Source organism: Heloderma suspectum, chromosome 6 (genome assembly GCF_057233095.1).
Source record: "Heloderma suspectum isolate Gila_16-S chromosome 6, 16-S_ref, whole genome shotgun sequence".
Lineage (NCBI taxonomy): Eukaryota > Metazoa > Chordata > Lepidosauria > Squamata > Helodermatidae > Heloderma > Heloderma suspectum.
Genome location: NC_139463.1, coordinates 5,332,649 through 5,476,827, shown reverse-complemented (window position 1 = coordinate 5,476,827; position 144,179 = coordinate 5,332,649).

The window sequence follows — 144,179 nt, the reverse complement described above, 5'->3', positions numbered from 1 at the left end:
TAAGATCCTAAAAGATGATGCTGTTGAAGTGCTGCACTCAATATGCCAACAAATTTGGAACACTCAACAGTGGCCACAAGACTGGAAAAGGTCAGTTTACATTCCAATTCCAAAGAAGGGCAATGCCAAAGAGTGTTCAAACTACCGTACAATTGCGCTCATTTCACATGCCAGCAAGGTGATGCTCAAAATCCTACAAGCTAGGCTTCAGCAGTATGTGAACCGAGAACTACCGGAAGTACAAGCTGGGTTTCGAAGAGGCAGAGGAAGTAGAGATCAAATCGCCAACATTTGCTGGATCATGGAGAAAGCAAGAGAATTCCAGAAAAACGTCTATTTCTGCTTCATTGACTACGCTAAAGGCTTTGACTGTGTGGATCACAACAAACGGTGGCAAATTCTTAAAGAGATGGGAGTACCAGACCACCTCACCTGTCTCCTGAGAAACCTGTATGAGGGACAAGAAGTAACAGTAAGAACCGGACATGGAACAACCGATTGGTTCAAAATTGGGAAAGGAGTATGACAAGGCTGTATATTGTCGCCCTGCTTATTTAACTTATATGCAGAGTACATCATGAGAAACACTGGGTTGGATGAATCACAGGTCGGAATTAAGATTGCTGGGAGAATTATCAACAACCTCAGATACACAGACGATACCACCCTAATGGCAGAAAGCGAAGCGAATCTAAAGAGCCTCTTGTTGAGGGTGAAAGTGGAGAGTGCAAAAGCTGGTTTGAAACTCAACATTAACAAAACGAAGATCATGGTATCTGGCCCCATTACTTCCTGGCACATAGAAGGGGAAGAAATGGCAGCAGTGACAGATTTTATTTTCTTGGGCTCCAAGATCACCGCAGACGGTGACTGTAGCCATGAAATTAAAAGACGCTTGCTCCTTGGGAGGAAAGCTATGGCAAACCTAGACAGCATAGTAAGAAGCAGAGACATCACCTTGCCGACAAAGGTCCGTCTAATCAAAGCTTTGGTTTTCCCAGTAGCAACGTATGGCTGTGAGAGCTGGACTCTAAGGAAGGCTGAGCGCCGAAGAATTGATGCTTTCAAACTGGGGTGCTGGAGAAGACTCTTACGAGTCCCCTGGACTGCAAGGAGGTCAAATCAGTCAGTCCTAAAGGAAATCAACCCTGAGTGCTCATTGGAAGGACAGATGCTGAAGCTGAAGCTCAAATATTTTGGCCACCTAATGCGAAGAGAAAAGTCACTGGAAAAGACCCTGATGCTGGGAAAGACTGAAGGCAAAAGGAGAAGGGGACGGCAGAGGATGAGATGGCTAGATAGCATCACCGATGCAATGAATATGGACTTGAGCACACTCTGGGAGAGAGCGCAGGACAGGAAGGGCTGGCGTGCTGTGGTTCATGGGGTCACGAAGAGTCGGACATGACTGAATGACTGAACAACAAGGAGTGTCCGTAATACAGGCAGGGGCATGGTAGGGATGTATGGTTGGTGTAAAATCCACTTGGTCAGGCGCCTTTTGTTCCGTCCCACTCGCAGATGGATGCAATTTTTTGTTTTGTCATGAGGAAAAATATGCAAATAATTATATAAGAGGTTTTGTAACAATTTACATCATTAAGAAAGCAATCCTATGTCCCTTAGACAGTATCTGGGGAGATAGGATTTTTCGGTTTCCTAGATCCAAACTTGTAGATAGTGCTACTATGAGCTCATAGCTGGGAAACCGCGCTCCCGGCCCCTTCCCCCTCATGTGTGAGCTTGTTTGCAAAGTGTGTCCCCATATTTGTGTCCAGAGGTGCAAAAGGAGAAAGATTTTCGTACATCCCTACACTGCATCAAGGAAGCTTTATAGAGATTTGTGAGACACCCAGTGGTAGGGTGGTCAGAGGAAAAAAGCGGGCAGGGCTCCTACAGCATTCGTAGTTGTGCAGAAGAGGGAATTTCACCAGGGCTAGCTTGCCTTTTGGCCACCCCACTTAGTGGCACAGTTTTTCCTTTGACAGTGTAACTCACCCTTAGTACTATGGATATTGAAAGAAAAACTCATCCTCTGAACCGTTCTCATCTTCTCTGTGGGATTTCAGGAGTTGCCAAGAACACTGGGATTCTGTTAATGGGTCCAGAATGGATAAAGACAGCAAACTGGCATGATATTGACTCATTGAGATCCATGTTGCTGTGAGATGGAGGTGTAGATCCAAGGGACTTGTCATCAGGTTCTCTCTTTGCATCCAAAGACATATCCAGTGCTAGACGTCCAACGCTTCAGAAAATAAATTCATCTTGGCTCTGTTGGATCCATCCAAAGAAACATTATTGCAAAATTCTGTTGTGCTTTCTTACCTCCCCTCGCCACATTAAAACTAATAATATTTCTTGAAGCAAAGAGAAGGCTGTTTTAATGGGACGTGCTCAACAGATGGGATTTGAATGGCTCCGGCTGATCTAATTACGCTCCATCTTCTGCTGTAGCTCCATGGCATACCTCATAGCCTTGTATATTTCTTCTAAATTTTGCGCTTTTACAGCCCTGAGAAATGAAACAATAACATTAATTGGTTTGGAAAACCTCCCATCCCACCAAGCTGCGGTTTTAACAGTGGCGAGAGTTTCTGTGTTGGTGAAGGGATGGCTGCTCCGAAGGAGGCAAGAATCCACTCTCATTGACTCTTATTGTGCCGACCTCCATTCATTGGGGGAAAAGGGGGTGGGGGGAAGGACACAATTCAGTGCACCTCTGGAGTTGCAGCATTAGGTTCTACGCACATGCACACATTAGAAGGTGGAAAGCATAAAATCATATTCAGCTGGCACTAAAAGGATAACAAAATCAGCACCAACTAAGTGAGAGAGCATTCCACCACTGGGGAGCTACCACTGAGAAGGCCTTCCCTAGGCTGACATGCCCCTCACATCTAAAGCACCTGGATGGTGGCAGCACCTGGATAGTGGCAGCACCTGGATGCAGAACTTAATGAATAGGTGGGTTCATTCAGGAGTAGATGATCCTTCAACTTTATGACCAATCATCTGACTTGGATTCCTGCAGTGCACAGGGGGTTGAGCTCAATGGTCTTGTAGGCCCCTTCCAACCTTACTATTCTATGATTCTATGATTCTGAGCCAAATGGCACCTCCTAGCTGTGCCTCAGGGTTCACTGGGGCTATTTGTGTTGCCTGCCTAGCAATGCAAAGCTGTGTGTGTGTGTGTGTGTGTGTGTGTGAGCGCGCGTGTGCATGCGTGTGTGTGTGAGAAACACTTGATAGCACACATGGCTGAGGGGTGCTTTTGGCTTGATGAGTCTCAAGTTAAGCAGGTGTGATTCCATGTGTGCATAACCCTGAAAATAACCAGTGGGTCCTTCAGGCTCAATCACCTAAATGCCAAGAACTATTATATGCAGGGAGGACTAAGAAAGTCAAAATGACTTCAGTGTTTTGACCCCTTGAAGTGACTCACTGGAACAAGAGTCTCTTACTGGGGCCAGTGACCCTGCCTGATATCCAGCTCCTTCACCTCCACTCCACAGCAACATTTTCATCAGGCTTCTGCTAGACTGTTGCGCATTTACAAGGATGGTTTTGGCACAGTGGGAGGGTGGGTGAGGAGCCTGTCACCACTGTAGCAATAACAGAAGGGGGCTTGCTTGTGGCATGGTTGATGACCCAATTACCTTTCCTAACTGCAAGACTGGGAGGATTTAATCAAAGCCACTTTCCTTCACTGGATCTGGTGACCTCCCATCATATATCTGCTAGCTGTCTGGAGATTAGCAGAGAGAAAGAGAGGGAGAGAGAGGAGGTCAGGAGAGATGGGGCATGAACTAAGGCAGGGACAGCTCCAGAGGCAAATTCCCTTTCTCTAGGCTCAGCCTTTGCTGCTGGCTGCAGTCCTGTCTTGAAAGTGGGACTCACTAACCACACACGTTGCGTTTAAGCAGTGCAGCCTTGAACATGCTGAAAGTAGGGATGTCAGAGAATTTCACCACGAATCTCGGGGAGGCCGAATGCCAACACATTCGGCCCCCCGAAATCGGTGGCGAAACGGTCTGCCCCCCGCCCCCCCCCCAGGACGGGACTTACCTTGGGCGAATCTCCCTGGCGGCGGTGGCTCCGGCGGCGGTTCGGTGGCGGTTTGGCGGCGGTGGCCGGTCTTCTGACCGGCTGCCGCCGCCGCCATTTCCAAGTTAAATAAAAAAAAGCGTGATAGGATACGTAAAGATTTACGTAGCCTATCACGGCTAGATGTTTAAAAAATACCATGATAGGCTACGTAAATGTTTACGTAGCCTATCACAGCTGAGTTAAAAAAAGAAAAGAAAAGACCGCACATATGCAAATGGCGGCGCCCATGGGCGCCGCCATTTGCATTCCTTATTTTGACACGTCTAGTCTACGTAAACATTTACGTAGACTACGGCGAAAATAAGGGGAACGCAAATAGCGTAGCATCTATGGGCGCCGCCATTTGCATATGCGCCCATGGGCGCTGCCATTTGCATATGCGCGGTCTTTTCTTTTCTTTTTTAACTCAGCTGTGATAGGCTACGTAAACATTTACGTAGCCTATCACGGCTGACTGCAGGGATGCAAACAGCGGTGGCTATGGCCGCCGCCATTTGCAGACCCGGCTGGCCAGGATTCGTGGCGGGAGGGACAGGGCGCCTCCCCCCCGGCCAGAATTTCGGGGAGGGAGGGATGGGACGCCTCCCCCAGGCCAGAATTTGGGGGGGGAGGGACGGAGCGCCTCCCCACCACCGCGAATCAAATTTCGTAAAAGGTAAGTGGCTTTCGTACATCCCTAGCTGAAAGCAAGGGGATCATTCGGATGCTCATAGATCAGGGGTGCAGAACTTGTTTGTGGTGGTGGGTTGGATTCAGAGGAGGCTGGTAGCTCCAATGTCACTGGAGCAGTGAATCTGCTCCGGGTTTCAGTTGGAACCAGTCAGAACTCTAAAGGAGCTATCCAAGGTGTGAAGCACCTTGGATAGCTCCTTTGGAGGTCTGACTGGTTCTGTCTGAAACCCAGAGCAGATTCACCACCCCACTGACATCAGAGCCACCAGCCTCCACTGGTTGGATTGCCCCCGACTAAGCCCTCCATGGACAGGATGATGTCTGTCAGTGTGGCCTTGCCCACTGTCATCATCACCCTGCCAGCACCAGTTGAATCCCCACCTTCTTGTGTGCGTGCCGGGCATCCCCATGGGGGCACCTGGCACCCTGTGAAGGAGCTCTAAGTGAAGGGAGGGAGAATAGCATACAGGGGAATGCCTGCTGTTACCCCCAACGTGGATCAGAGCGTAACAGCAGGGATTCCCTTCAGGGTGGATTCCTCCAGGGGACAAAGCTTGGAGACTAAGACCCCCCCCCCCCCGAAGGAAGCCCAGGAAATTTGGTGGGCTGGATTGAGGAGCACAGCAGGCTGGATTAGGCCCACTTGGTGCGGGTTCTGCACCCCATCATAGATCCTTGGCTTTCCAAACTCATCATCACTAGCAATCAATGGTTGCCATTAATTACTTGAGAACATGGCAACCAGTCAGTAGCATACTACTGTGCACCTTTGTGTACAGGTCTCTCCTGCTCATGTACCATGTGCCTTAGTTGCATAATACCTGGATTATTGCAATGCACTCTACATAGGGCTGCCTATGAAAAGTGCCTAGAAACTACAACTGCTACAGAATGCAGTAGCCAGGCTGTTTGTGGGGGCCGCATCCAGGAAGTGTGTGTGACTCCTTTACTGAAACAACTGCACAGGTTTTCAGTTTGTTTCCAGACCCATTTCAAAGTGCTGGTGATGACCTTTGAAGCCCTTCATGGTTTGGAATCAGGATACCTGAAGAATCACCTTCTTCCACAGAAACCTGCCCACCTACTGAAATCTACAGCTGCTAGGCCCAGCTCCCTCACAACATCAGCAACCAAATCCCCACTAAAGAAAGAAGACATTCATTAATCAATCAATCAATCAATCAATTAATGTATTTAAAACATTTCTTGGCTGCCTTTCAGGGCAGAAGCCCTCCCAAGGTGGCTTACAGCAATAAAATACATAAAAACAGTTAAAATATTAAAAGTGATAGAACATAAAAACAATAAAAGCCACAATAAAAGCCAACAATAAAACCAGCAACAATTGTAACGGCTGTTACAGCAGCAATAGTAGTCACATCATGAGAAGGCCAAGGTAAAATAATATGTTTTCAAGGCCTTCTTAAAAGGCTGCAATGACGGAGCATGATGGACCTCTGATGGCAGCTTGTTCCAAAGGTGTGGGGCCACTGCAGAGAAGGCCTCTCACATATGATCACCCACCTGACTGCTCTCACAGGTGGGCAAATGATAAGGGTCTCTCTTTCTGATCTTAAAGTGTGGGCAGGCTGATGTGGGTGAAAGCGATCCTTCAAATAACTTGGACCCAAACTATTTAAGTCTTTAAAGGTCAAAACCAGCACTTTGAATTGGGCTCAGAAATGCACCAGTAACCAGTGCAGCTGGTGCAATATAGGCATTATGTGATCAAATCACCTCACCCCCACCAATACTCAGGTGGCTGCATAAGTTTCTGAACCATCTTCAAAGGCAACCCCATGAATGGTGCATTACAGTAGTCCAGCCTGGATGTGACTAGTGCACAGATAACTGAGGCAAGGTCCATCCTGTCCAGATAGGGCTGCAGTTGGCATACCAGCCTAAGCTGGTAAAAAGCACTCCCGGACACTGCAGCCACCTGGACTTCCCCAATTAGCTCAGAGTCCAGGAGGACTCCCGGACTGCGCACTTGGTCTTTCAGGGGGAGTGCAACCCCATCTAAGGCCAGTTGTAAATCTCCATTCAAACCATTTCCCAACCCACAGTACCTCCGTCTTGTCTGGATTAAGTTTCAGCTTGTTCACCCTCATCCATCCCAAAACAGCCCCCAGACACTGGCTCAAGAGTTCCACAGCCACCCTGGGATGTGCAGATGGAAATGAGAGGTAGAGCTGCGTATCATCCACATACTGATGACATTTCAGCCCAAACCTCCTGATGACTTCCCCCAGCGGTTTCATGTAGATGTTAAAAAGCATGGGGGACAAGACAGAGCCTTGTGGCACCCCACAGGGTAATGGCCATGGGGTGGAACTGAAGTCCCCCAGCACCACCTTCTGAGACCACTCCTCCAGAAAGGACCAGCACCACTTTAAAACTGTGCCTCCCAAGCCCAATCCAGATAAACGATCCAGAATGATACCATGGTCGATGGTATTGAAAGCTGCTGAGAGGTCCAGAAGAACAAACAGGGTTGCACTCCCCCATCCATTCCACTGTGTAAGTCATTAACCAGGGCAACGAGGGCTGTTTCCATCCCATAACCAGGCTTGAAACCTGATTCGAATGGATCTAAATAATCACTTTCATCCAAAACGGCTTGGAGTTGTGAGGCAACCACACGCTCCAGCAACTTCCCCAAGAATGCTTATTACATTTATTACAGCAGGACACAAATGCAGGCACTGTACCAGAATCCATGGATCAGAGTCCTTCATGAGCCCAAGTTCAAATAAACTCTTAATTCAAACAGGATCCAGAGACAGGGACTTAAAGTCCAGCAATATAATCCCGGACAAGGTCCCAAGGCCAGGATTCAAGGCATGCAATAGTTCAGGGTTCAAGAGTTGTCCAGCTAAGGAGTGGGTTGTACCCACACACCACCTTTGCCCCTGCACCAGCTTTTACATGGGGCCAGGGCAACTAGAGTTCCTCACGTGTCAAACCAGCCTTAATGGGAAAACTTAGCCTGGAGTTGAGAACTCTGCCTGACTGGTTGTTTTTTGTAGGGATGGTGGAGAATTCCACCACAGACTCCAGGGAGGCCGGATTCTTTGGAATCCAGCCCCCTGGAGTCCGTGGCAGAATGGAGCAATCCCCCCCGCCACCCCCAAAGTCTGCGTGGACCGGATCCTACCTGCCTCTGGTGGGTCCGGATCTGGCCACTACCTGGGCTGTGGCCACGAATGGTGTCCTGCGTAGTGGATGCCATTGGCGTGCCTCCCTTTGACTGTGATAGGCTACCTAAATCTTTACGTAGCCTATCACGGCCAAAGGGAAGGACGCAAATGGTGTCCGCTACGCCATTTGCGTGCCTCCCTTTTTGCCATGATAGGCTACGTAAATCCTTGCGTTAGGGATGTACGAAAGTCATCCCTAATGTAGGACGCCATTTGCGGCTGCAGCCTGGCCGCAGCCAGAAGTCAGGCTACAGCGGGTGGCCCCGGCCGGTGGCTCTGCGGATGTGCCAGCCGGGGAGGATTTGGGGGGGGGGAATGGATCGCCTCCCCCCCATCGAGGATTCTGGGGGGAGGAACGGATCACCTCCCCCCCGGTGGACCCCCCACGGATGCAGGTAAGTGGGGTTTCATACGCCCCTAGTTTTTTCCGCTTGTCTTTTCAGTTGACAGCATTGCCTGGGAGACAGCTTTGGACATGCCCCTTCTTTGGCCGAGTCCAGCTCCAATCCTCTTATCAAAGAATGTTCCTCAGTGGCAGGGGCGACTCAGGCCAGCTCTGGCTGTAGTTGAGAAGGAGTAGCCGCCTCCCGCTGACTGCAGTCTACTGTGAAACCAGGCAGAGACGAATTCCCAGCACCCTGACAGTCCAGACCTTGACTAGGCCCAAGTCACATTCTTGTGTCTCCAAATCAGACTCTTCCTCTGAGACCAGGAGAAGGCATGACAACAACAGAGACATTCCCATACGTCCCAACATCCCCAGAAGTTCATTTAGGTAGGAGCAGAGCGGGCGGGAGGACTCTTCGTTGGCTGCCCCCAGGCTCTGGCACTTTTACCCAAGGCAGGCTTGCCTTGCCCCTGTTTCGATAGCCTGCAACCAAGGTTTTAACACCTTCTTTTTTAGGAAGGCTTTCAGGCCACGTGTGGTTTTTAAACTCTTACACAATTATTTTAAGCTGTGCCGGATGCATTGTTTTTAATGGCAGTTAGTATTCTCTCTCCTTTTACTCTGCTGTTCATAGTGTTTTATTGTCATGGTCTGATTGTTTTAAGTGCATCATAGCCAACTTGGGCTCTATGGAGAAAAAAGTGGACTATAAATATTTTAAATAAATGAATATAGTAATAATGTCTCATCTCCTGACAGCATATTCTCTGTCATGTGTTCTCTGTCATGTGTTCTCTGGCTAGGTTTGATTTATTTATTGTATTTATTTCCCCTCCTTTCCACCAAAGAGCTCAGGTGGGCATACGTGGCTTTTCCTGCACCCCCCTCCTGTTTTAGCTTCACACCAACCCTGCAAGGTATGTTAGGCTGAAAGATAGTCCAAGTGAGAGCTTCATAGCTCAGAAGGGATTTGACCCTGGGTCTCTCCAGTCCTAGTCTAATTCTCTAGCCACTACACCACCCTGCCCTTCAATCAGGCTAGGGCAATTTTCTAGTCATGACTAAATAACTGCACACAGTTACCATGCATCCAGGATTGGCCATCAGGGCTTCCACATGCAATGCATGCAGGGAGGTTCGAACCTTGATTAAGTACTACATTTGGTCAATTAAAAAGAAAAAAATTACAAGGACCTATCCCCATAGGATGAACCATTCCTGTAATTCCTCCATGCGCGTGTGGCGAAATAGCGGTATATCCTATCCATGTTATTTCCTCTGCTAGCTCCTTTTCTGTGGTGGTGCCCCACTTTCACCACAAGGCGGGTGCATTAATCAGAACAAGTAATCCTGGGGGAAATTGACCGGGATTCCTGACATTGTGGGAAAGCTGCGAAGGGAGGGATTGCTTTTGATGGCAAACAGATCTTTGGTCACAAACGTTGGCTCCAGTCAGAGCTCCGTTGAAGAGTCCCTCAGTGGTGTAGCTACGTATGGCAGGTGTCTGTCAGTGCTGCTGAGCGGTGGGCAGACCATGTGCCTCGGACGGAGTGACACGGTCGCAGTCTCTGGCTGCACCTCCGTTGCTGATCCAGCCTGGCCATGCAGAAGCAAAGCGCTAATGGTGCATTCTAATCGCCCCTCGTCACACCATCAAGCTTCTCCAATTCCTTGAGGCTCATTTGGCACCTTTGTTATCGATTTGGCGCCCATTAACTCTTTTGGGCCCAGCTTTTTTCTTTTTTTTTTAAGAGGACGCCGCTCCCACAACCCCTCCCAATGGATCTGTTTCTCCTCCACGCTTGGCAGCGATGTGCTGTGAAACCACATTTCACGAGGAACAATCTGCCAGCCCCCTTGACAACTGACATGATGGAGACAATGGCCATGCAGCCTCTCATCAGAAGGAATTGCTTTCACCCGAATGTGGAAGGGGGGCAGAGATGGAATCTGGCCCGGGTGGTCCTAGGCAGACAGGGATTCACCTGGCATCTGGGTACTTGAGGGCATATGAGCAAAGCTCATGACGCCAACTGCAATCTGTGCTCAGACAATCTCTGTGTTGTGTTGTGGCTTTCGGACATTTGGCTACGATGCCCCAACACTCCTGTGCCTACTTTTCTCTTAATGAGCGGCTGCTGACAGCAAAAGATCCCTTTTCCAGCTTCCCGAACAAAGTGTTAGAAGGGATGTCAAAGCCCCTCTCGAGCACAAGCTGCCTGCTCTGTAAGTGCTCTCTGCAGTGTACCTGCTTGCTGCTTGCAGCACAATGCATTCTGGGGTGACCTGGGGGGATGAGGAGAGCAGGACAAGATGGGGAGGGCTGACTCCAGAATATTTGCAGAGTGCACAGGTGGAGAGACCATCGATTATCCATCCATCCATCCATTTTCAGAAAGTGTTATAGCTCGCCATTCCACTGACCTCTCAAGGTAGCTAACAATGATATCTCACACAATTTTCAAAAATGCTCCAAACACTAATACCAGTAAAGCACTGAAAAAAGCTTAACTAAATTCAGTAGATAAAACAAACCAACAAATAAATCAGCAGCCAGCCGATAGTAAACAACATAGCCCTGATGGCTAAGTGCCACCTCCAGAGGCAGTGAGCCCATGTGCTCCAGTTGCTTTTGTACATAGGGAACATGGGTGGGAGGGTGCTGTTGCGCTTGCATCCTGCTTGTGGGTTCCTGGTTGACAGCTGGTTGGCCCATGTGTGAACAGAATGTTGGGCTAGATGGACCCTTGGTCTGATCCAGTTTAGATCTTTGAATATTCTTATGTTCTTAAACAACAGTTCCATTTTTTAATGGAAAAACTAACTGTACTTTGCACAGATTGGAAAACCCTTAGTTTGATACAGTGAAACCTTCAAGCAATGTTATGCAGTTGTCAGACTCGGACATATTGTGTCTACCCTGTCTGAGTGAAGTCATAATCCCTGCTGTGGTATATCCCTACAGCTCCCTGACAGAGGGGTCTATCCGCTTCATTTCATTCATTTCATTTATTGCATTTATACCCCACCTTTTTTCCTATTGCAAGGAACCCAAGGCGGCTTACATTATCCTCCTCCTCTCCATTTTATCCTCACAACAACAACCCTGTGAGGTGGGTTGGGCTGAGAGTGTGTGACTGGCCCAGAATCACCCAGTGAGCTTCCATGGCCAAGTGGGGACTAGAACCCGGATCTTCCAGCTCCTAGTCCAACACTCTTGCCACTACACCTGAGGGGGGTGGTGGCCCACAATGGGGGGAGAGGACAGTCATATAGCTCTGTCCTTTGGCCTATGAAGTCCCCACTTCAAACTGTATGGACTGCAAGGTTCTGTGCTGGTTAGGGACGTGTACCCCTAGTGACTGAAGATGTTACTTCAGGCTTCAACCACATGGACATATTTAAATTCATTAAAATTAATTATTGCCTTTTAAAAACAAAATAACCCTGAAATGTACCCCCCCCCCAGTATCCCCTTAGTATGCACACCGAGTTTCAGGTTTCTGTGTTACGTGGTGCTATAGTACTGATAGGGATGGGCAGACAGCTTACCTGCCGTTCCGGGGGGGGGTGTATCCACAGGGGGGGAGGCGATCCCTCCCTCCCCCTGGAATCCTGGCTGGCTGGCTCCCCTCTACAGCGATTCCATGGAGCCGCCGGCCGGCTCCGAAGCGCCAGCAATACAGCCGCCATTGCCGTATCACTGGCTGGGCTGATTGACTGTGGACGCAAACGGCATCCAGTACGCCATTTGCCGCAGTAAAGGTCTTAGTTTAAGCTAAATGCAGCCATAAATGGCTGCATTTAGCTTAAACTAAGACCTTTACTGCGGCAAATGGCGTACTGGATGCCGTTTGCGTCCGCAGTCAATCAGCCCAGCCAGCGATACAGCAATGGTGGCCGTATCGCTGGCGCTTCGGAGCCGGCCGGTGGGGAGGAGCCGGCCAGCGAGGATTCCTCCAGGAGGCGGAGGTAAGTCTTCTGATCCTCCACAGACTCCGGACTTCAAAAGAATCCGGCCTCACTGGAGTCCGTGGAGGATTTCTCCCCTATCCCTAGGTGCTGGCGGATGAACAGACACACACACACGCATGTCCTCTTTTATTATGATAGAACAGGGGTAGGTAGCATGGTGCTTGTGGGCACCAGTGCACCCACAGACATCATACTGGGTGCCCGCCAAGCACCCCTCCCACTTTTTTGTGCTTGACACATTTTCTTACCAGTAGCTGGGATTGCTATGAAATAGTTCTCTGTTGGTGCTAAAAGCTGGGTCCAAAGGAGCCGTTTAGTCTGTTGGGGCTCAGTCCCCACCTCTGCCTTGCTCTCAGCCCTTTGGACTTTTCCAAAGGTTACTTGCCCTTTGCCATGCCTCCCATGGCAGCCATTTTGTGGTGGTGCCCAGGACAGTTTTTCAAATTGCCAGATGGGCCCACAGCCCCCAAGTCTGCCTAACCCTGTTATAGAAGGAGGAAGCACGGAGAATCCAAAAGTAATTCAACACCATTAAAGGCTCAAGAAAGGGGAACATCCTTTGTCCGGTGCCTAAAAGACAGCGGCAAAGGCACTCAGGGCTGGTGTCACATGGCGGCATCCTTAGGAAGCTGCTGAAGGCCAACCTCTGCTGGCACCCCCACTGCCCTGTGCCCCCTCTGCCCATGCGTTGATGAGTGCCAGGCAGCTGCCATTTTAATAACCTACAATGCTCCAGTAGGCTGCCATCTTATGTATACCTAGTTGGGAATAAGCCACATTGAGCTCAGTGGGACTTACTTCAAAGTAAACTTGCGTGGGATTGCACTGTTAGTCTGTTCTAAGGCTTTATCTGTTGTTTTCTTATTTTTGTGTTGCTGATGTTTTGCCTTTCCTTTATACTGTAAACCACTCTGAAATCTGATATGACAAAAGGTGGTAGGAAAAGATTTTTTAAAAGTAGACAAGTAAATAAAATTGGTTACTGTTATCCCAGATATATTCTCTCCTCCCAACGGGGAAACCCCCTTTGGGACATCCTTGTGGGTGAAGAGTTAATGGCATACTGCGGTATATTCCTGGTTTTGAAAAGCTGCCTAAGCCCACTTATTGCAAACCGATCCCAATAGTTTTCAAAGCTGCACCTTGAATGAGTGGTTTTTCAGCTGGAAGAAAACAGTGTTCTCTTTTGTAAATGAGGTTTTACTAAATTCACAAGCTCCCCTGTGGGAAATGCTTAATTTCAGCTAGTCCCACCCCATGCTCCCACTCCCAGCTTCCTTTTACAAAATTGAAACAAATCAAATTGACGCTTGATCATGAAATGGTTGCATCAGAATTTGTTTCATTTCAAAGTGATGCACCGTGTCAAAATAGCATATTTCGTTCCGAATTGTTGATTAGAAAACAACGCTTTCCCCACGTTGTGCCAAAAAGCTGACAAACCTCATTTAGGAAAGGAAAGGTACAATTTTCTTTTAGGCGTGGAAGCTTCTCATTTTCCCCACTTTCGTTATTTTGAATATTTCATATCATATTTCGTGCCAGGATGTTAATGCCAAATAGTGTCTTTCATTCTCAAGAAGTGTCTCCTTTTCTTTTCTTTTCTTTTCTTTTTTGTGGTGGCAGAATCAGGGTGGGAGAGTTCTCCATTTTCTCTGATCTGAAATTTTGGCAAGGATTAGCAAATGAGGTTTATTTATGTAATTATTTATTTTAAACACTTGTATCCTGCTTTCCCCCCACCAGGATGGGACTGACTGTTGTTCAGACAAACTCCAAGCCAAACGCAGAAGACTTTATATCCCCCAACAGGTCAGGGGAAGCTCATTGGCTGCCTCGGTCTGTGGAACCTGGAAAGACAACTTCGGGCTGGTGTCATGGGTGGGCATGGTCAGGCACCTGCCGAGGGCCCACACCCCAGTGGGGGCCTGTTGACGAGAGCCTCCAGGCCTTGCTCCTCCTCTTCACCACTGCAGCCTGCTTGTTCCCCTGCCTCTTGCTCTGGTGCAGATAACAATGGCGGTGATGAGGAGGAGCAGGAGATGCTGCGGCCTCCCTGCTCTCTGGCTGTCAAGCAAGCAAGTGGGAGAGAACAGTGACGAGGAAGAGGAGGAGGAAGAAGAGCAGCTGGTGACAATGGTGGCGAGAAGGCGGACTCCCTGAGGGAGCGGGGCCATGGAGGGTGTCTTGCCCAAGGGCCCTCTGAAACCTGGAGCCGGCACTGAACTTGCTCCTGGCAAATTCTGAGCTGCCGTTTCATGCGAGTGGATCCAAGGGAGAACACAGCCCAAATCCGGAGGTTCCCAGTTCTCAACCCAGTGGTTCCTCCTGGCAAAAGTGAAATATTCTTGGTCACGGGGTTCACGATACATTGTGATATGGGAGCAGGTGGACCATGCTTAAAGGCAGCCTAGAAGTAAATAAATAAAATAGATTCCTTCAGGTGCCCTGGTCCAAATCCATACTTGGCTTTAAAAGATAAGCACCAGCACTTTGATGTGTGCTTGGAAACGGACCAGAAGCCCGTGAAGTTCTTTCAACACTTGGGAGATACATTCGTGTCGACCAGTCCCAAGCAATACACCAGCAGCTGCATTTAGAACTAGCTGCAGTTTCCAAGCAGTCTTCAAAGTCGGCCCCATGTCCAATGTTGCAGTAGCAGCTTAGCCCATTACTCTGTGGTTTGATCGAACCATAGTTTGTGTGACCTTTCAACCAGCCAACTGTGATGTCAGCAATTCCTCCAAACCAGTTTGGTGAACCACACCGTTTGACCCCAGTTTGCAAGCAAGCCTGGCTTGGAGGGATCACTCAGCCCATTGGACATCATGTTAAACAGTGGTTTGATCAAAACAGGAAGTAACTGATTAAGTCGCTCATACATGTGGGGAGGAGGGAAATGGGGCGAGCAGAAGGGAGCACTTGGGCACGGGTCTTGAACGCCATCCTCCAACTCATGGTTTGGAGATCATCTCAGTGCAGCCTTTAGCTTGTACCATGCAGTGACCTGGCAACCCTATATCTCATGTCGCCTATCCAGCCTCCAATTCATCTCTCATTTGATTTAAGGTGGAAAGTAAACTGGAAATGTCTAACCCTTCCAAGAAGGTAAAGATTCTGTTTCCTAATCATGGCAGAGTCTCCTCATGTTTTTAACTGAGTTTGAAAGTCAGGTCCTGTCTACCACCTCAAATGAAACCAATTTCCTGAACCAAAAGAACTCTTGCATGGGATATATTGCACACATTGTGCATAGGTGGTCGTGTGTACATAGACTGACATGTCTATGCAGGATCTGAACTGAGCCTGGGAAACCAGCTGTTTCCCCCTGCAGGTATCAATTTGTGTGACTTTATTGTTCTATGATATGGAATTGAATTTTCTTTTTCTTTGCTTTTTTGGACTTTAAAGCTACCTGTTTTTGACAATTCAAGGTGGAGAGCAACGCTAGGATGTATGCAAACAATATTTTAATTAAAAGAATTATCGACTCAAAGAAGTCCCTGATTCTCCCTAACCACACAAGGCACTTTTAAGTAACAAGGACTTACAATGCGACCTTATTCATGCTACTTAGATGTAAGTCCATCTATTTTCAATGGGACTTACTATCCAGTAAGTGGTTTTAGAATTGCAGCCATGGATCTCTTCAGAAACCTATAGGCAATGGAAGACGTTCCTTCCTATGCTGTCTACTGGCCATTCAGAACTCTCTTCCAATCATGTTGACTGGCCATTTGACACATAGAAGTCACCATTACGTATATATGAAGCAACCCACCATTGAGTCAAACCATTGGTCCATCTAGCCCAGTACTGTCTATTGTAGCCTTCCACAACTTGGTGTCCTCCAGCTGTGTTGGGCTGCAACTTCCAACCATTCCCAGCCACTTCAACAGGCCAGGGCTCTCAGGCAAAGGGCTTCCCTGCAGATCTTATTGACCTTCTTGCTAAGCTTGTGCAATACCACCAAGCTATGGGCCCTCCCTTATGACCACTGGTCAGGGGAACTTGGCTTTAGGTGTGGTGGCCCATTATGTAGGCCAAAGCTGAAACATTTGCCTTCTAATTTTCTTGAATGCTGGCAGTCCTTGATAAGCTCCTTGCACCAATAGCTTTACACTGGAAGGGGGACAACTGCCCCATGTTTGCTTTTTGCAAAGTTCCTTTCCCCCACTTTCAAGAAAGAGACATGCTCAGCATAGAAAAGAGTGTGATATGCTGCAAGAGCCCCAGGAGGGAGAGGGAACCATTGCCATTGGCACTGTTATCTCTAATAGGAATTGTGCACACACATGCACAGTCTAAACCCTCAAGAGAACGGAGTCTTCTGTCTGCAAAGTCACTGAAGAGGTTTGTAGGGAAAGCAGTGGCCATTGGGGTTCTGAAGCCACTCAGAAGGACGTGCCCCAAGCTAAGCTCTTGCCTTAGCAAGAGACACAGCTGCCTGAGCATCCTGTTAATTCTCTCTCTCATTTTTCCGCTCCATGCTGTCTGGAGAAACCTCTGAGGATAATGCAATGATGATCACAACCCATTTCTAAGGCTCCTGGTGATTTTGTTTGCCAAACACACCCATGCACCCATGCATGCACAAAAGCACGCTCACCCACAGCTCAGCCTCGGGGAAAACTAAAGCAACCTTAGTTCTCATCATTGACAAGTGAGGATCTCATCCATCATAATGGGGATATTGCTTCTCTAAGCAAGCCAAGCAGAGGCTGAGATGTATTGAACACCCAGCTGTCAGAGATGGCACTGAAATTAGCTCCTTAGAAATTCAATTGCACAGCCAAGCCATTATTTGCATGGAAAGTGTTCTAATTCTAGGTGGGAAATTGCAAACTCCTTTGAGTACAGCCCAGTTCAGCAAATGCAACCGTCTGGGAAGCTTTAATTGGTGTGCATTGACTGGTTCCTTTTGCACAGATTGGGCACTGAAAGGCTACAGAACCATTAGTAGATACATTTCTCCCCCCCAACTTTATGAATATCATAATTTTGGCCTTAATTAGTTATACAAGACTCTAGGTCAGTCATTCATGCTGGCTGTCTAAGGGGGTGGAGGGAGTGTAGACAAGTTAAGCTAGCCTGAATTCAGTTAGGCTCTTGGATTGTTGGTTTGTCAACTGCTGGCCCTCTTGGAAGGACCAGGGGGTGGAGCCAGAACAGAAAGCGCCAGAGTAGAACCTTCTGGGTTACATGCAGAATGTGGAAGGCCTGGTATGTGTGTGTGTGTGTGTGTGGGGCAGACTCTTCTGGATGTCACAGCTGAGTTGGAGGCTCGGCAGCCCCCTCCCCTGAGTGGGAACTAGATGATGAGAACCAAGGGGGCAGTGCTGAGGGTCGAGCCAGGAGGCCAGAACCAGAGGCCAAGCCAAGAGCCACAAAAGATTATCATTGCCCAGGCAAAGTCCCAGCCCAAGTAGAAAGCTTTTTATTGCCTTTCCTGCTGAAGAAGCCAAAGTCCAACTTGGGTGGGTGGAGTCACTCAGTGCTCAGGAACCCTTTACTGCCCAGCCCAGGGAGATGCTCCAGTCTGTAGCCCTGGTGGTGCATTGGATGGGGCAGCGGTGCACAGGGCCACGGTTTCCTGTAGGGATGTTGGAGAATTTTTCCACGAATCTCCAGGAGGCCGAATGCCAATGCATTCGGCCCCCCGAAATTGGTGGAGAAACAGTCCGCCCCCGCCCCCCCCGGGATGGGACTTACCTTTGTCGAATGTCCCTGGCGCTGGCGGCTCCCAGCGGCGGTTTGGCGGCGGTTCAGCGGTGGTTCAGCGGTGGTTCGGCGGTGGTTCGGCGGCAGTTTGGCGGCAGTTCGGCGCCGGCGGCCGGTCTTCCGACCAGCTACCGCCGCCACCATTTCCCAGTAAAAAAACAACAACAACAACAAACGCGATAGGCTACGTAAAGATTTACGTAGCCTATCATGGCTAGATTTTCAAAAAACACCGTGATAGGCTACGTAAATCCTTACGTAGCCTATCACGGCTGACTTTGGGGGGGGGGGAAAGTGCGTACACAAATGGTGGCGCCCATGGGCGCCGCCATTTGTGTTCCTTATTTGGGCACGTGTAGTCTACATAAACATTTATGTAGACTACAGGGAAAATAAGGGCAACGCAAATAGCGTTGCCCTTATTTTCCCCGTAGTCTACGTAAATGTTTACGTAGACTACACGTGCCCAAATAAGGAATGCAAATGGCGGCGCCCATGGGCGCCGCCATTTGCATACGCGCTTCCCCCCCCCCAAAGTCAGCCGTGATAGGCTACGTAAGGATTTACGTAGCCTATCATGGCTGTTGACTGCAGGGACGCAAACGGCGGCAGCTATGGCCGCCGCCATTTGTGTCCCGGCAGGAGATGAGGTTCGTGGCTGGAGGGACGGGTTGCCTCCCCCCCAGCCAGAATTTCGGCCGGAGGGATGGGGTGCCTCCCCCCCGGCCAGAATTTCGTCCGGGGGGATTGGGCACCTCCCCCCCGCCCAGAATTTCGGGGGGAGGAACAGAGCGCTTCCCCCCCACCACGAAACAAGCTGCGGGATCAGGTAAGGGACTTTTGTCCATCCCTAGTTTCCTGGTTCTCATCCCAGCAGCTCCTGACATTGGGTCGATAGAGCTTGACAGAAACAAGTGGCTCATGGGTAGACCGTACTGATGATTGCCTTTTCAGATCAAAGCATGGTTTTACTGGTTGGCTGGTTACATCTCAGTGGGCATTCATAAAATTTGACTCAGAAATGCCTCCCCCTCCATTGCTATTTGCTTCTCTCACATTTACTCCATGTGGCTCAGAGCTTCTCTGGTGTACAGTCAAGGGGAAAACCTATTTCATTTTTTAATAGCTGTACTGAAGTTGCCTAAAAGGCAAATGTTACATCTGTGTTTTTTTTTCCAATCAGGGCTCAAAATATATATAGAGCTCTCAGAGGAGAGTTATGAAAATGTTAAAGCAACCTTCCTCAATCTGTGGCCCTCTGGATATTTTGGAATTCAATCCCTGTCAGCCCCAGGCAGAGTTGTTGTTGTTCAGTCGTTAAGTCATGTCTGACTCTTTGTGACCCCATGGACCATAGCACACCAGGCCTTCCTGTCCTGCGCTCTCTCCCAGAGTGTGCTCAAGTCCATATTCATTGCATCGGTGATGCTATCTAGCCATCTCATCCTCTGCTGTCCCCTTCTCCTTTTGCCTTCAGTCTTTCCCAGCATCAGGGTCTTTTCCAGGGAGTTTTCTCTTCGCATTAGGTGGCCAAAATATTTCAGCTTCAGCTTCAGTATCTGTCCTTCCAATGAGCACTCAGGGTTGATTTCCTTTAGGATGGACTGATTTGACCTCCTTGCAGTCCAGCAGACTCGTAAGAGTCTTCTCCAGCACCACAGTTCGAAAGCATCAATTCTTCGGCGCTCAGCCTTCCTTAGAGTCCAGCTCTCACAGCCATACGTTACTATTGGGAAAACCATAGCTTTGATTAGACGAACCTTTGTCGGCAAGGTGATGCCTCTGCTTCTTACTATGCTGTCTAGGTTTGCCATAGCTTTCCTCCCAAGGAGCAAGCGTCTTTTAATTTCATGGCTACGGTCACCGTCTGTGGTGATCTTGGAGCCCAAGAAAGTAAAATCTGTCACTGCTTCCATTTCTTCCCCTTCTATATGCCAGGAAGTAATGGGGCCAGATGCCATGATCTTCGTTTTGTTAATGTTGAGTTTCAAACCAGCTTTTGCACTCTTCACTTTCACCCTCAACAAGAGGTTCTTTAGATCCTCTTCACATTCTGCCATTAGGGTGGTATCGTCTGCGTATCTGAGGTTGTTGATAATTCTCCCGGCAATCTTAACTCCGACCTGTGATTCATCCAACCCGGCGTTTCTCATGATGTACTCTGCATATAAATTAAATAAGCAGGGCGACAATATACAGCCTTGTCGTACTCCTTTCCCAATTTTGAACCAATCGGTTGTTCCATGTCCGGTTTTTACTGTTGCTTCTTGTCCCTCATACAGGTTTCTCAGGAGACAGGTAAGGTGGTCTGGTACTCCCATCTCTTTCAGAATTTGCCACCATTTGTTGGGATCCACACAGTCAAAGGCTTTAGCGTAGTCAATGAAGCAGAAATAGGAGTTTTTCTGGAATTCTCTTGCTTTCTCCATGATCCAGTGAATGTTGGCGATTTGATCTCTAGTTCCTCTGCCTCTTCAAAACCCCGCTTGTACTTCCGGTAGTTCTCGGTTCACATGCTGCTGAAGCCTAGCTTGTAGGATTTTGAGCATCACCTTGCTGGCATGTGAAATGAGCGCAACTGTACAGTAGTTCGAACACTCTTTGGCATTGCCCTTCTTTGGAATTGGAATGTAAACTGACCTTTTCCAGTCTTGTGGCCACTGATGAGTGTTCCAAATTTGTTGGCATCTTGAATGCAGCACTTCAACAGCATCATTTTTTAGGATCTTAAATAGCTCAGCTGGAATACTGTCATCTCCGGTAGCTTTGTTGTTACTAATGCTTCCTAAGGCCCACTTGACTTCACTCTCTAGGATGTCCGGCTCAAGTTCAGTGACCGCACTATCATGGCTATCAGGGACATTCAGATCTTTCCTGTATAGTTCTTCTGTGTATTCTTTCCACCTCTTCTTAGTCTCATCTGCTTCTGTTAGGTCCCTGTCTTCTTTGTCCTTTATCATGGCTGTCTGTGCACAAAACGTTCCCTTGAGATCTCCGATTTTCTTGAAGAGATCTCTAGTCTTTCCCATTCTATTGTTTTCCTCGATTTCTTTGCATTGTTCATTGAAGAAGGCCTTCTTGTCTCTCCTTGCTATTCTCTGGAACTCTGCATTCAGTTGGATATATCTTCCCCTTTCTCCCTTACTTTTCGCTTCCCTTCTTTCCTCAGCTACTTGTAACGCCTCCTCAGTAGGGATGTACGAAAGGCACTTATATTTCGCGGATTATGTTGATGGGGGGGGGAGGGCGCTCCGTTCCTCCCCCCCTGGAATCCTGGCTGGCCGGCTGTGCTCCGCAGGGATTCTGCGGAGCCGCCGGCTGGCTCCGCCAGCAGCCAGACATCTGGCTGCTGGCTAGCAGGGATGCAAATTGTGGTGGCCATAGCTGCCGCCATTTGCGTCCCTGCAGTCAGCCGTGATAGGCTACGTAAATGTTTACGTAGCCTATCACGGCTGACTTTAAAAAAAAACGCTCGTACGCAAACGCGCGTACGCGTCCCTTATTTTGGCACGTCTTAGTCTATGTAAACATTTACGTAGACTAAGACGGCAAAAATAAGGGGAACGCAAATAGATGAAATTTGCGCTATTTGCTTTCCCCTCATTTTCGCTGTCTTAGTCTACGTAAATCTTGACGTAGACTAAGACATGCCAAAATAAGGAACGCAAATGGCGGCGGCCGTAGCCGCCGACATTTGCATATGCGCGTTGTTGTTGTTGTTGTTTTAAGTCAGCCGTGATAGGCTATGTAAACATTTACGTAGCCTATCACCATTTTTTTTTTAAACGTAGCCGTGATAGGCTACGTAAATCTTTACATAGCCAGGCCCATCACGTTTTTTTTTTTTTTTACTGGAAATGGCGGCGGTGGCAGCCGGTCAGAAGACCGGCTGCCACAGCCGCCACTGGAGCCACCACCGCCAGGAAGATCCACCCCAGGTAAGTCTCATCCTGGGGGGGCGGGGGGGGGCAGACCGTTCCGCCACCGATTTCGGGGGGCTGAATGCGCTGGCATTTGGCCTCCCCGAGATCCGTGGCGGAATTCTCTGACATCCCTACTCCTGAGACAGCCACTTTGCTTTCTTGCATTTCTTTTTCTTTGGGATGGATTGAGTTGCTGCCTCCTGAACAATGTTACGGACCTCCGTACATAGTTCCTCAGGCACTCTGTCTATCAGGTCTAATCCCTGAAATCTATTCCTCACCTCCACTGTATATTCATAAGGGATATGATTTAGGTCATAACTGAATGCTTTAGTGGTTTTCCCTACGTTCTTCAATTTAAGCTGAAATTTTGCAACATGAAGCTCATGATCTGAGCCACAGTCAGCTCCAGGTCTTGTTTTGACTGACCGACAGTATAGAGCTTCTCCATCTTTGGCTGCAAAGGACATAATCAATTTGATTTCGATATTGACCATCTGCTGATGTCCATGTGTAGAGTCGCCTCTTGTGCTGTTGGAAAAGAGTGTTTGCTATGATCAGCATGTTCTCTTGACAAAACTCTATTAGCCTTTGTCCTGCTTCATTTTGTACACCATGGCCATGCTTGCCGGTTATCCCGATGATTTCTTGACTTCCTACTTTAGCATTCCAATCCCCTATGATGTAGAGGACATCTTTTTTTGGTGTTAGTTCTAGAAGGTGTTGTAGGTCTTCATAGAACCGATCAACCTCAGCTTCTTCAGACTCAGTGGTTGGGGCATAGACTTGAATTACTGTGATGTTGAATGGTTTGCCTTGGATTTGTACTGAGATCATTCTATCATTTTTGAGATTGGGGATTGTACCCCAGTATTGCTTTTCCCACCCTTTTGTTGACTGTGGGTGCTACTCCATTTCTTCTAAGGGATTCTTGCCCACAGTAGTAGATATGATGGTCACCTGAGTTAAATTCGCCCATGCTTGTCCATTTTAGTTTGCTGATTCCCAAGATGTCGATGTTCAATCCTGCCATCTCATGTTTGACCACCTCCAGCTTACCTTGATTCATTGATCTGACATTCCAGGTTCCTAAACAATATTGTTCTTTACAGCATCGGACTTTCTTTTCACCACCAGACACATCTACAGCTGAGTGTCCTTTTGGCTTTGGCCCAGCCACTTCACTCTTTCTGGCACTACTTGGAAATACCCTCTGCTCTTCCCCAGTAGTATATTGGACACCTTCCGACCTGAGGGGCTCATCTTCCGGTGCCATATCTTTTAGCCTTGTGATACGTTCCATGGGGTTTTCTTGGCCAGAATACTGGAGTGGGTTGCCATTTCCTTCTCCAGTGGACCACATTTTGTCAGAACTCTCCACCATGACCTGTCCGTCTTGGTTGGCCCTGCATGGCATAGCTTATGGCTTCACTGAGTTACGCAAGCCCCTTCGCCAGGCAGTGATCCACGAAGGGGTCCAGGCATAGTGGCCAATGTCAAATAAGCTGGGAACTGTTGTCCAAAACACCTGGAGGGACCAGGTTGGGAAAAGCTGTGTTAAAGTCTGAAAAAGACAAACATATGAAGACAAGGAAGGACTAGATGCAAGAAGAAGAAAGAGATGTTGACCTTTTGTTCAAATATGTAATAGGCTGATGGAAAGCAGTAGGTGGGACATGTAGGTTCTTCCTACCTATTATAGCATAGGACAAGAAGCAACGGGTTCAGATTTCAGGAAGAAGACTCACAGGTGGATCCTAGGGCAAGGTCTCATAATCCACCAGCCTTGCTGAAGCTAATCCAATCTGGGTCTGGATGGGAGACCACCTGGGAGAACTCCATGTATGCCACCTTGAGCTCAGTGGAAGAAAGTCAGTTTATAAAATTAATATATACATTTCAGTTTGAACATTAGGGAAATGTCTGTGCTATAGAAATGGCCCAGCAATTACCCAGAGTAGTTGTGGAAGATTTCAACGACACCAGAAGCTCCCAGAAATGTGCCATCCGCTTCTCTGTCTTCAAGGCAAGGTTGCACAATCATGTATGTGGGATGCTTTAGGCAGGAGGTAAATTGTCCTACAGAACAGGCTGGAATTAATAGCTCACTGGATTGTTCTCAGCTTTACTGTTGGACTTGATGGTCCTGTAGGGCCCTTCCAGCCCTACTATTCTCTGGTTCTATGATACTGTGTCCATGAACCAGCACTGCACCTTCCAGCCCAAAGGAAATGCATGTAGCACTAGGACTGCCCCCTCAAATGGTCTGCCAAGTCCAGCCATCATGACAAAGCATCAGTATCTTCCTGGGTACAGTACTCTAGCTTTTATTTCCATCATTACCCCATCATTTACAAGGGCTTCATTAGAGTGGCAGCTCATTGATATTGTTAAGGTTAACAACTGTGAATTACAGAACAATCCAATTGATAGTGATAATTGCTTCATTGAACCAGAGGAACAAACATGTTGTGTATCATTTGTTGACACCCTAAAGTGACATCTTTTCCATTCCAGCTCCATGATTTCCTCTGAATATCTCCTGGGCTCCGTATTGTCTACCATGAAAAGCCTGAGAGCCACATGCATCCTATGCATCCAAAAAACTGCAGGTCAGGAGCCTGATATCCAATACTATCCACCCAAAGAATCCCTGCTTTCGCTGTTTTAATTTTTTTTAAAAAAAACTATCTAAGATTCTAGCCCTCATTGGTTTTCAGAAAACCGAGGAGAATCTGGGGAAGCCAAAGGGCTGTGCACTGCTTTGGTCTGAATCCCAAGTAACGAAGCAAAGTGGGCTGCTTTGGAGGTGCCTTGGCATGATCCGAAGTGTATCAGAACAGCGCTGAGGCACCTGAAGTGAAGCGGCTCATTCCCAAGGCACCTCAGTCTGCCTCGGAGCTTCGAAGCTACTGAAGCCATTCCCACCCAGACAGCCTATCTCTCAATGTATCAACTTGCAAAAGATCAGGGAGGGGGCAAGGAGGAGAATGGAGGGGAGAAGGGGAGAGGAAGTGGAGGAGGGAGGGGGGAAATGGTGCCTTGGCGAATGGCAACTCTAGCTGCCAAATTAGGGCTGAACTTATCCCAGGAGTCTCCAATCAGTGACAGTGGTGGAGTGGGGAGGGGGAAATACTGGATATATTGGAGAGATCAGCCTGCGTTTTTTTCATTGTGTGAGAGAGTGTGCTGGTTAAAGTTGGAGGTGGTGGTTAATTGTTGTTAGAGAGAGTTGGCTAGATCTGCGTGCGTGGGTGTGTTTGTACTGTGGCTTTGTCTTTCTTCTTCCTTCCCAATTCAGCAGCTATTCCCTTTCTTCCTTTTGGAGATTCTTTATTTAAAAAAACAAACATTTAAAAAGTGCTTAGTTTGAGTTTCCTCCTTTCCTTGCCTGGTTCTTTGTCTCTCCCCCCAACCCTTCTCTAATAGGTTTTACCTTTCATTCTTTTCTTGATCATTTATTTTAAAAAACTATTTTTTTTAAAAAAAAGAGTACTTTAGTTTTCCTTGCCTTGCCTTGTTCTTTAGCTTCCCCCCTTCTCAATTCTCAACCCTTAGTTTTCCCTTACTTTCTGTCTAGATTTTTAAAATAAATATAAATACTGTCCTTTCCTTTCCTTGTTCTTGGCTCCCTTCCACCCCCAGCCCACCTTTCTCAATTCCTCTATTCCTTCCTTTCCCATTTTTTATCTCTTTCCCCTAAAAATAAAAATAAAAATTTAAAACCCTTTTCTCTTCTGTTAAGATTATAGATAGTTGCCCCCCTTGTGTGGTTCAGTGTTTGCTTTTCTTCTGCTCATGTGTGTGCATGTGTGTGTGTTTGTGTTGTAGACAAGTAAATAGTGTGTGGCAAAGCACTACACTACAGTAAGAACCAGACATGGAACAACCGATTGGTTCAAAATTGGGAAAAGAGTACGACAAGGTTGCATATTGTCACCCTGCTTATTTAACTTATATGCAGTTAACTTATATGCAGACAAGACATTGTTCTTAGTTCAGGTCAATGTGCCCACCTGGCAGGGTTGCTGTGTTTTCTTCCTGCCTCTGTCAGACAAGACAACTGAGAGCCTGAGGTCACTGACTGTGATTCTGAATAGGAAAGTACATCGGGAAAGGGGGTTTTGCACTTCAAAGAAATCTACATCAGAGATTAGGGATAGTGACCTCCTGCTAATCATCGCTGAAACACCAAACTCCTCTGATTATCCCTTTATGCCCTTTGGTTTGTGTTTCTGAGAACAGCACATTTTATCTGTGCCTAGCACAAAAACTACTGGGCCAAACTGTTTGATATTTGGCAGGTGGGATCCATGCCATGGGGGCTGACAGGTACCCAAATTTCATATGTTTATCATGAACACTGAAAAAGTAATGGCCATTTCTGTTTTCCAATGCAAGTCAATAGGAAAACCTAAAACCCAAATGATTCGGATATCCGAATCTTGCTTCGGATCCAAATCCAAAGTGAAGTGGATGGGGTCCAATTCGGTCCAAAATGAAGCAAGCCTGCTTTAGAAGGTCCAAATCAGCATCCAAAGCAAAATGGGGGGTCCATGCACAGCCCTAGTTGGCAGCACTTATTAGGGATGTACGAAACCACTTACCTGTTTCATAAGTGGCATCCACGGTAGGGGGAGAGGTGCTCTGTCCCTCCCCCCAAAATCCTCCTCAGTCGGCTCCACTCCGTGGTGACTCCGCGGAACTGCCGGCCAGGTGCATCCGCAGCCGGACATCTGGCTGCGGCAGGTCTGCAGGCACAAATGGCGGCCGGTGTAGCGGCTGCCATTCGCGTCCCTTTGCCGAGCCGTGATAGGCTACGTAAATATTTACGTAGCCTATCACGGCAAAGAGCAGGGACACAAATGGCATCCGCTATGCCATTTGCATCCCCGCTTTTGCCGTGGTAGGCTACCTAAATATTTACGTAGCCTATCATGGCTCAGCGAAGGGATGCAAATGGCGGCCGGTGTAGCGGCTGCCATTTGCAGGCGCAGCCTGGCAGTGGCCAGAGCCGCTGGCAGAGGCACAGCCAGGTAGGCTCCGTTCCAGGGGGCTTCCACGGGGTGGTGGGGCGGGCTGCTCTGTTCCACCACAGATTCCGGGGGGCCGAATTTACTGGAATTCGGCCTCCGTGGGATCCGTGGCAGAATTCTCTGACATCTCTAGTACTTACGCTGGCATTCTCCCAGTGTCTTAGAAGGATTTCCATCCACATACCATGTCTCCTATTTCATAGTAGCCATACTTCACAGGATGATAAAGCTGGGCAGGGCTGGGAGCTCAGGTAGACTGGAAAGTCACCCAATCCTAGGGCCCAGAAATCCATTAAGTTCATGGCCTTCTTTCCCTACCTTCTATCTTTGGCATGCAGGGCGGGGGATAGTCTTCCTTCCTTGAAAAGTTGCTTCTTGGAAGCTGGATGAATAATGAAAAGTAAGTAAATCTGACATACATAAGCATTCAGAGCCATCTGTCTCTTTGTTTGTTCTCCTTTAAATGCTCCAAAGCTGCTCAACCAATTTGCACCAACGGAGTGTCATTTGAAAAATGCCTGATGTGCAAGCAATATTTAGGCAGCTTAATTTAACACATGTTGCACATGGGCCTTGGCAGTTTAGTGCTCAGCGTGCAACTCTCCGCTGCCTGTCTCTAGGGGCCTGTTCCATCATTAGCTTGGGGAGCCCTGTAGTGTTAGTCCTTCCTGCAACACTTCCAGTCATTTTGGGTGTCTGAGTCATCTTGGAGGAACTGGTGATGTGGCTAGTGTGGGAAGGCGATGCATCACAGATAACTTCTTCATGACCTCAGACCTTTGATGTTACTAGAGCATCCATGCAGAGCATGAAACAGCGCAAAGTACTTTGATATATCAATGACAACTAGTTGATGATGATGCAGTCTGGCTATCTGAGGATATAGTTCTTTGTGTGATGAAGCTTATCCACAACCAGGGTTTGGGTTAACCAAGAGGATGCTCAAAGTAGTCCGACTTTACAATATGGTCCAGGGGCACAAGGAGGCTGCATGTGGGGATGGGGGAGAAATTCATTCAGTTCACATTTTAATGCAAACTTACCTAATTTTGCACATTCAAACCACTATGTGAATTGAAAATTATCCTTCAAAATTTGCACTTTGCCAAAATTTGCAGTGGAGTTCTCCCATCAAAATGCATACAAAAATGCATATATTGGGGGGAAAGAACATTTTAAAAAAAGCATTATATTATGAAATTTGTTTGCAAAAATGTGTATATCAGGCAAAAACTGCATGCAAAAAGTCACAGATAGGAGAAATGTGTACAAAAATGCCTATGGATTTTCATGCAAACCAAAAAGAACCTCAAGGTTTGGGACAAACTAAACTTAGTACAGAGAAATTCTCAAAGTCCAAGATGAATTGAACTTAAGATTGGAAAAATGAGAAACTGAGAGAAACCAAAATTGAGAGATTTGTCCACCTGTAGTGTAGCAGCAGCATAGAGGTTGTCATATATGATCAAACCCTGCCCTTGATGAGGACAAGGTCCTTCCAGTTTTACAGTTCTTTAGCAGTGTGTGGGAGACCACCCGTTAGCTTTCCCTGCAAGGAAGCCACAGAACTCCCCCCGCCTTTTGTGCACAGCTTTCCCCTTGCACCTGCTTCTTGCTTTGCTCACAAGTAGGCCTCCTTCCAAGCGGGCTGCTGCTCATGGGGAGACGTCCCTGGGGACTGAGGACCCAGCCACTTGGTGCCTTCTTCGACCTCCCCACATCCACAGAGGGGCTTCTCTCAATCATTTCTTTCATCTCTCTCTCCCCCCAACCCTGGGAAAAAGAGAGGAAAATCCATCCTGTTCAGGTGGGAATTATTCCTTCAGACTTCAGGCAGAAGAGGCCCTCGCAATGTCACCAGTGTCGGCACAGTGACCAGCTGATGCACAGCTGATTTTGGCACACACACAACTGGCTGCTCTAGCTAATCCTGGCCAGCAGAAGGTGGTAGAAGAAGGTGAGGCTGATTCACAGCAGACATTGATCTTGCTATTAGAATAAACTTAATTTGATGCAAAATGCTCCCTTCAGTTTTGTTAAGCGAAACACAGCACGCAGTGCCTCAAAGGTTGTGGTCAAAGACTACTGGACAAAAAAATAACAGCACTATATGAAGAGCATTTCCTTTCCTGCTTTCCCACTGTATAACCTCTAGGTGGCACTGTGGTATAGTGGAAAAGCAGAAAGACAGAAGTGGAAAAAGCATTTTCTTTCACTTTCACAAATAATACCGCCTTTTCTCTGCTCTAAAAAAAATCTCACTGGAAGTGTTCTTTAAAAACAGAAGCAAAACCAGAGGGTCACGATGTCATCTAAAGGACTAATAAACAACCATGAGTAGGGAATGACAAACGCACAATAAATGCCTCATGTAGAACAGCTCTTTTTCTCACCTATCATAATCTTACCTAATAAAACAAGCCAATATATTTCACATCCGCTTTTTCTAATCCAGACAAGGTGGGTAGGAGTGTGAGCATTTGCCCCTTGCTGGCGCCACCTGTGGCTGATGTTAAGGTACTGCCAGTCTCCAGGGGATTGCCTTGAGCAACATCCACCTCCTAAGGGAAGGCCAGTTGGGAGCACAAGGATACTTTCAGCTTGGGGACTGATCTTCTCGTCACACCAAGGACCATCAAAATAATTTGCTAGGAAAGTTTTTATGCAACCCCAAAGCTTAGGGACAGTTATGGCTTGACACAAGGAGTGTGTACCAAAACTAAGCCCCGCCGGCTTCAGTGGGGCTTGATGCTGGGCATATGTGACTACTATTGCAGTCTTAGGAACAGTGGTGCAGCCAGGACTGGACCCTGGGGCCAAGCTACAGGGCCCTGCAACCTAGCCCCCCACCCCAAAAGTCTACCCAGAGACTGGCAGGTGGTGAGGGCAGCAGGATAGTAGAAGTAAATGTCATTTTATTCCTATAGTCATGATGATGCTATGATATAAGTGAATTCAAAATATAAAACTCCACATGCTCAGAGTGTATATTTTTTAAAATGGAGCAAACAGTTTCATTGTTGATCTATCTATCATCTGTCTGTCTATCTATCTATCTATCTACTGAAAATTATTTCTAGGATTCCTTTAAGGGTAGAACCCTTAACATAGTAGCACTTGTTCTAACATATAACCAGTGTAGAAGCAGTCTGTAATTAAAGCATGGAATGGAGTGGGTGAGTGGGAGAGAAATGTTAACTTTGTGCTTCGCAACTGAAGTAATACACATGGCCATCTAAAGCAGGGAAGCCCATAAGATCATCAAGTCCAGGTTCTAATGTTACCTAGCTGCCCCATTGCTTAGAAATCCAGAAATCCAGCTCTTTGCAAGACTTTGTTATCTGCTTCTGTAGTGACCTTGGGTGTAGATGGAAAATATCATTGCATTTCTTGCAGCCTGCTAGCTCTGTCCACAAACAGCGAGAGGGGCTGTTACCGCTCCATCTCAGAAAAGAGCTTCTCAATATCAGATTTGGGTCAAACAATAAATTTGGCATTAACACACATAAAATAAAACTGGCCCCCAGCGTTCCCTGCAGGATTTGCCTCGCGCCAGACCGGATGGAAAGGTAATTTATCGTAGAAATAACGACTTTGTGTAGAGCCATTTGGTCATGATCCAACTCAGGGTAGAGCACATTTGGACTGGGAACAAATACAGGAAAGAACATCAAGGCAGTTTAAAATGGGCAGCCCATTGGAAAGAGCAAGGAAAGTATTCTTGAGAACGTTCAATGTCGCCCTAAATTAGGCTATAAAAAATAAGTGCTTTTAAAAAGCCATTTTGAATGGTGGGGGCTGAATTGTCAAAGTTTGCCTGTGATTTAGGATATCGCCCTGGCCTTGAGGAGCCTGAAATGAGAACAGAGTAGGGGGCTCTGCTGAAGTGGAGAACTCATTCCCTCCCAACATTTCCCAGGGGAAATTAGGGCCAAGCTTGTAACACCCCATTTACGTGCCAAGGTGCAGATTGCACGTTGCTGATGGGCCGGGGCCAACAGCTCTAGTATCAACCCTCCGCATCCTGATGCAGAATTATGTTGGACTGCTGATCATGATCCTTTGGTTTACTTTGGAGCAGCCTGCCAGTGCCCACAGCCTGCCTGTGTCTTTGGGGTAAAGATCTGGCCATGGGAATGCAAACTTAACTTCCCTACAATATGTTATCAATAGTTCAAAATACTGAGCAGCTGCTGCATGTTGTGAAATGTCAGACTGTGCGTTATGCAACAGTGCTTATGTGCTTGTATTTAGATTGGGGGTAGGCAAACTCACTGGGGTCTGGGTTGCCTGCCATTTGCTGGTGGACCCCCCAACCCCCAGCTGGCCGGCCCGTTCTCTGTGCTGTGCACTAGGGATGTACAGACAAGAGAAGAAGGAACCAGTTGCACACAGCGGCAGGGGCACTGCATATGCAAGTCTTTCATTCTCACTCTGATGCCGGGAGGGAGAACGAAAGGCTTGCACATGCAGCTGTGTGCAAAACAGAGGAGAAGAGCAGAGCGCTACTACCTGGCCCATCCTCCTCCACAGTAGCAGGGACAGGAGGAAGAGCAAGGAGCACTGCTGCCGCTGCCACCACAGTAGCAGGGATGGGAGGAGGAGGAGAGGGGAACGGCAGCAGCATGACAGCAAGGGCAGGGGGATGCAGAAAGAGGCTCCCCTCTCGCTCCTGCCCTTGCTGTCATGCTGCCAGAAAATCCACCCTCTGGCCCGACTCAGTGAGGGCCAAGTCGATCCTGCTGGCAGGTGTTGGATTGGAGCCCAGGGGGCCAAGCTGGCAAAGCTCCCTGAGCTCCACCCCACAAATGGAGTCCTCTGACATCCCTATCTTGGGATGAAAGAGGTTCCCCATCCCTGGTTAAGGCTGCGAAATCCCACGTTAGCCATTCTGAAAAGGAATTGAAGCAACAAGACCTTGCAGGAAATTGGTGGAAGAAGACAAGGGAGAGAGGCCCTGCCCCTCAAGCGCCAGGGTAGTCCCCTGTGCGGCTCTTTGAAGCAGGCGGGTTTCTGTCCTTTCTCACAGAGAGAGAGAGAGAGAGAACCCTGGAATATTATTAGTATTTATGATGATAGTCTCTTGTTATCCTCAGCAACGTCTAATCCTTTATTGAATCCTGCTAAGCTCCTCGGCTGCGATGCTACCTCGTGCCAAAGAGCAGCTCATGTCTGGCCATTACCAACTGCAATCTCCAGCCCAGTAGCGCAGCCACGGTGATCACCAAAGGACATTTCTATAACACGGGGAGGATCTCTCATGTCATGTTTCTTCTCACAGGAAATTGCAGGCCTGGAAAACACATTCTTCCATCCTGCCCATGCCACATACCTACTTTGATTCTTCCAGTGGAGTGTGCATTCCTCATGCTTCCAGAACAGCTTTCCCCAAACTGGTACCCTCCACTTGACTTGGACTACAACTCCAATACAGCCATTTATTTATTCCTTCAAAGCATTTTTATCCCTCCCTTCAGTCAAAAGACTCCCAGAGCAGCTTACAACAATCAAAGATCAGATAACTCGCATAATCCTCCAGCCAGCCATATTTTTCCTGATACGATGCTTAGTTTTTATTTTGTTATACAGCAGCCTTTCCCCAGCCTGGTGCCCTCCTGATGTGTCGGACTGCAACCCCCATCATTCTCAGCCAGCATGGACATGCTATCTGGGAATGGTGGGAGTTGTAGTCCGACACATCTGGAGGGTTCCAGGCTGGGGAAAGGCTGTTCCCATATAACAGTTTGTAACATTGGCATGGGATGTAGTCTTCTGTCTCTGAACCCAAGAACCTGGATGGAACTCAGCATAGCCCCATGGGGTGGAGCAGTTAGGGCTGGCATTGAAGGATGGCATGGTTGGGCACTTCCGGAGCTGGCCCTACTATTACGCAGAGCGAGACGTTTTGAATGTTGTGAAAGAGCAGCAAAGTTCGTTACTTAATTAATTTTATTGTCTTTTTACTGTCAGGAGAGGGACAGGCATTTCTGGGATTTTCTTCCTCAGATTTCAAAATAACTTGATGTGGCCTTGGGTTTTATCTGTCTTGACTGGGAGGGAGGGGGGGACGACACCATTTGCTGCTCTGCCTCCAGCAACCCAATGGCTCGGGCCATCCCTGCAAGGGGCCCATGCACAGGTGTCCCCTGGGCCAGCTGCTCCTCTTCCTCAACGTTTTTGACTGCTTGTTCCTGTGCCTCTCTCCCTGGCCCAGAGGGGATGAACAAGTGAATGATGGTGGTCATGAGGAGGAGGAGGATCGCTTGCTACTACTTTGCACAGTGGTTCCCTTCCTGACAAGCAACCTGGAAAGCAACACTGAGGAGCAGCGACTGGCAGCAGTGGTAGGGAAGATGAAGTAGACTAGCCCCAAGTCCACCCATCCCCCAAATACCTGGAGCTGGCACTGTGGATGGTCTACGTGGATGGTCTAAGGTGGTACCCCGCACAAGGACTGCATCACATGCCTTTTATGAACTGTGCCGTCACATCACCATTTTACTTTTAAGCTTATGAATTAAAGACATCTTGTGTCAAGTCTTGGCAAGCCAGGAACTAGGACTGTCCCTCCTGACTGGGTTTGTCAGTGCTGAGGGAGCAATGGAATGGATGCTGGGAACTGGGCCCAAGAGTCAGAAGTCACAGATCATGTGGCTGAAGTTTGACATGTGAGACTATTGCTGGCCAGGCAAATTTCCAGCCTAGGAGCCTTCAAAGACCTTCCCAGTCAAGGAGAACCAATAGTTGACCTGGGTTGGGAGAGTCACTCTTGAGCCTAGGAACACTTTGCTACCCATGGAGATGGTCCAACTTGTAGCCCTAGAAGCTCACTACACAATGCATCATCAGCCCACAGATCTCTGGGTTCCTGGCTCTAGACCTGAGCATTCCTGACAAGTCTGACAGTAATCCAAAAGCCCATTTCCACAATATTGCTCTGGAGTCTGCACCTCTCTGGCAACTTTCCGTGAAGCAAAACTGACTTCCTCTCCCAGCTGTATGTGAATGACATAGGTCAATGATATCTACCCAGTCAAAGCATGGCTGTGAGGAACCTGGTCAACTGTGTGTGTGTGTGTGTGTGTGTGTGTGTGTGCTCGCGCGCACACGCGCAGATGCATGGTGTACAGTACTGGAGAAGAGATAAGATGGGATAAATAAGTGGACTTGATGGAGGTCCATAAAACCCAATGAAGTGACAGCCGTCCAACTGCAATACTGTTTTTGCTCCATAAACTCTGCATAAGCTCTGATCACTTACTCAAAAATGAACATCCTTGTGTATAGTTTAGCTTGAAAAGGATATTTAAAAAAGAAAAGAAAAGTCTACCGTACCGTTGCACACTGGAAACTTACAGGTGGTGCATAGATCACCTCTCCTGAAATTGGAGACACCTGCCCTGCTGTGTCAGTGCCCAGAGGTGGTTTATGGGTTCTCTGGAGATAGGAGCTGCACAGTACCTATTCCCAGTGCTCTAGGGAAAAAAGATAGCTAAGAGATGCATGTAGCATGAATGTGTGCCAGAAAAAGAGAGCCTGCTGTCCGTCAAAAAAAAAAATCTTTTTCTGTGCTCAAAGCTTAAGTATGCTGTAAAATAAAGACATTGTAGAGTAGGAACTAGCAAAACACAGCCCTGTATTATATTGTAAATACTGTTGCAAGCCATCCATGCATCCATCCACACAGCTAATCAAGGGTTTCTCTATGAGAAGACCAGTAATGGCATGGCAGGCTAGCTCCTCTGAAGGGCAATTTACCCACCACTGCCAATCTTCCCACTGGGAACAGCCCCTGGGGGTCACATATGCTGTCCTGGCTCCTGACCTCCATGCATTGTTAATATGTGCATAGATCCTATGTGCATGAAGCTGGATGCATGTAGAGTTCTTTCCATGGATTATTGCTGGCAACTCTGGGAGCCCTGCAGTGATGTGGAAAGATTCTACTGTATGCATTGGATCTATGCATGCATTTGTGGGAATTCTGGTTTCAGAGTGCCCCGTTTCCTTGTCAGGTTGTGCGTGTGTGTGTTTTTAAATGCCAGCTCTCTAGAGCAAAGATTACACTCCCCCCACCTGAGTGTATGGGACCATTAAATTCATCACAATGTCCCCTCCCTGTAGATGCCCCCCCCCAGCCACATACCATGTTTTCCTTGTCCCCAATCCCAACATGATAAAACAAATAGGCCTTGTTCTGCCCTTTTTTTTTGCTGGAAATTTTGCCACAAAGGTTCTAATGGGTTAAGAAAACAATGTAGAGAGGAATTAGCAGAGAGCAGATGAGTCCTGGCATTTCCCATTGCCACTATGAAAGGCCTCTTTCATGACCGCGGAATTTTCTCTGCTGGAGGGGGCGCCTGGTTGATCTAGGAACCCTGGATCTCATTGTGTACCCGCAGGGCCTCTTATATAGTCAAAGAGCATCGGGTCAATTTGTGAATTTTTGTTTTGTCTTGTTTTACAAACCACCCATCTGAACTTGCAGACACAGAGAAAATTCCAGTCCATAATATTGTGTGGGGTGCACCAAAGTGCTCTTGGAGAGAACCTTCTTTGTTCCCAAAATTCCCAAGAATACAGGGATGGTGGGAAGTTATTTGAACACCCATATAAAAGATCAACAGAAATGGTTCAGTATCAGTATACAACACCCTGTGCTCTTTTTCCTTTCTTTTTAAAAAGTTAAGTGGGAATTACAAGTCAGGAACTGCAGTTTACTGAGGAGGAGACATGGCACAACTGCAGGGAACTAGACGCTTCTGCAGTGGGTCAGCCTCAATGGGTCCCTGCCAGAACACTCCAGATGCATCCTGGCATCCTGGACCACTTTATTCTGGATAGACTGTTTCCCCACTACCATCCCCTCCCCGCATGTCTTCAGCTAGAATTAGGGCTTTCCTTTTTCCCAAATCAAGAGAGAATCCAGTAGGATCAACTGGAGGGGCTGTTGCTGAAGATATATATGGAATGACAAAGGAGCAGAACTGCTTGGAATGACAGGCTTCTTGGAATGACAAATGACAAGCTTCTTGGAATGACAAAGGAGCAGAACTACCCTTCTTGGGAGCAACAAAAAAACCTTCCAGTGTACTTTGCAACAAAAACAACTATCATTATTATTAGTAATAATATTAGTTGTAGCAGTATTATTAGAGTCACCTTCCATGTTGTTAAGCCTCCAGTGGCGACCCTGGTTTGTGCGTGTGTGTGTTGGGGGAGGGGGGATAGTTGTTCTACTGGTCCCACAGTTGTAGGGCATCTCTACACCAGCCTAAAATCCTGCATTTGAAATGGGGCTTTCTGCTTCCATTTTAAATGCAGGATCGCCACTGACTCCCTTTACATGTGCTTCCTTCCCCCCTGCCCTTCCCCCCGTATCTGAGTCTTCCATTATCTTTCATTGATCTCGCTCCTCTTCTTGCCGCTTTTACTCTTTTCATGGAAGAAACTGAAGTGGAACACAAGGGGGTAATTTGAAAGTAATATGATTATCTGTGATCTATTTAAAAATGGAACAAAAGGCGTTTAGTGCAGGAGATGTCTTGAATGATCCCGGTGTCATGTAAAGAGCCCGAAAACTTCCATGAAGGAGCAATCTCAATCGCAGGATAAAAGCTCCGTGTGAAGGAGCCCGTACTTCCCTCCCTCCATTTTCACTCTTGCTCCCAGTTCCGAAACTACCATCTTCTTGTTTTGTTTTGTTTTCACCCATACACCTAGCGCAAAAAGAAAAGCAATAGCATATATCAGGACAATATTTACCCATGGTGAATAAGATCAGCCACTTTCTATGTGTACCCTTTTCACCAAACGGCAACAGGGTGAACTTACAAAAGGTTAAATGTTTGCCTACTAGCAAAAGATGGATCAGCTCGACAAAAGTGGCCACCATAAACCATCCTGTATGAAAGGTCAATAAAAACTATCTGTTAGTACAGGGAGCTGGGGATTAGGAGCAGGCACAGAGGAGATAAGGTGTTGCTCCAGAAGGCAAGAGGGTACCAAACCAATTAAACAGTGGCATTACAAGGAGGGGATCCTTTCTAAAAAGATCAGATCCCATGGCAATATTGTAATTAAGTCAACTCACTTTTTAAAAGAGATTGACCCGTTGGGGTGATGATGCACGGGCTTTGGAAAATGAAGCTACTCGTGGAAGGTAGGTACAGAAAATACACAGCATTTAATTTTTAGAATCAAAGATAGTGTGGCACAGGCTGCTAGGTTGTATTTTGGTTTTCATTTTTATTTTCACTGTAGTTTTAAACTTTAACACTTTTATATTGCATTTTATCATGTTGCATTTTATGATTTTAATTGTTTCAAACTGCTCAGAGAGCTTTGGCTATTGGGTGGTGTAGAAATGTAACACATACGTACATACATACATACATTACAGCCTCTAGGCTTATCACCCAGAGACCTGATCACAGATGGAGGAGGAAGCCCACTCTGAACATGCTCAGGATCACCATCACTCAATTAATGTTCCACATGTTCCTGAGCTGGGTTCTGCCACCAATAACAGGTTGCAGGCTTATATCTTATCCAGTGGAGGCTGGTGGCTCCAATGTCGCTGTGGTGGTGAATCCTCTCTGGGTTTCAGTCAAAACCAGTCAGACCTCTAAAGGAGCTTTCTGAGGTACAGAGCACCAAGGCGCTTCCCTCTCAGCTCCCATCCTGCTGCCTCCAGTGCTGCTGCCGAGAACAACTGTGCCCCTCTCTGCCAAGCACTGGCAGAGAGGGACACAGTTGCTCTCGGTGAGCTGACTGGGAAGCGGCTCGTCGGGGAAGTGGGTAGCCCCTCTCCAGGCTCCTACGAACCACCAGCCGGCTCGTGGCCTGGCACGAGCAGGGGTGGGCAATGGTGGGGGGGATCTGGTGAGCAGGTCACGGGGTGGACTCAGATGAGCTTGCCCATCCCTATTGGTAACCTCATGTTTACATTACTGTAATGTGCTTTATGTAGGGCTCCCTTCGTGCTTGGTCCAGAAATTGCAGCTGGTGCAGAATGCAGCAGCCAGGATACTGAGTGGAGTGCCTGGCAATTGGACTGGCAACCTATTAGCTACTGAGCCATGTATAAGGTCCTGCTGTTGGCATATAAAACCCTGAACAGCTTGGGACCAGGTTACCTGGCAGATTGCCTTCCCCAGTACAGACCTGTGCAAGCATTAAGGTCATAAGAACATAAGAAGAGCCATGCTGGATAAGGCAAAGGGTCCACCTACTCCAGCATTCTGTTCACACAATGGCCAACCAGCTGTTGACTGGGAACCCACAAGCAGGACACAAGCGCAACAGCACCCTCCCACCCATGTTCCGCAGCAACTGGTGCACATAGCCTCACTGCCTTTGGTACTGGAGGTAGCACATAGCCATCAATACTAGTAGCCATTGATAGCCTTCTCCTCCAGGGATTTGTCCACCCCCTTTTAATAGGGGTGTACGAACGCCACTCACCGTTCCACCTGGGGGTCCACAGGGGGGAGGCGATCCGTCCCTCCCACAGCCAGACTTTTGACGCCATTTGTGTCCCTGCTCTTTACCGTGATAGTCTACATAAATATTTACATAGCCTATCACGAACAGGGCAGGGACACAAATGGCGTCTGCTATGCCAGACGGCATTTGCATCCGCAGACCAGCAGCGGACACAGCTGTGGACTCAGCGGACAGACCTGGACCTGGCCGGCAGCAGGTACGGTCCGTCCATGTCGAACTTCGTGGGGTGGCAAAGGTAAGGGGTCCGTTCCGCCACGGACTCTGGGGGGCTGGATTCTAAAGATTCCAGCCTCATTGGAGTCTGTGGCAGAATTCTCTGCCACCCCTACCTTTTAAAGCCTTTCCAAACTGGTGGCCATCACTACTTCCTGTGGAAGCAAATTCCATAGTTTAACTACGTGCTGTGTGAAGAAGGGCTTCCTTTTATCTGTCCTGAATCCCACAGGCCCTAGTATTTTGAGAGAGGGCGAAAAATGTTTCCCTATCCACATTATCGATACCATGCATAATTCTGTACACCCCTATCATGTCTCCCCCTTCCCTCCTTTTTTCCAAGCTAAACAATCCCAGCTGTTGTAACCTTCTCTCATAGGGGAGATGCTCCAGCCCCTTGATCATTTTAGTTGCCCTTTTCTGCACTTTTTCCAGCTCTACAATATATTTTTTTAGGTGTGGTGACCAGAACTGGACACAGTATTCCAAGTGTGGCCGCACCATTGATTTGTATAGGGGCAGTATGATATTGGCAGTTTTATTCTCAATCCCTTGTCTAATTATGCCTAACATGGAGTTTGCCTTTTTTATAGCAGTTGCACACTGGGTTGACATTTTCATCAAGCTGTCCACCACAACCCCAAGATCTCTTTCTTGGTCAGTCACCACTAGCTCAGATCCCATCAGGCTATACTTGAAGCTGGGATTTTTTGCCCCAATGTGCATCACTTTACACTTGCTTACACTGAATCACATTTGCCATTTCAATGCCCATTCTCCCAGTTTGGAGAGATCCTTTTGGAGCTCTTCACAATCCTTTTTTGTTTTAACCACCCTAAATAATTTGGTGTCATCTGCAAACTTGGCCACTTCACTGCTCCCTCCTAATTCCAGATCATTTATGAACAGGTTGAAAAGCATTGGTCCTAATACAGATCCCTGTGGGACCCCCCTATTTACTTCCCTCTATTGGGAGAAGTTAGCATTTACTCCTACTCTATGCTTTCTGTTCTTTAAGCAGTTACGGATCCTTAAAAGGACCTGCCCTCTTATTCCATGACTGCTAAGCTTGCTCAAGACTCTTTGGTGAGGGACTTTGCCAAAAGCCTTCTGAAAGTCCAAGTAAACAATGTCTACCGGATCACCCCTGTCTACATGCGTATTGACACTCTCAAAGAACTCCAAAAGGTTAGTGAGACAGGACTTACCTTTGCGGAAGCTGTGCTGATTGTTTTTCAGCAGGGCTTGTCCTTCTATATGCTTACTAATTTTATCTTTAATAATGCCTTCAACAAGTTTACCCAGAACAAACATTAAGCTAACCGGCCTGTAATTTCCTGGATGCCCCCTGGATCCCTTTTTCCAGGGATCCAATGTAACGGTGTTACATTGCCGTCTTCCAGTCTTCTTTTAAGGCTGATCTTAGGGATATGTTGCATAATTTGGTTAGAAGATCAGCAATTTCATATTCGAGTTCTTTGAGAACTCTAGGATGGACACCATCTGGGCCCAGTGATTTATTTGCTTTCCACTTATCAATAAGGTTGAGAACTTCATCTTTTGTCACCACTATTTGCCTCAGTTCCTCAGACTCCCTTTAGGGATGGTGGAGAATTTCTCCCCGAAACTTCGGGGGGCCGAGCGCCAACGTGTTCGGCCCCCCGAACAAGTTTCAGGGAGAAATTCTCCACACACCCCCTTCCCCCCGCACCCCCCCCCCGGGACGGGACTTACCTTTGCCGAATGTCCCTCCCGGCGGCGGGTCCGGCCGGCGGTTCGGCGGGTATTCGTGCGGGGCGGGAGCGGCAGCCGGTCTTTCGACCGGCTGCCGCCACCGCCATTGCAATAAAAGAAAAAAAAACAAAAACGCCCCCGTGATAGGCTACGTGACGATTAACGTAGCCTATCACGGGTAGATCTGCAAAGTCAGCCGTGATAGGCTACGTAAATTGTCACGTAGCCTATCACGGGTGACTTAAAAAAAAAAGCGCGTACAGATAATGGCGGCCCCCATAGGGAGCCACCATTCCCATTCCTTATTTGGTCGCTGTAGTCTACATAAATCTTTACGTAGACTACGGCGAAAATAAGGGCAACGCTGCGTTGCCCTTATTTTCGCCGTAGTCTACGTAAAGATTTACGTAGACTACAGTGACCAAATAAGGAACGCGAATGGCAGCTCCCTATGGGGGCCGCCATTTGTGTACGCGCTTTTTTCTTTTTTTTTTAAAGTCACCTGTGATAGGCTACGTGACGATTAATGTAGCCTATCACGGCTGACTTTGCAGATCTAGCCGTGATAGGCTACGTTAATCGTCACGTAGCCTATCACGGGGGCGTTTTTTTGTTTTTTTTTAAACTTTGGAGTTCGCGGCCGGGCGAGGTGGGAAGCCTCCCCCCCCCCGGCCTGAACTTCGTGGGGGGAGCAGCGAAGCGCCTCCCCCCCACCGCGAACAAGCTTCGAGGACAGGTAAGTGACTTTGGTCCACCCCTAATCCCTTCCTGAAAACATCAGGCACAGGTATCTATGTCTTCTGCAGTGAAAACAGATGAAAAGAATTAATTCCACTTCTCTGCAATCTCCTTGTCCTCCTTCCGTATTGTCATCCATTGGTCCAACTGCCTCCCTAGCTGGTTTTCTGCTTCTGATATATTTAAAGAATTCTTTATTGTTGGCCCTGATGTTGTTAACGATATGCTCTTCAAAGTGTTTTTTTTTTTTTGCATCTCTTATTGTCTGCTTGCATTGCCTTTGTGCAAGGTTGGGCTCCCTTTTCTTTTCCTCATTTGGGCAAGTCTCCTATTTTCTGAGGGAAGCTCTCTTTTCTCTAAGAGCTCCCTTAACACTGCCCATTAACCATGCCAGCGACCTCTTGGACTTAGTGCTACCTTTCCTAACCTGTGGCATACATTTTAGCTGGGCTTCTATTAGGGATGGCAGAGAAATTCACCACAGACTGCAATGAGGCCGGATTCCTTAGAATTCCCCCCCCCCCGGAGTCTGTGGGGGAATTGACTGCCCCCCCGCCACCTCGCAAAGCCTGGTTGGGATGGACCCCACCTGGCGCCAGCTGGTCCCGGTCCATCCTCTTCATTCTGCAGCCGGCCGCTGCCGGGCTGCGGCCACAAATGGCGTCCGGCATAGGGGACACCATTTGCGTCCCTGCTGTTTTTGTGATTGGCTACTTAAATATTTATGTAGCCAATCACAGCCAAGGCCTGGGATGCAAATGGCATCCCCTACGCCAGATGCCATTTGCGGCCGCAGCCTGTCAGCGAACAGAAGTCCAGCTGCGGGCAGCCCTGGCCGGCGGCTCTGCGGGCTCGCCGCAGAGCGGAACCGGCCAGGGAGGATTCCAGGAGAAGGGATGGATCCCCCCCCCAGTGGACCCCAGAGTGGAACAATAAGTGGGGTTCATATACCCCTAGCTTCTATTATTGTGGTTTTGAGTAATCCCCAAGCATTTTGAAGGGATTTAATCCCTTTGACTCCCCCTTTTAGCTTCCATTTCACCAGCTCCCTCATTTTAGAGACGTTTCCTCTTCTGAAGTCAAACGTGACTGTCATCGGAGGAGGCCTTGCTGGTAATACAACAACCTGCAGACTGCCATTTTGCAGCCCCCGGGAAGTGGGCCTTTTCCATGGCGTTGCCCACCTTATGGAATGATTTCTCCCGTGGTGTTTGGGAGGTGCCAGCTGTAGCATGTTTTAACTGCCAATTAAAGACCCGTTTCTTTACCCAGGCCTTCCTTGAGTGAGTGTGCTGCCCAGTCTGTTTGTAATTATGATATTGCATTGGTTTTAATTGATTTTAATGTTTTTATTAATGTTTTATATACAAGTTTTAGCATTTTATGTATTTTACTGCCTTGTTGTGGCGAAGGGGCTTGCGTAACTCAGTGAAGCCATAAGCTATGCCGTGCAGGGCCACCCAAGACGGACAGGTCATGGCAGAGAGTTCTGACAAAATGTGGTCCACTGGAGAAGGAAATGGCAACCCACTCCAGTATTCTGGCCAAGAAAACCCCATGGAACGTATCACAAGGCTAAAAGATATGACGCCGGAAGATGAGCCCCTCAGGTCGGAAGGTGTCCAATATGCTACTGGGGAAGAGCAGAGGGTATTTCCAAGTAGCGCCAGAAAGAGTGAAGCGGCTGGGCCAAAGCCGAAAGGACACTCAGCTGTGGATGTGTCTGGTGGTGAAAAGAAAATCCGATGCTGTAAAGAACAATATTGTTTAGGAACCTGGAATGTCAGATCAATGAATCAAGGTAAGCTGGAGGTGGTCAAACATGAGATGGCAAGATTGAACATCGACATCTTGGGAGTCAGCGAACTAAAATGGACAGGCATGGGCGAATTTAATTCAGGTGACCATCATATCTACTATTGTGGGCAAGAATCCCTTAGAAGAAATGGAGTAGCACTCATAGTCAACAAAAGGGTGGGAAAAGCAGTACTGGGGTACAATCTTAAAAATGATAGAATGATCTCAGTACGAATCCAAGGCAAACCATTCAACATCACAGTAATTCAAGTCTATGCCCCAACCACTGATGCCAAAGAAGCTGAGGTTGATCGGTTCTATGAAGACCTACAACACCTTCTAGAACTAACACCAAAAAAAGATGTCCTCTTCATCATAGGGGACTGGAATGCTAAAGTAGGAAGTCAAGAAATCACCGGGAAATCACCGGGAGCTGCTTCTTGCAAAATTTCGGCTTAAATTGAAGAACGTCGGGAAAACCACTAAACCGTTCAGGTATGACCTCAATCATATCCCTGATGAATATACAGTGGAGGTGAGGAATAGATTTCAGGGATTAGACCTGATAGACAGAGTGCCTGAGGAACTATGGATGGAGGTCCGTAACATTGTTCAGGAGGCAGCAACAAGATCCATCCCAAAGAAAAAGAAATGCAAGAAAGCAAAGTGGCTGTCTGATGAGGCTTTACAAGTAGCTCACGAAAGAAGGGAAGCGAAAAGCAAGGGAGAAAGGGGAAGATATACCCAACTGAATGCAGAGTTCCAGAGAATAGCAAGGAGAGACAAGAAGGCCTTCTTCAATGAACAATGCAAAGAAATCGAGGAAAACAACAGAATGGGAAAGACTAGAGATCTCTTCAAGAAAATTGGAGATCTCAAGGGAACGTTTTGTGCAAAGACGGGCATGATAAAGGACAAAGAAGGCAGGGACCTAACAGAAGCAGATGAGATTAAGAAGAGGTGGCAAGAATACACAGAAGAACTATACAGGAAAGATCTTAATGTCCCTGATAGCCATGATAGTGCGGTCACTGAACTTGAGCCGGACATCCTAGAGAGTGAAGTCAAGTGGGCCTTAGGAAGCATTACTAACAACAAAGCTAGCGGAGATGACAGTATTCCAGCCGAGCTATTTAAAATCCTAACAGATGATGCTGTTAAAGTGCTGCATTCAATATGCCAACAAATCTGGAACACTCAACAGTGGCCACAAGACTGGAAACGGTCAGTTTACATTCCAATTCCAAAGAAGGGCAACGCCAAAGAGTGTTCAAACTACCGCACAATTGCGCTCATTTCACATGCCAGCAAGGTGATGCTCAAAATCCTACAAGCTAGGCTTCAGCAGTATGCGAACCGAGAACTACCGGAAGTACAAGCTGGGCTTAGAAGAGGCAGAGGAACTAGAGATCAAATCGCCAACATTCGCTGCATCATGGAGAAAGCAAGAGAATTCCAGAAAAACGTCTATTTCTGCTTCATTGACTACGCTAAAGCCTTTGATTGTGTGGATCACAACAAACTGTGGCAAATTCTTAAAGTGATGGGAGTACCAGACCACCTCACCTGTCTCCTGAGAAACCTGTACGAGGGTCAAGAAGCAACAGTAAGAACCAGACATGGAACAACCGATTGGTTCAAAATTGGGAAAGGAGTACGACAAGGCTGCATATTGTCACCCTGCTTATTTAACTTATATGCAGAGTACATCATGAGAAATGCCGGGTTGGATGAATCAGAGGTCGGAATTAAGATTGCTGGGAGAATTATCAACAACCTCCGATATGCAGACGATACCACCCTAATGGCAGAAAGCGAAGAGGATCTCAAGAGCCTCTTGCTGAGGGTGGAAGAGGAGAGTGCAAAAGCTGGTTTGAAACTCAACATTAAAAAAACTAAGATCATGGCATCTGGCCCCATCACTTCCTGGCATATAGAAGGGGAAAAAATGGAAGCAGTGACAGATTTTACTTTCTTGGGCTCCAAGATCACCGCAGACGGTGACTGTAGCCATGAAATTAAAAGACGCTTGCTCCTTGGGAGGAAAGCTATGGCCAACCTAGACAGCATAGTAAGAAGCAGAGACATCACCTTGCCGACAAAGGTCCGTCTAATCAAAGCTATGGTTTTCCCAGTAGTAATGTATGGCTGTGAGAGCTGGACTATAAGGAAGGGTGAGCGCCGAAGAATTGATGCTTTCGAACTGTGGTGCTGGAGAAGACTCTTACGAGTGCCCTGGACTGCAAGGAGGTCAAATCAGTCCATCCTAAAGGAAATCAACCCTGAGTGCTCATTGGAAGGACAGATAATGAAGCTGAAGCTCCAATATTTTGGCCACCTAATGCGAAGAGAAAACTCCCTGGAAAAGACCCTGATGCTGGGAAAGACTGAAGGCAAAAGGAGAAGGGGACGGCAGAGGATGAGATGGCTAGATAGCATCACGGATGCAATGAATATGAACTTGAGCACGCTCCGGGAGAGAGCGCAGGACAGGAAGGCCTGGCGTGCTATGGTCCATGGGGTCACGAAGAGTCGGACATGACTGAATGACTGAACAACAACAACAACAATGTATATTACAGTGTATTTGGATGTTCTTGGAATTTTCTTGAGAAATGCTTAGAGATATTTTTAAATAAGTTCAGCAGTACATAAACCTATTTAATAAAAATAATAACAACATTAGCAGCAACAACAATAGTATATGTGGGGGAAAATGTGTGTGTGTGTGTGTGTGTGTGTGTGTGTGTGTATGGGTGTGCACACACATGCCCATCTGCACACATGTGTGGCCCCTGGCACCCTAGAAGACACCTGATGTGGCCCTCAGGGTCAAAAAGGTTGTGCACCACTGGTCTACATCCTTCTTAAAATGCAGTGCGCAGAACTGGATACAGTACACCAGATCAGGTTTGCCAATGTAGAATGAAATGAAATTATTATTTCTCATAATTGATGAGAACATTGTATTTTTTTAAAGGAAAAAAAATGGTGTGATACGGAACCCACTCCACTATAGGACTGGTGCAGGTGTAGGTCACTCCATGGGTCATGGTGGCCTGTGGGATGGATACTGTAGATTGGTTGCACATTAGGGGACATCTGATGTTCCACCGACTTCTGCTGTTGTGGAGATTAGATTCTGTTCTGGTGCTCTAGCAGTTTTCAGATCTGCTGCAACAAGAGTAGGATGGGAGGGTGGTCAATTGGGATAAAGTAGATGGTTCACGGAATACCATTTGCAGGAGGGGACAACCGCAGGGTTATTGGCCATGGTGTGCTGGTGGGCTTCCTGGAGGCATCTTGTTGGCCACGGTGGGAATCAGGATGCTGGATTGAATGGACCTTTTTGCTCCAATCCAGCAGGCAGGGCCAGCCCTACCCTTAGACAGAGTGAGGCAGCCACCTCAGGCAGATGATATGGGGTGTCATGAAAGGGTGGAAAATTGGTATTTAATGTATTGTTATTGTGTCTCCTCTACCAGGGAGGGAGAGAGATGCTTGTGGGATTTTCTGCCTGAGGTGCCGAAATTACTTGGCTGCCCTTGTGTACTATGCATCTTGGCTTGGGAGGGACACCATTTGCTGCCCTACCCCAGGGGGCAAAATGTCTCAGGCCGGTCCTGCCTGCAGGGGTGATATAAAAGGAGGAGAAGGAGGAGGAGGAGGAGCAGTGGAGGTAGACAAACAACGAGGAATAGGGGAGGCTGTGTGGGCAAGGTGCAGAGGTAGACAGAGATGGTGGTGCAGGAAGAAAATGAGCTGCTGCTAGAGGAAGGAGCAGGGGGAGACAGAGGGGGGCGGAACGAGGAGCCCTGGCGGAGGTGGCGTCAAAGGTGGCTAAGGCAGATTAAGGCCTTATGGGCACGTTAAAGAGAGGGTAACAAACCAGTCATGGTGCAGTGAATTCTGGGAAGAACTCCCGGAAGCCAAGTTGTAAAATGTAATCTGGGCTCAAGCCCCACATAGGTGTCAGGTAGGCCAAATTCTCATTTACCAGCAGTTTACTCCTAGTCACTTCTTAGAAGTAGCCTGCAGTAGGCACCAAGAATCAAATGCAGAAATCATATTTTCATCCAGCATTAAAAGTGATAAGAGATGCACAAGCCCTGCAGTGCTTACGGAACACACCGTCAGTCCCAGTGTGTTCAGTGGAGTTCATTCCTAGGAAAGTGTCTCTGCACAGGATTGCAGCCTTAATGTGTTTCCAGAATGTCACCTAGAAACTTTCTTCCTCTCCTGCTAATTCTACTTTTTGCTTTCCTGCAGTGTGCTAAGGGGTGTGAAATTGCCTGACGATCTCCCATCAGAAACGAAAAGGAGAGGGGCGTGGGAAGCAGCTCACCTTCTTCCGTGGGCTCCAGACTGAGCAGGCAATTCCCAGCATGCCTTCGTTTGCTTCCCCCTCCAATTCAACTGATGACACGGAATCATGCCCCTTCCTGCCCTCGCCAGTGATTGATGGGGAGCATTTCTGATTGATGATGTGGAAGCAGAGGGAGAGACAGAGGTAAGAGACAGAATGATAAATGAGTAGGCAGGAAAAGCTCAGGGAGAGACCAAGTGGAGAAGGTTCCTTCTGGGTTGCTTTGGTTCCTTCAAAACTGTCTGCAAGTTGGATAGGGGGAAATGTCTGCCAAGGAATCCCCTTCCCTTCTCCATGAGGCTTCCTCTTGAACCAATGTGCAGGTACCTTCTTGTGGCATATCTGCTTGTAGAGCATCATTTTAATCCATGAAGGATGGATTGGCCGGCAGTTCTTCTTTGGGGCAGGAGGTTGGACAGGATGACCTTTGGCACTTCCTGGTTCTATGATGAGTTTGTTCTGTGTTTCAATTGGACACAGGCGGCAAGAGGCTTTTGGGACTAGATAGATTGACAAGTTTGATCAAGGATTGGGTTGGGCACATGACAGGACCCAGCTCATTCTTTGCCAGTAATGGAAGCGGAACCTCTCCAACTATGTGGGACTAATTCAGTGTTCATGTTGTTTTGTTCCTTGTCAGATGTGCACTGTCTGGAACACAAAAGGGCACAGGGGATAGAGCACCATGCCCATCGCTGGTGAAACTGGTGGTGAAGAATTAGCATCCGCCTTGCCTTTGCTCTGGCACCAGGCCCCCAGCACCTCGAGTCTTGTGTGCATCAGGGATGAGGAGGACAAAGAAGTGAAGTGCACATCTTCTCAGCAACTTCCACTGCTTGTCTTCCTCTTGGCTGCAGTAGTAGGAGATTGCACAGTGACTGCACTGCAGGAGAAGGTAATCGCAAAGGTCCTACAGTCTAAAGCACCTTCAACTTGCCTTTTTGCCCCAGATGATAGTTGCAATATGGTATGCTATAGTAATTTGCAAAACAAAACGGGTTCATTGAAGGCTGTTTGAACTGTAAACTGGCAATCCAGTTAGTGGGTGTAACATTTCTTTATTAGAAAATACACACACACCAAGCATTTCTTTATAATTAGAAAAGACACACATATGTGCACACGCACACACACAGACACAGACACATACACATCAAGCATTTCTGGTAACTCATACCCTTCCATTTTCAAATGTGAGAAGCATGCTGTGCTGAACCCCCTTCAATGTTCAGTTGATGGCATTTCCTTTTTTTGTGTACCGAAAGTGATTATCCTGTTTTAAATTTAATTGAATGGCAATTTCTTGTTCAAAACAGCACATGTGCCTTGCTGCAGCAAACCCGTCCCTTAATTATGACATTGAATTCAATTCTGTTTCAATTTCAGTGTGACCTTGGCATTCCTTAGGATACCATGCCCCCTTCTTGTGTTCCTAATGTGTGCCATGAGCAGCTGCCAATGGAGACTGCATGTACTGCAGAAGCCAGCTTTTTTCCTGCCCTCGGCAATGGAGTTGTTATTCCTGGTTCTCTTTTCCTTCTTCCATATGAGCATTTTATCCAGTTCAACAGGGTTCACCTAGAGATGAAAAGTGAGGAAGTGTTTCTTGTTTTAACCAAATCTCTGGACATTATTCTACCATTCTTATCATGTATTTTTAATAACAGAGTTGGGATAACACACAAAGACCTCTGTCTCCATCCGGCTTATCAACCATACACTCCAGCCATACAAGAACCACGTGGATAGAATTGCAGAAATCTCCATTCTTAAATGGGGGAGATAAACTGTGTGCATTTCATCTTTGGAGCCATTTGAACATGGGGCCATTCTGACGATGTCAAGAATGCTCTCCCTGCTTTCCTGCAGATAACGTTAGTTTCCTTTCTAGGGGAAGTCATTGGGGAATTACACAGATCATTTAATTTTCTCTTTCTTGATGTTTCGTCTGACATCTGCTTCCCCCGTTCCTCCCTCCCTCTTTCCATATTCCAGGCATAATGGACCCAGGACAAGAAAGAAGAATATTAAACGGCTCAAGAATACTCAGGGGGAAATAGCTTGGCTTTAACTGCAGAGTCACTGCTAGAAATAAAAAATGTAAATCATTTATTGTCCCCTCCTTCTTTCATTCAATGCCTTCTTAAAGAAGAAGAAGAAAAAATCCCTACAATGTAATTAGATCAGCATGTTCCTTGTTTTTTTAATTTTATTTTTAATTAGGAGTCTGGAATAGAACTGCATTGTTAAGGTCGCCTGATGTCAGTTCCCGGATGGAAATACATTAGTTATTTATACAGAGAGAGCTCTGTGGCGTTTTTTGCTATTTCTGCTCATGGAAGTTAAGTTTCAAATCATGATGGTTAATGTAATATTTCCCCCCTCAAATCAAGTTGCGATTAAACCCCAAGCTATATGATTTGTAAATAATTGAGGGGGGGGGGAATCTGGTCACAGGGATCTCCTAGGCTGCCAAAAGGCAAACTACTTAAATGGAGGAGAAAACGCCATAGAAATGGATTCCTGCATAGAGATAGACACTAATGCATATAAATGATGCTTGAATTACTTCCATATCTGGGATTTTAAAGGCTTCAAAGGTCACCACTATATGCAATTTGCTGAGTGATTCAAGGAAAGTAACTCCAGGCAACTCTATTACACAACATGACTCGTGGATTTAAATTGACTGGAGCAACGTCCGAGTCAGCTCACACCTTCCTTGCAGGAAATACATGATTTTAATGTCAGGGATGAGCTGTGGTCACCAGTTTCAGTACTCACCCAAACGCCAAGAGTATATGGCTTAGTTACTCATACTCACACAATGTGCAGTTGGCTTAACTGTCAGCCTGTTCTATCAGCAAAGCAGGAAGTCAAATCTGATTTACTGTAGAGTTGTTTGCATCATTTCCTCTGCTGACCACTGTGGACTATATAGGCAATGGCTTTCCTAGACTCTTCCAACTGAATGCTGTCATTTTTAGGGAGATCTGCAGAAAGGAGAAGACTTTATGATGCCAATTAATAATTAATAATTCTGTACGAACTTCCAAGTTTCTAGTCCTTATTTTGAAAGCTCTCCACCTCTCTCCCCATGTGGAATAATTTAAAGTGACCAAGGTGGATGAAACATGTAATGTGACTGTATATGTTATCCAGTGTCTTCTGTTATATCTTTCCCTAATTTTATTTCTTTTTAAATGTATTTGCTATCTTTCTGAATAACTCATCAACTCAAGGTGGCTTACAGTCACAATATCAAATCACACTGCAAGCACAAAATGCAACAAAACAAAATAAAGCCAGCACAAACCAAGTTTTTGCTGCTTCATTTTTACATTAATATACCATGTTTTTGCCTTAAAAGGTGGATTTTAATAGCACTTCATCCAAATACACAATTTATTTTATTTAGTTATTACATCTCTATACCACCCAATAGCCAAAGCTCTCTGAGCAGTTCACAAAAATCAACAGTCTATAATACAATGTGATAAAATATAATATAAAACCTTTAAAAGTTTAAAACAGAATAAAACCAGAGTAAAAACCACCAGCAGGGAAAGATCGAAAAACATAAGAACACACCTTTAAAAACAAACTGAAGAATTAAAAGGCCTGGGAAAATAAGGTCTTCACCTGGTGCCTAAAAGACTACAATGTAGGCACCAGGCAAGTCTGTTGGGAGGGGGGGCATTCCACAACTGGGGTGCCACAACCGAAAAGGCCCTCTCTTTAGTAGCCACCGGTGTCACCTCAATACATATGCCACAGAATTTGCAGATGGCTTAGAGAACTTTGAAGGGGATTAGACAAATTCATGAACGATAGATCGATCAGTGGCTACTAGTCATGATGGCCAGGTAGTATGCTACTAAATACAACTCAGGGTGGAGGAAGCTGTTCTCTTCACGTCCTGCCTGTCAGCTTTCCAGACATGTCTGGCTTGCTGCTGGGAATCTGGATTCTGGAACAGAAGGAGTCACCTGGATCTAATCCAGTAGGGCAGTTCTTATGTCCTTATAAAATAAATGCAGCATTGAAATGGCCTGAACAATAACACACACAAAGAGCAATGGCTAAAACAGCAGCAGACAAAAGTCAAAATAATAGAGAGCAGCCAGATAAGATCCACCAGTGCAGAACTGAGCATTTCTTCCATTAGGTACTAAGAAGAGCCCATTCTACACGTGATGTAGAATCAGATGGCAGAATTCCGGATTGCACCACCTCAGACTGCAGTTTGAAGAGTGTGGGTGTCTCTCTTCTTCTTCTTCTTCTTCTTCTTCTTCTTCTTCTTCTTCTTCTTCTTCTTCTTCTTCTTCTTCCTGCACATAAAAAGTGTACAGCATGTAGTAAATGAGCACACCAGGAAGGGCTATGCTGAACCTTAGTCCCTGTTGAGCTAGTTTTCTTCTGCAAGGGTCTTTGTTGTTGTTTCTGTGTATTTCTTTAACTTGAGGAAGCATTCAAAACTACAGCCTCCTCACCTGCAGTCTAAGATGGTACAGTCCAGCCCAGAGTTCTCCCACCTCATTGTGTGTTACCTGTAGATTGGCTCTACACATGTGTAGATTGGCTCTTCCTCAACCTGATGCCCTCCAAATGTGTCGGACTACAACTCCCAGCATGCCTTAGCGAGAATGGTTGGCTGGCATCAGAGCCAGGTTGAGGAAGGCTGCTTTAACACATGTCTTGCATTTGTCCTTTTTGCCTCCTTTCCTCCTCTCTCTCTCTCTCTCTCTCTCACACACACACACACACACACACACACAGAGTCATCTTCTTCCCTTTTTCCTCCTACTGCCTGGAACAGCCATTAATTTGCAAGCTGATCTGAACTGGACTCTTTTGCAACAATTAAAGCCAGCAAGACCCTCCTCACAGGCCTCTGAACAAAATCTCTCTAGGCTCATTTTCCTGCTGTCCTTTGTGATTCTGTGCAAAATCCCATAAAGGGCTCCGCTTGTTTTATACCCCCTCACGGAGTTCAATCCAGGTCAGTGACTACACCCACAATTAAGCCCAATGCTCTTCACGCTGCTGCAGGGAATCCTAATTCTTCACAAAATTATGTTTTATGCTCCGACATGGTCCTCTTTAGAAGCTGCTGTTCTCTTTTGCTTCCTAGACATCTGGCAGACTGTCGCCTTTCACTCATGAATAATAAATATCCTCTGCACATTTCCATGAAACACACAGACACACGCAAGCTCACACAAACCCACAGAAAATGCTACCATGTGGCCATGTGTTGAGCCTCTTGGGGAAGGGAGAAAGAGAGAAAGCCAGAATGATCACATCTGGATTGCAGCCATCACAAGAAGAAACAAGCTAGCCCAGCCCGAGGCCCTCCATATGTGTTGGACTACAACTCCCATAATCCCCCAGCCAGCACAGCTGTCTAGGTGGCATAGCTGGCTGGAGGATTCTGGGAGTTGTAGTCCAACACATCTGGAGAGGCCCAGGTTGGGTAAGGCTGGGCTAAACCTACTGCTGAGGGACAAGGATTTGTTTCTACAATGAGAGGTGCTGGGGCTCAAAGAATGAGCTCTCTATCATGACACCCTTTGGAATTATTCTAATAAATGTGTCAGTCGCTGAGGCGCATAAAACACTTTAATGTTTTCACAGCAACAGACTAATACGGCGACTCCTCTGGAAACCATCTTTATTTTTGGTATGTAGAAGGAAAGGTCACTTTTGAAAAGGAGCGCTGTTTGCTTCTAACATGGTTTTCTGTGATTACGTGAGTATGGTTAGTAGTACTCTTCTTATTATAGCTCCTAAGGGCTTCTTAACGATCTTGCAGATTCATATTTTTCCTCCCCCTATATCTGCAGATGTTCATTATCATTTGCCATTTACTTCCCCCCCCATTATTGTAGTAATCAAGCTTTGCTCCTCTTAACATGCACCTAAAATGAACCTTAAAAGTTGCCATGTGAAATGGCAAACTGCATATTATCATGCCTTAGTGTTCATGTGCATGCCTGAGCATGCATTCCCCCCCCCCATGTTTAAAGGTGCACATTACCAATCGCTGTTGACTTCTTTTTTTCTGGGAGCACAGAGGATCTGGATTTTCCTCCTGGGTGTGTGTGGTCAAAGTCAGCTGTGTGAAATGGCAAACTCCATAATATAGTTAGGGATGTATGAGAATTTAGTTTTTGCTCGCAAACCATGCAAGCGTGCCTCGTTCAAAGCTCCGGATGCGAGTGTGAGCACGTGTCCACCCAAAATATTCATAACTTGTTGAACACATGCTTGCATTCATCTTGTTCCTAATTCCCAGTTCGATTTCCGCAAATGTCCTCTAGGGATGTACAAAAGTCACTTACCTGTTCGCGGATTATGTTGATGGGGGGGGGCGTTCCGTCCCTCCCCCCGGAATCCTCGCCGGGGGGGGAGGCACTCCATTCCTCCCCCCTGGAATCTTCCATGGCCGGCTGTGCTCCCGCAGCAGCTCCGCGGAGCAGCCGGCCAGGCCAGGCCCAGCCAGGCCAGGCCAGAGCCGTCCGCAGCCGGATTTCCGGCCGCGGAGGGCTCTGGGTAAAAAAACCCACCAAAAACCACGTATGCAAATGGCGGCGGCTATGGCCGCCACCATTTGCGTTCCTTATTTTTGCCCTCTTAATCTATGTAAATATTTACGCAGACTATGACGGCGAAAATCAAGGGGAACGCAAATAGCATAGCGGGTGCTATTTACGTCCCTTTTTGATTCCCCATTTTAGCCTACGTAAATATTAATGTAGGATGTGAGCAGCAGGGAACCTGGCTAGTGCTGGTAGGGCCAGCTACTCATCTCAGCTCCATTTCACTGTGTTAGCACACTGATCCTACGGGGACAACATGTGGTGTGCAAATCTGGGAACTTGGCTAGCACGGCTCCGTCCCTTTCTCCGTGCTGGGAGAGGTGGGGAACTCTGTGGCTCTCTTGGCAAGGAGAATGGCAAAAGGGGTGGGGAGATCATGTCAGTGGGTGTGGCCATGCTCTGTGACATCATCCAGCCCACACCAAAATGGGCGTGGCTCCCCCATCCCCAGACTAGGTGGACCTTTGGTCTGATCCAGCAGGGCTCTGCTTCAGTTCTCTGCCTTGGTAAATTTGTTACCCCTCCCCCGCTTTTTAAGAACAGCTTCACTGGCAAACACATCTTGATATTTCCCTCCATGTGACTCAGATGCTCTTTCAATTCTTTGCTTTTCCACAGAACAACATGTTGAATCCAAGTACTTTGCTGCTTAATCCTTGCAGTTCTAGCAGCTTTCTGGATTTAGCCTTTAATCTGCAGGTTATCAAATGAAAGCTTTTCCTCCTGTCTTTCCTTCTTTCTCTGGCAAACACAAGGAAGGAAGGGAGGGAGGGAGGGAGGGAGGAAATGAATGGATGTTGTATATTGAGCAAAATTTAAATATATATTGAATACTGAGCTTCAACTGGGGGGAAGAGCAGTGCATGAGGATGGGGTTGGTCTCCATTGCTTCCCTGCTTGGGATGACCAGCTAGAAAGGACAACTGGAGCTCCTGTACTATTGATTGCGGTATGTAAACCCCCAAAGAGGCTTACAAATTCTGTTGAAGAACAATAAAACTGTGAGAGAACTTCTTCAGCTATTGGGCAGTATAAAAATGTAATCCATCCATCATTAAAAGTGAAAGCAAAGCTCTGAAACTTGGAGAGGAGTAAAAGAGCATAAAACAAGAAGCAAATTAAACTCAATCAAACTTAGATATTTGTTTATTATATTTTTAATCTGCCCAATAACAAGTGCTCTGGGTGGAATACAAACAGTAAAAAGAATAAAATACAGATATTGTTAAAAGCATGGGTAAACAGGACAGACTTGGTGTGGCATCTGAAAGGTCATAAATGTGAGACCAGGCAAACTTGTTTAGGAGGAGAATTCCACCTTCAGGGAAGCTCCTGCTGCATGCACGGAGTCATAGTGGAACCACCAAGAATGAAGATCCCACTTCCCAAGTGCATGTCGGCTGTGTGTGGGCTGGAGGTGAAAATGGGGCTCCAGTCACTGCTGAGATCAATCTACATTTCTGCAGCCCGGTGCTTCTTGCAGAAATAGCATTTTCCCAACATGCTTTGCTCTCTGGTGCTGCAGCTGTTCTGTTGCTATTGCTTCTGCCATCTCCTTCTGTCCAACCTAAGTGCTGTTGGGCCAACTGTGTTGGCCAAGCATGCATTCAGTGCACCTTGGGTGGGAGTGTGACAGACAGCAGGATTGATAAGGCTGTTATTATGGAAATGGGAGCAAACATAGCTCCGAGGTAGAGCAACTGCTGTGTGGGCAGAAGGTCCCAGGTCCAATCTAGTGCTGGATTTAAGCACAAGTTAAGTGAGCTACAGCTTAGGACTCGTATTATTTAGGAGGGGACTCTGGATAGAGTTTTACAAGTTTTACAGCATTTGGTTGAAAAATAAGGGAGAAAGGGAGAGAAAAAAAAATCTGAAACAGACATTATTGTTCTGATAAGTCAAAAACAATGCTTCAAGAAATGCTGTCTACACTAAGCATTAGGTGCATAGAAAGTGATAAATTTCCTATCATTTGAAAATGTCATCAGTGACTTTGTTCTCAAAAAATCATAGAAGAAAATGTTTTCAATTTTATGTGATATGCGAACAGACATAGTGCAGGTTGCATTGCTTCTTAGGAACATAAGAAGAGCCATGGTGGATCAGAACAAGGGTCCATCTAGTCCAGCATTCTGTTAACACAGTGAACAGCTGTCCACCACAACTCCAATACCTCTTTCTTGGTGAGACACCGCTACCTCAGGTCCCATTAGCTTATATGTGAAGTTGGGATTTTTGCCCCAGCGTGCATCACTTTACACTTGCTTACATTGAATCACATTTGCCATTTTGATGCCCATTCTCCCAGTTTGGAGAGATCCTTCTGGAACTTGATGAAATCCGTTTTTGTTTTAACCACCCTAAATTATTTGGTTTCATCAGCAAACTTGGCCACCTCACTGCTCACTCCTAATTCCAGATCATTTATGAACAAGTTGAAAAGCACTGGTCCGAATAGAGATCTCTGTGGGACCCCACTGTTTACATCCTTCAACTGAGAGAAGTTATCATTTATTCCTACTCTCTGCTGTCTGCTCTTTGACCAGTTATTGTTCCATAAAATGGCCTCTCTTCTTATTCCATCACTGCTAAGTTTGTTCAGGTGTTTTTGGTGAGGAACTTTGCCAAAAGCCTTTTGGAAGTCCAAATAAACCATGTCTACCTGATCACCCCTGCCCACACGTTTATTGACACTCTCAAAGAACTCCAAAAGGTTAGTGAGGCATGACTTACCTTTGCGGAGGCCATGTTGATTCTTTTTCAGCAGGGCTTGTTCTTCTATGTGCTTAATATTTTATCTTCAATAATGCTTTCAATCAATTTACTTGGAACAGATGTTAAGCTGACCAGCTTGTAATTTCTTGGATCACCCCTGGATCCTTTTTTTAAAAAAATGGTGCTATATTGGCTGTTCTCCAGTCCTATGGGACAGAGGCTGATCTTAGGGACATGTTACATATTTTTGTTAGAAGATCAGCAGTTTCCACATTTGAGTTCTTTAAGAACTCTAGGATGGATACCATCTGGGCCTGGTGACTGATTAACTTCCCATTTGTCAACAAGGTTGAGAACTTCATCTTTTGTCACCACTATTTGCCTCAGTTCCTCAGACTCCCTTCCTGAAAACATCAGTTCAGGCACTGGTACCTGTCCTACATCTTCAGTGAAGATAGATTAAAAGAATTACTCAGTTTCTCTGCAATCTCCTTATCCTCCTTTAAAACTCTTTTAACTCTGTAGTCATGCAGCAGTCCAACTGCCTCCCTCCTGCTCCTGATATAGTTAAAGAATTATTTATTGTTGGCCTTGATGCTTTTATGCATCTCCTTGTCTGCTGGCACCTCCTTTGTGCATGCTTGTGCTCGCTTTTGTTCTCCTGATTTGGGCAAGACTTCCATTTTCTGAAGGAAGTGCCTTATTTTCTCTAATAGCTTCCTTGATGCCACTGGTTGACCAGGCTGGTAGGGATGTACGAGCTGTGCTCCTTCTGTTCCTCTTCATTTCCGCAGTTTGCGTCCACTGCTCCGTTCCACTGTTCTCAAGCCCCTGGAATTCTCCTCTTTTTCTTCCACCCCGAGAATTACAGAGATAAATACGTACCGACAAATGTAATTCCTGTACCCAGCTGTCTCTGTGAGTCTGCATAACTTCCGTAAGAATCGCTATTTTTTGTAAAAGTTTATGTATTTTTTCCCCTCCCCTGCCCTGCAGTAATTACTTTCAGCCAAAACACTTCCTCTTCCAAAAGAAGGCGGTCTTAGATGTGCCTGACAGATAAACTCTTTGTTTAAAGCAACACTGTTTTAAAGAAAGAAAAAACCTTTTAAAATGACCATGCCGGACCTGGAGCCCTGCATGAGGTATTATTCTCCCTGCTAAGCTTTATATTTCCACATCCAGTGTTGTTGTTGACGTTGTGAGGCTAAAATGGAGAGGAGAACCAACTCTCTGCCTGTCTACTCAGAAGTCAGTCTTATTGAGTTCAATGGGACGTACTCCTACACATGTCAGCACCCCTCTTTGCCCCCAGCTCTGCTTTGTATTTCCACATCCAGCTCATTATCAATCCTTGTGTTAGGTTATCTGAGAAGACCCTTGGGTGAACGAGGGGGGGGGGTTTCCAGGGAAACAGCTGGATTGGGGGAGAAGCTCCCCCCCCCACACACACACATAATGGAAGAATGTAGTTCTTCATATTCCCTGGTATGTTTATTCCTCATTTTGTCCATTCTCTGAGCATGTGCAGAGTGTGCTTTGTATTCAAAAGAAGAGAAACATGCTAATCTTTCCACTCGTGCTACATTTGTACAAGTGTAACTGCTTCAGAAAGAACACACAGACAATGTGTTTGAGACCGGCCCAAAGTCACCCAGTGAGCTTCCATAGCCAAGTGGGGACTAGAATTCCCACCCATCTCCTAAGTCTCAGTCCAACACACTAACCACTAGACTACACTGGCTGTCTAACCACTACACCACACTGCTGTCATGAAACTCATGAAAAAGAGTCAGTATAATGGAAAGTTCTTTCTGAAGCAGTTACACTTGTACAAATGTAGCATGACTGGAAAGATTAGCGTGTTTCTCTTCATTTGAATACAAAGGAAAAAAAGCCCACTCTGCACATGCTCAGGGAATGGACAAAATGAGGAATAGACATACCAGGGAATATGAAAAACTACATTCTGCTGTTGTGTGTGTGTGTATGTGTGTGTGTGTGAGCTTGTCCCCCAATCCAGCTGTTTCCCTGGACCCGCCCCCCTCCCCGTTCACCCAAGGGTCTTCTCAGATAACCTAACACGAGGTTTGCTAATGAGCTGGATGTGGAAATAAAAAGCTGAGCTGGGGGCAAAGAGGGGTGCTGACATGTGTATAGGGACATCAGAGAATTCCGCCACGGATCTCTCTGACAAAATCTGTGGTGGAACGAAGCCCCCCGCCCCTCCCCCCCACAAAAGGCACGTGAAACGGAGCACTTACCTGCTGCCGTCCGCGCTGACTTGCGAATGGCGGCCGCGGCTGCGGCCACCATTTGCCTCCTCATTATAGCTGCGATAGGCTACATAAATAATTATGTAGCCTATCACGGCTAATGCAGGGATGCCATTTGCGTCCCTGCGGAGGCCATGATAGGCTACGTAAGTATTTATGTAGCCTATCACGGCGAAAAAAAACAAAAACAGCGAATGCAAATGGCAGCGGCTATGGTGGCCACCATTTGCGTTCCTTTTTTTTTTTTTTTTGCTGTTTTAGCCTACGTAAATATTGACGCAGGCTATTACGGCAAAAAAAGGGGGGGGAACACAAATGGCAGCCGCCGTAGCCACTGCCATTTGCATTCGCTGTGTTGTTGTTGTTGTTTTTGCCATGATAGGCTACGTAAATACTTATGTAGCCTATCACGGAAGTATGATAGCCATTATATAGCCGCGGAGAGGAGCCAGCCAGGGAGGATTCCGGGAGGAGGGAAGGAGCGCCTCCCCCCCACCCCGGATGCCCCAGCATGGAACCAGGTAGGTGTTTCGTACATCCCTATTGCACTGTCATATCAACCAGTGGTGGATTTCACTGGAAAGCAGATTCCAGTGGAGCTCCACGATCTGAAGAGAATGTAAGAAGCATCCTCAGTTACTGTTAGGAGCAATTTAGCAGTGGATCAACTATTAAGGGCTGTAATGTCTTGCCACCGAACAATACTTTTAAGGCTTAGAATCAGCCTTCCCTAATTTGGTGTCCTCCAGATGTGTTGGATTATAACTCCCAGCATTCCCAACTTGCATGACAAATGTATGATGGGAGCTGTAGTTCAACACATCTGGAGAGCACCAGGTTGGGGAAGGCTAGATTAGATGAATTAGATCAGCCGAAGTGGACATGTCCTCCCCCGTCCCCGTCCCTGGTTCTCCTGTTCCACTTAATGGGTGTTTCCAACAACATTATCCCATTACACTGAGCTGGAGTTAGAGAGCTTTTGTTTACCATGTTCTACAAATTGAGTTTGTCACACTGCCTGGCATGTAAATTAGAAATGAGAGACATTTGCAAAACGAGGTGATAAGCCTTCTGCTCGCCTCTTTCAGGCTTTGGAGAAAGGTATGATAAAGTCAGCACCCGAAAGCAAAGCCCTACATTCATTAGAGTAGCCTGCAGATTAAGAAGGCAACAAGCGTCACCATGCTGACAAAGATCCATGGCTTTATTCTTGCTTAACCTGCAGCCACATCTCCTCCCCATTCGGCTCCCCATTCGGCTGTAAAAGGCGACGTAGATGATCCCTGGTTCATTTGGCAGTAGTAGCCACTGCTCCAGTGTCCTGGTTTGAGCGGCGGCAACCTCTCATTGTCTCTTTGTCTGAAAGATCCAGTAAGCTCAACCCTTGTCTTGACATACCATCGCCTGGATCTTATCCTATGGATGAGTGCTAATCCTTACTCTACTATCTCAGGACTTTCCTAAGGGTCTTCTGAAATCTAAGAAAGCCCTAATGACTCCCTACCAGTCCCCTATTGTCTATCACGTTCCCTGAAGCTGGTTTATCTTCTCCCCCTCCCTTTCCCCCAAGAGGGAGGGCTGCTTCTAGGGATGGTGCGGGTGCCGATTCTGTCCGGAAATCTAAAGGAAGCCCCCCCGCCCGCCCCCCGAACCCCACTCGCCCCCCCAAACCCCACTTGCCCCCTGCCCGTGCTCAGGAAGTGACCTGCACTCACTCGAGCTCCACACTCGCCATTTTTTGAAAAACGTTGCAATTTCTGTGAAAATGTGCATTGGCACGCATACACAAATATGCGCATTCGCAAAATGCACATTTTCGTGCATACCCAAATATGCACATTTTGCAATTGCCATTTTATTTTTCAAAAAATTGTGACTGCAGAGCTCAACGAGGCCACCAGGGTTAGTGTGAGCTGCTTGCTGAGCACAGGGGGGGGGGGGCTCAAGCATGTTCCTGGGATCGGAGAACCCAGACAGGAGTGGGTTTGCACATCCCTAGGTGTTTCTGGGATCTAAGCCTTGCCAACAGGAAGATCTCTGTGAATTGTATTTTGCCAGGGCTTCTGAGTCCTTTGCATTGGGATCTTCCTCTTGGCAAGGCTTTCAAGCCCAGTGAAGCACAGAAAAGCACCTCCCACCACCACTTTGCTGTTGCTGGAAGGTGACTTTTGGGGAGAAGGTGGCCACTTACATATTGCCGAAAGAGAGGAAATGCATCACCCCCAAAAGAGGACACCAATTTACATAACATTTACATATATTAATTTATATGTATAGATGCAAATTTAGAAATAAGTATCATTTAAATAGAAATGCAATACATCTCACCATAGTGGAGAAGACTGACCAGATGACTTGTGTGCCTGTTCAGTCTGCTATCTAAGTGCTAACTCTGGATGGGCAACTTCAAGGCCTCTGTTGCTCTCTCTTATTTTGGTTCATCATATCTAAACTGGACTTGGATTGGGCAGTCCTTCAAACAGAGGACACCTTCAAACAGAGGGCAGTCCTCTGAAAGTTCTTCACATAGAGGACTGTCCTCTGTAAAGTAGGACCTGGGCACCCTATTTGGGGAGAAAGAAATGGGGATGAAAAACTGAGAATGGCCCATGCTTATCTACAAGCCAAGCTAAAATTCAAAGCAATTTTGGTTTGGATCATAAAAAGCTCATTATTTCCAAGACAGGGAGTCATTTCTGAATGTTCCAAATGCAAAAATGCAGCAATATCTCCAGTTAAAAGGCAGGGTTATTATCATAAGGAAAGTACAATCCCAGTTGACATGAGCAAAGAATTCCCCAGTGGGGTTCTGTAACAATACTATTGCTGTATCTGTGTTGGGTCATTCAGGGGCACCGTAAGGAACTTGAGCACCATTCAGAGTAACATGTTATATGAAAATTTATGCCAAGGTGCGCTCTCTTTTCACACTCACCACAGTCTACGATGCACCCAATTCATCTTTCAACTTGCAAGCAAACCCCAAAATGAATTCCGGAGCCTTCTTTCTTTGAGTGTAAGTGATCATGTAAAGCAGTTTCATCTCTGTTTAACCCACTTGATCATGTTACATGTAAAGAAAAACAAATCAGAGACTGAAGCAACTTTAAGGTGTTATCATCTCAGAATAATGGATTGTGTAAACAAGCTCCGGGTGGCCAAGTTGGGCATGGATTGCAGCAGCACCAGCATTCTGTAGCAGAAGGAACCGGCAATGGCAACAACCCCCATGCCAGCTCAAACTGTCACAGCAATCTGACAGCTGAGAGAGAGAGAGAGAGTTGCATAAATCTTGAAAGCCCGACTCCTTCCAGAAGTGGAAGAGAAGCAAACGCATTCTTACTGATGGCTGATGAAATATTCAGCAAGCTAATATGATCAGAGGGAACAGGGAAGACGCAAGCAAGCGTTTTCCTACAGTTCATCCTGCTGCTTCCACCTCCCCCCCGCCCCACTTCTCTGAAAACCATCAGTGTCTCACCAAGCAACTTTTATCTAAAGCTGTGCCAAATGCTCACCCATTCTGATTTGGGGGCTGCAAACACAGCTTTCAAGGGAGGGATGCTCGTTAATTACCAAGCATGTTTGGGGGTTTGTTCTGCTTTTCCCCAGCCAGTTTGCTGCCATTGTTTCCCCTGCTGCTGCTGCTGTCTTAGTACCAGTTTGTCCTTTATTTCCTTTTTCCTGGACCAATTCTAGCCTATCAGTGATCACGCAATGCTTTTCACAACGCCAAGTAGCCAATTGGATTTAGCAGTGTGGTGATCTTACTGAGGGCAGATGAAGCTCATTTAAAGTGAGGGTGGTGCTTCCTGATTAGGCAGATGCTGCCGCCCCTTTTCACAGTGGTGCCTGAGTTGCCAAATAGGTTTCACCTTTCAGAATGGACAACTGCTACGCAGAGAAGCAGATTTAAGTGGGTGGCACCACTGGATGGCTTGGGATGGTGAATCAAAGGAAAGAACAATGGATCTGAATACAGCCATTCGCTATTAATATGCTGCCAGCTCAAGCCTGGTTCACCCAAAGAGCTGATGTGAAGCTGTTCCAGGACTGTATCACTTCAGATTTCAGGTGGTGGAATCTCATGACTGAGTAATCCTCCTAATTAAAAACAACAACCCTTTGCATGTTAAGGAGAAGTGAACTAGCCTAGCTTTCTCCCTGATATGCTAGTTTTCTACATGTAGGGCATTTTTCATGAGTGAGCACATTAAATCCAGTGATTCCCCCATCTGCAGCTTGAAGCGGTCCAGGAACAGTTTTTACCACCCCTTTGGCTGTTTGTGTGAACCAAGCCTTAAGACAACACATCTGAATGCAAAGTGGAAGATGTAAGGCAGTGGCCAAACTATGAGAATCTCAAGCTGCCAGTTTACAGTGGAACGATAGAAAAGGTGATAGCAAGACAGAATGGGTGCAGTCTGTGATGGCTATTTCATATTTCATGCATATCATCATTCAATGTAGCAGTCACAAAGTGATGAGTGTGCTTGTGTGAACTCAGTCTGACTCCCATATTTCAACTGGGGTCGATGGACATTATCATGGCCCAGGACTCATGACCTTCAGAGACTGGGTTCTCCAGCAGCAGTTGTGGGAGAACTGGTCCCAGTCCCTCTCAAGTAGGGCCTTTCACCTTGGATCCCAGATGCCATCCCCTAGATCCCAGGGAAGTATCACTGCCTTCTGACTCTGAGGAGTGGATCTTGGGCTCCACTAGGGAACAGAAAGGCCATGGGCTGCATTCTTTAACCAGCTCCTCAGTCCTCAGACTCTCAGGCTCCAGAAGAACCAGTGACTGCACTACCACTGCAAGTCTTTGCCCTGTTAATGCCCAATGGCACTTGAAGGTCTGAGGTCCCAGAAGGATTCTCATCAGGCTATAAAAACCTTGGCAGTTGTCCAAGCCAGTGCTGGGGTAACTTGTCTCTTACCACAACTGCAGATTGCTAGCGATGAGCCCAAATCCAAGTCAAGAATCTCTGGGCCAGGACCTGCAGTGCTGTCCAGGGTCTTGAACCTGCTCCATTCCGGATCTGCACCAGTTCATCACCTTACCTTGTGCCCTCTCACCTGAGTCATCACCTCACAGGTGAATCCTTGATGGAACAGGCCAGACATAAATTAATGGTAAAGCACCTGATCAGCATACAGAAGGTCCCAGATTTAATCCACAGCATCTCCAGTAAGGAAGACCTCAGATGGTGAGGCTGGGAGATGTCTGCCTGAGCCCTGGAAGAGCCACTGCCAGTAAGAGAACACAACACCGAGTCAAATGGACCACTCATCTGACTCAGTCTAAGGCAGCATAAGCTGTGTGTGTGTGTGTGTGTGTGTGTGTGTGTGTATATGCCTTGATTAGGGCCGAAGCCACTTGCCACTCCATGCGTGGCTGAGATCCCAGTGGTGGCTACAGTATCACCCTCTGCCATAGCCTTATTGCAGGAGCAACGTGGGGATTGAAGATCATAGCCAGCAACGGGGAGGAGCCAGGGCAGCACCAACACATTGTGGCTCATGCATAACATGTCCCCCTAAAATGCAAAAGAGAGGAGGCAGCTTCACCCCGCTCTTGGCATGGCTCCCACTTAAAATTTGGGCAGAACTGTAGCTCTAAGCCTGATAGACCAGCAGGGGGGGGGGGTACCTCTTGCAGGTGTGCCCGGAAGACCTTGGGATCCTTACATTCTCCTGGACATGAAAGGGGGTACTGTTTCTTTACGACGGGGGTGGGTGTTGCCCATTTCCATCTTTGCAGGGAAGCAAGCCCCGCCCCCGCCCTGCACCTTGTCTCCTTGCAAAATCGCTGCCTTTGTTTGCCGCTTCGGCCAGGGCAACTTCAGAGGCAACTTCAGCAGCTGTGTTTTCAGCAGGGATGGGGGGTGGGCCCTGGGCCCTGGTGGGCTCCAGGGGGCAATGTAGCCCCCCTACCAGCACCCTGCTTCATGAGGAGGGGCTCCCAATTGTGGGAGGCGGATAAACATGTGTGTGTGTGTGTGTGTGTGTGCGCGCATGCACAGGGGGTGGGGGGAGGCATTCCATGGAATTACCTTTGCGAATGAACATGATGAATTATTCAACCCTCGCCACGTTATTATGAGAGAAGGGAAGGGAGGGGCTGGGAACTTCTGGCTTCATGCAAGTATGAGGAGGAAGAAGGTTTCCCAGCCCTAATTGTAATGCTTTATGTAATGCTCGTAGTAGCTTCTTATGCAGCATGACAGAGACTTGGGCACACACAAAGCTTTCAATTGAAGCCAAGCCCCGGGAAGCCAGCATTTGAGCATGCCTCTTAATTTCATGTTTATTGGGGTCCTTTTGCAGAAAGCGACTGAGATGTGGAGCCCCTCTGCTCCTACATGGAAAGCAAAACAAAACCCAGCTCTTTGATGTTAATGTGAAAAGATTAAGATACATATAATTTCTCTTCCTCCTCCCCCCAAGTGGATTCCTTCTTGGTTATAAATCTTCAGGGCTGAACAACTGGATGAAAAACTCTGAATGGCAGATGTGTTCAAAAAGGAAAAGAAGAAGCTGTAAAACCTGGAGAAAAAGGAAACTCAGTCATCACTGCCCAAAGGGTAAAAATCCAGCTGGCCCAGGAGGATCAGAGGCAGTCCTGAGATGGTACAAAACACTGATATTTCAGGCCTGTAGCCAAAAGATGGGTGTGGGGTGGGAAAAGGTGTATTTCAGGCAAATTGAATGACAAGATGATGCCTGCCTGCAGAATTCCATGTACTTGGTTTTAAAATGTGATTTCTGTAATCTGCAAAACATGCTAGTTGCTTTAAGGAAGGTTATTAAAGGCAGGAGTAATAGACTGCCCCACATCATGATCCTGCTGAGGTTCCAGAAGCCCAAGGTTTGGGGTAAAAGAATTATGCCCTGGACCATGATTATCTTGCAATACTCACATATCCAGCAGTTCTCTTCCATGAATTTCCTGGTGCACACATCTGTCGTTTCCAATAGCTGCACCATGTAGCAAGCAACATGATCAAAAGACCAGTTGTTAATGGAATGGTGGGGGTGTGGATGTGACAGTCCTTATTTTCACTTCTTTTAAAACAGTTTTGCTCTGTTATGGCTGTGCCAAAGCTATCTGAAGCCAGTCAATGTGACTTCCTACCCTTGGCTAAGACCACCACTTATTCTAAAAGTAATTAATTCTTCACTCCCCTGTCATGATTTTTGCAGTGATTATTTCACAGTTTTCAAAGGACCTCTCTACTAGTAGGTGATCCTGTCACCATGTACTACACTGTAGGATTCAAAAGCTACTTTATACCAGGGGAGACAACTGTCCATCTAGCCCAGTTCTGTGTTTGCTCTGATGGCAGCTGCCTTCCTGGCCAAAGAGAAGTCTTTCCCAACAGATGCTACCTGACCTTTTTTTCAAGGTAGATGCTAGGGACTGGACCAGGGCCAGAGCATGACATGCGGAGGCCCTAAGCTAGTCTAGCTTAAAAGGCTCCACAGCATTACAGTTTTTTTTTAAAATATTCTAACCAAGAACAATGAACATAAAAATAATAAGACTTTATTTTTACATATATATATTTGGCAGTGATGCAATGAAGAAAGGAATAATTGAGCAAAAACAACTATCTTGCAATAAGCCTATTTACATTAGGAATACCTTTATATAAAAACACATGATTTCTTACCTAACATTTATGTAAAAATGTAATGCACAGAAACACAAGAGACATTCAGTGTTACTAAACTCCTTCACACGGCGCATAGTTAAACTATGGAATGGGCTACCACAAGATGTAGTGATGGCCACCAATTTGGGTGGCTTTAAAATGGGGTTGGACAAATTCCTGGAGGAGAAGACTATCAATGGCTACTAGTCTTGATGGCTATGTGCTACCTCCAGTACCAGAGGCAGTCATCCTATGTACACCAGTTGCTGGGGAACATGGGTGGGAGGGTGCTGTTGCACTCAGGTCCTGCTTGTGGGTTTCCCCCATGATGCGGCTGGTTGGCCACTGTGTGAACAGAATTCTGGACTTGATGGATCTTGGTCTGATCCAGCAGGGCTCTTCCTATGTCTTTATGTTCTTAGAGTGGAAATCCCCCAATTCAGGACTTATTTTTATAAATGCTCCAAGATAGAATTCAGAAGGGGTGGTGGAGCACATGGAAACAGAGCAAACACATGGGACAACATAGGAGCAGAACAGAGGAAACGCACTCCTTCCAAATCATACCTGAGACTTGCAACCCATTTTTCTCTGGTAACTTTGATTCCGTAAGTGTGAAATAGAGCCTCTTCTGTTCTCCATGCCCCACCCTACCAACAGGGATCCTCTTGTCTACAAGGCAAGCCCTGAAGAGATTGTCTCCAGTCCGCTTGTGGCCTGCTTGCCCCAAAGCCTTTCATTCCTTAGTCCTCAGCTTGTCTGCCCTGCTAGCCACTGGCCTCCTGGTTCCACATCACAGCAGTTTGCATAGGCTGCTGGTGTCCCACGGCTGAGCCTCCATTCAGCAGTGAGAATGTTTGCTATCACTCTCTGTCATCGCAGCACCTCAGCTAACCGTGGGGCTCATGGACTGGCAAGAGTCACTTTCCAATTTATATATAAACACATCGCTCTCATACTACAAATATGGTAGGCAGAGCAAATTTTATTAACCTGGACTGAAGAATAACACTTTGAATCTTCCAAAGCGTTTCCGCTTTTTTTCACAAGACAAAAAACATTCCAGCCAAGAAGAGTGCATTGCTTTCCCAGCAGGAGAGCAACGGCTAACCTGCATGCACATTTGACCTGTTCTGCACTGCTCCCTTTCCCTACAAAGGGTGCTCGACTGCCTATTTGTGTCCATCAAAATCACAATCTCCCTTCCTTGCAGCACCACCTCTCCTCCCCCACTGTCTGCCATATGTCAGAGAGATGGAGAAACACTTGCCTTTTCTTCATGTTTAAATTACAAAATCCACAGAGAGGAAGTCTAAAATTAGAACATGCCAAAGACAGTGGCATCAGAGTAAATTAATTTCATGTCACTCCAAAAGAGCCCTCCCCAACACATGCTGGGGAGGATGTGAGTATACCTGGAAGAGTCTGATAATAATAAAAAGACCTCCAGGTGGAAATGAAATAAATAAATAAAATGGCAATTATATTTGCTCCCCTCGGTTGCAATCACTGAAGTTAGTTTCACATAATTTGTACATCACGTAATTTGGGAAATTGAGAGCTGCCATTTCAGAGTTGACTGCTTCTGGCTTCTTGGATGTCAGGCTGCTTGAGGAGTTCAGTATTTGTGAATTTCTATGCAAACTGAACTGATTCTGCACTGCCTGGATTAACATGCAGGTCAGAATGTGTCGTGCAATCCCATACGTGTCTACTCAGAAGCAGGGTTGGGAGAAAATAGTTCAGTTCACATTTCAATGTGAAGGTAGGTAGTTTTGCACTATTGAAACAATGCGTAAACCGAAACCCAGTAAGCTTTGGAAATTCGCATTTCTCTGAATTTTGCAATGGAATTCTTCATTCAAATAATGTGCACACAAATATGCATGCATTCGAGAAAATAACATTGAAAATCCACTATGTTAGGGAAATTGCTTGCAAAAATACATATATTAGTCAAAATATACACCACTGTGGTGTAGATGTTAGAGTATTGGACTGGGATTTGGGAGATGTGGGCTCTAGTCCCCACTCTGCCATGAAGCTCACTGGATAACTTTCGGCTTCTCACTGACTCTCAGCCTAACCCGCCTCACAGGGTTGTTGTGAGGACAAAATGGAAAGGAGGACCATGTATGGCACCTTATGTTCCTTGCAAGGGGGGGGGGAAAGCAGGATATAAATGTAATCACAAAATAATCTTTAAAAAGGTGAAGGCCATTGCAAGCTCCAGAGAAGTGCAAATTTCCAAGGATTGCTGAGTTTTGTTTTACACATTGCTTACAAAAGTGCAGGTATTGAGAGAGATGCACACAAAAAAGCATATAGATTTTCACGCAACATTAAAACAGACACACGCGCGCGCACACACACACACACACACACACACGAAGTTCAGAATGAACAGAACTTTAAAAAATAGAAAACTGGAAAAACAAGAAACGGAGAGAAACTGAAATGGACAGATTCATCCATCCCTACTAGGGATGTACGAAAGTCACTTACCTTTTCGAAGGGTGACATTCGCGGTGGGGGGGAGGCGCTCCATCCCTCCCCCCGAATTTTTCTCCGGCCGGCTCCACTCCGCGGTGATTCTGCGGAGCCCCTGGCTGGGGCGGCCCGCAGCCTGCAGGGACGCAAATGGCGGCTGCCGTAGCCACTACGCTATTTGCGCCCCTCTCTTTTGCCATAATAGCCTATGTAAATATTTACGTAGGCTATCACGGCCAAAAAAAAAGGGGGGAATGCAAATTGCAGCCACCGTAGCCGCCATTTGCGTTCCCTTTTTTTTTGCTGTGATAGACGGACAGGTCATGGCAGAGAGTTCTGACAAAATGTGGTCCACTGGAGAAGGAAATGGCAACCCACTCCAGTATTCTGGCCAAGAAAACCCCATGGAATGTATCACAAGGCTAAAAGAGATGACACCGGAAGATGAGCCCCTCAGGTCGGAAGGTGTCCAATATACTACTGGGGAAGAGCAGAGGGTATTTCCAAGTAGCGCCAGAAAGAGTGAAGCGGCTGGGCCAAAGCCAAAAGGACACTCAGCTGTGGATGTGTCTGGTGGTGAAAAGAAAATCCGATGCTGTAAAGAACAATATTGTTTAGGAACCTGGAATGTCAGATCAATGAATCAAGGTAAGTTGGAGGTGATCAAACATGAGATGGCGAGATTGAACATCGACATCTTGGGAATCAGCGAACTAAAATGGACAGGCATGGGAAAATTTAATTCAGGTGATCATCATATCTACTATTGTGGGCAAGAATCCCTTAGAAGAAATGGAGTAGCACTCATAGTCAACAAAAGGGTGGGAAAAGCAGTACTGGGGTACAATCTTAAAAACGATAGAATGATCTCAGTACGAATCCAAGGCAAACCATTCAACATCACAGTCATTCAAGTCTACACCCCAGCCACTGAGGCCGAAGAAGCTGAGGTTGATCGGTTCTATGAAGACCTACAACACCTTCTAGAACTAACACCAAAAAAAGATGTCCTCTTCATCATAGGGGATTGCAATGCTAAAGTAGGAAGTCAAGAAATCACCGGGATAACAGGCAAGCATGGCCTTGGTGTACAAAATGAAGCAGGACAAAGGCTAATAGAGTTCTGTCATGAGAACACGCTGATCATAGCAAACACTCTTTTCCAACAGCACAAGAGGCGACTCTACACATGGACATCACCAGATGGTCAATATCGAAATCAGATTGATTATGTCCTTTGCAGCCAAAAATGGAGAAGCTCTATACAGTCAGTCAAAACAAGACCTGGAGCTGACTGTGGCTTCTTGTTGCAAAATTTCAGCTGAAATTGAAGAACGTAGGGAAAACCACTAAACCATTCAGGTATGACCTAAATCCTATCCCTTATGAATACACAGTGGAGGTGAGGAATAGATTTCAGGGATTAGACCTGATAGACAGAGTGCCTGAGGAACTATGGACGGAGGTCCGTAACATTGTTCAGGAGGCAGCAACTCAATCCATCCCAAAGAAAAAGAAATGCAAGAAAGCCAAGTGGCTGTCTGATCAGGCTTTACAAGTAGCTGAGGAAAGAAGGGAAGCGAAAAGCAAGGGAGAAAGGGGAAGATATATCCAACTGAATGCAGAGTTCCAGAGAACAGCAAGGAGAGACAAGAAGGCCTTCTTCAATGAACAATGCAAAGAAATCGAGGAAAACAACAGAATGGGAAAGACTAGAGATCTCTTCAAGAAAATCGGAGATCTCAAGGGAACGTTTTGTGCAAAGACGGGCATGATAAAGGACAAAGAAGGCAGGGACCTAACAGAAGCAGAAGAGATTAAGAAGAGGTGGAAAGAATACACAGAAGAACTATACAGGAAAGATCTTAATGTCCCTGATAGCCATGATAGTGCGGTCACGGAACTTGAGCCGGACATCCTCGAAAGTGAAGTCAAGTGGGCCTTAGGAAGCATGACTAACAACAAAGCTAGCGGAGATGACAGTATTCCAGCGGAACCATTTAAAATCCTAAAAGATGATGCTGTTAAAGTGCTGCAATCAATATGCCAACAAATTTGGAACACTCAACAATGGCCGCAAGACTGTAAAAGGTCAGTTTACATTCCAATTCCAAAGAAGGGCAACACCAAAGAGTGTTCAAACTACCGCACAATTACGCTCATTTCACATGCCAGCAAGGTGATGCTCAAAATCCTACAAGCTAGGCTTCAGCAGCATATGAACCGAGAACTACCGGAAGTACAAGCTGGGTTTAGAAGAGGCAGAGGAACTAGAGATCAAATTGCCAACATTCGCTGCATCATGGAGAAAGCAAGAGAATTCCAGAAAAACATCTATTTCTGCTTCATTGACTACGCTAAAGCCTTTGATTGTGTGGATCACAACAAACTGTGGCAAATTCTTAAAGTGATGGGAGTACCAGACCACCTTACCTGTCTCCTGAGAAACCTGTACGAGGGTCAAGAAGCAACAGTAAGAACCGGACATGGAACAACCGATTGGTTCAAAATTGGGAAAGGAGTACGACAAGGCTGCATATTGTCACCCTGCTTATTTAACTTATATGCAGAGTACATCATGAGAAATGCCGGGTTGGATGAATCAGAGGTCGGAATTAAGATTGCTGGGAGAATTATCAACAACCTCCGATATGCAGACGATACCACCCTAATGGCAGAAAGTGAAGAGGATCTAAAGAGCCTCTTGTTGAGGGTGAAAGAGGAGAGTGCAAAAGCTGGTTTGAAACTCAACATTAAAAAAACAAAGATCATGGCATCTGGCCCCATCACTTCCTGGCATATGGAAGGGGAAGAAATGGAAGCAGTGACAGATTTTACTTTCTTGGGCTCCAAGATCACCGCAGACGGTGACTGTAGCCATGAAATTAAAAGACGCTTGCTTCTTGGGAGGAAAGCTATGGCAAACCTAGAGAGCATAGTAAGAAGCAGAGACATCACCTTGCCGACAAAGGTCCGTCTAATCAAAGCTATGGTTTTCCCAGTAGTAATGTATGGCTGTGAAAGCTGGACTATAAGGAAGGGTGAGCGCTGAAGAATTGATGCTTTCGAACTGTGGTGCTGGAGAAGACTCTTACGAGTCCCCTGGACTGCAAGGAGGTCAAATCAGTCCATTCTAAAGGAAATCAATCCTGAGTGCTCATTGGAAGGACAGATACTGAAGCTGAAGCTCCAATATTTTGGCCACCTAATGCAAAGAGAAAACTCTCTGGAAAAGACCCTGATGCTGGGAAAGACTGAAGGCAAAAGGAGAAGGGGATGGCAGAGGATGAGATGGCTAGATAGCATCACCGATGCAATGAATATGGACTTGAGCACGCTCCGGGAGAGAGCGCAGGACAGGAAGGCCTGGCGTGCTATGGTCCATGGGGTCATGAAGAGTCGGACACGACTGAACGACTGAACAAGAACAAGCCTATCAGGGCAGCCTGGAAGGACACAAATGGCGGCCGCTACGACAGCCACCATTTGCGGCCGCAGCAGCCGGCCGAGAGACCAGCCGCTGCTGCCAGAGCCGCTTCTGCCCCAGATAAGCTTTGTCTCGGAGGGATTCCGCGGGGTGGCGGGGGGTGGGAGGCCATTCCGCAATGGGTTTCAGGGGGGCCGAATGCCAGTGCATTTGGCCTCACTGAAATCCATGGCGGAATTCTCAGCCATCCCTAAACCCTACTGAGAAGTAGGGATGTACAGACTGTGTAAAATCCACTCCGTCTGTGTTTTGCGGATTGTCAGGTGCCTTTTGTTCCGTCATCTGCCCACAGACAGATGCAATTTTTTTTCCATCATGTAGAAAAATACGGAAATAATTAAGTAAATATTTATATAAGTATTTACGTAATTTACCTCAGTACATAACGTTTAGTGTATTCTCCCCTATTTCATTCAACGTTTCCTCAGCAGAAACTTATGTATTTTTCTACAGATTTATATGCGTAAATTTCGGGAGAGTAAAAAAATCATCCGAAAGTCCACGGACTCTGCATGGCCTGAGGGGGTCACTCCACAGGGGATTCCACAGGTCGGATTCTTAGAAATCTGAGCTCATTTTAATCCATCTCGAATTTCTCCAGCATTCATACTCAGAAGTAAGCCCAACTTACTTCGGTGGGACTTACTGCCAGGCAAGGGTGCATAGAACTGCAGACTTATCCTACAGTGTTCACAGTTCCTGAATTTTCCGACATAGTTTTCAGCTCTAATTTTGTATCAAAATGTGCTTTTGAGAAAAGATGTTCAAAAATTTGCATTTGAGAGAAAATGTGTTGTGTGTGTGAGAGAGAGTGAATTTATGTATACATTTTTCTTTTCTTTTTTAAATGCAGGCCTGTGCAGAATGGAATGGATTTATGAATGCAAGCATACAAGAGTTATAGTGATGGAAATAGAATGATTTTTCCATCCCTACTTGGATCATATGTAGCCAGTACTGAAAAATCTACACTGATTTTCCAGGTGGTTTCTAGATACAGTTCAAGTGGCTGGTTTGGGCTTTGAAAGGGAATTAAACAAATTCCTGGAGGCGGAGAGATCTAGCCACAGGCATTAGCCATTGTTCCATCTCCACATTCCACTAGGGATGGCAGAGAATTCTGCCACAGATCTTAGTGAGGCTGAATGCCAGTGCATTCGGGCCCCCAAAATCCATGGCGGAACGAAGACTCCCCGCCCCACTACCCCACGAAAGGCTCTCGGAATGGAGCATCTACCTGGTGCTATTTGCGCTGCTTTGCAAATGGCGGCCATGTCTGCGGCTGCCGTTTGCCTCACGATTTTTCCCGTGATTGGCTACGTTTCGTTTCGTGACATCCGCAGTGGGGGGGAGGCGGCCGCCATTTGCGTCCCTGCGCAGCCCAGCAGCAGCCGGATGTCGCTGCGGGCGGCCCCGGCCAGTGGCTCTGCAGAGTTTCCGCAGAGCGGAGCCAGCCAGCGAGGATTTCGGGGTGAGGGACGGAGCGCCTCCCCCCCACCGTGGATGTCATGAAACGAAACAAGTAATTCGTTTTGTACATCCCTATGTTCCACTTAGAGGCAAATGAATGGCATTTTCTGGAGGCCAACACCAGGAGAGAGCAGGCACCCATGCCCTGCTGGGTGGCTTTCCAGAGGCAGGCATCTGGCCAGGCACTGTGGGGAAACAGTGGCCCACTGCTTCTCCATGTTCATACCCACTACTTGATCACCCTCCCTCCTCCAGACTTAATCCAGACTTCCCCAACCTGCTGCCCTCCAGTTGTGTTGGACTGCAATTCCCAGCATTCCCAGCCAGCATGGGTCTGGTCCAACACATCTGGAGGGCTTCCAAATCCTGGGAAGTGCTAGTCCCCCTCTACTCAGCACTGGTTAGGCCTCATCTGGAGTACTGTGTCCAGTTCTGGGCGCCACACTTTCAGAAGGATGCAGACAAGTTGGAGAGGGTTCAGAGGAGGGCAACAAAGATGATCAGGGGACTGGAAACAAAGCCCTACAAGGAGAGACTGAAAGAACTGGGCATGTTTAGCCTTGAGAAAACTGGGGGGAGACAGGATAGCGCTCTTCAAGGACTTGAAAGGTTGTCACAGAGAGGAAGGCCAGGATCTCTTCTCGATCATCCCACCGTGCAGGACACGGAAGAATGGGCTCAAGTGACAGGAAGCCAGATTCCGGCTAAACTTCCTGACTGTCAGAGCAATACGACAATGGAACGAATTCCCTAGGGAGGTGGTGGGCTCTCCCACACTGGAGGCATTCAAGACGAGGCTGGACAGCCACCTGTCAGGGATGCTCTGACTTGGATTCCTGCATTGAGCAGGGGGTTGGACTCGATGGCCTTGTAGGCTCCTTCCAACCCTACCGTTCTATGATTCTATGATTCTAGGGCAGTGGAGGCTGGTAGCTCCAATTTTGATGGGGCTGTGAATCCATTCTGGGTTTCAGATAGAACCTGCCAGAACTCCAAAGGAGTGATCCAAGGTGCTGAACCTATTTTGGGGCTAGGGTTCAGCTGCTTGGATTGCTCCTTTAGAGTTCTGACTGGTTCTGGCTGCAACCCACTGAAATCAAAGCCACCAGCCTCCACTGCCAGAGAGCCAGACGATGGTGAGCATGGCTGGCCTCCTCCCAGTTTGACTCCAGTGGTCCATGACCAGCAGCTAGGCAAAGGATGAAGGAGTAAAAAATAAATTAAGTGTAGTGTAAGAATGAAGCACAGAAGACCTAACATGGTCCCATAGAATGCCAGACACGTCCAGCCATAACAACCACCACCAGGGTAGAGCTCCCCCACCCCCACCCCCGACTTATACTGGTTTAAAAGTCAACCAGCAAAAGAAATATTTTCCAAAAGAAGAGCCATCTGGCTGAACAGGGCTTTCCTTCCTCCCACCTCTGTTTTTTGTATCAGGTGGCAGCTGAAGTTAGGCAAGAGATGTAAGGCAGTGTTTTTTTTCAAGGCCATAAAATGTCAACCAATTTTCAGTTTAGAAGTTTGTGCTTTTGTGTGGCTTTGTAAAATTGAATGCTGTCTATGGAGGAAGCTGGGAGAGAAGTCTGGGAAACACAAAGCCAGCTGTTCAGAAGAAAAGCTAGCCACAGGAGACACATAATTAAGGTCTCTCTGAAGAACTGTCCGATTGATAAAAATAAAAAAGTTACAATTGAGCGGCTGTGTCAGAGGAAGCCGAGTTTCAGGGACCCTCCAGCCTAGAAAGCTACTGGGCTTTTGGTTGGCTCCTTTCTTTCACCCCAGTGGCTGCTGGAGAGGAATGGCAAGAAAGCAGAGAAATACAAAAGCCACAGGCCTGGAACAAGGTGGAGAAATTGACTTGGGGTTGTATAATGAAACATGATTTCCAGGCCCAGACATCCTGCGGATGTGCAAACGTGCTCCATCGAATGGCTCTCTTACATGCAATTTGCTTCCGGAGCAATCCCCAAATAGAGTCATACTGAATCCTAAACTTGAAAGTCACCAAAAAATTATGAAGTCGTCCCTTGACCATGCTTTGTCCTCCCCACAAGGAAATATCTGCCCCCTCCCCGGGTGAGTTCTGACCATAGTCCTCACCCCAAAACACAGCGTAAGCTTGCTAATGTTCATCTGTTGATACCCTGGCCTAAGACTTTCCTCCCCACACTAGCCTGTTCATTATCATTACCTGCCCCTCCGCTGAAGGAACATAGGAAGGGGCCTAGGTCCATAGGCCACCACTGCTACACTGACTGGCAATGGCTCTCCCGGACTTGCGTGGGGATGTGCAAATCAGAAAAACTCGAGCTTGCCAAAATTCTCCAAATTCCATCTTGAAGCTTATTCTGACTCGAGCCCATATCAGAGCATGAGCTTTGGTGTTTTTTGTTTTTGCTTTTTGCATGAAAATCCATGTGCTTTTTCGTGTTCTTTTTTATCCACATGTATGCATCAACGGTGCACATCTTTGAAATGGACACATCCTTCTCCTATTGATTAAAACATATTTGAGCACATTTTTCAAAGATAGGTATTTTTAATGCACATTTTTGAAATGTAGGAATGCTGTCGAACACATCTGTTGTGGTCTGCAAATGACATTGCGAGCTCAGAAATGTACAGACGTCAACAGCAGATTGTGTCTGAACCTGCTCAGTCCAGAAGCTGTGAACGGGGTAAACCCTAATAAAAAACAAACAAACAAATTTCTCATGCATCCTAGTTTTCTAGTCTAGTGCACGCTTTGCACACAGGTCAAATCCTTCAGCCAAGATGAAAACAACACAGAATATGCAACAAGCATTAACTTTTGCCATAAACACATTGTGAAACCCTGTTCTATTGGAAGAGACTCTGTCCAGGTGAGTCTTGCAACAGGCTGTTCTAGTTTGGGGATAAGAATCGCAGATTTGTATATGTGCTAGAAGGCTTCCTTTTTCTGTTGCTGTACAACAACCTTTCTCAACACACCAGACGTGTTGACTGAACGTCACATCATATCAGCAAGCATGATGGGTAGTGGAGGCTGGTGGCCCCAATGTCAGTGGAGCGGCAGATCTGCTCCAGGCAGTCAGAACCAGTCAGAACTCTAAAGGAGCTCTCCAAGTTGCAAAGCAGTTCTGACTGTGACTGGTTCTGTTGGAAACCCAAAGTGGATTTACAGCCCCACCGACATTGGAGCCACCAGCCTCCACTGACAATGGGAAATATCTGCCCCTTCCCCCGGGTAATACATCTGGCACGCACCTGATACATCTGGCACGCACCAGGTTAGGGAAGGCTGTTGTAGAGGTTTGTGCCCCCCCCCCCCGCAACACCCCATTCTATCCCTCACTGATCTGAAAGCCAGAATCCTCTGGGAGCATAGTTCGGCCACTTATGACTCACCAAAGAAGAGGGAACACATCACCAAAAATGAGGATACCAATTTTCATAAAATGTGCCTCTGCTAGGGATGGATGAGAAATCTGTTTCAGTTCATTTTTGATCAGGATTTATCCAGTTCACACCTTCTAGACTGAATGCAGACTCAGACACAATCTCTGGTTGAAGCCTGTGTGTTTCTGAAAAATATGCATGGGAAAATGCACACTTCTAAAAAATGCACACAAATACATTTTGATCAGTGGGAGAAGAATATGTACATTTCATAAATGCACACAATCAACATATGCATTTGGGAAAATATGCATGAAAACATGCAGGAGTTTTCAGGTGAAAAGAAAAAAACAAACCTGGCATGCAATCTGATGTGGACTTGAGTTGGAATGAGCGTCAAGGTGGGAATCAGAGAAATTTGGTGAGCTCGAGTTTTGCTGATTTGCAGAGCCCTAGCCTGTGGTAATTTATTTATTTAGCCTATGGCAATTTATCTGTATGGATTTAACTTTGAAATAATTATAATTTGAATGGCAATGCTGTGCATCTTGCCCTAGTGTGGATGACCAGGTGAGCTGTGTGCTTTGCTCAGCCTGCTGTCCAGGCATTGTGGATGGGCAACTTCAAGGCCCTTTTGCTCCCCCTCCTGAGGGCTCTTAATCTTTCAACCAGACTTGGACTGGACAGGCCTTCAAACAGAGGACTGTCCTCAGTAAAAGAGGACACATGACCACTCTAATTTGTGCCTGCACATGAATGTATTTAATTTTAGTCTGGGTGTCTCAGCATTTTACCACACATTAGGGATGTACGAAAGTGCCCTTACCTGGCTCCGCTGGGTTCCGCTGGGCGGGGGAGGTGCTCCGTCCCTCCCCCTGGAATCCTCGCCGGCCGGCTCCACTCCGTGGGGATTCCGCAGAGCCACCGGTAGGGATGTATGAAAGGTACTTACCTTTTGAGAATTATGTTTATGGTTGGGGGGGAGGCATTCCGTCCCTCCCCCCGGAATCCTCGCCGGGGGGGAGGTGCTCCGTTCCTCCCCCCCTGGAATCCTGGCCATTTGGCTGTGCTCCTCAGCGATTCTGCGGAGCCACCGGCCGGCTCCGCCAGCAGCCAGACATCCGGCCACCGGCTAGCAGGGACGCAAATGGCGGTGGCCATAGCCGCCACCGTTTGCGTCCCTGCAGTCAGCCATGATAGGCTACGTAAATGTTTACGTAGCCTATCACAGCTGATTTAAAAGAAAAAAAACGTGCGTATGCAAATGGCGGCGCCCATGGGCACCACCATTTGCATTCCTTATTTTGGCACGTCTTAGTCTACATAAAAATTTACGTAGACTAAGGCGGCGAAAATAAGGGGAATGCAAATAGCGTAGATGCTACGCTATTTGCGTTCCCCTTATTTTCGCCGTCTTAGTCTACGTAAATGTTTACATAGACTAAGACAGCCCAAAATAAGGAACGCAAATGACGGCGGCCGTAGCCGCCGCCATTTGTGTACACGCGTTGTTTTTTTTAAAAAGTCAGACGTGATAGGCTACGTAAAGATTTACATAGCCTATCACGTCGTTGTTGTTTTTTTAAAAAAACCTAGCCATGATAGGCTACGTAAATCTTTACGTAGCCTATCACGTCTTTTTTTTTTTTTTACAACAGTGGAAATGGCGGCGGCGGCGGCAGCTGGTCGGAAGACCAGCTGCCACAGCCGCCGCTGCAGCCGCCACCGGAGCTGCCACCGCCGCCCGGAAGATCCGTCCCAGGTAAGTCTCGTCCCAGGGGGGATCCGCGGGGGGCAGGGGGACAGGCCGTTCCGCCACGGAGTTCAGGGGGCCGAATGCACTGGCATTCGGCCTCACTGAGATCCGTGGCGGAATTCTCTGACATCCCTACCACACATGCTCTAAAGTGTTGGTTTGTTCATATTGACCATTTGTGAAATTGGATGATCCGAACATTATAAAACCAAAGCCTGAGTTGTGTTTATGGGCCCTCTCAGAATATGCGGGAACAATGTCGTTTAGCAAACATTTCACTTGGGAGGCATCAGAAAGGCTATTTCTTGCTTCTGTTTATGAAACATGGTAATTCAGTAATTAAATGAGAGGAACCAAGAAAGAATATTGAGAAATAGCCTTTAAATAATGCCCAGTGGAAGGTGGCCAGCTGTTTTTTGCCATAACTACTGCCCTTTATAAATCCAGAGGTGACAACCTATTGAGTGCAGTATTGCTATCCTGCTGCCTGAGATCTTCCAAATGGTGCTTATGAAATTATTTGGATTATAGACACAAAACATCCAGAGGCTTCTTCAACCACTTAGGGAAATTAAAACAGGCAAAGGGGAATAGCTTCTGAAAGTCAGCCATGAAATCATCAACGTATTTCATTAATCTGTGTATATTTCTAGCAAAAAAATATCAGGGCATATCTACCACAGATTTGAATCTCTTCTGGGGGGATTACATCTTCCCAAGGAACCCTGGGAATTGTAGTTTTGCAAGGCAGCACTCAGGATCTCTAAGGGAATGTTCAGCATTCTCATTGAACTACAATTCCCAGCACTCTTGGGGGGAAACTCTGACAGTTAAATTAGTATAAACTGTAAAGCCAATTTAAGTTTCTAGCATAAACTAGCTTTGGTAGTATTGGGGCACCTCTATCCTTAGTGATGAATCACATTCCAACAACTGCGTTTGAACCATTAATTTCTCAATAATTTGGCAGGTAAGCAGCTTTTCCTAACACCACCCAAATCCAAGGCCCAGTGGAACAAAAGGAGTTTGTCAGTGTACCAAAATGCCAATAAAGATGGGTCCAGTTGGACTTCCCAGGGTAGGGAGCTCCACAGTCTAGATATCACATGCAAACAGGCTCTGTCCCATGCCAATTGCAGTCATTTGCACCTCTGATGGCAACAGGATGTGAACCAGGGGCTATGATGACAAGTGCAGTGAGAGAGCAGCAACTGCATGCACAAGTTGTTGTTGTTGTTGTTCAGTCGTTCAGTCATGTCCGACTCTTCGTGACCCCATGGACCATAGCATGCCAGGCCTTCCTGTCCTGCGCTCTCTCCCGGAGCGTGCTCAAATTCATATTCATTGCATCGGTGATGCTATCTAGCCATCTCATCCTCTGCCGTCCCCTTCTCCTTTTGCTTTCAATCTTTCCCAGCATCAGGGTCTTTTCCAGAGAGTTTTCTCTTCACAATAGGTGGCCAAAATATTTCAGCTTCAGCTTCAGTATCTGTCCTTCCAATGAGCACTCAGGGTTGATTTCCTTTACGATGGACTGATTTGACCTCCTTGCAGTCCAGGGGACTCGTAAGAGTCTTCTCCAGCACCACAGTTCGAAAGCATCAATTCTTCGGCCCTCAGCCTTCATTATAGTCCAGCTCTCACAGCCATATATTACTACTGGGAAAACCAAAACTTTGATTAGATGGACCTTTGTCGGCAAGGTGATGTCTCTGCTTCTTACTATGCTGTCTAGGTTTGCCATAGCTTTCCTCCCAAGGAGCAAGCGTCTTTTAATTTCATGGCTACGGTCACCGTCTGCGGTGATCTTGGAGCCCAAGAAAATAAAATCTGTCACTGCTTCCATTTCTTCCCCTTCCATATGCCAGGAAGTGATGGGGCCAGATGCCATGATCTTAGGTTTTTTAATGTTGAGTTTCAAACCAGCTTTTGCACTCTCCTCTTTCGCGCTCAACAAGAGGCTCTTGAGATCCTCTTCGCTTTCTGCCATTAGGATGGTATCATCTGCGTATCTGAGGTTGTTGATAATTCTCCTGGCAATCTTAATTCCGACCTCTGATTCATCCAACCTGGCGTTTCTCATGATGTACTCTGCCAAAGTTAAATAAGCAGGGTGACAATATGCAGCCTTGTCGTACTCCTTTCCCAATTTTGAACCAATCGGTTGTTCCATGTCTGGTTCTTACTGTTGCTTCTTGACCCTCGTACAGGTTTCTCAGGAGACAGGTAAGGTGGTCTGGTACCCCCATCTCTTTCAGAATTTGCCACAGTTTGTTGTGATCCACACAATCAAAGGCTTTAGCGTAGTCAATGAAGCAGAAATAGACGTTTTTCTGGAATTCTCTTGCTTTCTCCATGATGCAGCGAAAGTTGGTGATTTGATCTCTAGTTCCTCTGCCTCTTCGAAACCCAGCTTGTACTTCTGGTAGTTCTCGGTTCGCATACTGCTGAAGCCTAGCTTGTAGGATTTTGAGCATCACCTTGCTGGCATGTGAAATGAGCGCAATTGTACGGCAGTTTGAACACTCTTTGGCGTTGCCCTTCTTTGGAATTGGAATGTAAACTGACTTGGTCTTGTGGCCACTGTTGAGTGTTCCAAATTTGTTGGCATATTGAGTGCAGCACTTTAACAGAATCATCTTTTAGGATTTTAAATAGCTCAGCTGGAAGACTGTCATCTCCGCTAGCTTTGTTGTTAGACATGCTTCCTAAGGCCCACTTGACTTCACTTTCGAGGATGTCCGGCTCAGGTTCCGTGACCGCACTATCATGGCTATCAGGGACATTAAGATCTTTCCTGTATAGTTCTTCTGTGTATTCTTTCCACCTCTTCTGAATCTCATCTGCTTCTGTTAGGTCCCTGCCTTCTTTGTCCTTTATCATGCCCGTCTTTGCACAAAACGTTCCCTTGAGATCTCCGATTTTCTTGAAGAGATCTCTAGTCTTTCCCATTCTGTTGTTTTCCTCGATTTCTTTGCATTGTTCATTTAAGACGGCCTTCTTGTCTCTCCTTGCTGTTCTCTGGAACTCTGCATTCAGTTGGATATATCTTCCCCTTTCTCCCTTGCTTTTCGCTTCCCTTCTTTCCTCAGCTACTTGTAAAGCCTCCTCAGACAGCCACTTGGCTTTCTTGCATTTCTTTTTCTTTGGGATGGATTGAGTTGCTGCCTCCTGAACAATGTTACAGACCTCCGTCCATAGTTCCTCAGGCACTCTATCAGGTCTAATCCCTGAAATCTATTCATCACCTCCACTGTATATTCATAAGGGATGTGATTTAGGTCTTACCTGAATGCTTTAGTGGTTTTCCCCACGTTCTTCAATTTAAGGCGAAATTTTGCAACAAGAAACTCATCATCTGAGCCACAGTCAGCACCAGGTCTTGTTTTGACTGACTGTATAGAGCTTCTCCATCTTTGGCTGCAAAGGACATAATCAATCTGATTTCAATATTGACCATCTGGTGATGTCCATGTGTAGAGTCGCCTCTTGTGCTGTTGGAAAAGAGTGTTTGCTATGATCAGCGTGTTCTCTTGGCAAAACTCTATTAGCCTTTGTCCTGCTTCATTTTGTACACCAAGGCCATGCTTGCCTGTTATCCCGGTGATTTCTTGACTTCCTACTTTAGCATTCCAATCCCCTATGATGAAGAGGACATCTTTTTTTCGTGTTAGTTCTAGAAGGTGTTGTAGGTCTTCATAGAACTGATCAACCTCAGCTTCTTCGGCCTCAGTGGTTGGGGCATAGACTTGGATTACTGTGATGTTCAATGGTTTGCCTTGGATTTGTACTGAGATCATTCTATCGTTTTTAAGATTGTACCCCAGTACTGCTTTCCCCACCCTTTTATTGACTATGAGTGCTACTCCATTTCTTTTAAGGGATTCTTGCCCACAGTAGTAGATATGATGGTCACCTGAATTAATTTCGCCCATGCTTGTCCATTTTAGTTCGCTGATTCCCAAGATGTCGATGTTCAATCTCGCCATCTCATGTTTGACCACCTCCAGCTTACCCTGATTCATTGATCTGACATTCCAGGTTCCTAAACAATATTGTTCTTTACAGCATCGGATTTTCTTTTCACCACCAGACACATCCACAGCTGAGTGTCCTTTTGGCTTTGGCCCAGCCGCTTCACTCTTTCTGGCGCTACTTGGAAATACCCTCTGCTCTTCCCCAGTAGTATATTGGACACCTTCCGACTTGAGGGGCTCATCTTCCGGTGTCATACCTTTTAGCCTTGTGATACGTTCCATGGGGTTTTCTTGGCCAGAATACTGGAGTGGGTTGCCATTTCCTTCTCCAGTGGACCACATTTTGTCAGAACTCTCCGCCATGACCTGTCTGTCTTGGGTGGCCCTGCACGGCATAGCTTATGGCTTCACTGAGTTACGCAAGCCCCTTCGCCACAACAAGGCAGTGATCCATGAAGGGGATGCACAAGAAGGCAGTTGTTCAAATATAAGATCATAAGAAGAGCCGTGCTGGATCAGGCCAAAGTCCATTTAGTTGAGCATTCTGTTCACACAGTGGTCAACCAGCTGCCTGTGCAAAGCCCACAAGGAGGATATTAGTGCAACAGCACCCTCCCACCCATGTCCCCCAGCAACTAGTGTTCTTAGGCGTACTGCCTCTGATACTGGAGATAGCACATAGCCATCAGGACTAGTAGCCATTGATAGCCTTCTCCTCCATGAATTTGTGTAACCCCCTTTTAAAGCCATCCAAATTGGTGGCCATCACTACATCCTGTGGTAGTGAATTCCATAGTTCAACTATGTGCGGTGTGGAGAAACCCTTCCTTTTATCTGTCCTGAATCTCCCATCACTCACCTCCATGGAATGACCCCACTGAGTTCTAGTATTATGAGAGAGGGAGAAAAATGTCTCCCCACCCACTTTCTCCACACCATGCATAAATTTGTACACCTCTATCATGTCTCCCCTCACTCACCTTTTCTCCAAGCTAAGCAAGCTATCCTGGTTCAGAATCAAATAGTGCTTTAAAGATGAAACCTATAGACACAAGTCACTCCTCCTTTAAGCCTGGAGTTTGCTGGTGATGAGGGAAAATGCACACCAACAGAAAACAAAGGTGCCTTTAAATAAATGCATACAACACCATGCCCATGTAGCTCAGCCTCTTGGAAATCTCCCACAGCACAGTGGTGGGGGAATCTGGGATCTTGCTTAGTGCAAAAGCCTCACATAATTTCAGATTCAGAGCACCCCTTCGAGAGGAGGCGGTGTTTCAGGGTGACAGGATCTCTACAATTGCTCTGGAATCATAATCTGGTCTCCCAGATGGAATGAGCATGTCTTTAAGACCAAAAAAAGATGTAACGGCCAATTCTATTTTATGCTTTTCATATGTCATTAATTTTCCATTACACGGGTAAATGAATTATATACACAAAATTTCATAGCTTTGGTGGGAAAACAGTCGCTGGGTTTTTGACTTCTCATTAATCTGGTGTCGCCAATGTACAAAACGGGGAGATGTTTAACACCAGGCATTGGCAGATTAACAAATTGGCTTTGCTAATATTACACAGAGCATCATTAAACTGTCAGGAAAGTGCTAAAACAATAGTGTTGAATGGAAGCTGGGAGCAATTGGAGACCCCACACTGCTGGGACTCAATCTATTAGGAAATCAGGGCAGACATATTTGCTTTTTACGTCACAAGATAAACATTTGCTTTTAAAGGGGCAGCAAAGGGGTGGCTTTGCAAGCCATTGCAAGAGAGATGGCTTTATCTTTTAGTTGCAGTTTAAAATGGAGTTGGACACATTCAGGGAGGAGACGTGTCTTACTGGTGGCTGCAGCATCCTCTCTTTCTTCTTATTTTAAAAATAAAACATTTTATAGTCAGGGGGTGGCCAGGCAGGCATGAACACAGTTACAGATAATCCTTTTATTATTTGAACCTTTAAAATGTAACATTATTTTCTACAACCGAATGGGGTTTATTCCCAAGTTAAATGCGTTTAGCAGCAAAAGCAGACTTCATGTTGTTGCTGTAGTCATGATGGTGCTGTGATTTAAGTGAGGTTAAGCAGCTGTAAAGCTTGGAATGGTGGTGGTGGGGAGAGAAGAGATCTACAAGCTTCAGACCAGCTCCGAAGGGGGTGTGTGTGTGTAGGCCACTAAATCCACAGTCTAAAATCACCTAGTTGCACCACTGCTGCTGGGCTTCCAAAAGTCACAGGGTTGGCCACCATGTGAAACAAGATGCTGGATTAAATAGATGCTTGGTCTGATCCAGCAGGGCTCATCTTACATAAATGTAGTTGCTCCTAGTAGCAATGCTACTCATCTGTTTCTTCAGCCCATTTTGATTTTGTGGAGCCTCTTCCTTCCTGGCAATGACTCATGTAAGCTTGAAGGTCTGTTTTCTAGGCACACAGATTGCCACCAAAGAGCAGTGGGGGTGTAACTGAAGGTGAACCAGGTTCAAGTATTTCTTCCTCCAGTTGTCTGTGTCCACAGGGAGGAACAGGGTGCTCTATGTGGAAGGAAGCATCCAATATCTGAAATGGCCACCTAAAGATGCCTTCATTTAATAATGTGGAATAAGAGGGAGAAAACAGTATCAATATCTTATGGACTATCCCAAAAGACCTTATGACCATGGTAAGAGCCACGTACAATTGGACCATTTATTGGAAGAGCTGTAGCTCAGTGATACAGCACAATTTCTATTTCACAATTTCATTGTAGACCAGAGATGGGTATCTTGTGGTCCTGCAGATGCTTTGGCCTACAACTGCCATTATCCCTCACCACTGGCTATGCTGAGTAGGGCTGATAGGAACTGTAGGCCAAAATGTCTGGTGGGCCTCAAGGTGTCTACCTTTAATGTAGACAATAGAAAGCTAGATGGACCAAAGATCTGACTTGGTATACAAACTCCTATGTCATGATTCTAGCATCCTTTGTGACATTTCAAGGGATCTTGGGCCACAGTGCCTCTGGGGTTGATGTCTCACTTCACCGGCACCCCTAAAGATGTTGTACCCCATTTGACTGCAGGCAGGATTGCTTGTGAAGCAAATCTATGCCAAGGCTATGCCAAGAAGCCCTAATTACCCCCCTAGCCCAATCCACATGCAATTAGACCCTCATTTATACTCCATTCCTAAACTTTTACCTCTTTTATTGTTGTGCTTTTAATTGTATTTTAATTATTGTTTACCTAAGTTTATTTTTGTCTTGGTTTCTTATCATTGTTATCTACCTTGAGAACCATTTTTCTGGTGGAAGGGCAGGATGCTGTTGTTTTTTTAAAAACATAATCTCCCTTATCCATTGCCATTCCATCCCATTCTATTGAGTCGTATACAAAGGACACTGAAAAATAAAATAGAGTTTCAAGGCAGAGAATTAGAGATCAAACAAAGATTACTTATTGGAGAGCCAAGGGAAAACATGTGACACAGCCCCTGTTTCTTCTAGGATGGAAATTGTGTGCTCACTCACTCTACCTGTGGAATATAGCTACAGGAGAATGAAGGGTTCTGACCATTTTCCTGTTTGATTCCTTTTTCAAGGAACCCAGCCACTCACATCTCCTTTAATTAAACCTGAGCCACAAGGACAGATGCAGACAAAGTCCAAATGCAAAATCTTTTGTAACTGATGTTTCTTCAGATGGCTTCCACCCCCTCCTCTCAAGTTACATTTTTTATTAAAAATAATCCCGAAGAAATGTATTGCTCAAAGTAATGGTCCGTTAGTTAAATGCCAGAGGGCAAACCAAGAAACTGTTCCTTTTATGTTGGCTATTGAAAAGCAGTCATTTATTAGACTGATTCAGAAGGAAACAGTTTCTTTTAAAAAGTATAACCAGCATCTCAGAGCACAGCACAATCATTTTAGAAGTTTGTTTTTTCCCCTCCCCTCTTCTTAAACAAAATAAATTAGAAAAGTTGAGTGTGTTTCTTGGGGAAACATTCTTTCCCTGCAATAAATCAGTGGCTAATTTGGAGCTGAAAAAGTTTTATATCTAGGGAGGCTTCAAACACTTTTATCCTTCTCCCCCTATTTCTTATTATATCTGTGCCAATGTCCTTTGTTCCTCCAACTTCTTCCACTCCTGCTCTTCTTAATGAATTCACCCTTTCTCCTTTGCCACCCCCTCTGCCTGGGACTCCTCCTGGAACCCATACACAGTGGTGCCACTTCTAAACCCATATTTTCATTCATTACTTTTGCATTCTCTTCCACCAAGAAGTTCAGTGGTTACATGATCCATGCCCCCCTTTATCCTCACAACAACCCTGCAAGGTAGCATAGGCTGAGAGAGCATGACAATCAAAGGTCAATCCTTGAGCTTCATGGCTAAGTGGGGATTTGCACCTTCTTTTCCCCAGCCTAACATTCTAACCACTAGAATGAGATGCCTCTTACTGTACTTTTTGAGAAGGCTTTAACACTTTATTTACTATTTACAAGATTTATATACCACTCTGCATCCAATAAAATATCCAAGTGGTGAACAATAAAAAGGGAACAACAACAACAACAGAAATACAGAATTCAAACCTTTAACATCAGATTGCGCCAATAAAACTGTGTCTCTGGTTAGTCAGAGAAAGCTCGTTTAAACAAAAAGGTATTCAGCTGGCACTAAAACACTAAAACTAAAACAAACAATGTTGGTGCCTGTCTGACATCAACAGGCAGGGAGTTCCATAGAGAGGGAGCCAATACACTGAAGACTCTACTCCAAGTGGACTCCAACAGACTGCAGATCCATGCAGAACTACCAAGAGTGCCTCATCTGATTAGGGATGTACGAAATCCTCCTTACCTGGCTCCGCCAGGTTCCGCTGGGGGGGGGGAGGCGCTCCGTCCCTCCCCCTGGAATCCTCGCCGGGGGGGAGGTGCTCTGCACCTCCCCCCCGGAATCCTGGCCAGCCGGCTCCGCTCCGTGGGGATTCCGCGGAGCCGCCGGCCGGCTCTGCCAGCAGCCGGACATCCAGCCGCTGGCTAGCAGGGACGCAAATGGCGGCGGCTGTAGCCGCCGCCGTTTGCATCCCTGTAGTCAGCTGTGATAGGCTACGTAAAGTCTTACGTAGCCTATCACGTCTGGCTTTAAACAAAAAACAAAAAATGTCCTCCGCCATTTGCGTTCCTTATTTTTGGCCGTCTTAGTCTACGTAAATATTTATGTAGACTAAGACGGCGAAAATGTGTTCCCCTTATTTTCACCATCTTAGTCTACGTAAATATTTACGTAGACTAAGACGGCCAAAAATAAGGAATGCAAATGGCGGCGGCCGTAGCTGCCGCCGTTTGCGTACACACGTTTGTTTGTTTTTTAAGCCAGACGTGATAGGCTACGTAAAGATTTACGTAGCCTATCACATTTTTTTTTTAAAACCCAGCCATGATAGGCTACGTAAATCTTTATGTAGCCTATCACGTCAGGGTTTTTTTTTTACAACACTGGAAATGGCGGCGGCAGCGGCCGGTCGGAAGATCAGCCACCGCAGCTGCCGCCGCCGGAGCCACTGCCGCCACCCGGAAGATCCGCCCCAGGTAAGTCTCGTCCCGGGGAGGATCCACGGGGGGGCGGGAGGGTGGCAGGCCGTTCCGCCACAGTTTGGGGGGCCGAATGCACTGGCATTTGGCCTCACCGAGATCCATGGCGGAATTCTCTGCCATCCCTACATCTGATGACCTCAGTGACTAGGGATGGATGGACGCACCTGCGCCTGGCTTCATTGGGTGCTCACCGAGCCGCTGCTGCCTGCCCCTGTTCACAGCACAGCACAAGCTTCAGGAAGGCCCGGCAAGCACCTGCAGGGCCGTTTGCCCTCATAGCTAGCTGCCATTTTGTGCAACAATGGTGGCTCAGGCTCTTCTGGGAAGGTAATGTTGCATAATTGGTGGCCATAAGGGGGCTATATATGCAACATGGCCCCTTTACACCCACAAATTGTTTTGTGTATTGTGTTTTATTTTATTTATTACATTTAATCCCACCTTTCTTCCATCGTGGAACTCAAGGTGGCTACATGCAGTTCCCAGGTGGTCTCCCTTCCAAGCACTGACCAGACCCAGACCTGCTTAGCTTACACAACATTACTCCTGGAAGAGCCTGAACCACCATTGTTGCACAAAAGGGCAGCTCAGTATGCTGGCAGATGGCTGCTTGGCATTTGCCAAGGCACGCATGGGTTGCTTGACGAGTGGATCCGCTAGTACCCTTTGGCTCGGCAAGTAGGGTCCAGGAGGGCAAGCAAGGGGGAGTCCGTTGGACTCCACTCTCACCTAGGGATGGCAGAGAATTCTGCCGCGGACTCAAATGAGGCTGGATTCTTTGGAATCTGGCCTCTGTAATCCGCAGCAGAATGGCACCACTCACCTCCACTTCCCAAGAATCCCCTGCAGACCGGCACTCCTGCTCCGGATCCTCAGCGATATGGCAATGGCAGTCGCCATTATTGTTTCGCTTGGAGAAAGACAGCCACAAATGGCATAGTGGTCGCCACTTGTGGCTGTAAAGCCCTGAGTTTTACGTAAATAGAGCCGTAAGTGATTAGGTAAAACTCAGGGCTTTACGGCCGCAAGTGGCAACCACTACGCCATTTGCGGCTGTCTTTCTCCAAGTGAAACAGTAATGACGACTGCCACTGCCGTATCTCTAGGAATGTACGAAAGTCACTTACCTTTTCCCGAAAGCTGATTTGAGGTCGATGGGAGGCACCCCGTCCCTCCCCGCCAAAATTCTGGCCGGGGGGGAGGCGCCCCGTCGCTCCCGCCATGATATAGGGGTGCACGAAAGTCACTTACCTGGTCTTGCAGCTTGCTTCGCGGTGGGGGGGAGGCGCTTCGCTGCTCCCACCGAAGTTCAGGCCGGGGGGGGAGGCTTCCCTCCTTGCCCGGCCGAAATTCAGGCCGGGGGGAGGCTTCCCGCCTCGCCCGGCCGAAATTCAGGCCGGGGAGAATCACCCCGTCTCCCCGGCCGCGAACTTCAAAAGAAAAAAAAACGCCCCTGTGATAGGCTACGTAACGATTAACGTAGCCTATCACGGCTAGATCTGCAAAGTCAGCTGTGATAGGCTACGTTAATTGTGACGTAGCCTATCACGGGTGACTTTGGGGAAAAAAAAAGCGCATACGCAAATGGCGGCCTCCATAGGGAGCCGCCATTCGCGTTCCTTATTTGGTCCCTGTAGTCTACGTAAAGATTTATTTGCATTGTCCTTATTTTCGCTATTTGCGTTGTCCTTATTTTCGCCGTAGTTTACGTAAATCTTTACGTAGACTACAGGGACCAAATAAGGAATGTGATTGGCGGCTCCCTATGGGGGCCGCCATTAGCCGTACGCACTTTTTTTTTTTTAAGTCACCCGTGATAGGCTACGTGACGATTAACGTAGCCTATCACGGCTGACTTTGCAAATCTAGCCATGATAGGCTACGTTAATCATTACGTAGCCTATCACAGGGGCGTTATTTTTTTTTTTTACTTTGCTTGTAATGGTGGCGGCGGCAGCTGGTCGAAAGACCGGCTGCCGCCCCCGCCCCTGACGAAGACCCGACGAACCGCCACCAGGACCCGCTGCCGGGAGGGACATTCGTGAAAGGTAAGTCCCATCCTGGGGGGGGCGGGGGGGCGGAGAATTTCTCCTCGAACAACCTTTGGAGGACCGAATGCGTTGGCGCTTGGCCCCCCGAAGTTTTGGGGAGAAATTCTCCCCCATCCGTACGTATCGCTGAGGATCTGGAGCAGGAGTGCTGGTCCGCAGGGGATCCTCGGGTGGTGGAGGTGAGTGGTGCCATTCTGCTGCGGATTCCAGAGGCCAGATTCCAAAGAATCTGGCCTCATTTGAGTCCGCGGCAGAAATGTCCACGGCCATTTGCAACTGTGTTTTTCCATGCAATAGGCTAGCTAGGAAAAAACTAGGGATGGCAGAGAATTTCTCCCCGAAACTTCGGGGGGCAAAGCGCCAACGTGTTCGGCCCCCCGAAAAGGTTTCGGGGAGAAATCCTCCGCACCCCCCCCCGGGATGGGACTTACCTTTGCCAAATGTCCCTCCTGGCGGCAGGTCCGGCCGGTGGTTCGGCGGGTGTTCATGCGGGGCGGGAGCGGCAGCCGGTCTTTTGACTGGCTGCCGCCACCGCCATTCCAATGAAAGAAAAAAAAACAAAAACGCCCCTGTGATAGGCTACGTGACGATTAACATAGCCTATCACGGCTAGATTTGCAAAGTCAGCCGTGATAGGCTACGTAAATCGTCACGTAGCCTATCACGGGTGACTTAAAAAAAAAAGCGTGTACGGATAATGGTGGCCCCCATAGGGAGCCGCCATTCCCGTTCCTTATTTGGTCGCTGTAGTCTACGTAAAGATTTACGTAGACTACAGCGACCAAATAAGGAATGCGAATGGCGGCTCCCTATGGGGGCTGCCATTAGCGTATGCCCTTTTTTTTTTTTTAAGTCACCCGTGATAGGCTACGTGACAATTTACGTAGCCTATCACGGCTGACTTTGCAGATCTAGCTGTGATAGGCTACGTTAATCGTCACGTAGCCTATCATGGGGGCGTTTTTTTTTTAAAAAAAAAACTTTGGAGTTCACGGCCAGGCGAGGCGGGAAGCCTCCCCCCCGGCCTGAACTTCGTGGGGGGAACAGCAAAGCGCCTCCCCCCCACCGCGAACAAGCTTCAACGACAGGTAAGTGACTTTCGTCCACCCCTAGAAAAAACACAGACGCTGTAAAGCCCCGAGTTTTGCCTAATCGCAGCCATTTACAGCTCTATTTACGTAAAACTTGGGGCTTTACAGCTGCAAGTGGCATCCACCACTATGCCATTTGCGGCTTTCTTTCTCCAAGCAAAATGGTAATGGCGTCCTCCATTGCCGTATCGGCTGAGGATCCGGAGCAGGAGTGCAGCTCCACGGAATCCAGGGGATGCAGAGCCGCTCCAGAGGATTCGGGGGGGTGAGGAAAAGATCGCCTCCCCCCCTGCAAATCCCCCCCGAAAGGAAAGGTAGGGGTTCTGTGCATCCCTACGTCTCCCCCCCCCCCAAGGATTCTTGCAACATCCCTATCAGTGACTAGGCAGGCTGGTGACTCTTTCGTTCTCATCTCTGGTGGAAACCAAGCCTCAGGATGTGCAACAGGGTTTGCTAACCAGCATCCGTTGCCTGGCCTCTGCCCTCCCCCCCCCCTTCTCATTTCCTGGCTTCTAAAATTTAGACTCTACATTCCTTCGGCAGGGATGACAGGCCTGTCCTTCTGACATATATGACTCTGTATTGTAAGCCACTCCATGGCAGAAGCATCTGGGAATCAGGGATGTGACAATCAGCAAAACGTAAGCTCACTGAAGGTCTCCGAATTGCATATTTTTCTAAATATATGTACCAATGGTGTGCATCTTTGAAATGTACACATTCTTATCCCATTGATTCAAGCATATTTGTGTGGATTTTTCAAAACTACACATTTTTGATGCGCATTTTTGAAATGCATGGATGCTATTGAACACAATTTTTTGGTCCATAATGGTCTGACTCAGTAGAGGGCAGCTTCCTACATTCCTAATTCACTGAAAATGCCATTGGGGCAAGGGACAAGCAGGAATTGCGGTCAGGCAAAGTCTAATTCATCCACTCCAGTACAGGTGGTCTGGAGCATCCTGTCTGCACCCCAGCCTTGCACTGCTCCTGGCAAACACGCTGAGGTCACCTTCCTAATCTAATCTCTCTGTGATGCAGTCTGTTCCCCTACTCATCCCAGGTCCTAATTGAGTTACATTTAAAAGCTACATGCTGTAATTTTGAACATAACACCACTTCAGCAACCCAGAGGGGGAGAGAGATGGTTGTTTTTTCCATGTCTGTGTTTGCAAGAGACAAATTGGCTTCAATGAAACATGACTGTGTCACCGAGATTGGGTTGCACAGGAAAGGGATGCTCACCATCCATCAGTTCCTTCTCCAAGCCTGATTTCATCAGATCACAAGAGCAAATGTGAAGTCAGAGTGCCCAACACTGAGCAGAAATCAGCTAGAATGAGGTAGAACTCATCCTGAGTAAGGAGAGAGAAATCTGTCAATTTCAGTTGCTGTCCCTTTTGCCTTTTTCTGATCTTCTTAACTTCATTCCATCTTGCTTCTGCATCTGTTTTAGAGATGTCAGAGAATTCCGCCACAGATCTCGATGAGGCTGAATGGCAGTGCATTCGCCCCCTCGAACTCATGGCAGAACAGCCTGCCACCCCCCCGCCCCCCCACGGATCCCCCCCGGGATGAGACTTACCTGGGGCGGATCTTCCGGGTGGCGGCAGCTCCGGCAGCGGCTCCGGTGGCGGCAGCGGCTGGTCTTCCGACCAGCTGCCGCCGCCGCCATTTCCAGTGTTGTAAAAAAAAAAAAAAAAAAGACATGATAGGCTACGTAAAGATTTACATAGCCTATCATGGCTAGGTTTAAAAAAAAAACAAAAAACGACGTGATAGGCTACATAAATCTTTACGTAGCCTATCTAGGGATGACAGAGAATTCCGCCATGAATCTCGGGGAGGCCAAATGCCAGCGCATTCGGCCCCCCGAAATCGGTGGCAGAATGGTCTGACCCCCCGCCCCCCCCCCAGGATGGGACTTACCTTGGGCAGATCTTCCTGGCGGCAGCAGTGGCTCCGGCGGTGGTTCGGCGGTGGTTTGGTGGCAGTTCGGCAACTGCGGCGGCGGCTGGTCTTCTGACCAGCCACCGCTGCTGCCATTTCCAGTTAAAAAAAAACAAACGTGATAGGCTACGTAAAGATTTATGTAGCCTATCACGGCTAGATTTTTAAAAAACACCGTGATAGGCTACGTAAATATTTACATAGCCTATCACGGCTGATTTAACAAAACAAAACATGCGCGTACACAAATGGCGGCGCCCATGGGCGCCGCCATTTGCGTTCCTTATTTTGGCACGTCTTAGTCTACGTAAACATTTACGCTATTTGCGTTCCCCTTATTTTCGCCGTCTTAGTGTACGTAAATGTTTACGTAGACTAAGACGGCCAAAAATAAGGAACGCAAATGGTGGCGGCAGTAGCCGCCGCCATTTGCGTACGCACGTTTGTTTGTTCTTTTAAAGTCAGACGTGATAGGCTACGTAAAGATTTACATAGCCTATCACGGCTGACTACAGGGACGCAAACGACGGCGGCTACAGCCGCCACCATTTGCGTCCCTGCTAGCCAGCGGACGGATGTCCGGCTGCTGGCGGAGCCAGCCGGCAGCTCCGCGGAATCTCCACAGAGCGGAGCCGGCCAGCCAGGATTCCGGGGGGGATTTCAGGGGGAGGGATGGAGCGCCTCCCACACCCAGCAGAACCCAGCGGAGCCAGGTAAGGGGGATTTCGTACATCCCTAATCTGTTTGTGATTTTAAAAACAACAGTACACACAAAAATCTGTATGCATTTCATGCCCACTTCTCCTAATATGCATTTTGAATGCAATTTTGCCCAATATATGCATTTTTGCAAGCAATTTTCCTTAATATAATTTGTGTATGTTATTTTAACTAATATGCAGAATTGTGTATGCACTTTCTTTTAATATATGCACTTTTTCATTGAAGACGTGAACTCAATGAAAAAGTGAAGAGAAGAGTGAATTCCAAAGGAAAACTGTTTTTGTTTTGATTTGCATATTAGTCATGGAGAAGAGTGAACCAAACAATATTCTCCCCTATCTTTCCTCCTGAAACATCCAAGTTTGGGGGAGCAAAATGTCTTGGCAGGTGGGTGGGAAAGTCACATAACCCCAGACTCAGTCTTAGAAGTTGGTATAGTGCTGCTGCATAGATTTTCTGGACATTTTTGAGGCAAAAAGTGAACTTTCAAGGGGTGCTACAAGCCCCTTAAAATGCCTCCCTACTACGCAAGGAAGTCTTTTGTCATCTCCCCCCCTCCATTTTACCCCACCTGTTTGCAGTCTCAGTGGGCAAGATGGCATTTGTATGGCTTGTTTCCTCTTCACTGTGTGGTCCTATTGGCCATCATGGCTGGGAATTATGGGAATTGTAGTCCAGGACATCTGAAGGACCCTCAGTTGGAGAAAGCCACTCTAAAGCCTTAAATGGTGTGGAACCAATTTACTTGAAGATCTACTTTCACACTTTTCAGCCTGCACACACTCCAAGATCAGCTGCTGAATTGCTACTTGCATGCCTATCAGTGAGAAAGACCAGGCGGGCAAACACCACAGAGAGGACTTTGTCAGCCGTGGTCTCATGGCTGTGAAACACACTGCCCATTGGGATACATGGACCAACCATTACAGACCTTTACAAAAGCTCTAAAGACACCATTGTTTTCTTTGGCTTTCTCTTAAGGTGGGTTTTCTGCCAAACTGAAATTGTTTTAGCTTAAATAAATATATATTTAAATATTTATTGGAATTTCTTATTTTATTTTATTGGGGTGATGCTTTAGGGTTGTTGTTGTTGTGTGTTCATATTAATTAGTTAACCGTGTTTGGAAGTTTATTGTTGTTTTTATTATTGTGGTTGGGGTTTATATTAACTTTTGGAAACCACCTTGAGCGGGTTTGGAGTTTTACCCTGAAAAGTGGCCTATACATATTTTAAATATGCTTTTGCTACATGTGAAAAGGGGTGCAAATCAATCTTTATGACTCATATTGTTGCCCAACTCAAGCCCTTGGGTAAGCTGGCTACAAACAGATACCACTAAATAAGAAATGAAATAGGTTAGCCCTGGGAAACAACTGTTTTGACACCAAACTCATTCATTTTTTCTCTTGCTGTTCGCTTGACCTGAGGTCAAGTCAACAAGTAGGGATGAGTCTGACAGCCCCCAACCATCTTTGATGAGCTTCTGCCCTAGGAGGACTCTATCTAAACAAAGCTGGGAGGTCAAGCCATGCTCTTACCGTTTGAGTTATGAAAGTAGTAAACAAAGAAGTCCGTAATTTCTCTTTTATTGCATATACTCCAGTTTTTGTTGGCAGTGCCAATAGCTGTGGTTTGTGAGGGCCAATTAACTGATGACGGATTTCAGGAGCTGACTGAATGCACTCCCTGAACTTCGTGACTGTTCCCAGTGTGACAATCACTCTACTGAGGAATGGACAACAAATAATGTATATAACTCCTGTCAGATCAGAGGCCTTTTTCACTATGGGATCAACATTGCATTCCATAACCATGCTTCGTGATACCACTGAGTCTTCAAATATGGCACCATAACATTCACTGGCATCAAGAAGCTTAATTATGGAATCTAACATGGATTCCATGGCAAAAAGGGCCTCCAGTATTACAGGAATTAAACATACTGCCCATTGTCCTTTCCTTAGCCACACTGGCAAATTTTTCCATTTTGTTTTCTGTCTCTGGACCCAAGATCCTAAAACGGTTGATCTAAGAAGAAGCATTGTATGTTCAGCTTTCAGTGTCATCTAAGGTGAGATAAAACATAGGAGTGACAGCCCTCGGGGTTCTGTATGCAAGATGGCTGCCACCACACTGACTAGCTCTTGCGGTCTTGTCAGATGGACTCTTCACCAAGGCAAAGTATGGAACAGGCAAGTCATTATGAGGTGTTTTCAAGGGTATTTGAATTTGGTAGCTAAGGGTCAAATCATGTGAAAATTCACATCATGGCCAAAACTAATTCCTGTCTCTTTGAACGGTGGACTTCCAGATATTTGACCTCACGTCTCTCCCATAAGATCATATATGAGGAAAAAATAGCCACTTCAAAGGTGTTGAGTGGGCACAGAGTAGATTGCATTTCCTTTAGCTCAGATTTCATGGGTGAAAAATGGCCACTTGGAATGTTAATCTCCAGCACATACCACAACTGAGACAATTTCATGCAATATCACATTTTCAGAATGTGTCTTCCATATTTGAACATTTTCCACATGTTAATGCTGACACTGACTTTGAAAGACACTTTAAAAAAACCACCGTAACAGTACAATCCCATGCATGTCTACTCGGAAGTAGGCCTCACTGATTTTAATGGGACTTACTCCCAGGTGAATGACTATAGCAGCCTTCCCCGACACGGTGCCCTCCAGATGTTTTGGACTTCAGCTCCCATCATCCCCAACCAGCATGGCCAATGGTCAGGAATCCTGGGAATTTTAGTCGAAAACGTCTGGAGGGCACCAGATTGGGGAAGGCTGGTGTACAGAATTGCAGGCGAACGAACATGATGGCTAAACGTTCAGGCAGTACACTTCTAATCTCAGTACTTTTTATACTCAAACTCTACATGTTAACTGAGAATGCGTGTGTGTGCATGTGTGTGTGTGTTTTCAAAGGTGGAGAATCTAAGTTAACACTTTTGCAAACAATTCTCAGTCTAGGAGAATTACTCTTTTTTTCCCCCCCAGCTATAGCGAAGCACCAGTAGAAAGTGGGGAGGAATTAATTTTGCCAACAGCAGATGGGGCAGGCAAGGGAGAAGCCAAGCTTCATACTTAGTGTAGTTCATCCCCCCTTCCCGGCTGCAGCAAGAGAAGCTGAGACATTTTATTAAGCCCTCTGGAACATGCTTTATTATTGTTGTCAGTTGTTCATGGAAACTCTTCAGCGTTAATAACTTCCCGCTCACCACAGGCCTGGGCTGCCTCGCTGAGGGGTTTCCTGGATCTAAATAAACATAGTATGTGTTGCAAGGCCAGGCAGCCAAAGTTCTCGACACTCACTTACTGCTCCCTCAGCTGTCGCTCTTTGCTGACAACTTCTGGTTCTAAGATTAGTCCATGTGCAAAGCAAGAAGAAAATGGAAACTGCAAAACCAAATTTGCTTCTCTTGATTTCTTCTCCAGGGTCTGGAGAACAAAGCAAGCCAGGGAAGATGGGCCGAAAATAAGTCACTGCACTGTGGTGTGAATTGAGGTTCACGTAGAAGGACTTCAGTCTCCATGCTAAGTGCTGTGACGAATCATTTCTACCCCACAGGGCACATTCTGCAAATATTATTTAAAAATTCTCCTTTGCAGACGTTGATGTCAAACATTCACCAGATATTCTATGCATGTTCAAATATTTGATACAGGTTTTTGCCATGAGATGACATTTGATATCAGAGTTGATACTGGACAATTGACATACAAATATATTTATGTTTGACAGCTGAGAGCTTGTGAGAGTTCATATTTGACATCTGTCAAGATGAAAATAATAAACAAGCCTTAAGCTCCTGGACTGTGAATTCTTGGATACAATTTCACATTTGAAAGCTTACATTCAACTTCTAAAAGGCAAGACTGGACAAAAAATGGCAGATTTTGAATTTTTGCAAAATTTTTGTTTGAGGTTTTGAACCTGGAATAGAGTCACAAAGTCATAAAATCACAGGGGCCATTTCTCCAATAGATGGTCTCTTCCTTAGCCTTTCCCATTTGCTTCCCCTCTACACACATCTTTCTTCTACTCCAGTATTCCTCTCCTGTGTGCTAAGTGAGAAGTTCTTTGGAAATCTCTTACTACATGTGGTTGCTGCAAAGATGCAACTTGCTATAAAAAAAAATGAATAGATCCCATGTTGCTCACAAAGGCTGTCTTCAGGAAGCTGATGACTGACTATATTACTGGCACTTTGAATATACTCCTGACAGGCTCGATTTTTCATTATCTGCAGTTCCAGAGAAGTCAGCTCTAGTTAGCCATTCCCTGCAAGAGCGAGTCTGCCTCCCATCCTGTTTCCGGATCTCTTCCTGCGATCACCCTCTGGAGGTGGGAAGAGCAACTGAGAGTCTTGCCACCCATGAACTTGCTCCATAATGTGGACCAGCCAGAGTCAATAGAGAACAGCTTGGTGCTCTTCTCCATCTCAAGCTACTAGGTCATCCAGCAACCAGGCTCTATTACTTATTCATTTTCGTGTAGATACTCTTGATTTTTAATCTCCCCTAGTATCAGAAGCAAAAGGTAGATATCAATGGCAAAATAACGGGCACCTACAACACCCTTCATTTCTTCTCCACCAAAGACTCATTGTGCTCATAGCCAGGGATGGTCATTTCTTTGGGCTTCTTCTGCCTGAGGTTCAAAGCTTTCTTGAAGATGAGTCAGTGGGCAACCTATTGAAGTTTTCAGCTCACCAGCTGCATGTATGTGCTTTCTTTAGGGATAGCTCCGTGACTCTTTTGCCTTTACTGATTTATCTGCTCTGCTGGTTGTGTGAAGCTGGCATCCTGAGAGATGATGCATGTACACTTGAATATGTGGCTTCATTGAAAAGCACTGGGTTAAGGTGGTGTGGGGTGCTGCTAGTAGCATTCTCTCTGTGGTCTGGGGTTGATCATTCACACTAGGGAAGCAGGAGAAATTCATTTCAGTTCGTTTTTGATCAGGATTTACCCAGTTCGTGCCTTACAGACTGGTCAAAGTCTGAACTTGTAATGTGATTCGTGGACCCAAAAAACCATGTTCAACGCCATGCATACATTTGAAAAATGCACATGAAAAAATGTGTACTTGTGGAAAATGCACACAATTATACTTTAATCAATGGGGAAAGGATGCATGCCTTTCAAAGATGTGCACAATTGATGCATACATTTGGAAAAATACACATGAAAATATGCATGGATTTTCATGAGAAAAGAAAAGAAAAGCTCACAATTTGATATGGATTCAAGTTGGAATGAGCTTAGAAATGGACTATAGAGAACTTTGGAGGTATTGAGTTTTGCTCATTTGCATATCCCTAATTTACACATGAAAATCACCCCTTGATACTGCAGTCATCAAGTCATGAACTTACAAACATGAACCCAGCCCACTGTGGATGTCTGGGGATGTCTAGGTGGGCCTGCTGGGATGCCTAGGTGCCCTGGATATTTCCATGTACAGAGAAGTATCTCCTTTATGTTTGCACTTGCTTCCCCTTTCAGGTTGTCTATCCATTGCTTTGGATCTGTGCATTGGGCTGGCTAATTGCACCCTTCCCAGGGAAGACTCCACCTGCCCTCACACCATCATTTCATGCAAGATTGATTGAGTGACTGTTTTTATCTAGGGATGTATGAATAATTTGTTTCTGCTCCCAAATCATGAAAACATGTCTCATTTGCAATCATGAATGCAAGTAAAAAGGTAAAGGTGTCCCCAACCAGTCGTGTCCGACTCTAGGGTGTGGTGCTCATCTCCATTTCTAAGCCGAAGAGCCAGCGCTGTCCGAAGATGCTTCCGTGGTCATGTGGCCGGCATGACTGAACACCAAGGTGCACGGAACGCTGTTACCTTTCCCACCAAAGTGGTACCTATTTATCTACTTGCAATTGAATTTCTTGCTTTCGAACTGCTAGGTTGTCAGAAGCTAGGACTGAAGACGGGAGCTCACTCCGTCACGCAGCACTCAGGTCTCGAACTGCTGTCCTGCCGACCTTCCGGTCCGCAGTTCAGCATCTTAACCACTAAGCCACTGCGGCCCCCATGAATGCAAGTAGCAGTGTTCTTTTGAAAAATGTTTGCAAATTCCCAAATTTGCAATCATGTTTGAAAAATGCATACATTTTTAATGCACGCTTTGAAATGCACTTTTTTAAAAAAGTATTTTCACGTTTTAGTCAATAAGGAAGAAGTGCACACTTTTGAAAAACATGCCCAGAAATGCACACACCTCCTGTTCAATCAAGCTAAAAAATAAAGGTCAAAAATGAAAATGGGAGTGAGTTGAAATAAACTCTGAAGTGATCTCAAAGAATTTAGGTAAGCTCAAAAATGAAATCACTGGTTCTCTCCCAGCCGTACTTTCATCCTGCTTTTCTATTTTATTTTCCATCCCAAACTTAATCAATGTTGCCCAGCGCCATTCAAAACACAAATAACAATTTAAAACACTGAAATAGGACCAAAGACAAAATAATTCAACTAGGACCCATAGAACATCATTATAAGTAGGGCTGTGCATTGCTTCAGTGCCAAATCCAAATACCCAAGCAAATTGGGCTGCTTTGGGGGTGCCAACGCAGATCAGAATAGCACCAAGGTGGTCCGAAGCAAAGCTGGTCGCTGCTGAAGTACCTCGGTCCACCTCAGAGATTCAGAGCTATTCTGAAGCCCAGACAGCCTGTCTTAAGATGTATCAACTTACAAAAGATAAGGGAGCAGGATAGAGAGGGGAAGGGGAGAGGAGGAGGAGGGAGGGGGGAAATGGTGAGCCTTGGTGAATGGCAACTCTAGCTGCCAAATTAGGGCTGAACTTAACACAGCAGTCTCCAGTCAGTGACAGTGGTGGTGGAGGAGGGGGCAGGAATACTGTCTATACTGGAGATGAGCTGGTGTTCATTTGATTGTGTGAGGGAGAGCTGTTTAGAGTTGGCTAGAGAGAGAGTTGGCTAGATCTTTTGGGGGGGGTGTACTGCAGCTTTGTCATTATTCTTCCTTCCCACTCAGCCCGTTTCTATTTAACTATTTTCTTTCTTTTCTAGATCCTTTATTTTTTTTTAAAAAAAGAACATTTTAAAAGTACTTTAGTTTCCTCCTTTCCTTGTTCCTTGGCTCCCCTGCCCCCCGCCTGCCCTTCTCAATTCAACCATTTTTATTAGTTTTCCCTTTCTTTCTTTCGTTCTTTCTTTCTTTCTTTCTTTCTTTTTTCTAGATCCTTCATAAAAAACACCAAAATAAAAATAAAAATAAGTACTTTCCTTTCCTTGGTCTTTCCCCCACCCCCACCTCCTCTATTCCTGTATTCCTTCCCTTCCCATTTTTGAACTCTGTATCTTTTCCCTAAAAAGAAACAAAAAAAAATCCCCCCACCTTTTTTTCTTCTGTTAGGATTACAGTGTAGTGAACTCCCCATTGCTTGTAGGTAGTTTCTATATTTGCTTTTCTTTTGCTCGTGTGGGTGTGTGCTTGTTTTGTGGTCAAGCAAACAGTGTGTCCACTGGCAAAGCATTACACACAAGTCCACATTTCAAACAACAGCAGGCAAAGTACTACACACGTTAACATATATTTAAAGTTAATACTACACCGTGTGGCAAAGCAAGCCCAATACGAGGCATCCAAGGGGTCTTGGCAGGGGCAGAGGTGGGCGAGGCGCTGGTGGGACCCTTCTCTGCAACAAGTGAGAAGTTATACCTCTTTGCTTTGAGAGTTTTTGTTGAAAAAATCAAATTTATTGGTGGTAGATTTATTTACCACAAAAACTACTGGACCAAACTGTCTGAGGTGTGGCAGCTTGAATGATCCACACTGAAGCTGCCAGGTGGCCAGATTTCATGCACTTCTGTGCAACCAGTGAAAAGTTATAGCTCTTTGTTTTGAGAGTTTTTGTTGTAAAAAGCACATAGCACAAAACCCTTCTGCCAGCCTCCCTGCCAGCCTGTTCCCCCAGGTAATGTGTATTCCATTCAGCCAAAGGCAGTCTGAGGTCATCCACTGTGAAGCTGAATAGGATAGTAGTACTAGGGTTGATTAGGGATTGTGACTAGGGATGTCAGAGAATTCTGCCACGGACTGAAATGGGATCAAATTCCCTTCAGTCTGTGCCACAGAATCCTCTACGGAACGGCACCACGAGGTCCTGCGGAGCCAGCAGTCATGCAGTGTAATATATTCCAATAATAAATACTTTTTTTTTTTTTTTTAATGAATTGTGCTCACCGCCTTGTTTGTGGGTGTTCTTTTTAAATCGAAATCCTCCATCTCCGTTTACTTTCAGCCAAAACACTTCCTCTTCCTAGGGGCTTCCCAAAGGAAGGCTGTCTTAGGTGTGCCTGAGCGATAAACTCTTTGTTTAAAGCAACGCTGTTGAAAGAAAGAAAGAAAGAAAGAAAGAAAGAAAGAAAGAAAGAAAGAAAACCTTTTAAAATGACCATGCCGCTCCAGCACCGGCATGGCCATTTTAAAAGGTTTTTCTTTCTTTAAGACAGCGTTGCTTTAAACAAAGAGTGCATCACTCAGGCACACCTAAGACAGCCTTCTTTTGGGAAGCCCCTAGGAAGAGGAAGCGTTTTGGCTGAAAGTAAACGGAGACGGAGGATTTCAATTTAAAAAAAAAAACGTAAATATTTATGAAAAATAGCGATTCTTACGGAAGTTACGCAGACTCACGGAGATGGCTGGGCACTGGAATTATGGTTGTCGTTATGGATTTATCTTCCTAATTTTCAGAGTGGGAAAAAAGAGGAGAATTCTGGGGATGTGTGAATGGCGGAACGGAGCACTGGCCGCAAACTGCGGAAATCAAGCAGCACGGAAGGTACACAATTCGTACATCCCTAATTGTGACCACCTTCTAACCACCACTTAGAGAGCAATCCTATGTCCACTAGTCAGCAGCTAGACAGCCATAGAATATCTGGTTTTCCAGGTACCAACCTCGGAGGCCACGCTCTGAGGTCAGTTCCCGGAGAACAGACCTTCTCTTCCTTCTGTGCTGCCTCACAGGCAGCGTGGAACAGCCCCACACTCTGCGCTCCGAAGAGGAGTGCGGAGCAGCCAAAAGGGGGCATTCCAGGGGGTGTTACAGGGCGGGGAAGGCGGAAATGCTGGTACGACACCTCCTATGTGTCACCCGACAGCCTTCTCCCCCCGGTCTGCCTTCCCATGGCTAGAAGCGCGGAGGGAACGATCCCTTCTGTGCTTCTCCTGCCTGCATTGGATAGGTGGTTGCCTCCGAGTTTGGGGGCAGCCCCCTATTCCCATAGGATTGTGCCCCTAAGCTCTTCACTTCTGTGATCATCTGTGTATGACCTTAGTTTTGAGTTTCTGAGAACAGCACATTTTACCTGTGCCTAGCACAAAAACTACTATGCCAAATTGTCTGACATTTGGCAGCTTGAATGACCCACATTGGGGCTGCCAGGTGTCCAGATTTCATGCACGTCTGTGCAACCAGTGAAAAGTTATAGCTTTTTGCTTTAAGAGTGTTTGTTGGAAAAAAATAAAATTTTGCCTGCGCCTAGCACAAAAACTACTGCTCAAATCTGTCTGAAATTTTGCAAGAGGAATCACCTCCAAGGGGGCTGCCAGGTCCCAAATTTCACATAGTTATCATGAAAACTGAAGAAGTTATGGCCGTTTCTGTTTTCTAATGCAAGTCAACAGGAAAACATGAAATCCGAATAATCTGGATAGCCGAATCTCACTTCAGATCTGAATCTGAAGTGAAGTGGGTTGGCTCTGAATTGGTCCAAAGTGAAGCAGGGCTGATTTGGAAGCTCCAAATCAGCATCTGAAGCAACGTGGGGGGTCCGTGCACAGCCCTAATTATAAGAAGCTCTATTCAATCAGCAAACATGAACACTAAAGGCCCGTTGGGAGGCAGATAAATATTTTTAGGGTGCAATCTCATGCATGTTTAGACAGAAAAAAGTCTTACAACTCCCAGCATGCCCCAGCCAGCCATGATGTCTGGGGCATGCTGGGAGCTGTAGGACTTTTTTCTGTCTAAACATGTATAGGATTGTGCCCTTACTCTCTTTTTAAAGGGAAGGAGGGAGAGAGCCCGACACACCTCCCTTGCCTTGAGAAGTAATTCCATAACTCTAGTGCCACAACACTGAAGGCCTTATTGCTTGTTCCCACCCACTGCACCTCAGATGCTGAGGGAATATGTAGCAGGCTTTTCGATGTTGACCTCAGCATTCAAGGAGGTTCATATGGGAACCGGTGATTCTCTCCTCTCATGGACTGCCAAATTATAGTAGTTTTAACAAAGGTTTTAATTCAAAATCCCCATCAAAGGAGATGCTGTTCAATGGCCATTTCAAGGAAATTGAAAGTTGTGGGGGTTTGTACCTAGAACAGAAATAAGTGTGGCTGATAGCCAGTGTTTTATACCTCCTTCTATGTCTGGCACAGGAGGGGACAAAAGGTTACCAGCTCAGTATGTAATTGCAATTGTTCAAAGGATGTGATTACAATTTGCCTCTATTGTTAAAGCTCAAGTTTGCAGATAATCACTTTGTTTAACTTCTCTTGTCTTCTGTGCATTCTTGGTGGATTTTATGTGGAAAAAATGTCAAAATCCCCCACAAGCTGCATTTTTATTAATAATGGACGAAAGTGTTTCTTTTAAGGACCACTGCCAGGACAATGCGGGAATATTTTACGCTGGAGCAGTCCTGCAGCTATTGTTCATATTCTTCTACAATGTAGTAAATTCTGGATGGGGGTTGCAAGCAGAGTGAAACTAGTCGCAGGAAAGAAAAGAGAAAGAAAAAGCAGCATTAATGATGGTACATGGTGGTCAAATTAGTGGAAATAGCTTTGTGTGTGTTTTTTCCAGCCTCCAAAAAGATATAATTGCTATTTTGGAGAAGTGTCCCAGACAGGTAATGGTCTAGTGAATGTCTTTCCCCGGACTTTTGTTTTGCTGCTGTGTTACACATACATTAAGAGGTGATCTCAAAGCACCTTCACACTTGAACTTCTTTTGGTATACATCTGTTTCAGCTCTTTGTTATGTTACATTTATCCTGCCTTGTCCTCCAAGGAGCCCTAGGCAGCATATATGACCCCCCTTGTCTCCATTCATCTTCACAAAAACCCTGTGAGGCTGGGAGACAGTGACTGGCCCAAAGTCTCCCCGTGAGTTTCATGGCCATGTGCAGACTAGAACCTTGGTCACTGCAGGCCTAGTCCAGCGCTCTAACCACTACACCGCAGCGGCCCTTCAGTGTACATGCCATGCTCAGTTAAACCCATTGCACACACAACAGTAAGCAATTATTCAATGCACATCATACGTTATGCTTTGCAAAAGGGCACGATGTGCCTCTAAATGTGCATGTGTCATGTGCAACGATAATGCATAACAGCAATTTGAACATTGTGACAATGGCATCCTAATAGCACATCTGCTTTCACCAAAAAGTGTCCTGAACTTGCAGTGGCAGCATGCATCATGTGGAAAGATGGAAATAGCCACCAAAAAAAAAAATAAGTGGAAGGTTTTGTGGATTCATATTCATTGGGCTGATTCAGTTCTCTATTTCAAGCTCCTCTTTGCATCTGGAGCCTGGAGCCTTCCTTGATGAAATTTTGCAGTATACCTTGGAGGCTTGCTGAGAGTGCCAAGTTCTCCCACCATCTCCCCACTTGTCACAGCAAATCCAGCTTTTGTTGCAGTCTGTCAACATATTCACATTTCTTGGGTCCTCAAATCCCTCACCATCTGGCTCCCTTCCATTCTGTCATTAGGGTCTAGCAGCCTTCAGGTGAACATGACTGTCATCCCAGCTCCACAGAAGTCTTCGCTGATGGGTTTATTCCCATCTCTTCAGAGACCTCAGCATTGTGATTGCTGTGGCTCCTTCACTCTTTCCCTTCTGCCTTGACTTCCTAATGCCTTGCTCAAGCAAGGAGGCTGACAGCACAGCAAGAGAAGCCACAGGCATAGATACAGATCAGATGAAATGCCCTTGGCAAACTGGACCCAGGGAACATGGAAATGGCTCCAAGAGTCTGGAAAGACCTTCCAAGCAACAGGAAGACATGGTGACCTCTGGCTGTTACGATGCACTTTGTTTCCATTTCTTTCTCCTGCTCTATTGCAAAGATGCAAGGCAGGTTGCAATAATATCCTCACTTCCATTTTGACATCAAAGCAATCCTGTGAGGTAAGTTAGGCTAAGAATTTCATGCCCTCCATAAGAACATGAGAACATCATAAGAGCCTTGCTGGACCAGACCAAGGGTCCATCTAGTCCAGGCCAGCATTCTGTTCATACAGTGGCCAACCAGCTGGCCAAGGGAACCAGCTGCCCAAGGGAACCTGCCCACAACCAGGTCATGAGTCCAACAGCACCCTTCTGCCCATGTTACCCAGCAACTGCTGTACGTAGGCACACTGCCTCTGATAATGACATAGCACATGGCCATCAGGACCATTAGCCAATGATAGCCTTCTCCAATTTCACAGATGAAAGCAGAGGCACCCTTCTAACACCCCAGTCATCATACCAAGTACCATCGTTCAAGTCATGCTGCACATTTTGCTGGTCTGCTTCACCTGCTGCTCCATGTGGCTTATTGGAGATCTGAAACCAGGTCTTCTCAGTCCTAATCCAACACTCAAACCACTACAACATGACTGTGATAGAGCTGTGAAATGCATTTGATCCTGGCTAGGAAACAAGATGGTGACCACCCTGATGCCTGAAGACCACCCTGGTCTTCATGACACATTAATGAGGAGGCAGGACATCCTTTCTACCCAGTAGCTAAGGGTTGGGGCCCGCCAGCTCCTGTAGACTATCCAAAGCCTGCCCAGGCCCCCTTGGAGGGCTTTGGTGGAGTCAGATCCTTTGGGTAGTGTCAGGGTTCCCCTTATGACCTGGACCCCCTGAGTAACTCCTTAAGGATCTCTTGCCTCCTTAGGAGTCCCACCTTCCTTCATTTACCTTCCCCTTTCCAATAACATGGGGTTTAGGCTGTAGACATGGGGTGATTGACACACTCAGGGAGGGTTTAACCACAAGTTTACTGGTAAATTAAAGCAAGCGCAACACAACTAAGGTATTTATACAATAGATGTGAGTGATACAAAAGGCATTAAGAGATCATAAAAGTTACAAAACACAAGTTCCTTTACCCTAGCTGTATTTAGTTGTCTCCAAGCTGCTTCTTCCCGCTCCCTCTTCAGGCTCTGGTCTCCCTGACTCTGACTGGATCTCCTGCTCTCTTTTTATACCCTCCTCCTCCTCCTCCCTCAAACCCCTTCATGGATCACTGCCTTGTTGTGGCGAAGGGGCTTGCGTAACTCAGTGAAGCCATACGCTATGCCATGCAGGGCACCCAAGATGGACAGGTCATGGCAGAGAGTTCTGACAAAATGTGGTCCACTGCAGAAGGAAATGGCAACCCACTCCAGTATTCTTGCCAAGAAAACCCCATGGAACGTATCACAAGGCTAAAAGATATGACGCCGTAAGATGAGCCCCTCAGGTCAGAAGGTGTCCAATATACTACTGGGGAAGAGCAGAGGGTATTTCCAAGTAGCGCCAGAAAGAGTGAAGCGGCTGGGCCAAAGCCAAAAGGACACTCAGCTGTGGATGTGCCTGGTGGTGAAAAGAAAATCCGATGCTGTAAAGAACAATATTGTTTAGGAACCTGGAATGTTAGATCAATGAATCAAGGTAAGCTGGAGGTTGTCAAACATGAGATGGCAAGATTGAACATCGACATCTTGGGAATCAGCGAACTAAAATGGACAGGAATGGGCGAATTTAATTCAGGTGACCATCATATCTACTATTGTGGGCAAGAATCCCTTAGAAGAAATGGAGTAGCACTCATAGTCAACAAAAGGGTGGGAAAAGCAGTACTGGGGTACAATCTTAAAAATGATAGAATGATCTCAGTACGAATCCAAGGCAAACCATTCAACATCACAGTAATTCAAGTCTATGCCCCAACCACTGATGCCAAAGAAGCTGAGGTTGATCAGTTGATCTATGAAGACCTACAACACCTTCTAGAACTAACACCAAAAAAAGATGTCCTCTTCATCATAGGGGACTGGAATGCTAAAGTAGAAAGTCAAGAAATCACTGGGATAACAGGCAGGCATGGCCTTGGTGTACAAAATGAAGCAGGACAAAAGCTAATAGAGTTTTGCCAAGAGAACACGCTGATCATAGCAAACACTCTTTTCCAACAGCACAAGAGACGACTCTACACATGGACATCATCAGATGGTCAATATCGAAATCAGATTGATTATGTCCTTTGCAGCCAAAAATGGAGAAGCTCCATACAGTCAGTCAAAACAAGACGTGGAGCTGACTGTGGCTCAGATCATGAGCTGCTTCTTGCAAAATTTTGGCTTAAATTGAAGAACGTCGGGAAAACCACTAAACCATTCAGGTATGACCTAAATCATATCCCTTATGAATATACAGTGGAGGTGAGGAATAGATTTCAGGGATTAGATCTGATAGACAGAGTGCCTGAGGAACTATGGACGGAGGTCTGTAACATTGTTCAGGAGGCAGCAACTCAATCCATCCCAAAGAAAAAGAAATGCAAGAAAGCAAAGTGGCTGTCTGATGAGGCTTTACAAGTAGCTGAGGAAAGAAGGGAAGCAAAAAGCAAGGGAGAAAGGGGAAGATATATCCAACTGAATGCAGAGTTCCAGAGAATAGCAAGGAGAGACAAGAAGGCCTTCTTCAATGAACAATGCATCGAGGAAAACAACAGAATGGGAAAGACTAGAGATCTCTTCAAGAAAATTGGAGATCTCAAGGGAACGTTTTGTGCAAAGACGGGCATGATAAAGGACAAAGAAGGCAGGGACCTCACAGAAGCAGAAGAGATTAAGAAGAGGTGGAAAGAATACACAGAAGAACTATACAGGAAAGATCTTAATGTCCTTGATAGCCATGATAGTAATGTCCTTGATAGCCATGATAGTGCGGTCACTGAACTTGAGCCGGACATCCTAGAGAGTGAAGTCAAGTGGGCCTTAGGAAGCATTAGTAACAACAAAGCTAGCGGAGATGACAGTATTCCAGCTGAGCTATTTAAAATCCTAAAAGATGATGCTGTTAAAGTGCTGCACTCAGTATGCCAACAAATTTGGAACACTCAGCAATGGCCGCAAGACTGGAAAAGGTCAGTTTACATTCCAATTCCAAAGAAGGGCAACGCCAAAGAGTGTTCAAACTACTGCACAATTGCACTCATTTCACATGCCAGCAAGGTGATGCTCAAAATCCTACAAGCTAGGCTTCAGCAGTATGCGAACCGAACTACCGGAAGTAAAAGCTGGGTTTCGAAGAGGCAGAGGAACTAGAGATCAAATCGCCAACATTCGCTGCATCATGCAGAAAGCAAGATAATTCCAGAAAAACGTCTATTTCTGCTTCATTGTCTACGCTAAAGCCTTTGATTGTGTGGATCACAACAAACTGTGGCAAATTCTTAAAGTGATGGGAGTACCAGACCACCTCACCTGTCTCCTGAGAAACCTGTACAAGGGTCAAGAAGCAACAGTAAGAACCGGACAAGGAACAACCGAGTGGTTCAAAATTGGGAAAGGAGTATGACAAGGCTGCATATTGTCACCCTGCTTATTTAACTTATATGCAGAGTACATCATGAGAAATGCCGGGTTGGATGAATCACAGGTTGGAATTAAGATTGCTGGGAGAATTATCAACAACCTCCGATATGCAGACGATACCACCCTAATGGCAGAAAGTGAAGAGGATCTAAAGAGCCTCTTGTTGAGGGTGAAAGAGGAGAGTGCAAAAGCTGGTTTGAAACTCAACATTAAAAAAATGAAGATCATGGCATCTGGGCCTATCACTTCCTGGCATATAGAAGGGGAAGAATTGGAAGCAGTGACAGATTTTACTTTCTTGGGCTCCAAGATCACCGCAGACGGTGACTGTAGCCATGAAATTAAAAGACGCTTGCTCCTTGGGAGGAAAGCTATGGCCAACCTAGACAGCATAGTAAGAAGCAGAGACATCACCTTGCCGACAAAGGTCCGTCTAATCAAAGCTATGGTTTTCCCAGTAGTAATGTATGGCTGTGAGAGCTGGACTATAAGGAAGGCTGAGCGCCGAAGAATTGATGCTTTCGAACTGTGGTGCTGGAGAAGACTCTTACGAGTCCCCTGGACTGCAAGCAGGTCAAATCAGTCAATCCTAAAGGAAATCAACCCTGAGTGCTCATTGGAAGGACAGATACTGAAGCTGAAGCTGAAATATTTTGGCCACCTAATGCGAAGAGAAAACTCTCTGGAAAAGACCCTGATGCTGGGAAAGACTGAAGGCAAAAGGAGAAGGGGACGGCAGAGGATGAGATGGCTAGATAGCATCACCGGTGCAATGAATATGAACCTGAGTACACTCCGGGAGAGTGCGCAGGACAGGAAGACCTGGCATGCTATGGTCCATGGGGTCACGAAAAGTCGGACACGACTGAACGACTGAACAACAACAACCTCCCTCAAAACCAACAGTACTGCTTCAAACCTGAAGAAAGGATACTTAACTGAGGAATGAAACTGAGGGATACCCCTTCCCAACAAAAACTCCAAGCCTCTAACCATGACCTTTTTTTCCCTTTTGCCTCTGTAGGCCTCAAACCTTCACAGGGAGTCACACACCACCCCCCACAACCAAAATACTACTAGGGAGGGTTATGCCGATACTGGCATGTGTAAAGGAAGGAGGTGGCAGTTTACTGGCTGGAGGTGTCCCTCGACAAAAAACAACAACAACCCTCAGCTGCTTTTTGCAGATATCATTGTGTGAGAGTAATTACCTACACTGTTGAATTGTCATGGGAGTGAATAAAATGAGGCTTATAATGAACTTTGCTCACTAAAAAGGGTCTCTATAAAATGACAGTAAAGCGTTAAGAAGCAAATAAACAATTGAACCAAAACTGCAGACAGGACAGGTATGAAGACGCTAACTACATATTGATGTCCAAATTGAGTTATGGGTCTGTATTTGAACCCAGTGAAATAAATACTCTTAAGCCAGAATGATTTGGGTGTTTGGCCAAGGTGTTAATGTGTACAAGCTTTTTTTAAAAAACAAAACAAAACAGGAAACAAAACAAAACAAAACACAATCTCTGCTGAAATTTTTGCACTGATGATCATTTTTAACTGGGATTTTATGGTTTGGCATTTTATGCAAGCTGGAAGGTAAGGACGGGGCTGAAATATTTCTATTCCTCAACTCAAAATCATTAAAGTAAAAAATGGGTTTCAATAAAGCATGATATTAAAACAAGAAATAACTGTAACTGGAATTGAAAATAAATGGCATCCCTGCCCCCACCCAGAGTTGGAGCTACCCATGCTGGCCACATTTTTTTGGCTGCAACGTGATTGCAATCCAGACCTCATTGCACAGGGATTTACAGCTTATGGTAATGTAAAATGGTTCTGCAAACACGCACGCGCACACACACACACACACTTAAGCATTCCTGTTTTGCCTGAAAAATTAAGCGCGAGCAGCTATTAACATCACTCCATCTTGTACTCGTGTTTACCAGCACTTTTAAAAGGAGGGAGGGGTTGGGTACCATTTGCAGAAGTAACAAGGCCTAGGTGAGGAATTAGATGGCTCCTTTGCAGGGCTTAAGTGGGCAGTCAGTTAGGCAAAGAAGACCCAAGAAGTGTGTCAGATAAAGAGCCAGTGTGATGTAGTGGTAGAGCGTTGGATTGGGACTCGGGAAACCCAGCTTCTAGTAGCCAGCCATGAAGCTCACTGGGTGACTTTGGGCCAGGCACTGACTCTCAGCCTAATGTACCTCCATGGGCTGTTGTGATAATAAAATAGAGAGGAGGAGAAGGATCATGTGTGCCGCCTTGGGCTCCCTGAAGGAAAAGCAGGATGCAAATGTAATAAGTGCAGCTCCATCTAGTTCGCAGTCCGTTTTGAAGAGCAGGCGCCATGGTCACTAGGAAGCTTTCCAGCAGGGCATGCAATACCAATGCCAGATGGGAGGGCGCTTGGGCAAGATGCTCTCTGTTGGCTCCCTTCCCCGAGTGTGCCCACCTGATCCTTCTGTGCCTAAACTAGACCACCTCCTGGGGAGCGGGGTGGGGGGAGGACAAGGGTTGTGGTGGTCATTGCTCCTTCTCCTCACTCCTTTCATCACTTTATAGGCAGCAGGGCCAGGTGGCTCCAGGGATAGGCAACAGACCCCTACCAGTGTTTGAATAGCAGAGGGGCAGAGGGATGTGGCCCCTTACCTTTTCCACTGCCCCCCTTGGCTACTATTTTGAGAAAGCTAAATGAGGGCCATTGTTTGGCTAAAATTGGGAGGAGTCAGGAGGTGGGGCTTGAGAATTCCATTAAGGGTCCCCTTACCTTTCCCCCACAACCCCCCATAGTCCATCCCACAGGCAGTGGGTTGGCCACTGTGTGAACAGAATGCTGGGCTAGGTGAACCTTGGTCTGATCCAGGGGGCCCTTCTTTTCTTATGTTCACTGCCCCCTAATGCAGTATGAGCCTTGCAAGATGCCCAGCAATGCCAACTCCTACCACTGGTCCTGGGGGCCTTGAGGGGGGTCATCCCCTTTACTTGTTCCTAGCATATGGTACTCAGAGAAAATTTGGCTTTGTCAACAGAGAGCCAGTATGGTGTAGTGGTTCGAGTGTTGGACTGGGAGCTGGGAGATCCAGGTTCTAGTCCCCATGGAGGTTCACTAGCTGGCTTTGGGCCAGTCACAGACTCTCAGCCCAACCTACCTCACAGGGTTGTTGTTGTGAGGATAAAATGGAGAGAAGGAGGAGGATTATGTACACTGCCTTGGGTTCCTTGGAAGAAAAAAGTTGAGGTATAAATGCAATAAACAAACAAACAGAGATTCCATTACATGACCACAGCTAATAGGTCCTCCACAACATTGCCTAATCTTTCTTTAAGATAACTAAGAGCACAATCCTATGCATGTTTTGACAGAGCTCCCAGCTTTCCCCAGCCAGCAGTAGGACTTTTTCTGTCTAAACATGGATAGGATTGCACCCTAAGAGAGAAGTTTTCACCACATCTTGTAGTAACAAATTTAGTCTGCAGAGATCACCATGAGACGTGGTCTTCCCAGAAGGCAGGAGAGGTGGCCATTTTAGGTGTCAAACTGACATTTTAAGGGAACTGCAGTCCAATCTTTACATCATACAAATGGATAACATTATGGTTACATTAAAATACATCATATCATTTAAAAACATTAATGAGGTGATAGATGATGATGATGATGGATAGATAGATAGATAGATAGATAGATAGATAGATCTTTTTTTGTGAACCACCCAGAGAGCTTCAGCTATTTGGCAGTATAGAAATGAAATAAATAAATAGATTAGATATAGATAGATAGATAGATAGATAGATAGATAGATAGACAGATAGACAGATAGATAGATCTCAATAGATCCTAATCATGAAGAAAGCCCGATGCATGTACAGTTGAACATGTCTCATTTTGTTCTGACTTTCAATACAGTGGACACAGGTTGTAGGCAGGGACAGCACTCATGATCCCTTTCCCCTGACCTCCATTCATTCAGTGCACCCTGTCTGGAAGTCTGAAAAGGGCTAATACAAGGCACCTTCCTGTGTAAATCTGCTCAGCCTCCTTGTGGCCACTGTCTCCTTGTGGGACATGATGTGTTGTGCTCCTGAACAATGCAGTAAATATATTAGTGCAATCCCAACCTGCTGCCCTCCAGATCTGTTGGACTAGAACTTGAATCATCTCCAGCCATCACGAACGGGGATGTATGAGAATTCCACTGGGGCGGGGGAGGTGAAAACAGATTTTTCTAGTTTGGCCCTGCAGATTTCACTCCATCCCCCCACCCCTACTCCACCCCCACTGGCATCAACTCGATCTGCAGCAAGTTGAGCCAATATGTAGATTCTGTGGTGTTTTTTAATGGCAGCAATTTGCGTAATTCTCATCACCAATACTTTTTTATTGGCTATGTTGCACAAGTGCCCATGATCGATCGCAAGTTCACCTGTCTGCTTGTGATATTCTCCTCTTGTAAATATCCTTGTCAGTTTCATCCTCTCCATGTACTACTTTGTTTAGCTCAGCAGAGCCATATTCCCTACTTGTCAAATAACTTGTCAATTACTCCCCCCCCCCCAGCCACGCCACCCTCTTCGCTTGGGAAATGCTGAAATGAAGCATGAAATTGACAAGTTCTTTGACAAGCATTTGTGCAAGATCACCAATAAAAAATATTTGAACAAAATTACAGTATCATTTGCGCAAATTTCAAGATCCCCCATATTGTGCAAATTACCATTTGCGCAAATGGCAGAACTTGGAGTGGGGAAAATGCACAAAACGTTTCAGGTATCAGGGGGGGGGGGGGGATCTGCTACAGTCAAGTGCCACTTACCAGACTGGAAATGCTGAAGAATCCTGGCTGTCAGACCTTAACAGAATGGAATTCCCAGCATTACACATCCCTAATCATGGGGGATGGTGGAAGTTGTAGTGCAACACATCTGGAGGGACCCGGTTTGGGGAAAGCTGTCTTAGTGTAATCTGTCTCTTTCAGCATTTAATTGCTTTCTTTCCATTGCAAAATCCAATTTATTGGAGATTACATAAATGTATAATAACAGGAACCAGATAATTTGCAATGAACATGTTATAACTTTTTGTAGTGCTTGTTTGTGCATATTACTGTTATAATGTGTATAATTATTTGTTAAAATTCAATAAAAATATTCTTTTAAAAAATGAAGCTCAGCCTGTTCCAATTCTGATGACTGAATGGTTGCTTAATTTCTAAACTGGAGATGAGTCCCACTTATGAATAAAGGTGGTGCATAATGAACCTCAAATAACCAATTGCCAAAATCCAAACATGAGGGAGCATGCACTGTGCGAGAAAGAGCTGGAAGGAAGTGGGATGAAAAAGTTCCATATGCAAACAGAGGTGGGGTTACCCAACAATGGATGGAGCCTTAACATTCCAGTCATTTGTTCTCTAGTCTAAATTGCTTAATATTTCAATGCAAAACTGCACAATTCAGTTCCTCTGTGGCTTCTTTCCAAGCTGCAATGTATGTGAGCACGGAGCTCATCGACGTTGCTCTCACCTACATGCTGTGCCAGAGGCTGATTGACAAGTGGTAATCAGGTGGAAACCGGTTTGCAATTAATATTTTATCATTCCTACATGGGTAAATGTGTGGGGTGTTTTGTGCTGTGTGTAATAGTTCCCACCTAGGGATGGCACACTAAGAAGGGGCACATTCTGCATAAATCCTGGATCAGAAGAACCTCCCAGATCTTGACTTGAAATACAGGAGCACTTCGCAATGAAACAGGAAATGGAATTGCTTTTAAATGGTTAAATGGGGTTCCAATAAGAAGCTGGGGAGATACAAACCAGTCTTTATCCGGTCCGTATCAATTTTACAAGTATTCTATGATGAGTCCCTTCCATCCAATTTCCACATAATTCTGATTTTTTTTAAGTGTACAAAAATCTGCATTCATTTTTGTGTGTGACCTTCCCCAACATATGCATCTTGTACATACCTTAATATATACATTTTTGCATGCAGTGTTCAAGCAGAGCACTGTATCACAAAATGTGGAGAAGAGCAGAATCCAAAGGATACCGTGTTCCAATCCGCAAAGACTGGGAAATGCAAATCAGGTTGGTTCACTTAAAAATTAGGACCGATGTTTCCCCCCCAGCATCGCTATAGGGAGCTGCCTTATTCTGAGTCATACCACTGACCCATTTAGTTTGGTGGTTGTTGTTGTTGTCGTTCAGTCATGTCCGACTCTTCGTGACCCCGTGGACCATACTTCACACTAATCAGCAGTGGCTCCCCAGGGTTTCAGACAAGAGCCTTTCCCAGTCTTACCTAGATATGCTGGAGAAGGCCCTTTTCTTGGGTGGCTTTATTCATTAATTCATTTCATTTCATTTCCATACCACCCAACACTTGAAACTCTTGGATGCTCTCTACATTGTGCTCTTTCCAGCGCCAGGTAAAGACCTTTTTATTTCCCTAGGCATTTTAGTCTTTTAGTTCTGTTATTTGATATCTGCTACTGCATTTTAAATCTCTGCAATGTTGCTAGGTTTTATTTTGGTTTTATTTTTATACTGTAATTTTAAACTTTTACATTTTATACTGGGTGGTATAGAAATAAATAAATAAACAAACAAACAAACATAAAAAAAATGAAACTGGGACCTTTTGCATGCAACACAGCGCTCTACCACTGAGGGTGATGCTCCACTAAGTGCTTACTTCACACACCATTCATGTTACATGACTTCACTCGATTTCTCTGCACCTCACTGGCTCTGAATGTGTAAACTGTCTCCACTAAAAAGCATGGATTGTGATGAGCTTGGCTGATGGCCCAGGAGTCCTCCAAGTCAAACCCTGAGAAGGGGAATGCCTATTCACATTTAGGACCCTCACACAATGTAATGGCAAACCTGCTGTAAGGCGGGCCGGAGTTGACCAGATTGCCCCAGTCAAGTTTCTGGGCCCACAGAGGACCATCTACCTGGGTGACTGCAGGGAGGGAAGTCTCCAGGGCAGGCATGGGATCAAGGTCCAGCAGTGGCAGTCTGAGATCACACGGACCAGGGGTAGGTCACAGATTGCAAGACAGGCAGGCCAGGGTTCGGGTTGCAAAAGGCAGCAGTACAAGGAGCAGGAGCTTAGTCAGGCAAGTTGTCAACTGGTGAGACGAGTTGCTCAGACTGAGAAGGAGGTTCTGAGGCTGTGGCTTTATAAGGCTTCCCAGGCTGGGGTTGGCCGGGGCGGGGCGGAGGACAGCGTCACTGAGGAAATGTTCAGACATGCCAGTACTGCAGCCTAGATGCACAGAGCTCAATCTGCTGGGCTTGTGGCTGACACGAGGTGCTGATGTTGGTGAAGAAATAGGGCGCCAGAGACTGACATGTAGGGATGTACAAAAGTGACTTAACTTTCGCGGATTATGTTGATGGTGGGGGGGAGGCGTTCCGTCCCTCCCCCCGGAATCCTGGCCAGAGGGGAGGCACTCCGTTCCTCCCCTCCAGAATCCTCGAACGGCCGGCTATGCTCCGCAGCAGCTCCGTGGAGAAGCCGGCCAGGCCCGGCCTGGCCAGGCCAGAGCCGTCCGCAGCCAGATTTCTGGCCGCAGAGGGCTCTGGGTAAAAAACAAACCAACAAACAAAAAACAACCAGCCGCGTATGCAAATGGCGGTGGCTACGGCCGCCGCCATTTGCGTTCCTTCTTTTTACCATCTTAATCTACGTAAATATTTACGTAGTCTATGACGGCGAAAAGAAAGGGGAACGCAAATAGCGTAGCGGGCGTTTGGCCTCGCCGAGATCCGTGGCGGAATTCTCTGACATCCCTACTGACATGGCACACTTGGTTGTATCGTCAAGTGAACAGGATTTGGTCTCCCCCTGCACCTGCTGGTTTGTGTGAGTAGGACCTCAGTATACATGCAGAGTGCATTTCACTTTTAGGTTGGACAACTGCTGCTGAATTTCACGCCTCTGGGATTAAGAGGAAAGGTGGCCAAGGACAGTGCTCTATTTTGGAGAGCTGGCAGGGGACAGTCCTCTATTTGAAGGTGTCCTTTATTTGAGGAGCTGTCCAGTCCAAGCCTGGTTTAAAGCTGAAGAACCACAAGAAAGGAAAGCAAGAGGGGCCCTGACGTTGCCCACCTGAAGTCACCGCCTGGTCAGCAGACTGAGGAAAGCACAGAGGTCACTCTTCCCCACTATGGTGAGATGTCTTGTATTTCTATTTAAACAATAGCTAAGCTTAAATTTGTACCCATACATATAAATCTGGACGTGCAAATGTCATGCAACTTGGTATCCTCTTTATGAGTGATGTGTTTCCTCCTCTCTCTTTTTTTTTTTGGTGATGTGTAAGTCACCACCCTATTAAGAGTTGAGGCTTCCAGGTAGGCCTGAGACTCACCTGTCTGCTTTTAATTATCTAGCACTGCCTTCAGGTACCTGTCCACATAACACTCTGTCTTCTGATACACGTGGCAGTGGCAAAGCCACCCTTCCCCCTCCCTGCTTTCTTTATTGAACATTCCAAGGGCTATCAACTGCAGAGCTTCCATACTTCCAGGCTACACCAGATCTGCCGACTTTCAGCTGCACGTCGAGTATTAATTTCCGTTAACACTTTGCCCTATTAATCACTTTAACAATCAAATTAAGACAATTATTTTAATGAGCTAATGGATAGTAAAGAGAAGACACACATTTATGACCACTTACAGCCAGAAGACTTTGATAAAAGTCAGCCTTGTCAATAATATATTAGACCATAAACGTGCTCTGCCACGGGCAGGAAGAAGGGATGGTGAATGCGCTGTCTGATGGGCGTCTCTCCGATGCCACTACCAGGTTCATGGCCTCCTTGATTATTACAACCAAGTGCCAGTCATGGGAAAATATAGGCTGAGGTTGTTTTTTTCCTGGGTGCATCTTTTATTGTGGTGCATAGTCACATTAGGGATGGACAAATGAAATTTGTCTGTTTCAGTTTCTCTCAGTTTCTCATTTTTCTTAAGCTTGGTTTGTACTGAACTTTGCAAATGTCTCCAGCCTTAAGTTTGGCTCATCCCGAACACTGAGATTTTTTTTTTGAAGTTCCCATGGAAATTCATGAGCATTTTTGTGCTTATTTCTCCTAATGCATGCGTTTTGAATGCATTGCTGCCTAATATACACATTTATTGCAAGCAATTTTCCTAATAGAACAGATTTTTTAACATTATGTTCCCATATATATCTCAGGATTTGGCCAAATGAGAAGCAGTATACAAATATTGCTTATAAATAATATATGAATTTTTGTATGCATGTTTTGCTTGGAGAAGAGCCTCGTGTGGCGCAGAGTGGTAGGTGGCAGTATTGCAACCGAAACTCTCCCCACGACCTGAGTTCGATTCCAGAGGAAGCCAGGTCTCGGGTAGCCAGCTCAGGTCGACTCAGCCTTCCATCCTTCCGAGGTCGGTAAAATGAGTACCCAGCTGGCTGGGGGAAAGGTAGTCATGACTGGGGAAGGCAATGGCAAACCACCCTGCTATAGTCTGCCATGAAAACGCCAGCGAAAACGGCGTCCCTCTAGGGGTCAGTAATGACCCAGTGCTTGCACAGGAGGAATCTTTCCTTTTTTTTCCTTTTGCTTGGAGAACTCCATTGCAAAATTCAGAGAAGTACAAATTTCAAAGGATAACTGAGTTTCAGATTGTGTAGTGATTTGAAAGTGTGAGACTAGGTAAGTTCACATGAAACACGAACTGAATGAATTTCTCCCCCATACCTAGTCACATACCCCTCATGTGTCCATCTGTGTCCATCCATCACTAAGTTGGCATTTCACCTCAGATCGTATAAGGTGTCTCCTTGTTGTGGGAAATGTGACAAATTAGCAACGTGCTGAAAATTTCTCCCTATTTCTTCTACCATTCTCATTTAATTTGATGGAAAACGAATTGCTTTGTGTGGGGGGGGGGAATTCAGAGGAGAAGAAAATTGAACTCAAATGTTTGTGGGTGGGGTTCTTGCCCTTACCGTGGTTACGAGGTAGCCAAGGGAATTATCTCTCTGATGGTCTGCAGCCTCCCCAGCTTCCTGCACTTCAGCTAAAGCCCAGGGAAGATGTCATAAGGTAACACCTTCCTGGCTTTTTCAGGTCAGGAAGTGCAGGCAGCTGGGGAGGCTGCAGAGTGATGGAGACATCTGTAATAGAAAGAAAGCTGTGTGAAAGTCCCCCACTTCCATCGCACCTTTCTTCCCAATGAAGATGGGGGGTGGAAAAGACCTTCCCCGCTCTATCGCTTGTGCTCTCTGGGCCATGTACCCTTTTTGTGGGCCCTTCTTTTACCAAACCACCCACCCACAACATGCCTGACTTAGTGCTTCCTGCTGGTTTGACAGTTGCATCTGAGCAGCCAAGTGGGTGTTGCAGAAGGAAGAAATGGCCGAAAAAATGAGTGAGCAGCAGATTGAAAGGAAGCCAAAGTTCCCATCCAAGCCCAACAGGCAGAGGCGAGACCCCAAAGGGGCAACATGATTAGGAGGACACATGGAGTGGAACCTCATGCACCAAGAGTCAGGAGGAGAACCTGTCATCCATGGAGGACTCCCTGGCCTCGGAGGCTGAGCGAGAAGCCCAAGAATACACATGCTGCTCCAAGCAGCCTCTTCAGGGTCTTTGCAGCATTTCATGCACTGATGAATTAAAACCCATCATGCCATGGAATCATTTGGAGGAGAGATGCATATTTATAATCTCTCTCCCCGCACCACCACCACCCTGATTCAGATATAGCAATGAAAGCAGGGATGATAAATGCCTTACCCAAGGGAACACATCAGACCGATAAGCTGAGATGAATATGTAAGCTGACAGATCCATTGCCTGCAGCTTCACCATGAAACCCTCAGACATGCAAGAGTCATCAGGCTGACAGCTATCAGAGAACGGGCACTGGGGCCAAACAGACCTTTGGCCTGATTCTACAAGGCAGTTCTTATGAGCCCTCTTTACTTTCTGTGCAAACAGGAGCACCCATCTATACGTCTCCCTAAGAATCCCTTTCCATTAGTTCTCTCCCATCATTGCTTTGTGATCCACATCCCGAGGAAATTTATTAGCATTGGTTTTAAAATTAAGTATCTGAAAAGACGCCGTGTCCAGGACTTCAGGTGTGTCGGCTTGCGCGCAGAGCGCGTTCCGAGTCATTAAGGCAGTTCATTAAATCACATCGATGGAGACGACAGCTCTTCTGCCTGGCGAAGGACAGGAAACTTCATTTCCAGAACGACTCTATTCTTCTCATAATTTAGGCCCTAATAGGAAAAAAAAGCATAAGATGATTATATTGGGGAACATTTTTACATTTTTTTCAACTTGAGGTCTTTCACACCAATTACACTTTCAAATCTTGGCAAATTTAACCTTTTTAAAATAGGAAAATCAATTTCCCCAGAGCAAAAATAAAAATAGAAAAATCCTGATTACAGAATTCTCATTAATATGGATTCAGTATAAATTGAGAAGTCTGGATGAAAGCTGGTGAATATTATTATATATTTTGGGTTGCTAATTTTAAATTTCTAGCTGTTCTGCACCTTTTCACCAATTCTGCCAACGTTAAGAATTGCTGACTGCTTTTCTGGATCTTCCATTTCTGCTAGCACTCCAGTATTTGCCTATAAATGGAGGCCCTGATCCCCACTGAAATAGTTCAATGTCTTTTTGTTTTCTTGCTAGAGACGTCCCAAGTTCCAGCTTAGGGAGTGAGCCAAAAACTGGTGTTACTCCCCAAAGTTTCACCAACTACTGGAACCCAGCTCCATTTTCATTTAATGGGAAACTTATAGAATCATAGAATAGCAGGGTTGGAAGGGGCCTACAAGGCCATCGAGTCCAACCCCCTGCTCAGTGCAGGAATCCGAGTCAGGATTCCTTATTCACTTGTATAGGGCAGCAGGATTGTGAATTGGGAGCAGCCAATAGGATCATATTACAACAGTGCTTTATGTTCTGCGCTGGCTGCCAGTCCATTTCCAGGCCAAATTCAAAGTGCTGCTGGTATTAACTTAATAACATCCTAAACAGCTTGGGGCCAGGTTACCTGAAGGATCGTCTTGTACCATATATACCTGCCTGGATTCTAAGATCGTCCTCACAGGCCCTTCCCCCGGTCCCCCCGCTGAATGAGGTGGAGAGGGTGGCTACTCAGGAGAGCGCCTTTTCAGTAGTGGCCGCCCCGTTGTGGAATGTTTCCCCCAGAGAGGCTCACCTGGTGCCTACATTGAGTTCTTCCTGGTGCCAGGTGGAGACCTTTTTAGCCCTTCCATTAAAAAACAATTGTGTTAGGGCATTTTTTAGATCTTTGCACTGCTGCTGGCTTTTATCTTGAGTACTAGTTTGGTTTCATTCTGCTTTAAACTTATGATGTCATATTAAGTTTCATTAAATTATCGTAGTTTATGCTTATTAGCTTTGTCTTGTAAACCACCTAGAGAGCTTTGGCTAATGGGTGGTATAGAAATGTAATCAATAATTAAACAAATAAATACAAATAAATAATTATTTTTGATAGAATCAATAGGAGACATACTAAGCATGTATTTAGCTTCTTCCTTCCTCTCCCATCATAAATGCCCTTTTGTTTGATATTATCTGAAGTTTTGTGAATTCTCTTCAGGTTAGCCAGCTTTTTTGGACAAAGAGCAAACCAACGTCTGACTGCAAGTCAAACAGAAAGCCCCAGACTTTCTGCTAATTAAAGAAGTGGAGGCTGGTGGCTCCAATGTCAGTGGGGTGGTGAATCTGCTCCGGGTGTCAGTCAGAACCAGTCAGAACTCTAAAGGAGCTATCCGAGGTGTGAAGATATACGTATGTATGAATGTATGTATGTATGCAAGGCCAGCGTCAGTGGTTGGCATGACTGGGCACCTGCCGAGAGTCTGCATTCCAACAGGGGCCCACTGACAAGACCCCCCTGGCCTTGCTCCTCCTCTTCACCATTGCAATCTGCTGGTTCCCCTGCCTCTCACTCTGGCCCAGGGTGAGAAGGAGGAACAGCAGATGCGACAGCCTACTTGCTCATGGGCTCTCTGCCTGCCAAGCAAGCCAGTGGGAGCCATGATGGGAAAAAGGAGGAGGAGCGAGAGCAGCTGGTGACCGTGGTGTTGAGAAGGGAGACTCACTGAGGGAGGGGCCCATGGAGGCTGCCTTGCTCAACAGCCCTCAAAACCTGGAGTCAGCACTGTATGGATGGATGGATGCTTCTGGAGGATTTCCCCCCTGTTTTTCAGCCTCCCCCCCCCGCTTCCCAAAAGGTCCCAGAATGGCTTTGGCAGATCAGTAAGACAACCCTGCCTTTGGGCTTACAGTCTAAAAGCCATGACCCAACAGAAAAAGGGATTGGGAGGGAGGAGGAAAAAAGCCATCTCAGGCACTAATTCTTATTAAAGTTCTTATAACAACCAGCTGGAATGGAAAAGAGCTGAAAGAGAAAAAGAGCCCAAGTTTGCTGGCGCTGAGCTGAGCTGAGCTGAGCGGGACTCCCTGCTTCCCTTCTCTCTCTTCCCTCACTCTCTCCGCTACAGCCTTGTGTGATGGCTGCAGCTGCCAGGTGGCAGTTGATGGGGAGGAGCCTGATGGAGGTGGCGTCCCAGCAGAGCGGAGGGGGGGCTGCTTCCCTGCTGGCTGCTCCCTGATGTAATAGAGACGACGGAGTTTCTCATTCCGGCACAGGCTGTAGATCGCAGCTGCTGTTCTTTGTCCCTCTACAGACCCTGTCCCAGGACCTCTGCCTGCCCTCTACTCTCATCTAGGGATGGCAGAGAATTCCGCCACGGATTCCAGTGGGGCCAGATTCTAAAGATTCCGGAATCTGTGGTGGAATGGCCTCGTGCCCCCCCAACCCCCCGCGGAATCCCCCCGGGACGGCACTTACCTGAGGCGGATGCGGCGAATTCAACGGCAGCGGTGGTGTTTCCAGGGGCGGCTGCGGCGGCTGGTCTCCTGGCTGGCTGCAGCAGGGCTGCTGCCGCCGCCATTGCCGTCCTTGAAGTTCTATTTTTTAGATTTTTTCTATTTATGTAGCTATTTCCATTCTCCTTTTTTTTGCAGTTTTATCTTATGTAAATATTTACATAAGATAAATCAGCGAAAAATAGGGAACACAAATGGCGGCTGCCGTAGCCACCGCCATTTGCGTACGCTGCGTGTTTGTTTGTTTGTTGGTTAGTCATGATTAGGGATGGCGGAGAATTTCTCCATGAATCTTCGGGAGGCTGAGTGCCAACACATTCGGCCCCCCGAAAGTGTTGGGGAAATACTCCACCGGCCCCCCGCCCCCCCCGGGATGGGACTTACCATGGCCGAATGTCCCTCTCGGCGGCAGGTCCCGGCGGCGGTTCGGTGGCATTTCGGTGGCTGCCGCCGCCGCCATTACAAAATAAAAAAGTAAAACACACACACACACCCGTGATAGGCTACGTGACAATTTACGTAGCCTATCACGGCTAGATTTCCAAAGTCAGCCGTGATAGGCTACGTAAATCGTCACATAGCCTATCACGGGTGACTTGGGGGGGGGGAAGCGCGTACGCAAATGGCGGCGGCCCATGGGCGCCGCCATTTGCGTTCCTTATTTTGGCACGTCTAGTCTACGTAAAGATTTATGTAGACTACGGCGAAAATAAGGGCAACGCAAATAGCGTTCCCTTATTTTCGCCATAGTCTATGTAAATCTTTACGTAGACTAGACGTGCCAAAATAAGGAACGCAAATGGCGGCTCCCTATGGGGGCCACCATTTGCGTACCCGCTTTTTTTTTAAAGTCACCCGTGATAAATAAAGATTACGTAGACTACGGCGAAAATAAGGGCAACGCTATTTGCATTGCCCTTATTTTCGCCGTAGTCTATGTAAAGATTTACGTAGACTACAGTGACCAAATAAGGAACGCGAATGGCGGCTCCCTATGGGGGCCGCCATTTGCGTACGCACTTTTTTTTTTTTAAGTCACCCGTGATAGGCTACGTGATGATTAACGTAGCCTATCACGGCTGACTTTGCAGATCTAGCCGTGATAGGCTACATTAATCGTCACGTAGCCTATCACTGGGGCATTTTTTTAAAAAAACTTTTTATTTCGCGGCCGGGCGAGGCGAGGCGCCTCCTCCCTGGCCTGAATTTCGGCCGGGCGAGGCAGGAAGCCTCCCCCCCGGCCTGAATTTCGGCCGGGCAAGGCGGGAAGCCTCCCCCCCGGCCTGAACTTCGGGGGGAGAGCAGCAAAGCGCCTCCCCCCCAAAGCGAAAAGCTGCGAGACCAGGTAAGTGGCTTTCGTGCACTCCTAGATAGGCTACATGACGATTTACGTAGCCTATCACGGCTGCCTTTGGAAATCTAGCCGTGATAGGCTACGTTAATCATTATGTAGCCTATCATGGGTTGTTGGTTTTTTTTCACTTTTTCTTTCATGGCTGGGGAGACGGGGCGCTTCTCCCCGGCCTGAATTTCGGCCTGGCGAGGCAGGGCGCCTCCCTCCAGGCCTGAATTTCGGCTGGGCGAGGCGAGGCGCCTCCCCTCCTCGCCTGAACTTCGGGGGGAGAAGCGAAGCGCCTCCCCCCCCGTGAAGCAAGCTGCGGGACAAGGTAAGTCCCTTTCGGCCATCCCTATAGGCTACATAAATTCTTACATAACCTATCATGGCTTCCTGGCTGGATGCAAATGGTGGCTGCCATTTGCGTCCGCACCAGCGGGTCCACAGCCAGAAATCCGGCTGCGGACAGCCCTGGCTGCTTGGCCGGCTGCTCTGCGGAGCTGCCGCGGAGCAGAGCCAGCTGTCAAGGATTCCGGGGGGGAGGACCGGATCTCCTCCCCCCCCATCGAGGATTCTGGGGGGAGGGACGGAGCGCCTCCCACCCCACCAAGAACAGAATCCGTGAAAAAGTAAGTGACTTTCGTACATCCCTGCTCTCATCACCCTCCATATCTTTCCTGACTGAAGCTGCTCCCTCCTTCTGGTGGGAAAGCAGATTATGGCAACATGCATCATGGTTGCTAGGCTAGACAGTCTCTTCCATAGTCTTCACATCACTCATTCATTCCCAACCTGGTACCTTCCAGATGACTTGGAGTTCAACTCCCATCAGCCACAGCCAGCACCCCCAAAGGTCAGGAATGCTGGGAATTGTAGTCCAAAATATCTGGAGGGCACTGAGTTGGGGAAAGCTGCTCTCTAAAGCAATAGGGGACAATGGTGGAGCACATTCTGCAGTATCCTAGTAAGAATCATGTGCTGTTTGTCTTGCTCTTTTCCACATATTCAAACCATGGATAAAGTATATTTGAGGAGGGGGCAGCCCCCTGATGTACACACATTCCTAGGACATCTGTAGAGGGTCCCCACACGTACATCTGTGCCTTGTGGAAAGGATATGAAATCCTTCTGGGAAAAAGTTGGGGCAAACTACCCAAGGAGGGAGCAACGAAAGCAGGTAAAAAATAATAATATTCAGGGATGGACCCCTGCCAGCTCCCACTCCAAATATTTTCAGAAAATATAGAAAGCACAGAGATTGGGTGATAACCATTATCGCAAGCCCTTCTTCTAATGCACACCGCATATGGATGGTTTAATCTAGCTTTATTGTCTTGGATGAACTATTATTGTATCCAATGGCACTTGCTTATAAGTCAATACAGAATAATTGAAGCTTCACATTGAGAAAGATGATTACAATGTCAAGCTTTTTTCATTTGTATTTTGGGGGGGGGGAGGAGAAGGGCCATCAAATCGTTACATCAGGTTCCACTAATATAGTCTTCATTTTCAGTCTGACACCATTAGCTACCACTGGAGATGGCATTTCTGTGACTTGCACACCTGTGTTTTCACATAAACCTCACATATAGCCACAGGCAAAATGAAGCTATTTTTATTTCTGTCGCTCTACATATACGAGGCGCTGAGAGATCTTCTCCTCCTTCCTGTTTTCTCTCTGATAAAATCAGTTATGGGTTCCAGTTATTTAGAACAAGCCGCTGGCCCGCTTGGCTCACTCTCCGCTTCCCAGAAGCACCAAATTAGAATCTGAAAATTGGTGAAATGCTACTTTGGGATGGGGTTAGAACATCCCATTAAGGAAACACATTTCCCAGTCCGGATTCATTGTGTGTGTGTGTGCATGTTTAGCTTTCAGAGAAAACATTTACAGTATTTCTGGTTTCTTTGGCAATTAAAATATATGTGATGACTTTTCTCTTGGTCCAGTGCACAACAATGGACAGGCTTTTGGTAACTGACAAGTTTTCAGAAATTATTATGTTTTTAGTAATGGACTTTACCTCACAGGGTTGTTGTTGTGAGGATAAAATGGAGAGGAGGAGGATAATGTAAGCCGCCTTGGGTTCCTTGCAAGAGGAAAAAAGGCGGGATATAAATGCAATAATAAATAAATAAATAATATAAAAGACAAATTAGACAATACGACAGGTTTTGTGGTGAAATTTTCAAACTGTGGTAACATAGAGCCAGCCCAAACTAGTTGAAGCTGTGGGTTTTCATGTGTGGAAAAATTAATTCTTGTATATTTTCCCCCAAATTAAATAAAACGATACATTTATTTAAAAGAAAATGTGTGTGCAAAATGTCTCACACACAATCAGACTAGAGAATGAGCACATACCAAGAACATGTTCTACTGGAGACTGTAAGCCAGCCATATTATCAGAGTAGGAAAAGAAAGGTTCCTCCTGTGCAAGCACCGGGTCATTGCTGACCCGTAGAGGGACGCCGCTTGCGCTGGTGTTTTCATGGCAAACTATAGCGGGGTGGTTTGCCATTGCCTTCCCCAGTCGTGACTACCTTTCCCCCAGCAAGCTGGGTCCTCATTTTACTGTCCTCGGAAGGATGGAGGACTCAGTCGACCTGAGCCGGCTACCCGAGACCCGGCTTCCGCTGGGATCGAACTCAAGTCGTGGGGATAGTTAAGGTTGCAATACTGCCACCTACCACTCTACGCCACATGAGGCTTATATTAGCAGAGTAGCAGGGTCAAAATGAGGACACAGATTTAAATTTCCCTAAAGACAAACACCGCCTCCTGAATACTGAAGTTCCTGATCATTTTTCAGGGATATTCCTTCATTAATGCAATGCTCAGTCCTTCTCCAATTAGATCACATGTTGTTGTTGTTGTTTCATTCATTCATTACATTTCTATACCACCCTATAGCCAAAGATCTCTGGGCAGTTTACAAAGATTAAAAACCACTAAAATACATTATAAAACCATTTGAATATAAACATATAAACAAACAGCACACACATCGACACACATATATCTAAAACAATTTTAGACAGTCAACAAAAGGAAACATCCAGGACCTGTTTAAAACCTCATCATATGCTGCCAAATGCCTGAGAGAAGAAGGTCTTAACCTGACACTGAAGAGATAACAATGATGGCACCAGGCGGGCCTCACTGGAGAGATCATTCCATAATTGGGGGCTACCACCAAGGAGGCCCTCTCCCTTGTCGTCAGCTTCCAAGCCTCCCACAGAGGAGGGCCTTAGATAATGAACACAGTGTACATGTCGGTTCATGCTGGGAGACATGCTCCACCAGGTATTGTGGTCCTGAGCTGTGTAAGGCTTTAACAGTCAAAACCAGCACCTTGAAACAGTGTCAGACATATACAGGCAGCCCGTGGCAGTGGGCCAGAATCAGTGTTATATGTTTGGACCTTCTTGTCCCTGTTATCATTTTGGACACCACATTTTGCATGAGGTTCTGAACCATCTTCAAAGGCAGCCCTATATAGAGTGCCTTGCAGTGATCTAACTTGGAGGTTAACAAAGCATAGACAATTGAAGCCAGGTTATCCCGGTCCAGATAGGTGCCTAGCTGATCCACCAACTGAAGCTTGTAGAAGGCACTCCATGCTACGGAGGCCACCTGAGCCTCAAGTGACAAAGATGGCTCCAGGAGGACCCCCAAGCTATGAACCTGCTCCTTGAGGGGGAATGCAACCCCATCCAGTAAAGGTTCAGCACCCTCCATCCAGGCAAAAGAACCACCCACCAATAGCATCTCCGTCTTGTCTGAATTGAGTTTCAGTTTATTAGCCCTCATCCAATTAATAGGATAAACTTTGCATTAATCTGCTGCATTAATAGAAGTATAGCTTCCAAATCATGTGAAGTACTAGCTCCCCTCTACTCAGCACTGGTTAGGCCTCATCTGGAATACTGTGTCCAGTTCTGGGCACCACACTTTAAGAAGGATGCAGACAAACTGGAAAAGTTTCAGTGGAGGGCAACAAAGATGATCAGGGGACTAGAAACAAAGCCTTATTGGGACAGACGGAAAGAACTAGGAGACTGAGGGGAGATAGGATAGCGCTCTTCAAGGACTTGAAAGGTTGTCACAGAGAGGAAGGCCAGTATCTCTTCTTGATCATTCCAGAATGCAGGACACAGAATAATGGGCTCAAGTTACAGGAAGCCAGATTCTGGCTGAACATCAGGAAAACTTCCTGACTGTCAGAGAAATATGACAATGGAACCAATTCCCTAGAGAGATGGTGGGCTCTCCCACACTAGAGGCATTCAAGATGAAATTGGACAGCCATCTGTCAGGGATGCTTTGACTTGGATGCCTGCATTGAGCCGGGGGTTGGACTCAATGGACTTATAGGCCCCTTCCAACCCTACTATTCCATGATTCTGTGACTTAATCCATTGTTGCTGCCAGGCACTGATCTAGCACATCCACAGCTTCACCTGTAGAAGACAAAAAGGAGAAATAAAGCATACTGATGACAACACACTCCAAAACTCTGGATAACCACACTCAACAGTTTCATGTCGATGTTGAATGGGGGACAAAACGGACCCCTATGGAATCCCCTACTGGAGAATTGTTGTTGCTCTTTATATTGTACAATCAATGTACATGGTAAAATCCCTGTCCCAAGATGGCTGCAATAATATAAACCCACAGAACACTGCCAATATCCCTGAACAAACTACTACAGAAGTATGCAACCTTTGGGGGCCTGTGGGCATGTTTTGCAATTTAAGAAACTGTCCTGGGCACCACCACAAAATGGGTGCGTTGCTGGTAAAAGTATCATCCTAAGTCCACCTGCCATCTTCATCTCCAAATAATGCATCTGAATCCCACATGTGGCATAGCAGCATTTGGGGGGGGGGGCAGGGAAGATGGGAGCAGCTAGAGACCCTCACTTTACTTTGAACTGATCCCAGTTGCCAGTAAGACATTTTGTGATTAAAACATTTTTGTAAAAGTAGGAGAGGTAGGCCACCTCGACAGGCAATAATGAAGGTGTCTGAAGGTTCACTGATGCCCACAGTCGCCACATTGCCTACCCCTGAACTACTACAACATCTGCACCTCCTTTTCCTCCAAAAACCCTGTATCAATTATGCCATGTCCCTCAGTTCTGGACTGGTCTTTTCATCTAGCAGCCCTTTGGAGTGTGTGTCTGTATCTCATTTTATTTCTCAAACATGTTTTATTGAATTGCCATCTTTTCAAAAACTCCCCGAATCCAATGAGGCTCACAGCAGGAGAAAAACGTCTGATTTAAATACTTTGGGGAATATAATTAAAGGAGGGAGAAAAGAAAGGGAGATGAAAGAAAAGGCCCCCATTTGGGAAGGGGAAGACTTTTTATACATGAAAGCTTGGGGCTCATTCTAGCCCTCACCTGCCTTTTGCTGTCATGTATCTCAAACAGAAATACAATACTTCGCCATTGTAATATACCACCTCTTCCTTAGCAGATTCCCACCACCACCCTTTGAATAGCAAAGAACACCAGCTTTCTCCATGGGCTAGGACATAACATAGAAAAAAGTAGTTTTCTACATACAGGGCGTTTTGTGTTTTTGCTTTTAAAGACAAGGGAACATTAAAAATGTAATCATCCACTTAAACCTTGAAATGGTACAGTGAGTTCTACTATCTGAGGACGCTACCACCTCATTCTGCTGCATGAGTAGACTAGGCCTCAGTTTGTGCCATAGAACATAAGCCACAATAATCCGCTGCAATAAACATGGGTTTCCAAATGGATACATTGATGTGAAAAGTTCCTCCTGAAAACAGAAAATCCCTAGATACAAGACAGGAAATACAGTGGCCTCCAGAAGTTTTGGACCTGAACTCCCATCAGCCCTAGCCAGCATAGTCCATGATCAGGAATGCTGGGAGTTGTAGGGCACCACAATATCTACACCAAAATATCTGGAGGGCACCACATCTACACAGTGGAGACAACACCTACGAGGAGAGAACCAGTTCCTTCCATACTTCACAAAAGGCAAGATTAGGATAGGATGTGGTTTTCCCTGACACATTATCAGGTTGACCCCACCAGGCACCCTCAAATATAACTTGGATGACTCAAATAAATGATTAACCAGCTCTCACACTCCCCTTTGAAGCGCTTCATTAAGCAAATGAAATAGAAATGTTTGGCTTTGCTGCCCTTCTTATAGAAAACAAATCTTCTTGGAGATTAACTGCATAATAAAAATTAAATTAAGAGGGTATAAATTTTATACTAGGCCTCTAAGTGGCAGCCTGTTATAATGACAACAAGAAACACAGCCCCTGTTTCCATAGGCTGTTCTGAGGCACAGTATTTCTGAGGTGCCACATATATTGCCTTCCCCAGGGAGACACTCTCTCTTGCCTCAGCATCCACTGAAGACCCCAAGATACCCCCTTTCTTCCAACCTGACATGCTTCCAGCCAATACAGATCCTTCCTGTGCTCTATTCTTTAACCATGTACTGATCTGTAAGAGAACCTCTCTTCTTATCCCATGACTACTAAGTTTGTTCAGGAGTCTTTGTTAAGAAAGTTAGTCAAAAGAAAAGGGACTGAAAAGGAGGACAACATTTGTCTTATGAAAGAGCACAGAAGGAAACTTACTGTAGGGCAAGCCGTCTTTCTAAAACTATCACCGTAGATACGACATCTGGCAAACCTCAGAGCTAAGACATTTTTATTACTCTTGGGTCAGAAACCCATACTGGATGTTATCAGGCTTTGGAGTTGGAGGGAAAGACTGCTGGACTCCACCCAGAGCTCAGTTGCAATAATCAGAGCTCCCTTTCCAAAGCCATACTCCTGAGGAGTCACTTTCTCCAGAGGAGACCATCTCTTGTGTCTGCCAGGGGAGGAGCCCTGTTCACTACAAACTCCGGAATTTGCTGTAGGGCAGTCCAATACATCTGGAGGACACCAAGTTGCCACCGTCACTATGAGACCTGCCGAGAACCCCAGCCTGTGCCCAACTTTGTAAAGCTAGATCTAGTGCCAGTGGCCTCCACTTCGCTTCCCACTCGCCTCCCTCGGCCCTGCCCGCACTGGGGGAGGCAGGTGTAGGCTGGGCCCGGGGCTTCAGCAGCGGAGTGGAGCAGCTTCGGGGAGGCGGTGGCCTAGTGGACCCACCCCGGCGATGATGTGACAGCAGCAGCCCTGGTGTGGACCCGGAGGGGTGACATTGAAACCCATTGAAACTGGCCAATGACCTGGGAACCCAGAATGCTTTGCTGGTATAGAAAGAAGCGTATCCTCTTTCTCCCGGCCACCGGACCCTCTCGCTGCCCTGAGAACTGGTTATAAGACCTCTGCCTCAGTCATGGCCTGATTTGACTCTGACGGACAAGCGAAGGGTGCTAACTTTTTCACCTTTACCTGAGAGAGAGACGGACAAACAGACAGACAGACAGAGCACGCGTGATTCCACATCTGAATACACCATTGCTTTCATCTTTCTGGTATTTCTGTTGTTTCAGGTGTGCAGACTTTTGGCTTTTTGTATTTTATTGTATTTTAGCTAAATGTTATTTTGATATTTTAATGAAATTAGTCTTTCAATAAGGAGCCAATGAGTAGGGGATTGACCTTGTTTTAATTTTGTTTTCAGAACTTTTCTTTTATGTTTGTACTCTTTTACTATTAATTACTTTCGGTACCAATTGAAATGGTCCTTACAAGATGAGGTTATAGAAATTTGGGTATTTCTCCTCCCATTGAGGATGCTATGCCTCCTAAAAAGAAAAGACAAACAAAAATTCCATCTTATTTCTCTCCAGTAGTAGATACTAATGCAGTAGAGACTGAATCCCCTTCAAATTCTGTTCTTGATTGGATCATAGGTAGGCTTTGGATCATAGGTGGACTCTGTCTGAGGTTCAGACTGAGGGAGCTATTGATCTAGCATCAGAAATTGCTCTTGCTGAAAGTGTCAATTGGCTGGTAGAATGGGAAAATAAAATAAAAAAAACATTGGATCAACTAATGAACAAAGAGATTGATGAATTTGTGTGTTTCTCTAAAACTGTTAGTCCTGACTCCTAGAAAATACAGGGAGAACATGGAGTAAAGGAGGAGAAATTAATAGATTATGTTACTACCATAATTAAGGACCTGGACCTGGTTAAGGCCTTTCTCTCTGAGTGTAATGGGCTATTAAGTGTAATTGCAAAATATCTAGGGAGTATGGAGTCCATGCCTGATAGTAAGACAACTGTTCAAATCGCACCATCACCTCATGTTGCAAGAATAAAGAAGAGATCTAGTGAGAATCAGAAACCTCTTAAAGGTAAGTAAGAAAAGGAAAGTAAGAATATTAAGAGTATAAAGAAAGGCCTGAAATTATCACAGAATTATAAGAAGATGAACTTTCAGAAATTGTTTAAATTGCTAGATGAGAAACCAAAGAAACCAGAGAAAGTGTTGAAATTGGATGAAGAGGTGTTATTGTATTCTGACTGAGAAGCAAAAGTTGACATCTAACAACTCTAATTATCTTTCTCCTCTGGATGGAGAGATTGGAGAGACAGGTAGTCAGGTGCCCCAGGGATATGCTTTGAATATACATTCTGGCCCTATTTGTAAGATGCCAGATTTAATTGTTAATTCAGATCTCTTGACCTGCCAGGATGATCCTAGGAGGTATAGTAAAGGCTGGAAGTTGGCACTGATGAAGCATAAACTGATTCTTATTAATTATCCAAAGCCAAAAGATATGCTAGCTCAGCTAGAGCGTAAGCACCATCTGATGCATATTTTAGGTCCAGTTACTTATGGGGTCTTTACTGTAACTGATATTGCACATATAGAATATTTATTTTTTAACTATATGTATGCACAAGCAGTTGTTTCCTTTACAGATTGGCAAATAGCTAAGAAGGTTTATCTTAGAAGGAATGAGCTTTTTAGTATGGGTCTGGTAGTTTCACAGTTTTTTTTAAAATATAGCCTCTCCCATGTCATTGGTTTAAAAAAAAAAACCCTAGGCCAGATCTAAAGAATGCCGAAGGTCTAACTGATAATGGGATAGGCAACCTTATTGACTTGGATGATTCCAGTACTTCTTTAGTCCATATCTCTCAGAATGTAAAAGCCTTAATCACAAAGGACCCCAATTTAGTACAACCTGGTATACTACCTAATGGAAATTTTACTTTTGAGGAAGAGACTCTTTTGAAAACCTTTTTAATTCTCCCCTTCGAGGTACAAGCTGAAATAATAGATAGGTTAGCACTCTGCGAGAAACTCTCCTCGGCCTCCAGGAAGGGAAAGGTCTGATTTCAGGAAAATCTCTAGGCTTGGTCCCATATTTAGCAACCATGGCCAATAGGAAGACCAAACAAAATGAGGTTAGAGCAAAGGAACAAGTACAATATTGATGACTCGACTGAAACAGCATGCAATAGGGGAATTAGAAATGACCCCCTTGTGAGAGAACATAATCCCACCCTTATTGTAGCTCATCCCATGATGGATAGGGAGTGTCTGCAAAGAAGATTTTTAGAACCAAATGAACCGGGTGAGCATGATCTCACACCAGTAAGACAGCCAACAGTCAAAGCTAGCATAATTAGACAACCATCTATGAGAAATGGGGCAGTGTTTGTTGATAAAGAAGGAGAATTAGACCAGATCCATACACCTGTTTGACAACCTAAGACTCAAAGAGAGCAGAGTAGGGATTCTAAATTGTCTAGACCCCATGCTGATTCTTTGTCCCTTGATAACTTACAATTGGCATCTCTAAATAATTTTCAGTTTAAAATTCGTTCATGGAACATAGCTGGCTGGAATTCTAAATCCAGGGATGTTGATGTAATCGATTTTATTGGGAAGTTCGATATTATTCTCCTTCAAGAAACATGGTATACTGCAAAGTTAGACCTTAATGGCTATTTTATTAATGACTTAACAGCTGTTGCTCCAATTGGAAGAGGAAGACCAAGGGCAGGGTTAGCCATTCTGATCTCTACTTCCCTTCAGGTTACTATCAAATGTCTCTCGCATCGCAATGCGGTCACGTTGCAGCAGCCTGTCTAATTAATTTTGGATCATTGAGTTTGCTATTTGTTAACATCTATATTCCTCCTATTTCTATAATTGATTGAATTAAACAAGAATGGGAGAAATTAGAAAACTATATAGTAGATTTAGAGTCACAATTTCCCTCAGCTCATGTAGTTGTGATGGGGGACTTTGATGCACACATTGGGCCTAATAATGATATCTTGTTCTCAACTCGGTTTTGGGGTTTGATTGAACATGAGGACTCTATATTTAACAATGATAGGTGCTCCAAGGATTCTAGGGTTAACTTTGCTGGTATACATTTAGCTCAGATGGCTGGCTGACTTGCTCTTAGAATTCTTAATGGGAATCCCCTTTTTGAGAAATGTGGTGAATATACATATATCTCGGGGAAGGGAAGTAGTACAGTTGATTATGTAATGGTCTGTGATGCACTTTTTGCCCTTATTAACAGTTTCTCTGTGGCTGACAGATTTGAAAGCGATCATTTGACTCTTTCTCTTACTCTCCTAGACTTTTTTAGAACTGAGGTACAGGTAAATTACCAGTTAGCTGATTCAGCCTTGGTGCTTAGGCACAGGAGACTTTTTTGGCCTGAAGGTGTGAATGCTAAGATCATTGCTTTCTTAAATTCCTCAGAGGGTATGAGGCTCAAAAATGTTATTACTGAAGCTCAAGATGTACGAACCACTTTGGATAATTATACTTGGTTGCTTTCTGGTTTGGATATGACACTGAGAGCGACTCAAGTAAAATTTAGGAACTTTAAGTATAAGGGTATGTCAACATGGTTTGACAAGGAATGTTTTGAAGCTAAAAAACAGTTAAGGACGGTATATTACCAATATAGAACAGATAATTGTAGAGCATTACCTCAATCATATTACCATCTTAAAAGGCATTATAAATCTTTGATAGAACAAGACAGAAGCTATGCAAAGGCAATGGAGTATTCTAATAAACTCTTATTTGGAAAAGGATACTAAATGCTTTTGGTCAGTAGTTACAGATGCATAAATGGGTTATAGGTGGCCAGGCCAGGCCATAAAACAAGTTAGGCAGTTTAGATATCATATTTGGGGATTGTCTTCCAATCTTCTGGTTCTTGGGTGGCTCACTGGACTTCTGCTATACTATACAATCAGCATCGAATAGTGCTAAAGCCATAGTTCTTTTTATATATATATACTAGAGGAGGGTAGTTTATTCATGCTGCACTCAGAGTATTTAAGGCTAAGGTGCTGCCACAATTATTATTTGGAGTTCCAGCGTGGATCTTAGGGTTTTCCTCTGCCTTAGAACAAATACTTTCATCTTTTATGTGTTGACTCTTTGGTGCACCTAATTGTGTGTCGTCAGCAGTTTTAAGGCTTGAGGCTGGGTTTTCATTGGTGGAATGTATTGCTTGGCATTGGGCATTTAGATACTGGCTAAAACTCATTTATGCAAGCTCCAAACCAGGATATGTGCCCCTTCTCTGGGAAGACAATTACATCAGCCAGTGGTCTAAAGCTATCAGAGGCAAATTACAGATGTTGGGTTTTTCTGATAGCTTTCTTTCCACCCAAGATATTTCTCAAGCAAAATTTATACTTGCGCTCCAGATTAAAGACGTGGTTACCCAATATTCCTCATCCGCTGCCCATACTACTTGTTCTCTAATTCACCTAGGCTTGACATTGGACATGAAGAGTTGTGCAAAATACCTTGTAAATTTGACCATTCCTAAATATCACAACATCTTTTCTAAAGCTAGGTTTAATGCAATTCCTTCTGCTGTACTGGACGGTTGCTTCCAGGGGATCCCTTATACAAATCGTCTTTGTTTATGCAGAGATGAAGCAGTAGAGCCTTTATCACACGTACTCCTTTTTTCTAATTTCTATAGAGGCGAGCAAAATTTTTATTTTCTGCTGGTAAAATTTGTAACGTCATTCTCCAGACTCATATGTAACAATTGGCTGATGATATTTTAATATACTATGTTAATTGTATTTAAGTTTTAAATATTTTAAATAATTGTTGAATTGTTGTGGGGGGGTGGTCTTAAGTATTTTATTTTGAGGATTGCTTTGTGTTTCAAATGGTCTGTGGCCATATCATAAAATGTTGTTGTTGATATGCTTCCATAGCCCTAAAAAATACTTTGCAGTATGGAAGACTAGTGGGGGGCTTTGAAACAGTGGCAATCCAAACTCCATTGCAAATAGGGCTTGCAAATAGGGCTTGCAAATAGGGCTTGCAAACTCCATTGCAAATAGGCTTGTAAGCCACATAAAGAAGACTTGATTTTGAGCTTTGGAAAATCACCCGATTATGCTCGGGCTGATTCAAAGGCCATCCACTTCAAATTGGGTATTGAAAGCAATTTGAGTTTTGGAAATCCAAGGCTTTGTGCCTGCCATTATCATGGTAAATTTAAAAAATGGCTATAACTTTTTCCCTGGTTGTTATAAGAAGTGGATAAAACTTGCTGGAATGGTTGCCTCTCTTCTGAGAGGATCGAGCTTGCCAAGTATGAGATGAATAGGTCTAAATATTTTGTGCAAGTGCATCCTTTACATTTTGAGGGTATAAAAAAAAGAGACATGCTTATCCCCCCCGCCCGCTTTTTTTTTGTGGACCATGACAGACAGCACAGAGGTGGCCCTAAGTAGGGATGGTGGAGAATTCCACCACGGACCCAAATGAGGCTGGATTCTTTGGTATCCAGCCTCTGGAATCCATGGCAGAACGGCTTACATAGCTCCGCCTCCCGAGGATTTCTGGGGGAACGGCACGCCGCCGGCTCCTGATCGGTGGGAGGAATGCAGCCACAAATGGTGTAGTGAAAAGCACTGTTTTTACCTAAATGGAGCCGTCAATGGCTGCAATTAGGTTAAACTGAGGGCTTTACGGCTGCAAGTGGCATCTATTACGCCATTTGCAGCTGCATTCCTCCCAGCGATACGGAGCCCCTGTGCTGCTCTGCGGAATCCTCCTGATGCAGAGCCACTCCAGAGGATTCCGGGGTGGGGGAAGAGGAATGGATCACCTCCCCCCTGGGCGGATGCCCCCATGGACCAGAAGGTAGGGAATCTGCCCATCCCTAGCCCTAAGTAAGAAAACTACCAAGTCTCAAAAGGATAGGTGCAGCAGTTTACATGAAAGATAAGTCCTCAGATTTGAGGGGTAACTTATTCACTTCCCTGTCTTTCCCCTCTCTATGTCACTTTTTGGGCAAGTTCTTTGAAAGCAGCACACATCTAGGGATGGCGGAGAATTTCTCCCCGAATCTTCGGGAGGCCAAGCGCCGATGCATTCGGCCCCCCGAAGTTGGTTGGGAAATTCTCCACCGCCCCCCCCCCCGGGACGTGACTTACCTTCAGCGAATGTCCCTCTCGGCGGCGGGTCCCAGCGGCGGTTTGGCGGCGGTTCGTTGCGGGTGGGGGTGGCGGCCGGTCTCCCGACCGGATACCGCCGCCGCCATTGCAAAAAAAAAAACTAAAGTAAAAACAAAAACAAAAAAACACCCGTGATAGGCTACGTGTAGGGATGGGGGAGAATTTCTCCCCGAAACTTCGGGGGGCCGAGTGCCAACACATTCGGTCCTCCGAAGGTTCGGGGAGAAATTCTCCCCCCGGCCCCCCCCGGGATGGGACTTACCTTTTACGAATGTCGCTCCCGGCGGCGGGTCCCGGCGGCGGTTCGGCAGGTCTTCGTCAGGGGCGGGGGCGGCAGCTGGTCTTTCAACCGGCTGCTGCCGCCGCCATTACAAGAAAAGTTTAAAAAAAAAAAGCCCCTGTGATAGGCTATGTAACGATTAACGTAGCCTATCACGGCTAGATCTGCAAAGTCACCAATGATAGGCTACGTTAATCATCACGTAGCCTATCACGGGTGACTTTGGGGAAAAAAAAAAGCGCGTACGCAAATGGCGGCCCCCATAGGGAGCCGCCATTCGCGTTCCTTATTTGGTCGCTGTAGTCTACGTAAAGATTTACGTAGACTACGGCGAAAATAACTTTTCTTTTTTTTTAAGTCACCCGTGATAGGCTATGTGACGATTAACATAGCCTATCACGGCTGACTGCAGATCTAGCCGTGATAGGCTACGTAAATCGTTACGTAGCCTATCATGGGGCTTTTTTTTTTTTTTTACTTTTCTTTTGCAGTTCGCGGCCGGGGAGACGGGGCGCTTCTCCCCGGCCTGATTTTCGGCCGGGCGAGGCAGGAAGCCTCCCCCCCGGCCTGAATTTTGGCCGGGCGAGGCGGGAAGACACCCCCCCTCGCATGAACTTTGGGGGGAGAAGCGAAGCATCTCCCTCCCACCGCGAAAAAAGCTGCGGGACAAGGTAAGTCCCTTTCGTACATCCCTAGCTACGTGACGATTTACGTAGCCTATCACGGCTAGATTTCCAAAGTCAGCCATGATAGGCTACGTGACGATTTACGTAGCCTATCATGGCTGACTTTGGAAATCTAGCCATGATAGGCTACGTAAATCGTCACGTAGCCCATCACGGGGTCTTTTTTTTATTACTTTTTTTTTTTACTTTTTCTTTTTTTACGTAGCGCCTCCCCCCCACCACGAAGCCAAGCTGCGAAAAGGTAAGTGACTTTCGTACATCCCTACACACATCATAGCAATGTCTCCAGGCAAGAAACCTGCAATCTTTCAGAAGTGATAGATGCAGGGGCTTGGGAGTTTGGAAACCACTTTAAGGCTTTTTCATAGTGTAGTATGGTGGCATTGGAGGAATGGCCATCTCAGGTCCCCATCCTTGCCTCCCGCAAAAGCATAGTGATTGGAGAGCCCCAGATAAAAGGTTCCCTATGATTAGAAGGTGGACCTGTCAGTCACTCAATCCTTCTTCCCCCTCTCCATATAAATGGTTAGAGAAAGGAAGCAAAAATACCCTATTTTTGGAGACGCACTGTCTGCCTTTCTGAAGTCGAATCACAAATGAAGTCATATGCAGGGTCCAGCTTCATTTCTAGTCACTTCAGAGGGAAGCCCAGTTCACCTTGAGAAGCACCAGAAATGGCCCAAAAGGGCCCAGTTCAAGTTGCCATGCCAACCTTGTTTCTGGCAGCATTCCTCTGCATTTCACAGTTCAGTTGCCTGACTTACTTATTTAGCAGATGAAGCGTTTACCCATCACTTTTATCTGTCCATGCCACAAAAAGCTTTGGAGTCCACAGTCTGGGTTTTAAGTACGAAACTGTATGCCAGTTATCCTGTCATTCAAGCTATTCAGTGGAAAGTTGGTAATGTTGTCTGTTTTGTTTTGTTTTTTAAATAAAAAAAATAGAACGTCTTATCTGTTCAGTAAATGAGTTTTCACACTTAATGGGATCGGAGGAATAATCTACATTGTCATCCCATTAGGACTGAGCAGTAAGGCTTCATTTCCTTCCACCTCCCCCAAACTTCTCTTTATTTTCCTGGCTTTGCTGAGAAAAATACCCCCCCCCCCCAGCCTGAGGAAAATGTTCTGCTCTGTTTGTGGCTCATTGGGAGCAAATTAAAACACACACTTGGAACAGACCTAGAAATGCACTGTTCATTCTAAACATTATTAAACCTAGTCAGCACAGGAGCCAACAAAAAACAGATATTTTATTAGTAGGGCTGCAAACTTTAATTGATTTATCAGTTAGGTTAACCTATTAAAAATGTTTTTACAGTACAATCCTATGCGTGTCTACTCTAAAGTAAACCCAACTGAATGCATAGAATCCTAAAGCTGGAGTGTTCCTGGAGGTCGTCTAGCCCAACCAGCTGTTTGATGCAGGATGTCCAGAGCTAGCATATCCCACACAGACAGCTGTCTAGCCTCTTCCTGAACACCTCCAGCAAAGGACAGGCCACCCACCCTAGGTAATTGGTTCCATTGTCTTACAATTAAAAGGTTTTTCTTACTGTTCAGCCAAAATCTATCCTCCTGTAATGCTCATTTAGGGCCTTAAAGGTTAAAACGAGCACCACACCTTGAACTGAGCCCAGAAACAAACTGGCAAACAGTGCAGGTCTAACAAAATGAGTGTAATATGTTCTGAATGCCTCACCCTAGTCAATAATCCAGCAGCAGCATTTTGCGCCAGTTGCAGTTTTTGAACCCTTTTTAATGGCAGATAAATGTAGAACATGTTACACTACTCTTAACATGGAGGTAACTACAGCATGAATAACCCTGGTGACTGAAGTTTGATTTTGTCTAGTCCAATTTCTAGTCCATCAGGTTTGTCACACAAATGGGGCTATCGTTACAAGCTTTGCAGTAAAACAGTCTTCAGTCCTTTCCTTAAGTGTGTGAAGGAACTGGGGAAAGGAAGGTGCTGTAAATATAAAGTGTGGAAAAAGAGATAAAACGTTTTTCCCAACTAACTTTTAAAAAAATTACCTTAAAACATAGCTTTTAGCTGAGAGAGAAACACTATTAAAGGCAACTTTGCAGGAACAGTAGTAAATTATAAGCCCAACTATGTAAAAATATCAAATATCATTCACACTTATTGGAGTTAAAAGTGCAATGAAAGTCAAAGATAATGTTTGAGAAAGGTTTCCTCAGAATTCTTCTTAAACCCTAGAAAGCAGTGCTGCTCTTGCCCACTTCTGGCACATTTCTGTACAGAGAAGCTTTGCATAGCTTTCAGTTAAGTACTACAGATCTGCCTCTCCCCATAAAACTTGGGGATGGTGGAAGATGCAAAATTCTTCAGGCTTCAGATATGAGGATAGCTATTATGCATGCTGAAAGTTTGATTTCAGGGTAAATTTTGAGTATCGAGCCTTGCTTTTCTGCAATTTAGTTGCCTCAGTGCAAAAAAAAAAAAAAAAGTGAGGGATCACATAAAGTACATCACAGTGTGTCCTTTTCATTCCTTGGGAAAGATTTCTACCATAGTTATCAGGGAGTAGAGAGAGTTGATATTTTTTCTGGGTGTGTATGTTCACTCATACGGAGCAGGGGGTGGTCCTACTATTAACTCTGGTCAAACAGGTTTTAAGAATGATGTGTGAATACACAGGTTGCTTTCCTACTAAGTCCATTGAGTGCTTCTGAGACACTGCTTTTCCACAATAAGCTGGAAATAGAATTAAAATGGGATGTGCACATATTAAACACTACTGGCTGAAATGAGAAGAATGATTTTTTAAATTTCTATCTAACTTGGGGTTGAAGAATGCTCTAGTTTCAAATATGTTACTTTTAGGAGCTGCGTGCTTATGGGACTCTGTAGTGTTATAACTGGGACACTACCGGCTTTGCCATGATGAAGTGGACTAGATAATTTATGAAGCATCATCACATTAAGTATATGGCTCTCGGGTGAACAATGCCGGGTTTAAGAGGCACATGAGTGGGACTGATTTGCTGTTGAAACAATATTGTTTACAGCCTTCATTCATAAAACTTCTAATTGATAAGATTACAGCCTATGTCTTGCCATCCTGGGTTGTATTTAAAGAATCTTTGTCCCAGAGGGCTAAGAAGTAATGATACCATAGGGGCACCACCACCGAACCCAACAGTATCCAAAAGTTCAAAAGTGTGAAGTTGGGTAAAAGCATTAAAAAGAAAACTGAATGAATTTCTCCCCACCCATACTCCTGAGTTGACCCCTCCTTTGAAGTAGTCCCTGCCTGGTCCTGCAATCTCTTTGCAGCAAAGCGAGCACTCCTCCTCCAGTTCTGTATCTCCCAAAGGGCCAAATTTCATCTGGTTCCTGTGGGCCAGGGGGTGAGGAGTGAGAGTCTGGGTCTGCGGTCTGCTGTGGGGGCTTGCTCGGTACCTCAGGACAGTCTGGCTCATTGGCAGCTTGTCCCGTGTGCTGGCTGGGGCTTCCTTCAAGGTCCCAGGCCTCTTCCTCAGATAAGGTTCCAACAGCATCTATTTGTAGCATTTATATCCTGCCTTTTCCTCCAAGGAAACCAAGGCAATGTACATGATCTCCCTTCTCTCCATTTAATCCTCACAACAGCCCTGTGAGGTAGGTTAGGCTGAGAGTCAGTGACTGTCCCAAAGTCATCCAGTGAGCGTCACGGTCGAGTGGTGACTGCAACCCAATCTCTTAGATCTCAGTCCAACACTCTAACCACTACACCACACTGCCTCTCACTCTGGGTGCAGGTCAGAGTGGCTCTGAGCAGATAAATTCTTTCTCAGATCCTTTCGTAAATCAAGTGCCCCAAGAAGGGATACTGGAAAAATATGCAATGGATTCAAATGAATTCAGATTTCTGTGAATCCAACTTGCAGATTCTGAAGTTGACCAGCTTTTTCTGAATCACATGGATTCCATGGACTTGCAGACCAGTTTTTCATTGTTGGGGGGGGGGGGGTTCATGCTAATTTGCATTAGCACCAATGCATATTACCATTAATTCGCATTAATGAATGCATATTTGTACAAGGTCACATTAGCACTAGTCCAAATTAGCACATGTTGAATGAAATTCTGGTTTTAAAAAATCTGATTCTGTCAATAAGTGGACGATGGAACAAAAGATGACTGACCATCCACGAAATACAGACAGAACAGACTTAACAAAATCCATACTACATCCCTAGCCACTTAGCCCCACTATGCATCTGTCTGTTTT